Source organism: Microtus oregoni, unplaced genomic scaffold (assembly GCF_018167655.1).
Source record: "Microtus oregoni isolate MIOR12 unplaced genomic scaffold, Mior012 000030F_ref0000283, whole genome shotgun sequence".
Taxonomy (NCBI): domain Eukaryota; kingdom Metazoa; phylum Chordata; class Mammalia; order Rodentia; family Cricetidae; genus Microtus; species Microtus oregoni.
Window position 1 is genome coordinate 25028374 of NW_024543089.1, and position 144179 is coordinate 25172552.

Sequence of the window (144179 nt, forward strand, 5' to 3'; positions counted from 1 at the left end):
GTTCATCCTCTACTATTAGAGTTAATGAGCTGAATTATGTAAGTAATATCACAGTTAGAAGTACAAACAACCTATTATTAGTGTCCATTTAAAGATGAGTAATCAAAAGTTATATTATTCCTTACAAATTAGTTTACTAAATGTTAGAAACATACATGCATCAATTGCTTAAAATAAGAATTTCTATTTCTTATTCAGCATACAAATTCATCATTATTTTGAATTGAGTATAATTGAAGATGGTAGATAGAGGTTCTTACTAAATAGACTATATTGCATCATCAAGAGGAGAGATAATGAAAAATTATAGAATATATTTAAAATATTGACACCATAAAATTATGTTTTATTTCTACTCCTATGTCTGAATGAAAGACTGAACATAACTTATCTGTCATCAAGCTGTCTAGTAGGTCATAATTCTACCATGTGTTTTGTCCACAAAACATAGATTATTATTATTAGTTATAACAGTGTCTGCATAGGTTTAAATTGTTTTTGTTGTGACTATCCTATATAAACTATTATATAAACACAGTTGAGAATATATGCTCTGTTCAGTAATTTTTTTTTTTTTTTTTGGTTTTTCGAGACAGGGTTTCTCTGTGGCTTTGGAGCCTGTCCTGGAACTAGCTTTGTAGACCAGGCTGGTCTCGAACTCACAGAGATCCGCCTGCCTCTGCCTCCCGAGTGCTGGGATTAAAGTCATGCGCCACCATCGCCCGGCTATGTTCAGTAAATTTTACATTCATTATTTGAATCACTCTCATGTACAAAGAACAGTGATTCTCTTAGCAAAAACAAGAAAATTAAAATGTTTCTAATACTTATTATGAAATGAGAAGGACTTATATGTATAAATATAATGCTGATTATATTATATAAATTTGATTCATAAAAATATAGTAGTATTTTCTAGCTATGTATTCTAATATATTCTAGCTGAATAACTAATAATAAATGTCTTTAAAGCAAATATCAATAGAATATATTATGTGAGAATTGTGCTTTGGAGAAAGACAGTCAAGTGACAAAACTTTGAGCTGTCATTTTATAACTTTCAGAATGGCTAAGACCAAAAACACAAATGACAGTTTATGATGGAAAGGATATGGAGCAAGGGAAATACACCTCCATTGTTGGTGGTAGTGCAAACTTATACAATCGCTTTGGAAATAATTAAAGCAATTTCTCAGAAAATTGGGAATCTACCTCAAGTCCCAGCTATACCACTCTTGGGCATATACCCAAAAGATTCTCAACTGTAAGACAAGGACACTTGCTCAACTATGTTCATAGCAGCTTTATCCATAGTAATTAGAACCTGGAAACAACCTAGATACCCTCAACAAAAGAATGGATAAAGAAAATAAGGTAAATGTACACAATGGAGTATTACTCAGCAGTTAACTGTGAGGGCAAATAGATGGAAGTAGGAAAGCATCATCCTGAGCGAGGTAACCCAGACTCAGAAAGACAAACATGATTAGCTGTAAATTAAAGGGTAACCATACTACAATCCACAGACGCAGAGAGGTTACATAACAGGCAAGCCCAAGGGGGGGGGGATTCATGATCTCACTGAAAAGAGGAAAAAGAAGGCATCTCCTGGGTGGGCATGCAGGAGGTTGTTCAGTTTGGGTTGAGGAATCATGTGGGGAGGGTTTAATGGAGGGAAGAGTACTGAAAGAGATGACTGGAAGATCAGAGCAATTCAGAGTCAGGTAGAAACCTGATGCAAGGGCAACTCCCATGAATTTTCAGGGATTGTTGCTGCTAAGACTCCTAACAATAGTGAATATGTAGCCTGTACTCGTTATCTCCTGCAATAAGATTGGCGACTACCCCAATTGTCATCAGAGAGCCTTCATCTAGTAACTAATGAAACCAGATGCAGACACCCACAGCTGAACTTAAGGTCAAGCTCAGAGAATCCTGATGAAGAGAAGGAGGAAGGATTATAGGAGCCATAGGGGTCAAAGTCATCACAAAAAAAGCCACAGAAAATTCTAACCTGACTCATAGGAACCCAAAGAGTCTGAACCAACAACTAGTAAACTGCATGGGACCAACCAAGGCCCTCTACATATATTTACATAGAGGCTTTCTACACATAGTTCTGTATCTTGGTCTACTTGTGGGACTCGTAACGATGGAAACAAGGGCTATCTCCAATGTTTTGACAGGCTTTTGGAAGCTTCGTCTTTATGCGGAGTTGCTTGCTGTGTTCAGCCTTAATTCAAGGGCAGGTGCTTTATTTTACAGCAACTTGATATACCATGAGAGGCCTTCCCCTTTCTGAACAGAATCAGATGAGCAGTGGATGGGGAGTGGATAAGAAAGAAAAGAGGGAGGGGAAACTTCAGTCAGCATATAAAAATAATTAAATCTAAAATACTTTCCAAAAATGATGGATGCAAAAATGTCAGAATAGTACAAAAATGGCTAAAACCCTGAGTTCAGCTTACCCTGTGATGTAAAATCTTTGGAATAAGAAATTTGACCATATTGCAGACAGTGAATCCCACAATAAGAACAAGACTTAATTCTATCTGACCTGAAGAAACACTTTTAGATCATGAACAGAGGTGATGACATTTCTTTAAAAAAAATCATAAACATGGGTATGTTACTGTGATTTACTTTTCCTTGAAAGAATGTGAGAAGATGAATCCAGATGCGGGAACAGAGATAGATTTTCTCGAAAAGCATGACATAGTCAATTGAAAACAGAAAGGTGAGATCACAGAGGTATGTCTTAAGGATAGTTTAATTGCAAACTACATGTGAATGTTATTCAGTGGAGGATAATTGTGAATAAAAGTGAAATCCAATAAATATGACAGAAGTTATAACCATTGATAGCATTAAATGAGGGTCCTACAAAAAAAGCGTTTAGTGAAAAATAATAGGCTTGACTTTCCAAATCTGACATAGAGAAGACTACAGAAGGTTCTCATAGAGCTTTTTGGTAATGAGCTGGAGATACTGCCATAAAGATATTATAGGGAAAAAAGCATGAAACACAGAAGTCTGACAGATTGCTTACATGCAGATGTAGATGGGAAATCGAACAAAGTTCTGAGCAACAAGGCAATAAGAAAATCTGTGGAAAAAAAGAAAATCTGTAGAGATCTTGTCATTGTTTGTTTGCAGCTTTTAGAAAAAAAATGGGCAGAAACATCTTGTGTCACAAATAAAGTTAGATGAAAAAATTGAGGAGCATTCTTTTCAGGATTATATTCTCAAGAAGTTTGTTGCTGAGAAAGGATATAATCCTCCCCTATCCTGCACTGTCTAGTCACATCTCGTCTCCTTCTGAATGAAGCACGGTGTTCAGACTGCAGTTTGTGAGCATAAGTATCACTGGGGTGTCTCTGGCGCAATCCATCAAACTCACTGTTCTCCATTCCACGTTGCTAACTCTGCAATAAACACCTGGGTATCCTGGTCACTTCCCTGGTCAAAATTTTGCCTTTGCAAGTTGTAAAACTTTGCCTGTGTAATTACCCACCAGTCTTTTGTGAATTCATAGAGAAGAGATTTAAATAGTGTGATAGTTTGAGTGAGAATTGCCCCCACATTCTCATATGCTTGAATACTCTGTTCACATTTAGTGTGAAAGGATTAGGAGGTGTGGCCTTGTTAGATGAGGTATGTGACTAGAGAAGAGATTGGATGTTTCAAAAGACTCTTGTCATTCCCAATGTGATTTTTGTCATCTGCTTGCCAATCAAGATGTGAGCTCTCAACTTTAACTGCCACCATAAATTTTCTCTGCCACTGTGGATGCTTAATCTTCTGAAACTGTAGGCCTTATTAAATACTTTTTTATATGTTTTTGTTCATGGCTTTTGTTATTGCAATAGAAATGTAGCTAATAAAGATCACCTGCTTCTATCACTTAGATATTCTGAATTTTCTTTCCAACAGTTATAACATGTTGTAAGAGGCCACTTGCTCATTTCCCGGCTGCCCAGACTCCCGAAGCAGCCACACAGAAATTGTATTAATTAAATCACTGCTTGCTTGGCCAATTACTTAAGCATATTGCTAGCTAGCTCTTACATCTAGAATTAACCCATCTCCATTATTTTGTATTTTACCACAAAGTTCGTGGCCTACTGGCAATGTTTGATAATTATATTTTTCCTTAGTTATGATAAAAATAAAGTATACATAAATATTTTAACTATAATTCTTGCATGGGGGCTTTTTTTTATATGTAATTTTGCTATGTTAAAGTTAAGACCATCCTTTTTATTTAAATAGAAAAGGGGAAATGATGTGGGAGTTCTGCCTGTCTGTGTTGCTTTTATTAGTTAATGAATAAAGAAACTGGGTTGGCCTGATAGGTCAGAGTAGACGTAAGTGGGGAAAACTAAACTGAATGCTAGGAGGAGGAAGGTGGAGTCAGAGAAGCCATGGAGTTGCTGCTGGAGACAGACATGTTAGAAATTTGCCGGTAGACCACAAGCCTCATGGTAAAATATAAAATAATGGAAATGGGTTAAATTAATATGTAAGAGTTAGCCAAAAAGAAGCCATAACTAATGGGCCAAACAGGGATTTAAATAATACAGTTTCTGTGTGGTTATTTTGGGAGTCTGGGCAGCGAGGAAATGAACAAGTGGCCTTCTACAACAATAACATGCAATTCAACATGCCAAAAATGCAAAGGTTTTTCTAACCCTCCTTCTTCTTCTCACATCAGAGTGTATAATGCGGTAGAGGATGGACTTCTTATGTTTTTATCATTGTCTGTGCTGTGTCCCTAGTAATATGAATAATAACTGGAAGTGGCAGCTATTCAGTAACTATTGATTAAGTGTATGAATGCTAATGTGTTTGTATGCTGATACAGTGAGAAAGAAGAAATTGTTAAAAAATAATTTTCGTAGTTTGAGACTCTATGTAGGCAGTTATGGCCCCTTTGACAGAGAAACAGGACATATTCTGGATAGGGGAGAGGATTGGGTCAAGGTGGCATTTCCAGGATGAATCTCAGAAAAGACTAGAACTTCTGCATCTGAAAACTAAGTGAACAGATTGAAGTGAAATCTGTGGTGAAAATCATAATCATTATTTTTTAAAATATAAGCTCAAATTGAAGAATATTGGGGCAGAATAAAATGAAAAGCAGTGCAACAGCTTGAGGAGAGCTACAAGAAGGAAAGAACTTTGGGCTTGTTCCATATGGTATAAAAACATAGACTTCTATGTTTTGTGGAAGACAATCTATTGCAGAAACCTTCCACTTCACCATGCCTGCTGTGCATATATAAATACCCTCACAAAATTGTTTGTGTGTTTATGTGGGGGGTGTGTATCTGTACATGCATGTGTGTTCCAGAGAAATTCCAGTCCATCTTGGCAAGACACAGCATCTCCATCAGTGGTAATGAGAAGTGACACAATGTCTTGTTTATATGGAAGCTGCCAGATAAGAATCAGGGACATATGTCATTGTAGAATAACCATTTCTTGTAACCATCTTCAACCAGACTTTACCTCCTAAAGGTTCCATGGCAATTACACACTTGCCACAAGCTACAAAGCATTCAAAACATGCAGCATTTCAGATTCTAGCTATAACAGACCCATATTTTACCAAGATATGGATGCTTCGGTCCCTTAGATTAAATAGTGCCTATTCTACAAATGGCCTACACATATACTACTATATACTTTAGATCACCTCCAATTTATAATATCTAGAACAGTGGAAATGTAATATAAATAGTAATTCTAGTGTCATTTTTGAAAAATAAGAGCAAGAAAGTTTGCTTTTTTGTCATTTATGTTCGGTGATGATACAATTACTTTGCAAAATATTTTCCATTTATTGTTGGCTGCATCATGGATATAGAAACCTCAGGTATGGGAGGTGACTACTATACTCACATGAATTTATAAATATACATGTATAATTCAAATACATATGTAAATTATACATATTTAAATACAGCAAATAAAGTTATTTGGGTGTGGCATTCTAATAATTGTCTATTGGACTTATTACAAGTATCTAGTAGTTTCTCTCTTGAGACTGAAATTTTTGGTTGATTCCTGGCAGGAATCATTATTTGCTCAGAATAATCACTGATATTTAAGTTTTAATGGGAGAAAACCACAGAATATTTAACCTTCTATGATGATCCATCTGCTTTACTGTATCCTGTTATTTCTTTTAAGCGTTCTGCATTAGTAAGCAAATGGTAATGTTGTTTTCTATCTGTAATGTATTATATTATACAAATATCAGAATTAAAAATAAAGGATATGCATCAATGGACATTAAAATTCCTCTTTATTTCTCTGCCCATTGTAATCATCTGTTATTTGTTGTGTTTATTTTCCTCTAATCTATTTCCCCACATGGTTTTAATTCCAAGTGCATCAGCTAATGCAGTATTTAATTCTACAATCTGCTTTTCCACACTTCCTATCTAAAATTTATTTTTAAAATTGTCAAAAAAGTCCATGAAGATTTTCTATTTCCCAGCATTCTATAACTATTCTCGTTATTTCTGTCTTAGTCTATCTTTATAACTATTTCTAGAGTTTTGTTTTTATACTAATTTGCCAGGAAGAAAGTAATTGCAATTTTGTGCTTATACACCGATGTCAATAATGTTCCAGTAACTGCATTTTAGTTTGATTTCTCTTACTCCAACATTGCGGGTCTTCATGCTCTAAGACAAATACTGCCGTGTGTTTGTTAAACTTGGCTACACTGTGGGGAATAAATATACAAAATGTATTATTACCCTACTAGATTAGACAAATCATTATCAAGGCTGGGATTGGTCCAGTAAGTAAAAAATTTGTACAAACACAAAGGTCCGAGTTTCAATGCTCAGGACTGAAGTGGGAATGTCATATATCAATCTGTTGGTTTCATTGGTTAAGCAATAAAGAAACTGCTTGGCCCTGATAGGTTAAAACATAGGTGGGAGGAGTAAACAGAACAGAATGCTGGGAGGAAGAGGAAGTGAGCTCAGACTCAACAGTTGATCTCTGGAGCAGAGACGCCATGCTCCCTTCTCCTGGGCAGACGCACACGATGAAGCTCCAAATCAGGATGGACATAGGCTAGAATCTTTCCGGTAAGCGCACCTTGGGGTGCTACACACAGATGAATAGAAATGGGCTAAATTAATATGTGAGAATTAGCCTAGAAGAGAATGGGCCAAACAGTGTTTAAATGAATACAGTTTGTGTGTTGTTATTTCGGGCATAAGCTAGCAGGCGGCCCGGGTACTGGGGACTCAGCCCCACCACTCCTATTACTACACAGGACCTATAAAAAGCTATGCCTGATAAGTGTCTTTAAGTCTAGCACTGTATGTGAGAAGCTAAGGGGATGGCTACAGATCACTGAATAGCTATGAATGCCAAGTGACAATCCTCTCCTGATTCAGTGAGAGGTTTTATTTCAAATATATAAAATGGTGAAAGCATACAGAAAGGCACTTGACATTGACCTCCAGCCTTTAGAAGTGTGCACATACACATGCACTCACATATATATGCATGCACATACATATGAGCACACATTCCACACATGTTCAAATAAGAAAAAGCAATATAATATTCACAGAAAATAGGGCCATTGTGGGCTATTGTAGGTTCATTGCAAAGGGAGCATAATGAGGTCCAGACAAATATTTGGCTATTAAAAGCTACTTTGGAAATCATTTTATTTGGATAAGTGGAATTTTGCACCAAAATATTCTCTGATAGCATTAAAGGCAATATTATAAGTCTACTTGCATATACTGTATAAATGAAATACAGCAATACAATGCTTTTCTTTTCTCAAGGCAGAAATATTCTTCCCTGATGCATTTCAAGAGCTCTTTCTTTCTGTTGTTCTTGTTCCAGGAACGTAAGTGCTCCTGAGTGAATGGATAATGTTGGCTGAGAGGAGAGCATAGAGGAGGATAAATCTCACATATTCCTATTTGGGATTCATCAACAGCATCTGCTGATGTTCAAGGCAGACAAAGTTGCTTAAAATGCAGACTTTTTGCTGTTCCTACCACAATCGATATTGAACATCTTTCATACTTTAAAAGCTGATTTTACTGTAAATCTTCCTAAATTCCTTAGGTGATAAATAGCCAGCTTTTAGGGACTGGACCATTTCAGTGAATATGGCAACTGTATTTCTAAGATTACGATCTGTGTGAAACAAACTCGACTTTGTTTCTAATATAACAGTCAGAAATGAAAGGGGTACAGAAATTCTTTCCAGAAATTTCTCTGCAGAGTCACGGGGAAGACCATAGGCAGTGTTTTTTTTTTTAATTGCTTTCTATGTTTCTAATTGAATCTTAAAAATGTTCTATTATCTATCTATCTATCTATCTATCTATCTATCTATCTATCTATTGCAAAACAGTTTCCTGAGAATGCCAAGAAGTCTTTAAAATACATCTGCTCCTTTGATCTTGTACATTCAAGCTGAAGGCACATGAAGAAAGTTTACTAAGTGCTATCATTTTCTTTCCAGTACACTATTCCTGGATCCCACGAACATTTCCCACAGGCGAAACACTATCACAGTTGGTGAACTTTGGAAAGGGCCTGGAAAATACTCCCACTCACAGATGATCCCCAGTCTTGTGGGTGGAGAAAGCATGAGGGTAACTGAAAAGCAGCGCTGGGTGTGAATCAAGAAATTCACAATATGTTATATTTAAAATTGATGTGTACTAAGGGCAGCCTGAAGGCAAGTCCAGACATTATCAGTTTTCAAAAAATAAAGAAATATAGAAGTATATTTGTCTTGAGAGCTGTTTATGTTTTGGTTTCTACTTATCAGTTTTAAATAAAATATTCTTATTAAAATCCTGCTATGATGTAGTGAAAAGAGATTAGAGTTTAGAAAATTTGATGGCAGCCAACATCTTAACTAATTGGAATCAAATGAACATATCAAAGAAGCAAATAAGCAAAAGGACATGATTAAGGAGATGTTCCCAAGACAATAGAATGAAGAAATGGTAGATTTTTTTCAGGAAATGTTATTATAGTAGATACCCACTTGAAAGAAAATTAAAATGGATACCTTATAATTCTCACAAGATACTTAAATTAATTGAAATAATTATAGACCTTATATGTAAGATCAGGAGCTATAAATAAATTGGAAAAAACCATAGGGCTCAATCATTGTTGGGCAATAATGTTTATGGTTTCTTAGGTATTGAGTATCAATCAAAATTAAATGTTGTAAAATAAAAATACTAAATTAGAATTAATATTTTAATTAATTTATTACTAGTAGCATAATGAAAAAATGAAGCAAGACATTATAATAGAATATTGAAATATTTGGTAATTATTAATATTCAAAATATATAAGAACTTAATAATACTTAATAAAAATGTTAGTTCAGTTAAAAATAATAAAGGGCTTTGAATACCTATTTTTTAACCGAAAATATTAAAAAAATTCAATATGGAAAAGTGATCAACCCTGTGGTGGTTTGAAAGAAAACCAAAGGGATAGCTGGGTGGTGGAGGCAAACATATTTAATCCCAATATTTAGGAGAAAGAGGCAGGAGGATCTCTGTGAGTTCAAGGTTAGTCTGGTCTACAGAGCAAGTTTGAAGACAAGATCCAAAACGACATAGATAAGCCCTTTCTCAAATAAACAAAAAAAAAATGAAAGAAAGAAAAAGAAGGAAACCAAAGGGAATGGTACTTTTTGATGTGGCTTTGTTGGAGTAGGTATATTCCTTTTAGAGGAAGTGGGTGGAATTTGAGTTCTCTTTTTCTCAAGCTATGCTCAGCATGGTAGACAGCTCACTTCCAGTGTCCTGTCAATCAAGATGTATGACTCTCAGCTACTTCTCCAGCACTATGTCTGTCTGCATGCTGTCATGTCCCATCAGAATGAAAATGGAGTAAACCACTGAAACTGTATATCACTCTAATTACATGTTCTTCTCTATAAGAGTTGCCATGGTCATGGTTTCTCTTCACATCAAGAGAAACCCTAATTGAGATAAATGCAACTAACTATTTTCCTGAGTTTATGACACTAGGGACCTTACAACCAGAGAGAGCTAGAGCATGATTTATGTCAAACCTGTACACATGATATCTCTCTCTCTCTCTCTCTCTCTCTCTCTCTCTCTCTCTCTCTCTCTCTCTAATATCTGCTTAGGAAGGATATTCCAACCTTGAAACTGCCTGTATAGGTTGCTGTGACCTGTCAAGCTACCAGTAAATCATGTGAAGATTTCATGGGTTTCAGTTTTTATGAATTGTTACCAATGTGGGATGAACTTTAGGTGATGTATTTAAGGTTGAGTCATCCATGCTCCTGAACGTAATCCCTCACACATACTTATACCTGAAGTACCCTCAATGTACTCATTGGTTTAGCAAGTTTTATTTCATTGGTATCTTTACTTTGGTATTTTGGTCTATCTTGTTTCTTTATATGAGGTGAACAGAAGTTTGTTCATCTCTGCCCAGAGACAGCATTATTCAACATCACTAGAAAAACATAAATGAAACTCACCAAGAAATACTATCTCACACTTACTGTGAAAGCAATAATACAAATTTATGAACAATATAAGGTCCTGGAGAAAAATCAAATGGTACTGTTGGTTAGATATGAAATGGAACAAGCTCTTTGGAAAATTGGTTTGCTTTACTTATAAAGTCAACCATAGAGTTTCAGTAGGGCCTGGCAATTAAATTTCTATGTGAATGTTCAAGAAAAATGAAAACACATGTGCGTGCAAGCTCTGGGGTACAAATTTGTATAACTTTACTGTCCATGCATTTCGTAATTGAAAGGAAGCAAGGATAGAAACGCATACCTCCAATACCAGCACTCGGAAAGGGCTGGGTGGAGGAGGAGAATAGAAAATATATTACATATTTATACTTCATATTATATATAATATAGAGAACAGCCTGTGATACACAGCCGGATTTTGTCAAAAGAGGAATATGAAGGAAGAAGAACAGATGGGAGAATGAAACAGCCAAGTGTTTACCAACATATTAAATAAATAGATGTGTTATAGCCATACAATGAATATTATTTGTTAACTGGCAAAAAGAAATATCTGAGTGCTCTAGCATTGATGAAAGATAAAGTTGTTATATTCAATGAAAGAAGTTTATCACAAAATTTACTCTATGACATATATTACCTAAGCAAAAAAAATTTACTCTATGATTTTATCTTTATATGATTTCCAGAATATGCAACTATATAGAGAGAATAGACCAGTGGTTGTCTAGAAAAGAGTTCAATCAGGCAGGAGGGCTCATTCAGGAGGGACTGAGTATGAGGCGTTGTTTAACTTGTTAAAATGTCCTACATTCAGATTGTAGTGGCAGTCGCACAATTCTGCAAATGTGCTAAGAAAAATTGAACTTTGGTTTTAAAATGGGTGATGTTTAATTAATGTCTATTGCATTTATCAATGATTTTGTTTATAAAATGGTTTTTAAAAATTTCAAAATTAACTTTCTTAGATAAATGACCTGATTTTTGATTCCCAGAGACTTAGTAGGTCCAAGATGGGAAAGATTCTTTAAAGCTCACAGATACAGTTCCATATCTGTTGTAGAAAGGTTGGATTTGTTGAGGTTTTCAGAAAAAAATAGCTATTTTTTTTCTAGCAAAGTTGTGCCCTTTTGCTTTCCTGCAGGAGTGGGAAACAACCATTAGTGCTTCCATGCCTTTATTGATATAGAGAAGGACAAAATAAGAATTTGGGGTCTATTTTCTTGCTTTCATAAGTAAACAAGAAAATACTTCAAGCTAAATCCCATTATTATTTGTGCAAAGAACATGGTAGTAGCATTTATGTTTATAGGACTCTGAAAATGACAACAGTCTTTCCTAATGTTTTTGGAAGCTTTAATGTAGGAGGGTCTTTATGAAAAGTTTTCTTCAATTGCAACATGAAACATGACTAACATTCTCTAAAACTTTTATCATTACCCATGAATAAAGAAAGATCTTTGTGATAATTTTATGTTCCACCAAGGAAACGTGTGACCTCAACTGTGCTTGTAAACCTTCCCTCTGAACTGTTATGATGACAACTTTAATGTGAGCTCAGACGGAGCATCCACAATAACAGCTGATGTCTCAGGTTTCCTAGTTGTCATTGTAACAGTGTAGAATGGCCCAGCTGTTTAGCTCCTGAGAGCTGATCTCTGAAGTGTAGAACAATCTTCTTCTGCTGGGAGTGAAATGTGGACCCAATGATTTTGGGCTCCCCTTCCCTATCTCTGTCTCAGATGCCCTCTTCTGCTTCCAGAAAAGCTATAGAAAACTTTCTCCTAAAGCTGATGTCATGGACTTTGCACCTTCTAAAACCAAAAAGCCAAAGACTGATGTGGGATTCCCCTCTGTATGCTGTGAATATCACTAATTAATAAAGAAACTGTCTTGGGCTTTCACAGAGCAGAATAGAGGCAGGAGGGGAAAACTAAACTGAATGTTGGGAGAAAGGAGTCGGAGTCAAGGAGAAGCCATGGAGTTGCCACCAGAGACAGACATGCCAGAACTTTGGCAGTAAGCCACTGCCACATGGTATATACAAAATAATAGAAATGGTTTAAATTAAGATGTAAAAGCTAGCCAATGAGAATTTAGAGCTAATAGGCCAAACAGTGATTTAATTAATATAATTTCTATGTGATTATTTTGGCAGTCTGGGTGGCTGGGCAATAAACAAGCAGCCACTTACTACAAATTTGGTGCTCTAACGTGGTCGACTATATCCACATTAAACCTAAGAGAACTTGGAAGGGAACTCTAGACAAAAACAAACAAACAAGCAAACAAACAAACAAAAAAGACTCCACAAAGTCTAGTTGCATATTTTTTAAGATGGCGACTTGCTTCAGCTCCCCTAAGAGAGGTCTTCTTGACTCAGTGGTAGGAAAAAAAAATTATGCAGTTTCAAAAGGGCGCCTTCCTGGTTCAGCAGCATGAATGGCTTTGCCACTTATGGGAGATTTGGCTATGGAGCACTTGAGTGGGGTTTGTGGGCCCAGGTTAGGAGGAAAGTAGCTGAGACCATGCCTGCAGCTCAGTGCCCCCAACCTGGGCAGGCAGCAGGATCAGGACTGCTAGGAGTGCACGGGCAGGAGAGCATGTCATATTCCTGCTGCATACACAGAGATATTTCCAGGCCATGCAATGCTCTGCATGGCATATTTAGCTATTACTCGGATAAAAAGGGTTTATGTGCTGCATGCTCATTCTCAGAGTCAAAATGCTGAGCATGACTCCAAGCTGGAAGTCCCAGCAAGGGCAGTAATCGTACCTCCACCAATTTGAAAGTGGAGAGAAGCAGAGCCAGCACCCAGAGCCACTATAACCAAGTTGTTTACCATTTTAAAAGCTCTTCAAATCAGAAAAGAATTACAGATATACAATAGGATAGATTCAGATATAAAAGAACTCTAAATGAGTCATTGTGTTGGAGTGTTGGATAAATGTATGTAGGCTTGGGAGAGAGAAAAAAGTATAGAAAATTATAAAGACAAATAAATGGTTTTAAAAACAAAATATTTAAAGAGACAGTACAGACATTCATAGATTAAAGGAGCAAAAATAATAAAATATTAAAAAGTAATAGAGTAAAAATAAATAAGCCACATAAAGATGGAATATACACAGAGCATCTGAATTATGTATATTATTGTGTTTTCTTTGAATTTTTTTTACTGTGAAGGAGCTAAGTACAGAGACATTTCATTGTATGGGCTGCTAAACTAAACTAGCATATATGTTCTAAAGGAATTATGACTTGTAAATTTGTGTATAAGGATTTGTTGCTTTGGAAAAGAGATCCTTATTTTATTTCCACAGAAGATGAGAACCTGTGGAATCCTTCCAGAAAAATGTGGTTGATGGACCAAGACCCCCTAAAAGGTCACTATGAACACCCCACAAAAAGAAAATACTTTATCAAAAAAAAAAAACAGGAAGCACCTTAGAGAGAACTATGCCCACATTCCCAAATGTTGTTTACAAATGTTTGTTTAAATTTAAAGGGTATATGCTATAGGGATTTGCATTGGTAGGGGATTTGCTTTATTGATACAAATATAAGGTCAATTTTGTTATACTGTGTATATGTATTTTTGCTCTTGATTAAGATATTGTGTTTGTGCAGCTCATTTAAAAATATAATGTATAATTAAGAAATATAGGTTAATAGAGAGTCATCTATAATAGTCAACTTGTAGTCTTGTTAGGATTTCTAGATGTACAGAGATATATTTCAAATGGATAGGTATTCTTCAAATCTTTAAGAGACTTTCAGAATATGGCATTTAAAATATTTTAAGAACTTAGGACTTTTCATGACACATTTGCTCCTGGCAACATGTCCAAGCTACATCAAAAGAAAGATGGGTATCAAAGAGTCCTTATGGAGTTTGTTAGCTATTTGGGCAAGAAACTGTTCTTGCATGGACTTCTTGATGGTATGCTCTATGAACAGGACATGCAGGACTCACAAAGAAATGAAGGGTAAACTTGCCTAAAGGTAAGATGGTCCTTCAGGGTTTCTGATTCATGAAAGAGTCTGCTAGACATTCTGCAAGACACAGAAGAAAGTGACTAAAAACTGCCAATATAGGCAGAACTGTCTTTGCAATTTCCTGATTCATGGAAAAATCTGCTGGATACTCTGGGCCTGTGGGCTGAAGATTGGATGCCCAAAGGTACAGAAGAACTTTGGGTGACTGTCGAGGCAGCGAGATGTCTCTGTCAATTCTAGAGTTGGAAATTGCTTACAATGCACTTCCTGTTTACTTAGGCAATATATTCTCCTGCGGTCTTTGATGGACTTGAAGAATGAATAAGTATAGTTGTAGTTTTCCTTAGTTATGATAAAAGATAAAGTAGATATAAATATTGTAATTGTAATTCTTGCTTGATACTTGTCTTTTCTATGTAATCTTGCTATGTTAAAGTACAAACCTCCTTTTTATTTAAACAGAAAAGGGGAGATGATGTGAGATTCCCCTCTGCATGGTGTGATAAAGAAACTGTCTTGGGTCTGTGCAGAGCAGAATAGAGGTAGGCAGAATAGAGGTAGGCAGAAAAAACTAAACTGAATGCTAGGTGGTGGAGTTAAGGAGACTTCATGAAGCTTCAGCCAGAGATAGATATGCTGTACCTTACAGGTAGGCCACAAACATCATGGTAAAATATAAAATAACGGAAATGAGTTAAATTAAGATGTAAAAACTAGCCAATAAGTAGTTAGAGCTAATAGGCCAAGCAGTGATTTAATTATTAGTTTCTATGTGATTATTTCAGGCGTCTGGGTGGCCGGGAAAAAAACAAGTGGCTACTTACTCCAAAAGATAATTTTGGTGCTTATGATCCAGCCTGTCCCATTTTTCTACACCAGTGGAAGACAAAATAAAGACCCCTCTTAATGATAACACAGTAAATAACTAATGATATAAAAATAACCAAGCTTGAATAAATTGCAAAGAATTTTGTCAATTTTATTGTCACATTAATTAACATTAATTTCTATGTATTTTATGATTTGTTATGTTGATACAGTGATTTCATTGTTAATTGCATTGCTTCTCTACATACTCCAATTCCCATCATTTTTAAGAAATAATGATATATATTTTAAGCTAAACTTACAGAGCTATGCATATTATTTATACTTGAATTATATTTATCAAAACCAGAATAAAGATTTAATGAGATAAACAACTATACAAGTTACACATAAAACCATGCAGATTTCCTTTTTGGTTATTAAATCATTTGTGATTATATTTGTGATCTAAGTAAAAGAATTTTAGAAATGATGATAGAACAGTCAGTCCTAGGATATTGCTACTCACATTGTGTAAACTTGTAATCTGTTCATTAAAGTACTGTGGGGAAAGTGGCTTTTAGGGATTTTTAAACCCGACAAAGCCATTAGGCATTTCTCAGCGGAGCACACTATAAAATGTTAACAGCTTTAATAAGGTTACAAAGAAATAATCCAGAAAAATTAATACAGCTTAAAGGCTAACAATGTGTATCATAAATTGTATCATATACATTTATCAGTGGATATGTCAAGAAAATCAAGAACTTAAATAAAATAGATGTATTTTAAATTTGTTTTAAAATATGACTGAAATAATGGTGAGAAATTAAATAGAATTCTTTAAGTGATGCTTAGTAAAATAATTGCATAAATCTAAGAAACAATTGCAGTGTGAATTTAAAAATGCTACTGAGAGGGATAAAATGAATATTTAAAATGTCAAGCATGATGACACATACCTTTAATCCAGGAATTGGGACTCAGAGGCAAATTGCTTTTTATGGGGCCAATGAGGTCAGTATAGAGAGTTCTAGGCCAGCTAGGAATATATAGCAAGACCCTATTACAAAATAAAATAAAAACCAAGCAACTATAGACTCATAATTTTTTCTTTAAAATTTACCCATAAAGACATTTCTGAAACAGATATTTCCTCAATCAAATGTAATAAATATTCATCAAATTACCCATAAATATTGTCAAAGCAAGAGAAAGAGAAAGTGTTTCCTAATGGTTTCTTTGAACATCTTAACATCTTATGTTAAAACCTGAAAACAGAAGTGATGAAGTAGAAAAATATCAATATGACTCAGAAGTGAGTACATAACATTAGCAAATGGGATATAAAGATGTCTTAAAATAATAGACTATGACTATACATTCCAGGACTGTAAATTTGTTTTAAATTCAAAATCAATCAGGATAATTATAAAACAGAAAAATTATTTACTTCTTTCAAGAGGAAAAGAAAAAGCATTTGATGGTGTTCATCAACCATTCTCAAGTTAAAGAAGTACTTTGATCTGGTGAAAAGAAATGGTCACCAACTAATATCATTTTAGTAGTATGTTTAATAATTGTATTAATTTATACTTTTATTTATAATATTTTATAAATTCATAAATTCCATACAGATTTATAATATAACTTATATTATTATTTATTCAGTTAGGTAGTAAGATGTTCAACAGTGTTCAAGCTCTGTTTGGGATAGCTGGAGGCAAGAGATTTACATTTAAATTGGTAAATACTGGTTGAGTAAACCTAATTGCTTTCCATATGGATTATCTACTTGAAGGACTGAATAGAGCCAAAACACCAGAGTTTTCCCATCACTCAGGGAAGGATTCTGCAGAAGAAGCGTGAGACTCATCTTCAGTATCATCTCTCACTCGCTTTACTGCAGACTGCCTGTGGAGTTTAGTAAAGCATCTTTTCTAGGTCTGCAGTAGGCAGCCTTCACACGGGAACTTCTTACTGCTTTAACTACAACCCTTTCTATACTAAGGCTCCAGAAGAGTAGTAGGACTTCCAGGATTTCAATTAGATAACCTGAATTATCTCTTTAGTAGTTTATTATATGTCCTTATAATAGTAATATTAGTATATAAATTATACATTACACAAATTATATAATTACATATGGAAGATTTATATTTTGTTTGTTATTCCATATGTATGTGCATTTGTGCATGTATGTATGTATGTACAGGTATATGTGTTATAACGGTTCCATTGCTCTGGAAACTCTAGTTCTATTAAATAATTCCCCTGAAAAATAAATACTAAGAACAAATTGAGCACTCTCTTTAATTCTGTTCAACATTGTGCTAGCGTTCCAAGTCATCATAATAAGGAAGATAAAGCCCAAGTGAGAAGGAAAGTAAAAACCTTTCTCTCCACACACATAGGAAGTGATAAGGCACATACAAACTACTTGAACCAATTGAGGAATTCATCAAGGCTGAAAGACAAAAAGCAAACAGACTTGAAGAATTATATATTAATAAAACAGTTGAAAATTACATGTACATTATGACCAGAAACCAAAGTTACAAAAAGAAACTGGTGAAATGCTGGGCATAACATTTATACTGAAAAGTATAAAATTATAAAGTTTTCAGTGAGAGAAATTGCAGAGGAGATCAGTCACGAAGTCCATGTTTACAGATTGGAGGACTGAACAATGCCACAAAGCAACTCTTCTTAGCTATAAATGTAGTAAATTACTTTCTTTGGAAAATACTAATACAAGTCATATAACTTAAAAACATACACAAATTATCCAGAATGGCCAACTTTCAAATGGAAGGGAAGAGAAAAGTTTGAAAATAACCTGATTTAAGACTTTTACCAAGAAAGTGTGGTATTAGTGAAAAAACAGATCTAAAGGCCAACAAATAATAAATAAATAGTAAATAAATAAATAAAACTAAAAAATAAACTGAAAAAATACATTGTTAGGTTTACTACAAAAATTACAAGAGTAAAGAAACATGTTTTAACAATTGTAGAATTGGACATCAATCAAAGAGAAAAAATAAACATTTCAATTTTTCCTCATGTCATACACAAAAAATAACTATAAATTGACCAAGTATTTAAATATTTAGACATTTAAGTTTCCTAAAGTACAATCAAAGAAAAAAATTCCTCTTAAAATAGACAAAGTTCACTTAGGCTGGATTGAAAATAATTATCAATAAAAAGCTAATGCACTGGATTTTTTCCAGATTCAAAAATTTTATTTAAAAATAAATTTATTTTAAAATTTTATTTTTTACTTTTTAAAACTTCAATATAATATTAAGACAACACAAAAGTAGAGCAATGAATGAGAAAAAAATATATATTGCCTTGTTATATCTCACATAATTAAAATCCATAATACTTAATTCATTTCTATTTAAAAATATAACCAACTATAAAATAGGTGAATAATTTAAAGGATTTCAAAAAGTATAATAATGACAACTGAACATCTGAAGATAAAATGCTCGTAAAGCCTAGGAACCTCCAAGGAAATATTTAAGGACTCATTTCTCCAAACAGAAACCCTCTCTATAAAAATTTAAATTATTTTTTTAAATTGCAGTTTTGTTTCCCTTTTTTTTGAAAAATCTACTCATCAGAAAAAATAACATAATACCATGTAGATTGTTGAATAACTAAAATGAGTACTCAGAAAAGCTATTGCTACCTGTTGGTGTCTTGACACAATGACATTTTTTAGAAAGCTTTTCTTCACCCAGTTGGTTTGTAAATTCCTCAATAAATGTATGAGCAAGGATGGAAAGGTTTCACTTTCTGTTTTATTCCTATAATTAACTCCACTGGGTTGGGGACTCGCAGTTCTTCCCTATATATAGCTGAGAGGCTGAGTAATTGCACGTGGTTAAGCAAGGGTTGAAGTAATGGAAGACTGAGGAGAAAAGCCAACAGGTGACGTCATGTGTGTGGGAATCAGTCAGGTCATGAGTACTCAAGCAGAGCAAAGGGACTCCTGTCCTACTGACCTTCCGTGTTATCTATTAACCCCGAGGAAAAACGAAGATTTCAGTTTGGTGATTGCCAATCAGGCTCTCTCCAAAAACAAGATGTTATAGTTATTACTCTTATCATCCAGCATTTAGATGTTTGGTATTTATTTTAATATAGTGTTAACTTGCTGATTATCTGTGCCTCATTTGATGAATGCAACCTGTCATAGAAGAAATTAAAAGTACGTTTTAGACTTCATAGGCATTAAATCATTTTATAAAGTCATTTTTGAACAGGTTGAGATTCATAGCAAGACTGAGCAGAGATTTCACACATGTTCCAAGCCCCTCCCACATCCACACCTCTAAGAGAAAGGGACATTTGTCACCATAGTTTGGAGTCCTTCATTGGTGCCCTATATTTGCCTTGATACATATGCATCCTTCATTGTCATATCCTACAGAAAATTTCACTGACCCATGGAAACTTTGTTCTGTTCTTATTCATTTTTCCCACTCTTGCCAAATTTATAAAGGAAGTCTAGAAGTTGAACTTTGGATGATGTAATGATTATGCCTGCATGTATTTAACATATCCATACATGACAGCTAATCTTTTATTATTTACATGTGACTTAGAGCCCCTGTCTGAGGTCTGACTTGATAGAAGCTTAACAATATAAAACAACCTTTGTTCTATTTAAAGAAATAATTTTTAAATATTACTGTCAAGGAACTAAAAACAAAGAACTAGAACAATCTTGCAGATGGAAAATATTTGCATAATTTTGTTGAATGAGAAATTTGTTTTCCTACATATGAGAATCAACATATCATAAATGATAACATATTAATATAAAGAAAGAATGTTAAATGAATTAAATGCATATAATGAAAAAAATCTGTTTTTTTTTTGTTGTTTTAAAGAAGAGTTACAAAATTACTGGCTTAACTTTTCCAGGGTTGTAACAATTTGTTCATTTACTCAAATACGATGGGAAAAGTCTTAACTACATATGGCTCTGATAGTATCTTCTTTTGCCTACATTTCTGAACTGTGCTCAAGTGTTTGAAAAGGGAAAGTAAAACCTAAGCAAATAAGCAGAGGGCTTAAGTAAGGAATTACATGAACTCTGAAAACAACGCAAGCTGGGGCTGGAGAGATGGCTGAGTGAGCAAGAGTGCTTGATGCTCTTGCCTAGGATCACATTCTCAGGTCAGGTGACTCACACCTACCTATAACTCCAGCTCCAGAAGCTCTAACACCTTAACACCTTCTTCGGGCCTCTGCAGGTACTATAGCATGTACACAGTCCGCCACCCAGACACTTGCACAGACACATAATCTAAAAATAAAATATTTTGAAAAGTGACAAAATAGCAAAATGATACTATAAATATATTATCATGAATTTGAATTATATTTTTATTTAGCCACAAAAGTTGGATCGCAGATTGACTACGTGTCAGACACTGCTCTGGAGGCTGTGAGTAGGATGATAAACACAGCCAGACTAAACCGGCTCCCTGGCGGTTGTGCTTTGCCTCCGTGACTGTATGGTGTCCTGGATGAAGTAGTTTTTTGGCAGAAACTTTGGTTACGGGTGATCAGGGAGTCTTCATTGTACTCCTGTGTGGTTCTTATGTTTCTAATAGTGAAAAACTCTGGATTTATTTGGCTTTTTATGTCATTTGGCATACTTCTCTATAAATGAAGAGTAATACCCAATCAAGTAAGATGCTGAGGTAGAATATTGCTAAACAAACACACAAAGAAAAAACAGTGTTAAAACTTAACGGATCATGTTCAAGCATGTTCTCTACAGGTCCTTAAGATAGTTAAGTACTACGTTTAACAGCAGGGTTAAAAGAGCTTCATATGTTTTGTTTATCAATTGATTGGTCTTAGGTTAATCCTTCATATTCTTAGTTGTCTTGTTATTCTTCCAAAATCGTTCTAAGAAGTTTACTATTCCTACCCAAAACATGCTTTCTTGTCACAGTTGAAAATGACGTTATTTCCTTTGTATTGATGGGACCAGGACACAGGAGCGGCATTTGGTCTATTTTCTTCGCTCTTTCGGAAAGGTGTCTGTACCCCTTTAATTTAAAGACCAAGGTAAAAGCCTCCGAAGCATCTGTAACAGTTACTTTTCTGGATATGTTCAATGTGAGGGTCACATCAGGCTCCTCTTCTAATTGTTCCTGCATTGGAAAAATTTAATAATTGCTCATTCGGATCCCTGCCTTACTTCAGTCTCAGTTTTATCATTTTATAGAATTTCCTTTTCTTTTACATTAAGTTTTGCTAAAACCACATTTTTTTCAGATGGTAACTTCAGTAGACAGTAAATTTATACCCATATCATTTTGATTAAATATTTTAATTGGAAAACATTATATCTCAAGGAGAATGATAAAAGAGACAATGTACTACGTATATTTTTGCTTTGTAAGTGTGAAAAATTGTAGATTTTTCTGGGCCAAGAATCAAATATGACTCTTGGTTTTTCAACCTTGATGAATTCAAGCTAGTATCTAGGCCAGGGAAGAACAAGATTGGGTGATTACACAGATCTTATAGATATGCATGAACATTTGAAATCTTTTTAGAATTTTCTATAATTCAAAACTAGCTGAAACGAACCAGCAATAAATCTTTGCTGTTTTCTCCAATGATCTCTCAGTTATCTAGAACACCTGAGCGGCAGTCCCTGCCGCCTCTTTTCCGCCCTCTAGTGGAGGGAGTGGTACATCTCAGTTTCCCAAGCCAAGGGTTTAACAATAAAAATATTAGATGTAGGGGTTGTATGTAGTACTCCTTTACTACTTTCTTGCTAGAATGGTGCCTTCAATGGTACCCTGTGTGTGAGTTGGACTTGTAAAGGTATTGCAGCTTTTGTTCACTAGGGTGATGGTTTTAAATGTCGAAACAATTTAATACTCATTTTCTTGGGAATCCACTCAAGCATATGATTAAAAATGACAGACTATCTGGATTATATAAACTACACAAATAATGCAAATATCAAATTCCATGCATTTGAAATATTAAAATATAAAATGCACATTTTACATTCTTTCATTACTATCACTAAATTGTGAAAGGTATAATAATATTTTTCTAAAATGCATAATTGTAATTATTTTTACAACAATTTGTTTTCCATATTCAGTTTTCTTTGAATGTCAATTATCTCTGCGAATGCATATTTTTATTTTACGGGTATATTTGCGGATGTTTACAGATATAGAAATACAGAATTTGAAATGGCAGCCACTCTCCCTTCAATTGGGGAAATAGTACTTGACTAAGATGATTGGCAATCAGATGTGGATTACTTGCCACATATTCAATTATTTATCATCATTTAGCCACTGTATTGACATGACATAATAGGGATCATCGACCCAGAGCATAGTCTCGGAGACAAATTAGAAAAGCAGGTGAGGTAGCATGGGCACTTGCGGAAACCAGAGCATCCGTGAAAAATCACAAATGTTTCACATTGTTGAAATGAGAGCGCTATAGCTCACTATGGACTGCTTTTCTGGTTCCCAGCTGAATTAAAGGCTCTGGGTGGACAAGCACATAATCGGTTAATTATTCTGTATTGAGTAATGCTATTTTCTGTTCAGGCTCACCAGATGCTTAGAACACAAAACTGAAGGAATGTGATCTTCACATGTAGTTTGACTTCATTGCATCAACACAGAACATCTTGTGAGTCTGTTTCTCATCTTTTAATGTGAGGAAATTCATTGAATGCACCTCCATTTTTACCTGAGCTATTAATGCATCACCTGTTACAGCATCCTGAAACTAATTACCTTCAACGTGAAGTCTTTGTTGCTATTATTTCTTTACTGAATCATAATACAATACACTGAGAAAATGAAAATACCAGTTTATACACTGAATACACTGACAAGAAGTACAGTTTTGTTTTGTTTTTAAAATTTAAAAAGAAAAAAACATACTATTAGCTGGATGGTGGTGGCACACGCCTTTAATACCAGCACTCCAGAGACAGAGGTAGGCAGATCTCTGAGTTTAAGGAGGTCAGCCTTGTCTACAGTGAGTTGCTGGATGGCCAGGACTATAAAGAGAAGTCCAATCACACACACACACACACACACACACAGACAGAGAGAGAGAGAGAGAGAGAGAGAGAGAGAGAGAGAGAGAGAGAGAGAAAGAAATGAAAGGAAGAAAATCATTGTCTTTGGCCATGAATTTGTTTTAATTAATGGTGTTCTTATATTTATTAACTCTGAAAATCTCTTGTATAGTTGAAATTGGGCCTCTTAATATATCACATATTCATCACATCTAAAATAAATAAAGTAGATTTTATATTTTTTTGTTAGGTAGTGTTTTTCTTTAACAGAAGTGGCAGGTATTTATTTTCTCATTTAAGGACATATGATACTCAAAAGGCAATTCATACATTAAAATTCAGAAGTATTATAATAATGCAGATAGGTAAGTGGGAAAGAGTGTATAATGGTGGTTTTGGCAATAGTAATACCAGTTCACAGTAAGAAAGGCATGGTGTCAGTTACATATCTTCAAAATGAGAGGATTTAGCGTTATGTGTTCTACTGTAGCAATAGGTTGATCTCCAGAGGAGATACATTTTAATTTATGGAACCATATTCTAACATTTCCCCCATTTTGATCATGCCAGACTTACTTGAATGTAAATATAACAAAAAGTATTCTAGAACTTTGCCAAGGTGTTCATACAGACACCAGGACGAACTTGTGGGCAGAAACAGTATTGTAGGCCCTGCTCCACATCTGGTAAAGCCAATACTGTCTTTTAACCAGGTCTCTAGATCTACTCCAGAGAATTGTGATGGATAGCATCCAATCCCATACATGCATTGGGTACTTGAATGATAAATGAGTCTATCTGGATAAATCTCTAAGTGTGCATGGATTACTTTTCACCAGTGGGCTTACATGAGGACTTTATGGAACTCTAAATTCCACATCAACCATCACCCTTCCTCACTGTCTCACACGTCAGCCTCAAAGTGCTAGCTCAGAATTTTCTTTGAGTTTTGGATATTTTCTCAGATTTTTAAAACAAGCTCCTGGATTATTTTGGTGCTATTTTGATAAGAGAAACTGAAGCCCAAGCAGTAATCATGGTCATAAAGTCTGTTTCAAAAAGCAAAAATATATTTCAGAGGCAATTTAAAAACTGAATGTAAGAATGAATGTGAATTCTATCAAATAAATCATATCTATGATATATTTTTCCCGCTTCTTTTTGGAGAGCTTAACAATTCGGTGAAGAAGTTCTAACTTGTAGTTACTTTTATTCTTTTTCAATTAATCCAGACAGATTAATTTTTACACTGATTACATAAACTTTCATGTTTAAATTCAAAGTAAAGTAATTCAGTGAGTACCGAGGTTAATATAGAGGGAATTGATTTGTACTACAAATGCAGACTTTCTAAATTCTAAACTAAACTAAGCATTTTTTTGGGAAAAAAAATCATCTCTCTGAAAACATTCTTCCATCAAGTCTTCCTCCTGAAGATTTTTTGTAAAGGTTGCGGCAAGTATCATTTTCTTTATTTTACTTGCAAAATAGCACATTCTTTGAGATTCTTTCTCTGCATTTGCTTTTCACCTCATGAGCATAATGGAGTCCCCATAGCATAATGGAGTCCCTGATGTCTTATCCTTCTTTAAGAAAACATAGTCTGGGAGGTGTTTTGCATCTGAAAACCTAGTCTAGGAAGAGATTCCTGGTCTTCTGTCCAGACCATTAACCATAAAGGTGATTTTCTGTTCAGTTTGGAGGAAGCATCCCGTTACTTTTGGTTGGTTGCTTCCCTTCCTGGAGTTTGCATCTCTGCTAACCCCTCTGACTCACTCTCCTTATCATTTTTTTTTACAACATATATTCCAGTTTACCATAATAAATTCAACCTCCTTTTGTATTTTGAATAATTTTGTTTTATCAGAATTCAGAGGCATCATTTCCCCTTGTTGCATGTGATCTTTTGGGAAAAACTAAATCTATTTCTGTAAATTAAGCTACTCACAATTCTCCATTCATCTAAAATGCAGTTTATGTTCTTGCTTCCCTCCAAACTTTTGCCTGGGTCTCAATGTGTCTTAAACAGAAGCCATTTCTTCAACTGTATTTTACCTGGTTTTCTGTCAGTTCTTTGCATCAGTGGTCAGGTAAGCACATAACCACACTTCTAGTGTCCTCTTTCCTTTTACTCCATTATTGAGATTCAACTTGCAGATTTTGGCCTCTTAGCAACACTTCTGTCATCACTGTCTTCATATTTCCACTCAGTAATTCCATTACTGGGTATATATTAGAAGGAAAGAAACCTTTATGGCACAGGTTATGCATATGCTCATGCTTAGTACAAAATCATTCACATTAGCCAAGACATGAACTCAATTGAGATATCCTGTAATGGATGTGTGCAACCTAAAAGTGTGTTGGATAGAGGCAATAGAATATTTTTTCAGTCCAAAAGGGCTTTGATCTTGTTATGTTTGATAATGTGGATAGAAGTAGAAGGGATTACATAAAGTGAGATAAGGCAGGCACAGAAACACAGCACCACAGGTTGCCATCCCTTTGTAGAAGCAGAAAGGTTACTACGTATAAGTCTAAAGTCAGAAGGCTGGGAAGGGAAAGCAAAAATGAGGAAGACTGAGAAGGCACATAATGAGAACCAGAAGACAGAGGGTGAAGGAATTCTAATATACAACAGGTTAAGTCCAGCACATGACAACTAATTGTCAGAAAATAATGTGAAGGTTTGCAACAAATGATTACAAATAAAAAGATGGAAATTTTAAGTAGCCTATATTGATTACTGTACATATGTTGGATATAACATTGTAGTTCAAATATGTGGTGCATGTGTGCATGTGTGTGTGTGCATGTGTGAAAACTAAGAGCAAATGAAATGTCTAAGATTGTTAAAAAGGAGAAAGGGGAAAGTCTTTCTCTACGAAAGAGATGTTACAAGTGTCAAGATAAGTAAAAAGCAGTACTAGTCCTTGAGTCAAAATACACACAACATAGGATGTCTCAACTGTACATGTTAGGCTAAGAGATATCAGCCAATAGGAGTCACCATAATCTCAGCATTATTCCGTGTATATCTGAAAAGGAGAGTCATTAATCAGAGGACGACAGTGACTGGCCACAGTAGCAGTGTGCAGGACAGCGGAAAGGGTTTATCATAAAATTTATTGCAGCCAGAATTCACTCATCCATAAGGATCCTACTGGCATTTGCATATGCAAAGCTACTGACAGCGCATGCCTGTGAGAACTCTCCAGACTATTCCAGTCTTCTAACGAGCTCATTTCATCTAGCCCCTTGTCCTCCATTTCTTTCTCAAAATGTTAGATACTGGCATGTGCCCCAGTTTCATACTCGGCTAACTGAGCTCCCTACCTTCAGTTTTCTTACTCACAAGTACCTAGATACCTTTATATGCACATAATCTCTAACAGAACATCCCAGCACTTGGGGCAGGAGGATCCCTGTGATCCACGGCCAGCCTCGTCTACAAGAGCTAGTTCCAAAACAGGCTCCAAAGCAACACACAGAAACCATGTCTCAAAAATCCAAAATAAATAATAATAGTAATAATAATAATAATAACAATAAAAACATCCCAGGTAAATTCTTTGTCTCCTGATAGTTGATTTACCTTGACTTTCCTTCGGATTATTCCAATAAGATTTATGTAACGTAACAATCTCTGCCATTTTCCATCCTCAAATCATTTTTTTGCACTCCATCAAGTAAGAATTTAGAGGATGCATAGACACCAGTATTTATCATTTCTTAAAATGAACTACTGTGAAGTTTTGACAGTTTCCCCAGTTAAGCTTGTATGACTTTTTTGTTTGTTTTTTGTTTTTTTGGAAACAGGGTTTCTCTGTAGCTTTGCCCGCCCAGCTAAGCTTGTATGACTTTTTTGTTTGTTTTTTGTTTTTTTGGAAACAGGGTTTCTCTGTAGCTTTGCGCGCCCAGCTAAGCTTGTATGACTTGAATTCTGCTACTACTTAGTGTCATACAGTCTAGACTCTGGTTAGTGATTTTTTTTGCATGAAGTGTAATAAAATTTTTAGTATGTCAGATACTATGATATCACTTACTCTATAGCATCCTACATATTGTATAATGCTCACACTATCCCTGAAACATAGCATATCTTAGTGCCAAAGTCTCACCAAAAGCCAGTATAACCAAACCAACTGCTTTGTATACTTGTTTGGATGAAGAGATCCACAGGAGACCTACAGTGTCAGCCAAGTCAGTCAGCACCAAGGAGTGTTAGTGTATTACCTCTTTTTGCTACAGATATTGCTATTTTTGCCTCAACTTCCCTATTTTGTAAATTGTCTCTTATATCCCAATTCACCCCACAATGTAAGGGCTCTCAGAAATTTTGATCAGGGTTTTTCAGGATCTCCTCTCTCTCTTCTCTCGCAAACATCTGATGCCGCCTCAGCATAGATGTTCTAAAAAAAGAAGTTCCAGTTCCTCCAAGAATTTTGTTTTCTACAGCCACATTTTTTTTTCCAAAGGAATTTTCCTTATTATCTATCGGCACTCCTTTTCCTAAATATGGCCCAACTGCTAGTTCTTTCAGGAACGAACGTTCCTTTACCTTCTAAATCAGTGTTGCTTCTTCCCCACCCAGGAGATGTTCATTTTTCCCCGATAGATCTTAATGCTCTCCTGCACTTGGTTTTACTTTATAAATGACTTCTGATGCAAGCGTCATTTCTTGGGATTTTCCTGTTTCTCACCAAGCAGTGGTTCAGTTGGAAAATCCTGGGTCTCACAGTCCCTGGTTCACACTCACTGTCTTTGGTGGGTAGAAAACCCCTGTCTGTGATCATTCTCGGGTGGCGCTTCAACATCACGTGACAATGCTCTGGCCTATCCTCTGACTATAATAATTTCCTAAAATGCAGACAGAATCAATTTATTTCTCAGGTTTTTGGTTTTGCTCTTTCTCTTTTGTCTGGGTTAGGTTGCAAAGGCATTGACCTATAGTGTGGAGATTTCTGTGCAGTTTTCAATCCGCCCTATGAAGATTATTTTCCTTAAAAGTCACTATCCGCCGTGCGATGGTGGTGCACGCCGTTAATCCCAGCACTCGGGAGGCAGAGGCAGGCGGATCTCTGTGAGTTCGAGAGCAGCCTGGTCTACAGAGCGAATTCCAGGACAGGCTCCAAAGCCACAGAGAAACCCTGTCTCGAAAAACCAAAAAAAAAAAAAAAAAGTCACTATCCACTCTGGCTTCCTTTCTGTCCTCTGATGCTAATACTCTTCCCCCCAAAAAAGTGCTCTATGCCACACATAAGCACATAAAGTATTTTCCCTTCAGCGCGACATTATTCTGATTTTGCCTGTCCTCCTTCTGCTTACCGACAGTGCCTTCTGAGCCCATCTTTACAGTTACACTTTTACCTCTCCCTTTCGACGAGAATCCACTGTCCTCATGTCTGTACTTCCACTCCTACAGTGTCCAGACTCATTGCTCTTCTGTTTATTGGCTGGATTCTTTTTCACATCTGTCCAAAACAGTAGTGAGGATTTGAGCACTTTTCCTTTATTCCCTTTCCTTCCTTTCATTTATTCATTCTTTCTTTTAGTTTTAGAGGCAAGGTTTCATATAGCCCAGGATGTCCTCTAGTGGACTGTGTGATGGAAATCCCTTAAAATTCTGAGTTTCCTACCTTCATCTCCCAAGTGGTGCATTATACACTCTGTTTATGCAATTCTGGATTAGAATCCAGGGCCTCATGCAAATACTCTACCAACCATGCTACATCCTCAGCTCCAGAAACTCATTTTCAGATGTCTTTTGGTCTCAGGAGTATACAGGTAAGAAGCCCTGTATCATTTACATTATGGGCTTGGCCCAGTCGTTGGTTTTAACTATTATTTTTTAAAACCTACTTGTAGCATTGTTCAAACATGAATGTCCATTTCCCAGTCATCAGTGTTGGTTAGATGTGACAGAGAAGCAATGGCATAGGGAAAGGGAAGCCAATGCACATTCATGCAGGACGAGCATATCGCCATGAACTTTCCAGATTCTTTGAAACTGCAATCTGAAATTAATGTCATTTCTTTCAAATTTCTGGAAAAAATCATATTCATTTGTAACTTGTGGGGGAACTGGAAAAATTGTGACAAGATCCCCTTACCCCTGTTTCTGAATCAGTTTCTCTAATTTGAACAGAGACAGATTTAACACTGGTGGGCTCTACAGCCCCTGGTGGCACATTATGAGAAGGAGTTAGGCAGACAGATAAGTCTCTCATGGAAGAGTGCAATCGCAGGACCCGTCTCTTCCATCTGGCTTCTTCATCCCAACCCTTCTCCATCCAAACAGCCAACAAACAGTATTAGAAGCCATTAGCCTAAATTCACGTGAAAATTATTCTGTGTCACCGAACGTGCAGTGTTGGGAAATGAATATGTTAATAAAGCGGCCTTTTACAACTTCCTCAGTCTCCCTTCTCAGCTAAAACATTGAGCACTGTTGTTAATGCTGCCAACCTAGGTTTGCTTTGTGGATCTGTGTGAGGTAATTGTCGTGTTTCTTTTCAGGATAGGCTGAGATGGATGGGTGGTAAGAGGGTGGGTGAGAAATCACTTTCTGGGACATATTTCAGAGATAATTGAAATATCTTTCATCTGGAATTGCAAAGTGTATGTGGTTGAAATAGATTGCAATTAGATTGTTCAGCCTGAGATTGTTAATAACCAAACTGCACACTACGTGGGAAAGTGTAAGGGTATTATTGTCTAGCAGCTAGTGGATTTTCAATGTTAAGGAGCAGTCTTCAAATATTACTATATTAGTGGTGGCTGGAAGGCTGACCGGGAAGTTGTGAGGTATGCTCTGAGTCTCACGGAACAGTGTAGGCAGGGACATTCATTGTTCAGAACTTGGAGTTTGATTTATATTACAATCCCAGCACCCTATGGAGTGATTGGTGGCCGGATGCTACTGGCTAGAATTGCTACTGTCCCAGGAGGGAGAAGGTTACTTCCCACTGTTCGGACTCCAGCTGTGCCCTGGTGAGCTGAAATCGCTGTGCCAAATCCCTTTAACAGACTGATGCCATGTGGTGGCCTGGACAGAATTTCTGACCTAGGGTGTCTACTTTCGTCTTGCGGAACCACGAAGAGAAGCGTGATCACACTGAACACAGTAAAGGGATAATTGCAAAGGTCTTTGCCGTTATATAAACATTAAACGAATACCTCCCGTTTTTAAAGTAATACTGCTAGGTTTTTTTTTTTTTTTTGGAACGTTACTTTCTTTTCAACTCACAGTGTCTCTATCGGGGCTCTTTCCGAAACGGAGAAATGATAAGCATAGCAAACAACTAGCTGCCTTTCAGTGAAACCGGGATGGCTCCCACGACTCTCTATCGCTGTCCTAGGACAAATCCTAGCCTCCCTGACCCATTGGCAAGACCCTCGACTTCCGACCCACTGCCTTCCTCCGCAACTGGGTGCACGGAATCTGCCTGCCAGCCACCGGCTGCCCTGCTCTTCTTCAGCGTCCTTTTACGACGGCACTAGGACCCAGCGAAGTCCCAGAGCGGGGTTCGCGGAAAGGCAGCCAGACTCCTCCTTATCTCCAGTGTCAAACTTGACATCAGACTGCGAGCGGAGCATGGTAACTTCTCCAGCAATCAGAGCGCTCCCGCTCACATCAGTGGCATGCTTCGTGGAGATATGCTCCTCTCACTGCCCGGTGCACCAGCAACATGGATTGTCACCTCTCCATCCTCGTCTTGCTCATCTGCTGCGTCCTCAGCTGCTCCGGGGAACCGAGCCCACAGCCTTCCAACGAAGGTAAGCCAGGTACCCGCGCTGCCCGGAGCGGAGCCCGCAGCCCCTGCACCCCTCTGCCCCCCGAGGTGCCTTCAGAGCCAGAGGCAGCGAAAGATGGTCTTTGCCCAGTAGCGGTCCCAATATACTTTGGGGGAAATGATTTGGGATTGTGGAAACCGTTAAAAAAAAAAAAATCTGTTTTTAATCTGATAGCCACTCAAGCGATTACCACGTTTACCAATTTGAAGCAGAAAGAAAGAAAACCCTCCGTTCTTTTACAACCCAGTCTGTTAATTGCCAAATAGCCAAGGCACTATTTTATTTTCTAATTATGACCATGTGGTCTTCTGAGAAGTTTCAAAGAAAAGGCTAGTCATCTCTTTAGTCCCCGCCGTGTGTTTTAAAGATAATGACAGGTTGCCCCTACTTAGAGAATTTGGCATTTATGAATGGACTGCAGGGAAAGGGGCTCTTTGGATCCGTGTGTGCGCGCGTGTGTGCGTATGTTTATGTTACAACCGCCTTACTGAAGTGATGTGGATCCCGCCGGGCGATGCTGTGCTCAGCGATACAGGTTCCATGGGCAGCATATGCATGCCACATTAACAGCAGGGATGTTTGCACGGATATAAGTGAGTTTAAGCTGGGTTCTTCTAAATGAAGGACTTTTGTACAAATAGCAGAAGGCGTTTAGTGATTGATTGATGAATAGCTCCTGGGCGGATACAGTAAATAACTGAATAGCAAATTAGAAATACCGCTCATGGGCAGCTAACGGCATTTCCTTGATGTTGGATTAATTATTGTCCGTGTAACGGGCATCCCTGGCTTTTCAGTGGTTCAAAGTGTAAACCTAATATTGAGAATATTTGTTTTTGTGTGGACGGAGCAGACGCATCACCCGTTTCTGTGGACTTTTCACGATCTGGTACTAATGGTTTGTGAATACAAACTCTTAAAACGTAACTTTTCAGAATAATTGATTGCATTGCAGCAACACGTACAACTTTATTTTCCTCCTAATGATTTTGAACATTTAGAATTGAACAAGTTAACAATAGAGAGCAGCTGATGGGCAGGAAGCACACTAGGTGTACAAGACTCACTTAAAAATATCTTGTAGAGCAATGTTTATGCATTATTTTTACGTCCATGTGAAAAAGTGTAAGCACATTCTGCACAAAGACTGCTTCAAGTGTTTGATGACCTACTTTTACTGTTAATGGGATGGTTTAATTTTCTTTCCTAGTGCCTTGACTGTCTTTATTAATTTAGCAGATTTTATTAGTTTTGTCTGATTTTTCAAAACATAAATAAATTTTATTTTCATCGCGGTGACGGGGAAAATCATCTTTTGCTCAAATAACTGTTTTAGTAACACAAATTAAAATATTCATTTGAAAGTAATGAATGCTTTATCGTTCTTCATGAAGAAAATAGGCATGAGCCATCATATGATTATGAGTAACACAACATGCTAAAGAGTTTTCAACTATTTTTCCAAATATATGAAATCACCAATAATTACTAGAAAACAATATAACTGCCACATTGTTTTGATGAGTTGTATCTTTCAAAATGGAATGCATATAAACTATCCACACGATGATCTGACTGACTTAGTGATGAACAGGATCCAGATGAAATTATATTTGTATATCAATTTAAGCTTTATTTAAATTGCAAAATAAAATACCGTTAACCTTATTCACACACAAAAACAATGCATATTAATTTAATTAAATAAGTATAATTAAATCTTAATTGCCTTTAAACCACATTTATGTATGTATGATTGCATAATGTATGTCAACAGTCGGGTACAAATTAACAATATACATATATATTGGTAAAATACTCATAAAATATCATTTAATTTGCTTCTGCGAAAGTTTTTATGTGTCTATTGTTCACAGGATTAGTCTTTCAGACAGTATTATAAGGCTACTGTCTCATTTTCTTTATGAGGCTGCTATGACTTTAAAACAAAAGTTATGATCAATAGTTTCAGTTAGATAATACTTCAATGATACTTTAAATATTTATTCACATGCTTGGCTCTTAGCAATTGAGTCCTACGGAGAGGGAAAATTCCAAATCTATGCCACAATGTCTATGCAATTCCCCTAACAAAGTAATCTGGGTTCATAGGTAGAGCTAAGATAAATTGAACCAGTTCATTTTGCAGACTGAAGATACCTGAGAGGATAGATTATGCTTAAAATAGTATGTTGAAAACTATGTTTTAATACTACAAAAATTTTACTACAGCTCATCAATTTTACTACTAGAATACATTCTCCTATCATGGAATTAAACATGATGGAAATGGTAGAACAAAACCAGGCAATTGAGCTGATTGTTAAGGAACTTGTCTTTATGAGAGCTTAAACAAAAATTGAGATCACTAAATAAAACTATTGAAATTCCATGCATCTAAAGTAAAGAAATAATTTGAGTTTGGTGTGAATTTTCCAACCCATATGTTAATTAAAGTGACTTTCTAACATGCTTTTAAGAAAGTAATTCCAGCTTCCACTTTCTCTCCCTGGTCTTCTGAATGTTAATAGAGATGTGTGATTTGGAGGACCATTTAAAACCTGGCCTGAAGACCTACACAGAAGTTAGTAAAGACTTTGCTATCTGTGATCAGTTCTTTCCACTCACATGGCACAAGAGACTTCGAGTGGGAAATCACTTCCTTTTCAAAGCAAAATTAGAACTGCACTGGTTTTTATCAGGATAGATCCCATGCTTGTTCCGTGTGCTTACTCTGTTTCCATCTTCCAGGGACTCAGAATGGTGAGCAGTAAGTTTGGAAAGAAGCTAAAATTTGATACAGAGAAAAGTGATTGACCTTTATTAGTTCAGCCAACTTTAGAACTGCATGAAGTACTCTTTATTCACAAATATTTGTAGCAGTCTGAGCAGAATGCACAGTTTATTTAATATTATATGCAATATTTTCCATCCAACAGTCCTCACAAATTGGATTCACATTTAACCATGCACTCTTTACACTGAAAATGAGAGTTTTTAAAGTAAAGTTCAGTAAAATTCTGTCTACATACCTACATCCTTCTCATTGGGATACCCTGTTCTGAGTGGCTATAGCACTGTCTATGAAATCTCTGCTAAGTATAAGACACCATTATGTGAGTGTTTGAAGATTAGAAGTAAAACTTGCAGATGTATGCCACATACTTTTCTTAGATTAGTAGGCAAACTTTGACACAATAAATATTTAAATAATAAATGTATTCTTTGTAAACGTTACTCAGAATCGATATTACCTTCAATGCCTATAAACTCCCACACTCAAATAAAAACTCCCTGTGATTGAAACATTAACAAAGAGCTAAGCTATCATGTCATCTTTATGGGCTCTTTTTTTTTTCAAAGAAGGCTTACATTTGCTTTTAATAGCATTTCTTCATGCTAGACTAAATAATTGAATGCATTATGCATTTCTGTAATTTAATAGTTCTCCTAATAGCTTGCCCCTCCACCCACCCCCAATAGTTATAGCTGTGGTGTTTGCCTGGAGGTAGGAGAAACCTTAATTTCACTGCTTTATAACCCACAACAGTTAACACTTGACCTAGGTCATTAACAGGATTATCAGCAAATTTGTTTAAGCTTTTACTGACAATCTGAATTGCTATGATAATATTATGATTGTGCCAAAAAAGAAAGTTCTTGTACCTCTCAAAATTGATCATGAAATTAATTCATTTTGAGTCAATATCTTCCTAAAGAATAATATTGATACCATTAAATTCAAGTGAGGAAATATTCACTTTAAGACCATACTCACCTCATTTTGACACCAGTTCTTGTCAGAAGTGAAAAATTAGCAATGTTTTTAAAATACTAAGTATTCTAGCAAGTATAGTGGATTTAGACATACAAAAAAGCCTTACCGTGGCTTTGAAATCTTTTTTTTTCTACTAATTCTATGATGCATACAATTTTCTTTTCCCCTTGAAGTAAAAAGTTATGTTTCTAAGTCAGAATTGACTGGACGTATAAAATGAAAACTGCAGAAAATACCATTACCATCTTAAGTCATGGATATACTATACAGAAACATATCTTCTCCATGAATTAGGAGAAATCAAAAGTTTCCATTAAAAATTGAAACTAATACCCACTCACTCTTAAAGCAAAGTGTTAAATAAAAACATAATTTAAAGGTATTTACCAGTGTTTACTAACTTGATAAAGTTTCACATAAAGTTTTCTGTTACTTGAATGTCATAATGGTTGGTACCTTGTTTTTTATAAAATGTGGTAGTTTTAACTTGATCATTAATTATTTGGATTTAAGTAAATATTTAGTAGAATTCTTTATCTTGAATGTGTTTTACCCCCATTTGAATATTCAAATTTCTGTATATTCTTTAATGGCCAAATTACTTTTAATACTATTTAAAAGTATTTCTTCCTTATAAATATTTCTGGATGTTCAATTTCTTAGGGGAATATTGAAATTTTTTCTGAAATAAAATATACGCAGCTTTTAAATATCAAATAATCAGTTACATATGCAAAGGATTTTTAAGGCAAAGCTTATTTCTACAATATTTTTGATTTAGAGACTTGAATGGGAATGGAAGCAGCAGAAATGTTCTTGAAAGTTACATTTTCCAAGTCATAAAATCTTCAAGAAAGTATTAATAAAACTTTCCACAAATCATCAAAACCCGATAAGTTCTTACAGACAGAACTTACTTAGAGATCTGTGATGTGGGCTACCTTTGATTTGAGTCATTTTCCAATGGTTTTGTTTGGCATAAACACTAGATGTACAGAGAAATATGTATTTCTTGGAAGAATGCTAACTTCTATGAGAGTTTTTTCTTTTTTTGTCACGATCTCCAACTTTATTTTTTAACCTACACATTTGTCAGAAAAGTATTCAATAAGCCTTGCTCTTTCAATTCTTGCTTGAGCGAGATTGAGAGCAGATTCGGTGTCTCTCTTTGGTTGTTTTAAGAGATCTGGATTTTATCACCACTGAGGGTCAGTAAGGGGCTTCTAGCAAGTGTGCAAGTAGCTTTTCACACATTTTTTAAATAAAGAGTTGATTGGTGTGAAGCCTTTGTTATATTATTCTTCCAGGTATATATAAAGCTGGAATAAAACATTTACTCCTCAAAAATATAAAAGGTAATAAATAAAAAAATCTTCGGTGATCCTGTCGTAATGACTTTAAAATAAAAACAGTGCTGTGATTTTAATAAAATACAACAGTCTCCAAACCGTGAATCCATCACTCTTGGAAGCCATCGCTCTTGTATTCAAAGGACAGGATTCTTGTGTGCTCTTGATCAAACTCTGCAGGTCTGCTCGGGGCTGTCCACTACTAGGCAGTTGTTTGAACTTAGCAGATATCCGCCCCACCCCCACCCCAGGAAAAATATGAGCATCAGCAATTTTATTTTTCTTCCAAGAATTTTTCTTTGAAATACATTTTAAGAAGTTAGTTCCCCATAAAGAATGTCTTCAAGTGAAAAGAAAATAAGAAGTTGATTAGAAATATCAAGAGGAGAAGACAGAGGTTCTAAAGCCAATGATAATACATGAATGTTTTGCTTAAACGATATTTATCGCTTACAACATCGGGGTAATCATTTTTTTTATGAAATTCCTTAAACCTACATTTCAAAAAAATGGGTATGCCGCTTTGTTTATTTCCCCTCTCAAGTTTACACACTTACTCTTGATTTTTTTTTCTTCTCCAGAAGCAAAGCCTTGTCCAGGAAAATTTTAAGAGTCTGAGCCAAAGTCTGCTTTCCCCGTTGAAAGCCTGGCCTCATGCACGTGGAGGGTGTATGGAATCAAAACCAGTTCAGCAAATAAAGCTTCAAACTTGAAGTGACATTATTAAACTGGAAGCCATGAATGTGCACCCCCCACACACCCCTTCATTTTCTAAACCACGTCCTGCTGTTCTAGTCAAAGCAAAGGGTGAAAATCCACATAATCCAAACCAACATGGTGAACTGAGAATAATAGGTGAGGAAGGAGGGGGAAACAAATCGCAGCACTGTACAAACAAACTGCTGTGAGCAGTCTTCATCAGGGGCAGGGGTGGCCAGAGGAGGAGGCGTCTGAGCCTCTTTTTCTCTGCATTACATGGCCTGCATTTGATAATGCACTATTGATTAAGTTCTAAAACTGTGGGTCCTAGTAAACGTTTAGCATTATGGCACTTTACAGGGAATGGCTGTAAAGATTGGCCACAAAGGAATCAAGCACCCTTGGCTGCCACCACAGGCCAGTGGAGTCAAGGAAGCCAGCCCCATTCACTGTTGTCTCACTGGAAGCGATCATCAGTAAAACCCAGGCAGGGTGTGAAACAGCCACCTTTAAGCCCTCCGGGACCAGGGAACGCCTCACGCAATTTCCCCTCAATCCGCCGCGAAGAACTGCGTCCGGAGCGCAGCGCGGAGCCCGGTGACCGTGGCGCGGTGGAGGGATGCGGGCGGCTCCGGGCACGCTGCCTTCCTTCCACAGCCTGCGTTTCTGGCTGCACCGTCACCTGTGCTGGCTACAGCCTGAGAGGCGTGCCTGAACGCAGCTCCGGCCCTTTCAAGCCAAAGCTGGCTAGCAAACAACGAACGCGCGCCCCCTGCCTGCAGCCTCGGGGCTGCCGCCCGGCTTTTCTTTTTTCCTCACCTGGCCGCCACCTGCACCCGATCAGGGGTAGAGAGAACGCCACCCCTCCACTTTGCCCCCACCCTCTTCCTACTCGAACAAGTCCTGTTCTATGCAGGAGACCCCAGATCTCCGTTGCTGTCAACCAGACCTTTCAATCTGGCGTCCGCAGGTGGAGCGGTGGTGTCTTTCCCATCTACCTTCATCTGTTCACCCGGTGACAGGGGGAGGCAGAGGATGTGGGCTGGAAAAGCATCTTCTCTTTCAGCTGCAGCACATAGAGACCTCTGATGACCCAGTTGTCGTGTCGCTGCTGTCTGACCCTCTGCTATTTTTTGCTCTCTCCACAGTCTTCTCTCCTCTAGTTTCTAAATAAAGAAGTTGTTTTTCTTTTCCAGTTTTCTTTAAAGTCACCTGCTGGCGCCACCTGTTAGTCCCTTACTCATTGCTGATGTAGTGGTTCATAAGCCTCCCTTCCTTCTACACAATCGGAGTGTTGCCCTCCACCCCCACCCTACCCAACCCCCCACCTTCCACCCCCACCAAAGTCCTCTCTCAGATTGGCACCATTTTGCTCTTCCGAGTCTGGTAAACTTGAAATGATCCATAGAGGGGTTCCTCAAAGTGCTGTAATCCAAGTGGATTCATGGTTGAATGCTTCTGATATTTTTGTGGCCGTGTCAGGGCGTCAATATATCTCTCTCTTAAGTAATGGCTGAATCCAGAAGCTAAGTGTGTTTTCAACGTCCTGTACCGCTGGGATTACAATCTCACTGCCCCACTGTCTATCTCTTTGTCATTCATTCATTTGTTCGTTCATTCATTCATTAGATCATTCATTCATTCATTCATTCATTCATTCATTCATTCCTTACTGGACCTTACATCAATCACCCTTAAAATAAGTATTAGGGCATCTCTTTGGTACAGCCGAGGGAACAGACCACAATACCACTACTGGGTGCAGGTTCCAGCTCCTCTGAATCTCCACATTGACTCCTTCCTTCTCTCTACAGACTCTGCACAACTGTCAAGTATCCTTTTCATTCCAGAACAGGATTGTCAACCTGGCTCTCTGTGGCTGAACTAATTTGTTTTGTGATTTTGCAAAATTAACTTCAAAATGCGGAGAATTTTGACAGGAGAAATTAAATCAGTAAGAGGACTTCGAACTCCCAAAGTGGTGACACATATAAATCGTGATTATCTGTACGTTAGTCACAGTTATGAGTATCTGCTAGTTAGAGGAAGTTGATGCAGAGAGCAGGAGGTAAGGCCCACAAAGCCTTTTCTGCACACACCTGGGCCTCTGTTTTCTTTTCCTAATACTCGGAAGCCACAAAACTCACCCCAAAATGAAGATTTCTCTGGGATCCCATAGACAAAAATTGTGAGAAAACTGTCACCATAACCAGGCTGTGAAGATTGAGGATTTTATGTAATAGGAATGGAGTGTGATTCTACTCTGGGAATTGCCACAGAAAGTCAGGAAGAAGGAAAATAGAGCATGCTCCAAAATGTGTGTATGTGTGTGTATTGCCTAAGATTAAAAAATAAAATCAAGTGATTTATCTTTGTGTACATTAAAAATACTTGCAGCCTGCTGAAGAGACTTATTTTTTACAAGGTAGCTAAAAGAGCACTTTGGAAAGTAGCAAATTAAGTAGGGGGCAATTATGCCTTTCATGGAGAATTTCGGCACACATGTTTAACATTAATTGAGGCAATAAATTCCCTTTACCTGCCAAAAAGCAAAAATAGCATATTGATGACATCAGGCTTCTAAGTAAGAAAGCAAGTTTCTTTTATGTATCTTTCATCTCTTTCTGTAATGTCAATGTTTAACCTATAAAATGTTATTTATTGATTTTTTTATTTTTTTATTTTTTGAAACATGGTCTCATATAGCCCATGCTGGCTTTGAACTCTTGATCTTTCCAAGTGCTAGGATTGTAGAAATAGGTCACTAACCCTGGCCTTTATTTAAAAATTCTAATGTGTTGTCTATTATATTCTCTGCTCTCCAAGAGGGATCTACCCACTCAGTCATTGGGAAAAGAGAAAAACTTAGATAGGTCTTTTCCCCAGCCTCACGTCTGGAAAATAGCTCAGCAATTGTTTCCCTCAAATATGGCTTTTAAAATTCTTGTATGAATTTAGATAACACTTCTAAATCAAGGGAAATGTAAACATGGCTAAAAAGTGCAATTCTTAATTACTTCTTTTCCTGACAAAGTTGGCTGATTTCTAATTCCCTTGGAGTTTTAACATCCCAATCTCCCTCTGAATACCTAAAGGAAATACATCTCTTCTTAGTAGTTAATGCATTTCCTGATTTGCAAACCTGCTTTAGCAATTGATAATATCTTTTAAGTAATAATGTTAAAATGTATTTTATTAGAAAGATGTGTCCCTTAATTCAAAAGATGGCAGACAGTCTTCACACTGAAAAGTCAGGCTGGGAATCTAATTTCCAATGGCTTCCATGTGACTCATTTTACTAATCCTTAGGATAAGCAAAACACTACTCTGAGGAAATGTCTGTTTGTAGCACAGGCTCTGTGTGTGTGTGTGTGGTGTTGCCAATCACAGAGCTTTCTTGAAAAACTAAGCTGCTCCCACACTGTAACTACAGTTTTATGGATGAGTATATACACTGTGGACACAAAATGCTGTACATTCTTTTCTGAAAAATAACCAGTGAGATAAAGAGTTATAACAATCACTGTTTGCCATAGTTCAATCTGGACTTCGCACCACTCACCCACTGTCTCTAATAATGACAATACCTCCACAAATATGCCAAAGCAACTTTAGATAGTATTTTCTTAAGAAGAAATAACTAAAATTATTAACCAAATGCTGGCAATAAATAAGAATATTGCTGCTTTATTATATATAAGAATCCTATTAAATTTAGCTACTGTGAAATACTACAAATACTTTTTAAAGCATACTATTTTATTCTCAGTTTACATTTTTCTATCTGTTTTATCATAGATAGACTCTTTACATTTGATAATTCAAAAGAAAAGCTCATGGTCTTTGCCATGTGTTATCAACATTTCTGTCTTAGACTAGAGTCTTTTAATGCCCTTTTTCATGAAAAATAAATTCTTACATGGGTAATTATGTGTATTTCAGGCGTCGGTGCTGATTAATTTAGTCTATCACAGCAATAATGGGTTCCTTATATTCTGAGGTACAATTGTCCTTCTGAAACACGTATGCATTGTAAAATAGAGCTTTTTCTATTTAAAATCATTTTAAGTGTTTTAGTGCAAAAACAAAAGCAAATGGTATAGTTTCTAATATCGTCAGATATTTTTCCTCTGCAAGTTATGAATATTTTTATATGACCAGGTTTGTATTTATAGCAGAATATTACACTTAATGTTAATAATGAGAAGGCCAGGGTCATCAGGCAGGAGAGATTCTTTGGTGGTTTGTAATGCTAGCCATTCTTATATAGGGCCAAAGTTCAGGTCTCAGCACCCAAATGGTGTCTTGCAACCTCATGCCATGTAACGCCAGCTCTAGGAAATGTAATGCTCTCTTCTAGAATCCTTGGGCTCCTGCACATACCTGGTGCACATAAGTTCACACAGACTCACACACAAACGCACAACTAGATAAAATATAAATAACTAAAAAAATCTAAATTCAATTTCAAATCCCAAGATTTGGAAACTGTTGAGAGGAGACAAGAAAACTAAGATACACGGAATTTCTTGTTTATAAGAACTCATCTTTCATAATTTCAATGCTTTGTTTATGTCTATTTACCAAGAATGTAAAGTTAATGATTAGTTTCAGGCTAAACTTTGGAAAATATTGTAAGTTTGGCATGCTCTATGTCCTTGTAAATATCAATACTGGTGGGAAAGATGACCCTGGTATGAGTTCTTAGATAAAAATCTATGCAGTGATGCATATATGAAATAGTGAAAATTATGACATAAATCTACAGAGGAGGTGTATTATTGTTGCAAATTTGGCTTCTAGAAAAGATAGATTTAATTGTCCATCACACTTCATTTGACAGATATGAATATAACTTAAGTTGTTTTAGATTTTAGTGAATATTTTTAGACTTTAATAATTTAAACAAACTCATAATAAACAAGTACATTTGAAAAAGTGAATATTGAGAAATATTCCCAGCAAGCACAGATGTAAGGTGAATGAAAGTTCTGTTTTGGATATACATGCTTGCATGTGTTCATGTGAGTATATTGGAAACACATGTGACCAACACAAAAGGACCATCCCAAAATAGAAGCTTCTGTAGGACCTCTTCACAGTGTAATTACACTACCAAGAAAAACCACACTGAAGTTCGTTTGAACTCTACCTTCCCTTTCATCAGTAAATTAAATGTTTTCTGACTGTCCCCAGCAGTCAGTTTGATATTTTCCATTGACACCATAATCCTCAAATTTGAAGAAAATGGCTGGAGTTTTTACATAGATGGATCTTCAATAGACTGTTACAACGATCCAAATGTGTTACATGAAAAAAAACCTGTTTGTGTGTGTGTGTGTGTGTGTGTGTAGCTATTGCCCAAATTTGTATCTCTTTTAGTTAAATTTATAACATATGACACTTTAAACATCTTCCTGAATATCAAGAATTCAAACAGTACCTTGCTTCTAGCTTTTCCAAATATTTTAAAGTATTTATAATGAAATTAGAGTCTTTGTCAAAAAAAAATGTGTGTTGAAATATTACAGTGTCCAGAGTTTATACTTAAGTTGAAATGTAACTTCTTTTCTCCTGCAGTCTTGTTTCTGCTTCTAAAGTTTGGATTCCTTATGTCTAAGAACTTCCATGAACTTTTTTTATTTCTGAAAAGAGTGTTACATTAGAGTTGGTTCTATGCCATTTTCACAGCCATCGGTCAAACCCTGACTCGGAAAAGCCTGTCTTTAACATCTGATATCTAATAATAAAGATTACATAATAGTTTGATAGAATGTAGCCAAAGTAACCTGACTTGATAAGATAAAGACACTGCATATTTTTAGATACTTAAAGTGATCTTTGCCTTAATTATTATTTCTATTTTTTTTTATTGAAAAGAAAAAAAAAATTTCCGCCTCCTCCCAGCCTCCCATTTCCCTCCACTTCCTCAAGCCCCTCTCCCCCTCCCCCACTTTTCTCCTCCTTCCTCTCCTGTCCGAAGGGCAGTCAGGGTTCCTTGCCCCGTGGAAAATGCAAGGTCCCCCCTTCTCCATCCAGGTCCAGGAAGGTGAACATTCAAACTGGCTAGGCTCCCACAAAGCCAGAACATGAAATAGGATCAAAACCCCATGCCATTGTCCTTGGCTTCTCATCAACCCTCATTGTCTGCCATGTTCAGAGAGTCCGGTTTTATCCCATGCTTTTTCAGTCACCGACCAGCTGGCCTTGGTGAGCTCCGATGTCATCATTTTCACTTTTTAAAACTTTGTGTTCTTTCCAAAGCCTTTCTGAATTACAAGTAAACAAGCTGTTTTACTTCTAGAACATTCCAAAAGAAAGTATGCATTGAGAAGATGCCATTTAACCTAATGAGGAATATTAGACTGTTTGTTAGACATGTTTTGGAAAGTAAGTGTAAACTGGAAAATGTATATAAATGAATCATATAATAGTTGCACTGTGCAGGGAAAGAATCCTAGTATTTTGTGATGGTTTCTACATTTGGGATGGATCACTTACAAAAACTTCACTGACAAAGTCCTCACTAGTTTATATAAAAAGACTATTTGTTAAAAAATACTGACCCAGACTCCTCAGCCCTGAATTGAGATTTTGATAGCTTCGTGGGTGTACATTAACACTGCCGGTGTATAACCTTTGAACTTTTTTTCTGATTAGAAAAGGCAAACAGCAAGGAAATGCTTAAAAGTGCTCAGAACTTAAAATTGGTACGGTGTATGCCTGTGTAAACCTCCCTTAACAAGTGCAATTTGGGCTGTTACCTCCTGGAACTGCATAAGCAGGTCAACAGGAAGTCTCAGGGTGAGACTTTGTGTTTCCATTTAAAGGCATTCTCCCTGCTATTTGTAAAGGTTTAGACAAGGCACATAATTACAGTTTCTCTTACAACTAAGCTCTGTACAGAAATCCAACAACCTTTGTAAACTCTTCTAAACCCAACAATCTTTCTTAGAAGAAAATTCTGTAAAAACAATATATTTTAGTATAATGTCTTGTCCAGAAATCTTTTATTACACAATAAAATCCATCAAGGTAACATGTAATGAATACCTTTAAAAATCCAGAAATGTTAAGAATTGTTATCTTTTACTAATTTTATAAATATTTTATTTACAATTTGAAAATGAGTCATAAGTAAATATTTATAGGACACTATATATTAAATTTAGCAATGATATACAGCAGTTAATATATTTTATTTTGTCACTCACATATTAACAGTTGTTAGCTGAAGCACTAAACCTCTTTTTAAATGTTTTATTATGTCTAGAAAGGTTTAAAATATTAAAATGAATGCCGCAGAAGCTTTTAAGTTAAGAAAATTTAAAAATAGTCAATAATTTCAGGATGAAGTATATCAAACAAAAGTGACATCTCTAAATTTCTCCTCAAAAGAATATCCCAATATATACAAATAAACTGAAAAGGAAAGTTGAGTTATAGTTAGCTTTTGCTCGAAATAAATATCTTGATTTTGACAGAGGACTGCACGGAGATTTGCAATACCAAGAATAATAACATGTATCCCTTTCTGTGTCATTTTCTTTTGGGGCTGCTTAGGTATCATTTAGAAGCAGATTAAAAGGTCCTTCTGCTTTCTGTAACCTAAACCAAAGCTATGCTCTTTATTGTAATAGGAAGTGTTGAAAACGATAAAGATAAGTGTTATGAACTGTGGCTTGTGCAAGTGAGGTGATGACGTGCCCAGAGTAGAAAGCCATTATTCTTTAGTCAAAGCAAAAGGTAACGAAAGGATGGAATTGTCTTCAGTTGTACTGACTTTATAGTACTTTTACTGGCTATAAAGGCTGCTCATAAGTGAAGGTTTTATAAGAAAATATGTCCTTTATTAGAGGAATTTGAAATCCTTTAGCTATTAAAGCTGGATGTCCACGTAGAAATGATTATATAATAATTATAAATAACTCCATATTTTCATGAAATGCAACCATATTATCACAAAGTGGACTGATGAACGATTAGACAATTGAAAATATCTGCCTCAGCAAGATACTATGTCACTTAGGTTTTACAGTTTCCTACATTGTTTGTACATACCAGCACTTAGGCAATGTGTGTAGCTGTGACTAGTAGGCTGTCAGTCTTTGTAAGTAAGCAAGAAGCAATTCTGAATCAGATGTTAGAATGTTCTTGAAAATATATGAATGTGTTTATGGATTTTTTTAAGAGTGGAAACTCCAGAGATTTATGTTTTGAGATTTTCATCATCCACACCATCTGACAACATTTATCTTAAAATTTGATTCTTATTCCTTCACCTTTGAACTTTGGAATGTAGCTCAGTGGTAGACTATTTCCTTAGCTTGTGTGAGGCTTGTCAACCTCCAGCACTGCAAACCCAGAAGGTAAGTCAATAAAATGAGGTCTTATGATAAGAAATTCAATGCATTTCTATTACTAATAAGAGAAGATGGAGCAAATTCTTGTTACAGCCAATTCTTTGTGATGCCATAGGTGAATTTGTTTATGATGCTGAGGGTCTAATCTTGCCTCATGCAACCATCACTGAGATACAGCTCTGGCCAGGAAGGGATTTTTGTATATGGAGGCTCTCAGGAATCCTAATTCAACTGTGCAGTGTAGCAGGGACAGTGACAGTAAAATTAGTCACAGGAATGACAGATAAGTTTCCTCCTTTCCAGAAATCTCTATAACCAATTTGAGTTCGTACATTCTGGACTTACTTCTTAGAAATTTAGTCAGTTCTAACATGGGAATTTCCATTAAAGACCACACTTGCTTGGGTTTACCAGCTCTCAAATTAGTGCCAAATAAAGAGTCAAGTCCAAGTGTGAACGGCCTCCCCATCTCAGGAATGTAAGCCCGGTGCCTCTTCATTCACCCCTATAGAAAAGCTCCAAAATTACAGAGAGTAAATATGTTGAAATGTAAAACCATGTACTTCCAAACTTAGAACAGTGATTTCCAAATAAAATTTTACTGTCAAACTCCACTAAAATAGAATCTTGACATTGAAAAATGCTTCCACTTTAAAAATTTCTTTTTTTTAAATTTATTTATTTATTAAAGATTTCTGTCTCTTCCCAGCCACCGCCTCCCATTTCCCTCCCCCTCCCCTAATTAAGTCCCCCCCCCCTCAGCCCAAAAAGCAATCAGGGTTCCCTGTCCTGTGGGAAGTCCAAGGAACCCCCCACCTCCATCCAGGTCTAGTAAGTTGAGCATCCAAACTGCCTAGGCTCCCCCAAAGCCAGTACGTGCAGTAGGATCAGAAACCTAGTGCCATTGTTCTTGAGTTCTCAGTAGTCCTCATTGTCCGTTATGTTCAGAGAGTCCGGTTTTATCCCAGGCTTTTCCAGACCCAGGCCAGCTGGTCTTGGTGAGTTCCCAGTAGAACATCCCCATTGTCTCAGTGTGTGGGTGCACCCCTCATGGTCCTGAGTTCCTTGCTCGTGCTCTCTCTCCCTCTGCTCCTGATTTGGACCTTGAGAATTCTTAGTTTAGAATGTTAACATGGGCCATATATCTGTTAGAGGAGAAAATATTCTCACATTATTAAAACAATCCAATTCCACATTTCACACCAAATACATTTGGAACTCAGTTCATTAGAATATGATATATGATAACAAATAAGTTATATCTTTTGTAAGTAACTGGCATGAGTCTGACATCAGAGAATTAAACAATTCACAGGAACCTAACAACCTTCAGAAACAATTTCCTAATTCTTTGTTAAAGTTCAAATTGTGAATTTACGTTTTGTAGAAATAGAAATAATTTCTTCCATTTATGATCTGTGTTTAACACTCAGCCTACCATATGACACTTCTATGAAACATTTTGTTAGATAACTCCCCTCCCTGGTGTTTGAACGATGGCAACACTGGAGAGGAAATTGTGTGATCTTCATATATTTTGAGCGTCAGTACCCAAGTTCTTTACTTCTAGCAATATAAGAATTAAAACAGTGAATTTCTTCTGAGATTTAATCATTGCACCAGAAAAATCACACACAGATTGACTCTAATTCCCCAACTTTATGTGTTTATCTCAGTATGAGTGTGTGCTGAACACAGAGTGTTCACTGTAAAAGGACCACTTGCATCTAACTAGAGACTTGTTATGGAATTAGCAATTCAGCAACCATTAACTTTAAAGTGTTTATGATTCTTAGGATGTGTTGTTCTCATTTTAGATACAAACAGAGAGCACCTTATAAACCTAAATTAAAAACTTTTAAAAAGTGTTTTGATGTCAGCCAGTCTTCACCATTAGGTCATGTGTTGATGGTTGATATAAACACAATTCAGAAGTCAAAGTGGAAGTGTTGTTTCATGTAGTAATTTTACAAGAACACTGGCTCCATAGCTTGTTAGAGGCTCATAGTGATTCAAAGTATATTTATGTGATTGGATCAGTATAGTAATATCACAAGATAACCATGTTTAACAAAATTATGTTTGATAAATAGCAGGATCAAAATTGTGAGTAATGGTGGTGTTTTCTTTACTCACCATAAATTAAATACACTAAAAGTGCAACTTATAAGAAGGTGAAAATATTTTGATTAATCTATACACTTATTTTAATTGACTTTCGGTACTATTATTCATTCTGGATTAGTTGTTCTTTGAACAGAATCCATATGCAGGTGTGATTGGTCTTTTTCCCTTATCATTAACATGAAGGGCAATTTAAGGTAATTCTTTAGTTTTAAACTTGCCTTACATTGAATTATTTACTAAGAGAAAATGTCATAATTGTTTCTTCTTTGCTTCACACATTGCTTTTTTGCTGATTATAAATATTGAAATTAAGTCAATTATTCATCATAGTATGTGATGTGGCACACCAATACTGTCCAGTACCAATTCAGCTATCACATATATAATGACACCTTCATCTGTTTAGAACCCTAGATACACTGGTGACAATGACGTAATGAATACTGTTCTGATTGGTTTTGTGTGTCAACTTGACACGAGCTAGACTCATCAAGGAGGAAGCCTCCATTGAGGAAATGCCTTCATGAAATCCAGCTCTAAAGTATTTTTCTCAATTAGTGATCAACGCGGGGGGGGGAGGGGGGAGCAAAACCTTTGTGGGTGTGGGTGGTACTATCCCTGGATTGGTGGTCTTGGGTTCTATTAAAAAGTAGACTGAGCAAGCCAGTAAACAGCTCTCCTCCATGCAGCAGCTCCTACCTCCAGGTTCTTGCCCTGCTTGAGTTTCAGTTCTGACATCTTAAAATGATAGACTCTGATCTATAAATGTAAGCCAAATAAACCCTTTCCTCCCCAACTTGCTTGTTGATCACGGTGTTTTGAAACAGCAAAAGAAACCCTAATTATGACAGAAGTTGGTACCAGCAGAGTGGAGTATTGTTGTGACAGGCCTGACAATGTTTCTGGTAGAATTGTGGAAGGACTTTGGAACTTTAGGCTAGAAGAATGTTCTGTGGGAGCTTAGGAGATAGGAATATTCAGAGCAGTGCAGAGGATGAAGTCCTGTGTTCTGAAGTTTGAGAGAGAAGTTTAAGAAATCTAATAGGGCTATTTTGGTGAGGGACAACTGTCTATATTCTGTCAATTATATTTTAAATAAAAACTGATTGGCCAGTAGCCAGGCAGGAAGTATAGGCAGGACAACCAGACAGGAATTAGAGTTGGGTCAAGGAAAACTGAAGAATTCTGGGAAGAAGGAAGCCCATTCCTACGCAGTCCTTGCCCAGCCACAAAAGAAGCAAAATGTGACTGCCCCGCTAAAAAAGGTACTGAGCCTCATGGCTAACACAGACAAGAATAATGGGCTAATATACATTATAAGAGCTAATACGAAGCCTGAGCTAATGGGCCAATCCGTTTATAGTTAATGTAGACCTCCTCTGTGTGATTTCTTTGGGACTTAACAGTTGTGGAGACTGGTCAGGACAGAAGGCCTTGGTCAATACCATTTGTTATTTTGATTTAAGATTCTGTGAAGCCCTCACTGAGACAGATACTTCCAAGAAAGAATCTCCTATGGAAATCATGTAAAACACAGAAATTAAGTAACGGCTGTGAGCTGTAATCAAACCTCAATATATTTTTACCAGAATGAATTATGACAATGAATTTAAACTTAATGGTAAAGATGTACTTTTATATTTCCCAAATTCTTAAGTATAATTAGAAGAGTAGATATCAGTAAGTGGTTTTTAGTTTTTCATTGCTTTTTGAGAGAGAACTGCACTGTAGATAAATGCATAATTAGTTTTTAAACCAATATTGTACAAAATGTTGGTTTATGAAAATTGTAATCCATGCAGTGTCTATATTATCTCATATAAAGATTCCCATTGGAATATTCTTAATTCATAATAAAGTTCATTTTCTTTTAAAATTATTTTACTTTTGAGATTATAATATAATTTTATCATTTTCCTCATCCCTTTCCTCCCTCCAAACATTCTTATATGACCTTTCTTCCTATTTTTTCAAATTCATAGTCTCTTTTATTGTTAATTTTTGATATATATGTATATATATATATATTCATACAAAGTCTTAAATACATAATTATACCCAGCTCACTCCATATAATGTTACTTGTACATATACCTTCAGGGTTGATAATTTGGCATTGGATAATTAATTGTGTACTTTTCCCTAGGGAAATCTCTCCCACTGTTGGCATTCCTCAGTTGCCGAGTTATGTAGGGTTAAGGCTTCTTGGGCTTTTATTCTCTGAGTATTAGCATTCCTATTGATGTCCTTGTTAAGCTCATATTTAGGCAGTCTTATCGTAGAAACTATGAGTGTAACTTCTGCCCTGCATAGGAGATGCAATCCCACAGCAAACTCCCTCTTCCTATGACTCTAAGAATCTTTCCCCTGACTCTTCAACAATTATCTCTGAGCCATGGGTGCAAGAGCTGTATTGTAGATGTAGAAGATGGGACTGGGCTTCCCAACTCTGCATTTTGATGAGTTGTGATTTTCTTTAACAGTATTCACCATTTGCAGAGTAGTTTTTTTGATGAGGTGTAAGGACTATACTTATCTGTGGACAAAGGGACAAATATTCAGAATGTAGTTATGGATTATACTGGTTTAGTAAAGAGGTGGGTGTAGATTCCCCTCCATGATCCACGGTTTCACTAGCTGTGGGTAGCTGGTTAGAGTTCCAGTATGAGGTAATGCTTTTTCTTTTGTTAAGCTAGGTCTAATTAGAGAACCTAGGTTGTCACCAAGGTATGCATGCCACTACTGCACGCTTAGAGTTATTGTGACATGCTTCATAATTGTGAGTCATAAGATGACAGCTGCTTAGGCATTTTGGTTCTTACCTCCTTTGTAAGCTCATATGTCCCTATTCGCTATCATAAAAGACAGTCCTCAGGGAGGAAGCTTTCAGGTCACGTCTCGCTTATGTACACTTTGGACCAATTCTTAAGTTTATTGTGTCTTCAGTGGTAAGGATAAGCTTCTACTTCTGAGGGGCAATAAAAAACACCATTAACCCTATAATGTTTTAGGAATCTCTTGGTTAACTCTGACCAACAACTCAAAAGAGGACTTTTCACAACTGTTGCTGGAGTTTTTGTTAGGTGGTCTATGGTTCATTGGGGGGGGGAGCAGTGAATATTGTCATCCCAGGTGGGAGAATTTAGTTTTAACTATTCATGCATATTTACACACTGACTTACATATATTAGAGACATTTTTAGTTAGGTAGTTAGTAGTATAATATGACTTTTTTAGACACCCTTATTATTTTAAATATTACATTTTTAAAAGAAACAGATTGGATTTATATTTTTCTTCATTAAAAAAGAGAGAATTCTATTTAAAGTTTTATAATTTTAGGTGAATGGTCAAAAGCTTTATAGCTATTTAATGCATTTATTAACCAACAGTCCAAGAGAGCATGTTCCTTGAAATTTTTAGTTATTTTTAATATTTAAGACTCTGCCATATATTTTCTTCCTTGATATATTGCATTGTTTTATTTCATTTGTAACAAATTAATTGGGATTCATTTGAAAGAATTTTCAGCAATTTACTCAGATTCTGAACACACCGATGAGCGGTATATAATATGGGGATTAATACTGCGTTTTGACATAGGCATATTAGGGGTTTTTAAAATGTAATTCTTGTTTATATTGATTGCCTGTTCTGGTCTGCTCTGGTCTACATTAATAATAGATTCTTAATTTATGTAATCTTCTTTTACACCTTCTGTTAGTCAATTGTGAGGCTGTTTTCTAATGTGGAAGGGTGAGGCAAAACCATAGATTCTACTATTTAACAGGCCCGATTAATAATAGTAAAATATCATATCAAAAATGAGCTTTAGTTGATTAAATTTGAAGCACCCAGCTGGGCAGTAGTGGCGCATACTATTAATCCCAGCACTGAAAGGCAGAGGCAGGTAGTTCTTTGTGAGTTCAAGGGCAGTATGGTCTACATAGTGAGCTCCAGGACAGCCAAGGATACACAGAGAAACCTGTCTCAAAACAACAACAACAAAAAAAAAATTGAAGCACCCTTTTAGTACATTGATTTCTGACCTATAACAATCACAAAAATGTTGGTATTGACAAAATGATTTTCATATATATTTAATAAAATATAACTACATGAAAATTACATTTTACTTTTACTTTATAAACATGGCTTAGGATTCAGACTCATCAGTAATATTGTTATAAGAAGAATCTCTTATGCCTTTTAGTGGGACACCTTTATACATAATTGAGGTTTTACCGGTGATATTCTAAAACATTGCCTTCATTGTTTTACTTACTCCCCAGATCCATCATGAATCACTTAATTATATGTGCTAATAATTTAAACGTTACAAATATAATTTGTATAATATGTTTGGTATTTGTGATGTGGTAGTAAGTATGAAAAATACAATAGTACATATTTAAGAAAGCTCATATGGGAATCCTATGATAATTCAAATTAGTTGTCTTTGTAGTTACTTTGTGTTAGAATTAATTTCTTGCCTATTTTGCATTTTTATTGTTTCCCTTGTAAGAGTTTCCTTCTGTCAGATGTATCCTTATACAATTGTTAGTCTGTTCTAAATGTACAAATTTAAAAACCATAACAACTTTTGAATCACTTTCTCTACAGTTATATGTAGCTTGATTGTTGTACTTACCAAGTATTTAAAATAAAAAGAACAGTAGTGTTTATTAGACAACAATACTGAAAACAGACATTGTTAACAGAAGCAGCTACAGAGATAGGTCATTGAGCTTACATTCTTTGTGTTATTTTGTTTTATTTGCAGTTAATCTTCTAGATTCAAAAACAATTCAAGGAGAGCTGGGCTGGATTTCCTACCCATCACACGGGGTAAGTTCAGTTGATCAAAGAAAAGAGCACGATGCTGTTTTTTTCTTCTCTGAGAAAATAAAGATTGTTCAATGCATTTTCTGAAGAATCTCTGGACTTATGAAAGATCTGTGGATGAGTTTGTCAATTTATGGACTGGCATCATTTAATGTTAATATTCTGTGCAGCTACAGAAAATTCTAGACTGCTTTTCTCCTGGATACATTACTTGCTGCACTGGGATAAGTAAATATTTTAATTATTGGCATTTTATGGATAGTATAAGTATGGTTATTTAGTATATTTTGTGATAGGATAGGTGTAAGTGAATTGACAAGACTTTGAAGTTTCATATTATATTCCAAGTGTATTCTTTGGTAATGGTAATTTTCCAAGCTATAGCCTTAAAAATTAACCATGGTGATATGTTCAGCTACAATAAACACCATTACTCAACTGTGGAAGCATATACTCCACTCACTTATTTTGAATATCTTTTCGTGTTGAGATTGTTTCAAAACTTGATATTATTTAGGTGCTAAAGCCAGTACTGCCGTAATTTTTAACTTTTCATATAAGTTTAAAACTTTGCCAGTCCAGACAGAGTTTACGAAGAGCCTTTTAATTAAGAAAATTATATTTGTTTATTTATTTTTTTTAAAAAAAAGAATCATGAATTTGGAAACTCTCATGACTCACAAAACTATAATAAATATTTATCACATTTTCGTTGTGAGCATAGTTTGGATAAAATGCACACCGTTTGAGGTATTTCTCATTGAAACAAATTCACGTGCTCCCTTTTTGTCTGTGGTTGTATTCTTTTCAAAGTGCTATTAATTGCTATAATTTACTATTTTATCCATCTTTTTTTTGGATACCTAAACATGCTTACTTCCTTTCCCAGTACTATCAACTGTTTCTTCACAAAGGGATGTTTTCTGTCAACGATACTTCATCTGTCTGTCATCTTTGGGTCTGCTTTTCTTTCTGGCACACCCTGACACTGACTGAATGGCCAAACCCATCATCAGGGCATCCATGCTGCTGTGGACGAGAGAGAATGAAATTAGCCAGGATTTGCCTTTACTATAAGTGTAAGGGAATTAAACAATTGGGATAAACCACAACTTTGATTGTCAGAAAAATAAACCAAATCTCATGATTGACCTGGAGAACTTATAATACTATTTTATCAAAACGTTATACCTAATTTTGCTTTTATATCTTTGAGTTTTTCGTTATATCACTTGTGACATATTGTGGAAAGCTACTGTTTAAGTACAGAAGAAATATTAATCCATATTGACATATTTACTTACACCATATATACATGTAGGCAGCTATTTTTTTTAATCATAGGAAATTAAAACATTTTACCATGTGTTTTCCTTTTTAAATGATCTAAAGATAGTAGATTCCCAGATATTAAGAATTAAAGTAAATAGATTCTTTAATATTTTGATTACATAATTTAATAAATTCTCTTTATTAATCTCAAAGTCTTTATGATAAAATAAGTTAGGCATGACATAAACCAAGAGGAGTCAAGGTGTCTCCCTGTTTTCCTCAGTGTACAGTTTTCAGTTTCTTCTTTTTCCTGGTGTGGGGATAGACAATTTCCCTGAACTATTTCTTCCTTCTTTTAATCTTGGGGATATGATTTTCTACATTCAGGTCAACTGCTTGAAATTTGTCACATAATTTTCAGGCAATAAAGAAAAAAGAGGAAAAAATTCTGTTGTGGTTGTTTATGTATTTGTGTATTTATATGTGTGTGTGTGTTGGTAGGTATAATGTGTTCAGTGTGGTACATACATGCATACAAGTGTATACATGTGTGCATATGTGTCTGTGTGTATATACGTATACAGTTGTGGAATTACATGCGTATGAGTGTATATGGGTGTGTGCATGCATTCATTGTGTGTTTGCACGTGTGTTTGTGTGTGTGTGTAGGACAGAGTTCAGAGTTCACATGTCTTTCTTTATTCTTCTCTGCTTTGTTTTTGAGACAGGACCTCTCAATGAACCTGGAACTCAGCTTTCACTTTTTTGATCTACTGTTTTTTTAAGACAAGGTCTCAGTATGTAGCATAAAAAAATCCACCACTCCCAGCAGTGGTGGTGCACGCCTTTAATCCTAGCACTTCGGAGGCAGAGGCAGGCGGGTTTCTGTGAGTTCGAGGCCAGCCAGGTCTACAAGAGCTAGTTCCAGGACAGGAACCAAAAGCTACGGAGAAACCCTGTGTCGAAAATCAAAAAAAAAAAAAAAAAAAAAAAAAATCCACCACCACTCAGTTATTTAGCCCAGGCTGTTCTTGAGCTCACAATCCTTTTCATCTTCTAGAGTAGACATTACTGCTATTTACCTTATGCCTGGATCAATTCATTTGTGTTGCCCAAACTCTTTCCTTCCTCTTTAATAAAATAAAGATACAATCATTTTGTGTTCATAATTGCTTATTAAGAAAACAATTGTCAAAAATTATTAGAAGGTTGTCTATAAAATATAACATTTAATAACTAAAATTTGATTGTTTTATTTAATCAATTAACTCTTAATAACCCAGGGCATCTCACTGAGCTGCTTAGGTTAACTAAATTATAACTTTAACCTCCAGAGGAAAGTAGTAAGAGTAAAATATCTTAGCATATCAAATTATTGAAACTCATACTTCATTGATTTGTAGCAGTGGATATCAAGCTGTGGGTCTCAATTCCTTTGGGGATTAAATGACACTTTCAAAAGGGTCACATATCAGATGTCCTGCATATCAGATATTTACATTGCAATTCATAACAGTAGCAAAATTAGTTATGAAGTAGCAATGAAAATAATTTTATCTTGGAGATCACCACAACATAAGGGACTTGTGTTAAAGTGCTGCAGAGGAAGGAAAGTTGAGTACCACTTAGAGCAATGGATGAAGAGATGAAGCGGAGGGGGGGGGGGAGATATTTTGATTCTACCTCATGGCAACATTTGGCAATCTGTGAAGATGTTGGAAGGGGCAGGACTGGCATTAATGGAAGAAGCCTGGAGTCCTACAACACATCTTGCAATGAACATAGCAGCCACAATAACAAAGAGTGACAGCTCCAAGGTTGAGAAGTCAATGCTTAGGGAATTAGTGTTGACATTCCCTTAAGAGCTGTATGTGGTTACTAAAGAGATGAGAAGGAGTGTGCCAACTGTTTCTTAAATTCAATTGCACTATAGTCAAAAACTCCAAATGTCTTCAACGTAAAATTTGCAAAGTTACTTTTTTTTTGTGGTATGATTGTATCACCAGAGCTCTCTGAAGTTTGCTTAAACTTCTCAGGGAGAGCACATCCACATGGAGTTTCTTTTCTTCATGTTTTATTTCTGTTTTTTTTCCTCTCATTCCCCAAAGATGTGTTCACATTAAACTTTGTTATTAATTCCTGTAATTTTCTCATGCGAAGATTTCTATCTTCTTTTTAAGAAGCTCTTCAAAACAAAGAAGACAGGGGCTTGACAAATGGCTCAAGTGGTTAAGAGTTCTTGTTACTCTTCTAGTGGATCCAATTTAGACGCCAAGTACACACTCCACGGAGGTCACAATTGCCTGTGACTCTAGCACTGGGGGATCCAATGTGTCTTGCCTTCACCTACAGTGAGACATGCAGTACACATTCATACACACACACACACACACACACACACACGACACACACACATATGCACATACACACACACTAACTCAAATACACACAGATTATTAGGTTTGGGGTAACTTTTTAAAAGATTCATGTGGAGGAATATTAAACCAGTTGTCTCTACATAAAAGTTACAAATCTAGTTATGAAGTTGAATATTGAAATTATTTGTAAGGATATGATTTATAGTTCACTTTCCAAAAAAAGTTTTTGTTTGACAAATTGCCTGACATTGTATTGATTTAGTTTTATAACCTAAATAGCAACAATTATTTTTCCTAGCCCTTGGAATCCTTGGTTTAATCCTGACTAGAGCCTTCAAGAAGTCATTCCATACTTTCATAAATCTTTCCTTTTGAGAATTTTTAAACACATAGACACACATATATGTCTACATAAGTGTATGTATGTATGTATATATGTATATTACAACCCCAAAGCTTTCACTTACCAGTGAACCAATGAATTTCATGGAGATGTCTTCATATAAGCTGTTTTTTAAATATTTCTCCTACTTCCAAATTAAAGGTGCTCTAACAGCAGAGATAGTTTTTATCAAATATCCTACCCCTTATAAGATTTTTATAATCACTTTTAATGTATTTCCTTAATTGCAGTAACTATATTAGTAGACAATGTATTCACTAAATAATTTAAGTCTACATATTTCAAGACAATTGGAATCAAACATTAGCTAAAACTGCCCTTATATTGTAATTTATGATTATCCTCTAGTGATAAAATATCAGAATGCTTCTAATAAATTACTTTTGGCAAAAGAATAAAAAATGCTTAATGTGAAAAAGAAATTGTGAAATGGAGAAGACAACAACAGTGCATTAGTAAAGCAGTTGCCCTCCTGCCATCAGGACTGTGGAATCTGATGGGACTCACAGAGTTATGTGATATCTGTGAGATGTGATGTCAGAATATCTATAATCTCCTGGAATTTTTACTTTCACTTTGCGGTTGTGGTTTGAAATGCAGGAAAAACATTTTGACAACAGAATGGCAGGAGCAATCACCTGGGAGCTGCCTTTGTGAGTCATAGTTCAGGAGCTGGTCTAGGAAACTCAAATTTGTGACATGTACAATACATGATTCTGGGTCACTTGGAATTCCAGCCTCTGCTGCCCTGCTTTAGATCTATCCCTTTCACCTAGTGTGCTGGTTATAGGAAAACCATGACAGAGTTTTATAGCTAAAAACGTTTTCCTTAAAACAAAAGGCACCGTGAAATGAGAGATACTATGGATAATGGTAGAAATTATCAAAGCTTGATTCTAACAATATTTAATCTGTGAAAATAAAAATGTTTTATTTTTAGTGCTTTAAAAATAGAATACATTTTTCCATATATGCTAAAACTTTATATTCCTATGTGAAGCGTTCTCTCTGTATAAAAACAGTTTAGATTTGGGGTTTCTGGATTAGAATTCTTAAGACATAGCTTGTTTTAAAATATAATACTTTGTTTCATCTACTTTGATACATAGAATTGCTTTTTTTAGTAAAGAAGACTTGTAACTGATTTGTGTGTCTTTTTATTTTATCTCACTTTAAAAACAAATTGAATTTTGTTTTGATTCTCACCTAGTATATATTAATAATAAAGTTGAAAAGCTCAAATGAATTTAAATAATTTCCACCTTCTAATTTTGAATATTTAAATATTTTATAAATTCCCTGTGATTGTTCCATTTTAAGTAGCTTAAAAATTCATATCAGGGACAGACAAATTTTTCTTTCTCATGTTCCTCCTATTGAAAGTATTCTTCTTTAACACCAGAAACATTTTTTTTTTACTTCTAGCTTTGTTACAATGTGTGTTATCAAAAGTTTATTTTCTGATCACATAGACATTCACTTCATTATAAACACACACACATACACACACCTCTATAATGAATTGAAAATGGCATTCATGGGCCCGTGAAATAGCTGTCACATAATGATCCTTGTTGCCAAGCCTTAGTTCAATCTCTGGGACTCAAATTTTGGAGATAGAGAACTGTCTCCTTCTGCATACTGTCCTCTGATCTCCGCTTAAGTGCACACACCGTCTACACACACACACACACACACACACACACACACACGCAAATACACATAAATGAATAAATAAAATGTAATATATTTTGAAATGGTATTCACATTCACATTATTAAAACTTAAGTTGCTGAAATACATGTAAAGTGTTGTATTTGTACTAAATGTGTTGCGTTAATTTCAATAATGACCTTTTCTTTTAATATTTTTATAAAGAATATCTGTAGAAAATCACTGTTTTAAATATTTATTAGCATGTATGATGTAAAAATATCTCATACCCATAGAGAATGTAGCAGCTTTAATTCCATTGTTTCGTTGAATTAAAATATGAATTTTGATGAATTTACAAAAGCAATTCATCCCAAATTATAGTTTATTGAAAATATTTTCTTTTTTAATTTCATTATTTTGATCTTTAGGTTTAACATATTTCAGATATTCTTTTCTTTTGAAATACTTTTACAGAAATTAAATTTATCTTGTAGAAAAGTAATGTGAAACACTTTTAATGTAAGTCTCATGATAGATATTGGAACTGAAAATCCTGAAGATCTTGATGCCTATAATGCATCCCATGTATTTGTATAACCTGTTACCCTCCATTGATTTTTCTATGACTCTCTGTGCCTTCAATCTTTATATAGGTACATAATCAGTGTAACACCTGATTTTCATTGCTAATTGAAGCAATATTTCACTTCCATTGCAAGATATACAAAAAGAAATAATCAATGAGACAATATATCCTGCTGTAATTTAATTTTTTGTATTTTATTTTATGTCATATGGGTGCTTTGCCTGTGTATGTCAGTGTATTGAGTACCTGCAGTGGTCATAAGAGGGCATTAGAACTAGAGTTATGTTGGAAGAGGAGGGCTGGTTTGTCCTGACCTCCCAGCTAGCTTAGCCCCGAAATAACCACACAGAAATTGTATTTATTAAATCACTGCTTGGCCCATTAACTCTAGCCTCTTATTGGCTAACTCTTATATTTTGATTTAACCCATTTCTATAAATCTGTATATCACCATGCAGCAGTGGCTTATCGGAAAATATTTGGCATGTCTGTCTCTGTCTGCACTATGGCATTCCTCTCCCTGACTCTGCCTCATTTCCCCCTGCATGCCATTTAGTTTTCCCTGCCTACCTAAGTTCTGCCCTATCAACAGGCCCAAAGCCGTGCCTTTATTAAACAATGAAAGCAATACAAAGACAGAAAGACCTCCTACACCAGAGTTGCATAGTTCTGAATTATCTTGTGAGCGCTGGGAAGCAAACTAAGTTTTCTGCTAGAGTAGCTAATGCTCTTAACTGCTAAACTATCTCTAGCCTCTTTCTTCCCCCATAATCCTTGCTTTACTGAAAGTATTTTATACAATATATTCTGAATATTATATTTCCTCCTTCAACTCCTGCCAGATCTTCCTTACTTCCTCACCCCCCAAAATCCCCCTCTCACATAATCCTTAGAATACAAACAGGCATCTAGAAATATAATAATAAGGTAAAATAGGTAATAATATTTTATTTGTAAATAGCAGTTGTTTGGATTTGGACCTTGCTGTCAGTGTGTTTCTGTTTGGAATCCCAGTGCTCAAATATCATCATCTAGGATGACAAGGGTCACCCTCGTTTCCTACTCAGGTGTCCATTGGCCATCTAATTTGGGCTCTACTTTTCCTATATTTCCAAACAAATCTAACACTGCACATGATTCATGGTTCCTATGTCTACTATCTATCTGTCTGTCTGTCTGTCTATCTATCTTTCTATCTTTAAGATTATATGTAATTTTACAATAAATACACAGAAAAAGAAAACAGGTGTTTTACTGGCAACTTTTATGTTGCATTAGCAAATTAAGACAAAGTTTGTGTTTAGAATCAAGTGTCTTAGGTAATAATGGAGTTCAGTTTGAACAGAACATAGTATCTTCAGTATTTATAAATATTTATAATGTTTATATTATATAATGTAATATTATATTATATAATGTAATATTTCTAAATATTTATAATCTGGCATGCATTGCTCATGATATTATAAAAGACTGTAAACACTATGAATTAAGTGGCAGGGAAATAGAAAATAGCTATGGAAGCAGAGTCAAGTAGTTGCTAGAGTATAAGGTTGTCATGGAAATGACTATGCGATGTTCCTAGATCAGATTTTGGTAGGTTTTATTAGGTGTGCTAAGATATATTAGTCAAAGAGATCATGAATAGGTTATCATAGAGCAGATGAAGGATGGTTAAGAATCAGAAAGAACTGATCCTTTATTTGAACCATCAGTGGGTTTTGTATAAAATGGAATTCTATTTATGGTTCTCTATATAAGAAGACTATACTTAAATCTCATTTCAGTTGCAAATTTCCTATTTCTACCTCTGTTTACTAATTTTTCTCTCATTTTCCATCTTCCTTCCCTTTCTCCATTCCTTCTTCTTTCAAATAAATTTCTTCTATAATAAAGGCATAAGACAGAGAGAACATAGATTTGCAAACTAAGAAAGATAAAAGTCCTTTGCAAGAGTCACTAGAAATGAAAATCATCTAATAAACTTAGAAAGGCAAATTAAATGTGAAAGAGTAGAAGTTAACCTAAGATTAACCATTTCTTCTTCTTCTTCTTCTTCTTCTTCTTCTTCTTCTTCTTCTTCTTCTTCTTCTTCTTCTTCTTCCTTCTCCTTCTTCTTCATTCTTTTATAAAATATAAATCTGCCATTTTATTGTATAGTCTTATAAAATGAGAATAGCTCAAAACAACCTTCATTTCCAGAATTAGGGAAAGGTGAGGCAATGTAAGTATTTCACTTTGCCTGAGACCAGTGAGAAGGTATAAACAACTAATGTTAAAATGGTTGATGTCACCTATACCTCAAAAGAATAAGGGGCCCCGAAAACCCCAAGAACTTTTCCAGGAAGCCTAATAGAGGCATTTAACTTTTCCCTAAGCCTTCATGACTATTCCTACTTTTTTCCTGATCCTTTAGATTTAATATGCTCTATTCCCCTTGGATTTATATAAAAATGTATTGAATATAATGACCCCAGGGAGCAGATAGTAATTAGGGACTGGAACTCAAGACAGTGATACTGAGGAATCTTCCCAAAGTGACCTTAGTCATCTTTTCCAAGGACTTAATTTCAGACCAAGTTCATTCCAAGTTTGCATATGTCATGTCAATAAAGCTGAGAGACACAAATATGGATTTACTCAGAGTTAATACATTTTTAAATATGTGGGTGCTGTGAAATGTTTTGCTAAGCATTCCTCATTCCAGGATTCCTGTGTTTTTATGTCATCGCGTGCTTCCTGGAGTGTTGGGTACTGATTTGTTACAGTAGAATGTGTATGATAACTGTGATAGAGAATACTCTGGTCTCCTGAGGGTTATAAAGACTGTACAGTTACACAGTGTGAAGGTATAAAAATCCTGTCTGTCATTGACAGAAATGCTTCACTTCATTAAAAGCAGAAAATTTGTACTGTATTTACAGGAGAATAATAAGTTTGAATGAAGTGTCTGTTTTAAAGGCAGCAGAGATGGACGGCTAGGCATGTGTGTCTCTTCTTTGCTTCATCAAGCCTGGGGTGACAAGAGTGGCTTTCTGGTATCATACCATTGCTTTCTGGGTTACGTTCCATGCTCCTCATTTTTCTCTGTCCCCTACCATAGGCATTCTCAGGGAAAAAAAATCAAGATTGGGTGATTTCAAGTAAGGAAAATTATACATCTTAGGGTCCCTGAATTTCATGCACCAAAGCACCCAAAATAATAGCTAAGCCTTGGGATGCAGGAAGAAATGGACCCACTACCTCAGGTGTTAAAAAGTGCTGCTATCCATAAGACTGTGAGGAAGAGGACTGAAATCAATTAGCTCTTCGTTCTTCTGGCTGCATTCTCCTCCTCACAACTGAATTTATAAACCATAGATTAAGCTGTCAACTGGTGGCAAAATGTACTTAACTAATTTTCTGAGAACTAGAAATTGATCTCAGATCAAATAAAAATAGAAATATATTTTTAAAATGTTAGCTCAATTGCCAGAAATAAATCTTATAGACTTTGGGTTCTTATAAACATTAATAAATTATCTTATATATATTTTTAAAAAATGTATGTAATTTTAATATGACTATTCTTGAGATAAGATTATGCATGATGTATCTTAACCAGTAAATATTTACAATTTAGGTTGTTGTGTTAATGTTATGCGTTTGGGGGGATATGCATACATAGTCTGGGGTACATTTGTACTTGTGTGTGCTTATATATTTACATGCGTTTACACACAGAAGAAAGTGAGAGATTTGAATGTCTTGCTATATTTCTCTTTCCCCCTCACTGGGGACAGGTTCTTTTACTGAACCTTGAGTTTCCTGTGTTTTGGCAAGGTTGACTGAGCATGCTCAGTAATCATTCCCAACACCCCTTTGCAGCATAGCTGATACTGATTTATGTAGCTATGCTGGTTTTCACGTGGCTGCTGGGCAGCAAGTGATCCTACCAATGGTAATGTCACCTCAGTAGCATTTTTGTGCCTTCTAAATTAAAAATCTCTCCAAATTTTTGTTGCATGTATTTTACAGTAATATATGACATTCTTATATAGTATTAAAATAATTAGACAGTTATAAACTGTAGTGACAATTTTAGATCATCAGAAGTTCTAAAAACAGAAATATAAAAGCCACATAAAAATTTTATGATTCCATAGTTATCTTATGTGTAATTTTACTTGGTAGTCAAATCTTGAATGATAAATTTTGTTGTGAAATAAATGAGCTGAATGAATGAATAAAATGCATTATTTCAGAATGCAGAGGATGCCACTTAACAAGCCCTAGTGGGACAAAAATTACTATTGGTTCCCAGTTAGTGTATTACATAGCATCTGAATGGTCAGTATCCATTGTTGCGTCTCCGCTAAGGCACGTAGTATCAGAGGCAGCAGAACGCTAGCAACACAAGTATATCCGCCTTGTGTTTAGTGACAAGGATTCCATGATCATTTTCATGATGGTGTGGATGATTGACACTCATTTTGGTTAGCTTTTTTGTCAGTTTCTCAAAATGTAGTGTATCAGAATTGTAGCATATGAGTCTTACATATAGATTGCATTGGTAGTGGTACTGTTCAATGAAATGTATTTGGAATAAAATACAAAATCATTATTAAAAGTTGATCTTGAAAATGTATTTGAAAAAAGTTCTAAGAAATGTAAAGAGTGCAAATTGAATGAACTTAAACGTACGATATACTGCACATCACAGATGATCTTAGGTATGTTTTTTAAATACTTAGCTGCATGTGTACATGGGCATGTGCACACACACACATGTAGCCACAAATACACACATACCTGCATCTGTAACACTTAACAAAAGAAGTAACTTCTTAAATGCTCTTTCAGTATTTGAAATTGTACATTGTTACTATATTAAGGATAATCCTTAAGTCATAGTAACAGGCTCTTGATTACAGTTTCATACAGACAACTACAAGAATTTGAAAATTATCCTGAGTAAAACAAAAGTGTCCACAAATAAAACAAGTATTTTGTCAGCAGAGGGTGTGTAGAAGCTAAAAGCTTAACCTTTTCTCCCAATATTAATTTTAAATTGTCATTGCATTGTAAAAATGGCAATTCCTAAAATATTTCCTAAAACAGAGTCAAGAATTGTACCCAAAATCTGATTAGAAAATAAATGATGAAATGTTGAGTAGATCTGTTCAAATGCTGTGGTTCCCTACGCTACATTGCCCCCCAACTTGCTCTTTTTGGCGTTTACTTTTGAAAAACAAAGAAATGGCAGCCATAACTTTATATAATTTATAGAAATTATGATCTTCAGTGGAAACATAGGAGTACATTTTAACTGTGTATATGCAGGAGATGAGTGATTGTTTAACCTTGACATGTGTAGAGAATATTCCATTGGTCATGTGTCCAAACTTAGTGAGCAAGTCCCTTCTCAAGGCACTAATGACCAAGAGAACTATTTTACATTTTGCCTATTTTCTTGTTATTCTTTATTTATCTCTTGAGTATTAATACTAATTTAAGCTAGAAACATTTAGAATTAAATAAAGGTATGTTTAGCTTTTTTAAGATTGAGATTTTATTTAAATTGAAGCAGACTTGATATGTATTTTGTTACTTAAACTATATCCTTTGGAACTACACATATACCTACATTGTCATGTTCAAGGAACAGCTTGAGCAATCCTCAATTAATGTAAATCCTCAATTAATGTAATCCTCAATTAATGTAAATTAAAGCAATCCTCAATTAATGTAAAGGAAAACTGATACTTCAAATTTTTCATACGTGATTTTTATTATTGCAATGATTTGGGATTTACTATGATGATCCCAGCCACTGACCCATATATAAACTTGTTGTAAGACCCTGCAAGTCTCCCTGTTCAAAATCCATTCATATGTTTTTTAAACAGAACACAGATTGAGCATAATTCTCAATAAAAGTTTTATTCAGAAATGAAAGCAATGAACAGTTAATCATTTGTAACATATATGACAATAAGATTCTCATGCCATCATTTAAGTAATTAGCCAGTGGGTTAAGTTTTTTTGTTTTTTGTTTTTTTTGAGTAGGTTTTACCTTTATTTTCATTTGTTGAGCAAAGATAAAGCACGAGAGAAGAGATTTGCACATGGGTTGGCAGTGAACTGGATTTGAGGATTAAGACAATAATCACTTGCTATTTAATATATCTGTCAAGAATTTATAGTCATGTCCTAGATCAAATACTATGTGTGAAAAAAGCCTGTTGATCCAAAGATGTGGCCAAAACTGCTTTGGCTAATTTAAAATTAATTAAAGGATACTTTCATTTATAATCTTTGATACATTAGTTAGTAGTATTGAATTGAGAAGCAAGCTTAGACTGTGTTTTAAAAACTGCTTTGTGGGAAGTACCCTTACACTAACATTCTGACTCAATTTTTTAAACAAGTGTTTTAATAAGGAAGAATCTGTTATTCACTATATATATAGTGAATATATATGTATATGTATATTATACTAAAAATGGAAAGTCTAACTGTCCTGTCTGAGGGGTGTAGGATTGAGCAGTGAATGTGAAGCATTTGACTAGCACCAGGAGCTTCCCTGGACTGTGGTCCGCACTACTGTGAAACACACAAAGAAAAAGAACATTGACATTATCTGGCATTCATGCAATTTCTTGGGATTTCTATATAGATTTTGGGGGGAGAATATTGTGTTTATATGTTTTGTAGTTGGTGTGTTATTTTATTTTTATTTGATTTTAGAAGTGGCAGGAATACAAGTTTTAACAATCACACCCAGCTGTATTATTGTTTATATTTTTGCAGGCCATGTATCTATTAAGAAGTTTTATTACATCATTTCCTCCATTGTCTCCTAGATCCAATTCTTCATGTATCCCCTGATGCTCTATCAAATTTATCAACTCTTCTCTATTTTTGTACACACACACACAGACACACAGACACACAGACACACAGACACACAGACACACACACAGAGAGAGAGAGAGAGAGAGAGAGAGAGAGAGAGAGAGAGAGAGAGAGTCTGTTTTATATTGACCAACTGGTCTAGAGCCTGAGGTTTGTCCTAGATTATGATTAATATACACAGTGTGAATCCACTGAAGAAAACGTTATTTTTTTTTTTCTCCCAGATGTTAACAATTGTAAACTCCTTCTTGGCTTTGGGTAGGAATTTGTGGCCACTTCCTCTTGTTTATGCTAGGCTTTTTGTTTTTATTTTAAGCTTATGTAGGTTTTGTGCATATTGTCACAGGTTATATGAGTTCATATTTATATCAACAATACTGGATTTGGAAACAATATCTCCTTGGGATCATCTACCAACACTGGCTCTTACAATCTTTCTATGTAGATCCTTGAGCCTTGAGGGGAGGGGCATGATAAACATATCCTCCTTTAAGGGTGCGTAAACCAAATTGCATCATTCTCAGTACATTGGCCAGTTGTGTGCCTCTGTGTTAATAATTATCTACTAACGAATTTTTCTTTTCCCACAAGGCTTGAGTGGTGCAGTGCTCCATGCATAGTAATATATCATTAAGAATGATTTCATTGCTATGTTGATTTGGTAGAATAATAACAGTGGGACCCATCTAATCACAGGTTTTTGGCCTGATTAACAATTTCAAGTATGAGTTTTATTTCATGGAACTAGCCTTAAATTTAATAGAAAGTGGCTAGTTGTTCCTATAACACTTGTGCCACTATTATATCAGTGGGTATATCTTGCTGGTAGACCACTAGCTTTCAGTGTTCCTAACTGGGTGGGACTGAGGATTACTTTTCTCTTCCATGTGTGTATGTATGTATGTATGTATGTATGTATGTATATAATGAATATATATATATATTATATGTGTATTAACTTTCTCTTATATGGATATATAGCACTCTTCAAAAAATCATATTTCATTAGAGTTAAAATGTATTATAAAGCAACTTTTGTAACAGAATCACTATGGAGACTTGAAGGTACTGTGAGAGAGCGAGGCAGAAGAATATGAATCATGAACTTGATAGACAGTTATCCAAGGTTCACAGTCCTTTGCAAGAGACACACACCTGGTGGCAAAGCAGTCTGTTGAAACATGCCAAAGTGATCACCCAAGTTTCCATACCTCAAGGAATTTCATGGAATATTGATTTTGTCTGAAACTGGGAATGTCTGGCATGATTTTGCAGGTTCAAATATAAAGGCTGAAAGCAGATCTGTTTTCAAGGCTCCTTGTTCTTTCTCTAAATATTTACTTAAAGGCCCTGTGTACTGGAGCAGTGCTTGACAGTAACAAAAAAAACAAAAAATAACCACTGCATGGGCATGGAGCAATCAATATTTTTGAAGATTAGTCATTTTATGGAATTCTTTTCTAAAATATGATACAATTACAAACTCACATTTAAATCAAATACAAAGAAGTAATATGTCATCCATCAGAAAATAGTCATGAACTTTGAATAACTAGCATGTACTTATTGATAAACTGCCTCCATTCATTGCACAGAAAACTAAGAAAATAAATTATGAAATACCCTGAATCAAATGTATAGATCCTCATCTAATCTTAAAATATAAACTGCCTCCATTCATTGCACAGAAATCTAAGAAAATAAATTACAAAATACCCTGAATCAAATGTATAGATCCTCATCTAATCTTAAAATACTAAAAAATAATCTAAGATACTTTATGTGTAAAGCAGATTTAATTGTGTTTTCATATGAATTAAGCAAAAGTAGGTGATATTTTAAGTAACAGCAAAAATTAGGTATCTACTTACTTATTTATTTTATGTGCGTACATATCTGTCTGTGTAGGTTTCCTACAGGTATGCAGGTGCCTGTAGCGGCCGGAAGAGGACATCAGATTCATCTGATCTTTACTGAGGGTTTGTGAGTCACCTGACATGGGTGCTGGAACCCGAACCTAATCATCTATAAGAGCAGCAACTGTCTCTAACCACTGAGCATTCTCACCTACCTGAGATACATATTTCTTTATCCTTTTGCTCTTAGAATACAGAATTAGCATCACAGAGGGTTTGCAAGTGTACACTTGATATGAGGTATCAATGCAGCTCTTCATTTACCATAAATAGTTTCAGAAGTACGGTGTCTGCTGGCTAGATATCCATTTTATTAAACTTTGGGTCTTTTCAGTGATAACAATTGACATGGGGAAGTTTGTGACTCCTAAAACACATTAGTAGCATGCTGATGTTTCTGTGATTAATTATTTAAGCTGCTACAAAGTCAAATTATATGTAGTCACACAACAGGCACTGCAGATGTGACTGTCAAAGCAATGATAAACAGTATGAGGCTTCTGTGGACTATATTTTCAAACAGATGCCTTGAATTTTAACTAGATATAAAATAATGTTTTACAGAAAATTGTTATAGATATTCTATGATATGTGCTACTATACACACACACACACACACACACACACAATGTAGCTCATTTTGAAAATACACAGTACTGTTTTATAGCGAGTGGTTAGTCTCAGAATTGGAGCTTCACTTGTAGTTGAGAAAATAAACTGAACAAAGCTCATGCATTCCAATACGTACATTCCTGACATGTACAAGTTTGAATTTAATATCTATTTACTCATAGAATTAATCATTCCATATGATTCTAAAATGATAGACTAATACAAACAGAAGAGGAAGTTATTTGTGTCTGAACATACAAATTTGATTATTTTAGTCTTGCATCAGTTTCTTGAGAATTTGGATAAATTCTGACACCTGTATTAATCAGAAGTAGACTCTTTCAAACACATACCTGTTACGATCAATTTGGTAATGAGAGATAAACTGTCAGTAAACTAAATGCAGTAAAGGGGCACAATAGACAGTAATGAAAATACAATAACGAATGATTCATAAAAGCAGCATAGAAGAGATCTAGAGAAGTAATCACCATCATTATGATATTTACGTAGATCTGATTCTATGTTTTCACCACTACATTGACTTCTGGTTCCAGCTCTATGCACAACCTCACAAATGATGGGAGACAAAACAGCACGTGGGACTCTCATTTAGACATCCTAAAAGAGGAAACACTCTCAGTCTAGTCTGGCCAAGCTCAGACACCTCCTGGTGCTGTTGCTGGATCTAACGATAGGCTCTCCACTGCACAGACCTTCCTTCTCTGTTCTCAGTCTCTTTCCCACATGGTTGTCTTAACACAGGGTCAGGACCATTCAGGATGCAGAGGTGATTGCAATCATCTGTTTTTATGAATAATACTCAGGCTCAGCATATCACAACGTGAATATGTCACGAAGGACTAATAAAATACACACTATTATATACTCATAAAAATTCTGCAACTTCCACCACTGTCCTCCCAATGAGAGTTTAAATCCTCTGAATCAGAACTATTTTTTTTTTCTGAAAACCATATGAATACATTTACTATCCAGATTTTTTTTCCCAAAACAAAAGGTGATGTGGTTTAAAATGAGAACACTTTCATTGTTATAGGTATACACCAATATAGTGCTCACAAGGTTATTATATTTTAATACATATATATGTACGTTTGTGAGTCCTAGAAACTAGGTAGTGATTAAAATCTAAATATACATGCTATAATAAAGCATATTTAAGGAAAACACTGTGCTACTTGTTAGCTACTACATGGATAATAGTTGGTTTGTACAATAGATGATCCCTACATTTAGAGCAGGAAACTGGATGTCAAATTATAGAGTACTGAGTGGGCTTTCCCTCTGTTCGGAGATATGTATGTGCGTCAGAGAGGTAAGACTGTTGCATGTACACTCTCCTACTTTACTCTCACAGCACTGGCCTCTTCTTCATGGATTTGGCTGTTGTCTCTTGGCTCTCATTTGTAGACTTCCCTAAAAGACAGACTCCTCAATATCTCACATTCCACACTTTGTTCCGTAAAATATTCTTTTCTTGTAGCCTTTCTCCTATCAATCCGTGGCTCTATCTCCTGCTAAGTGGCTGGGCTAGAATCTTTGAAGCCCAGTTTAAACTTTTTCTGAGTCTCATGTCTCACCTTCAATGGCAGAAAAATCTTGCTCCTTTGATTTCCAAAATACATATTTAAAATCCATAAATTTCGATCATCTTATTTTTCTACCCCTGAACAGTTATAATATCTAGCCTCATTCCTCGGCACTGTCCTCAGTATAATTATAATCTGTGTTCAATAAAAAATGACCCTGGTGAAAATACCAAGTCAAGCAGTGAGAGAGATGGGTAAACTGATTGCCGTTCAACAAAGAGAGTACTAGGTTCTGGGTTCGGGGACGCAGACCCATAAAGCTGGATGCAGTCATCTATAAGCACGGTTCTCCTATGGTAAGGTGAGAGAGAGAAACAGGAGAACTTGCACAGCTTCATGGGCCAGTTGTAAGATGCCTTGTAACAAACAATGTGGCAAAGTAGATGACAAGACACAGCCCGTGAGATACCCATGACCCTTGCACCTGTGCCTGTCATATGTGCTCCATCAGCCACAAGAATATGCACACAGGCATAAACAGGCAGGCAGACATTTTTAAAAATTATGTCAATTTATATCACTCCTTTCAAAAATGATTTTCCAATGATCCGATCTCTGCCTCTGAGTAAGAGCCAAAGTTGTCAGAATCCGCAGTTGTGCATGGTCTGTTCTGCTCCTGTCTGCGTTGATGTTGTCTTCTCTCCAAGCCTTACAGTCCTATCCTAGCTACCCTCCATTTCGACCTTAGGGAGCTAGTTCTTTTGTGTCTGAGCATCAGCATTATTCTTCTTTCGCACTGCAAATGTATCCCCCACTGTCTTGCAGCCATGAGATCTCTGCCCCCACCTCCTTCATTTAAGTTCCTCTTGAGTGCCAGCCTCTCAGTGGGTATATGCTGATCACTGTGATCTGAGCTGCATTTCCCTCCCAGCATTGCCTGCACCACTAACTGCTGTTGTCTCATTAACACTTATCACCTCCTAATATTCCCTGTGGTGGACTTAATTTATTATTACATATGCCTTTCCCCACTTTTTGGGGTTTGTTTCCTGACTTATCCCTAGAGTGCAGGAAAAAGTGAACGCTCCATAGATATTTAGTAAATACATGAACTAATTAAATAATGCATATAGAAAGAAAATTCCCTCCCCTGATGATTTTTTCAGGAAGAAAGAGGAGTGTTAATTACTGTCTAATACTTACATCCTTCTAGTGAGCACATAAGGATAGAGCACAGGAAAATACATTCTTGTGTTTTGTATTTTCTAACATTCTAACATCAATTTTGAGAACATTGACTGAGACTAATTTCCTGTGGTTTCTTCGTTTAATACATGGTCAATACTATAAATTATGTGAAGTTTCTCATGGCAATGTTTTCAGAATCAAATAGATCGTCACTCTGAACCCTTGAACAACAATTATCCATATATATTTAACACTAATATAAAATACACACCAAGGCAACTTCTTTAAATCACACAAAATATCCAGGATCATGCATACAATGATTGTGATTATGATAGTGTAACAATGGCAATTAAAACTGTTCCAAATTTATCTATAACCCATTAATATAAGTTTAAAGCCCTCACCATCTGCAGAATAGCTTGATTACCCTTTCGGGTTCTGTTTATTGCTAAGGAGAAAAGGAATCTCTTAAAATATTTTACCATAAATAATTTTATAACTTTATTTCAGTTTTTAAGAAATTTTTAATTTGAAATTTAATTAAAATTAATAAAATTACATCTTGAAAACTAAAGCCATGTCACTAACTGAGCAAAGCAAAGAACACGTGTGCCTCTGATCATCCACATACACCCAGAGCTAAGTAAAATTTTCAAATAGGAAAAATTGCATTAAGTTATATAAAACATAGGTTAAACTATTTTTAAATGTTGGGAAAAATGCATTGACTATAATTGAAGTCTGTTCAAAATGGCAATCATGAATCACCTACTATGCATACATCTGATTGAGATGTATATTAAACAAGGGAAAATTGCATGGCTTGAGCACCAGACTAGAGGACTTTTAGAGAGTATGAAGTCAATAGTAGTGTGTGCACTCTTCCAAGGTATGGCTGGTATTCTTGTACCTCTTTCAACATTAGTAGTTCATGAATACATTGTGTGACTTGACTATGTTAATCTGTCATTCAAAGCAAAATGATCAAAGTTTAGAAAACAAGTAAACTACTTTTTACTAATTATGAATGCATATTAGTGATCATTTAGTTAATATTTGCTGTGTGTCAGGCACTGGCTAATACATTGTTTGATTTAATCTTCCCAAAGGTACATTAATATTCAGTTTGTTAAGGAACAATCCATTATGAATAAGAGAGGGAAACACTTTAAAGCAATATTTTATATTGTATTACTGAAATCTGCTTTGATCTTCAGGGTGACTTTGTTTGTGGAACCTGTGAATAAAAAAAGGATGAAGGAGCTAGAGATATGACTCAGAAGTTAACAGGTTAAGAGCAGGAACGGCTCTTAGAGAGGGCAGAATCTGGTTCGTAGCACCCACATATGTGGCTTAAAACCATCTTTAAGACTAATTTCCAGAATACCCAACTCCTTTGACCTCCACAAGTACCTGCCCTCATGTACTCATACGTCACACAGGCAATACACATAATTATTATTATAAACATTATTAAGTAAATAAAATATTCAATGAAAAGGCAAAACCCAAATAGCAACAATAGTAAATAAAACAAAACATATTTATTACTATTTTTCAGTTACATTTCAGCAGGCCATGTTTAAAGAAATATTTTCATGTGTGTGTGTGTGTGTGTGTGTGTGTGTGTGTGTGTGTGCTAATGACTTCATATTCTTGAGAAAGTAAAACATGGTTTTCATGGTCTTGTTTCTGAGATTGACCTTCTCATCTTTGAAAGCGTTGAGCAGATCCTGCACTCTGCATTGTGTGCTGAATTTTGGGAACAAAGTCTCCAGCGGTGGTAGGAGTAATTACAGCTGTCAGTTCCTTCAGCATGACAAAACAACCTGGTTTCCATGTTACAAGAAACAGATTGTAGGAATCCGAAGGTGAAGGAATAACAGTCCCCAGGCTGAACAGCGTGGTGATTAACTGGTAAACTTGGCCTTTCAGAGCAAGGCATTTATACTGTGTGAGGGAAGGAGACAGAGTATTTTATAAATGCAAAACATAAATATAAACAACAAGAATCTTATCACGAAGAAGCCAAGGGCTAGAATGCTTTCCAGGGGAGAGAGAAACTGTATCTAAAGAATCTTGGCAGAAGGTCTTTCATGTAGGTTTTCTGCTGTGAGAACTCTTCCTGTGTAACTGGGTGTTCCTCACATCTGGTTTATTTGGATATTGGAGATCCAGCACTTCCTCGTACCAAACAAGAGGAAAATAGATGAAATTGGAAAAGGTTAAAACACGTTATAAAATGAGGAGCAAGTAACTGGCCGCCAACAAGTTGTTTATTTTTAAAGCAATTTGTTTGGCATATCATGCTGCTTCTCTCATTATGTATGGGGAGGGCAATTTGGTATGCTTTGGGCAAGATGAAGCCTACGCGCCAGGCTCAGATATCTGGGAAACATGCAGAAAAACTCATCCATTATTTTTGGGTTTTTTTTTCAACTGTGAGGTAAGACTTTAAGACCTGGATTGGCTAGTGTCTGCACTTTTCCTCTTTTTCTCAGTGAAAAAAAAAAGCCACCGCTTCTCTCATGAAAACAAAGGGCATGATATTAATTGGTAAATTAATTATAAATTATTGAAGCAAGTCAGTCTGTAAATCTAAAATTAGATCCTCATAATGCGTAGCAAAGAACATCTTTTCAAAGCTCAGCAGAGACAGGGCATGCTTAATACATCTGCACATATTTCTCTCTCTGTTTTCAAGAATTTCTCTTCTTTTCTCCCTGTATTGACTCATGTCTACTTCAGTCTTTTTCCTGCACAAATTGTAACCAAGGCAGCCAGATGGCCCCAGACAGAAAGCAGGACACCTCTTGCTGCTTGGACAGGTTTCAGAATTGACACAGCACCAATTCCCACATGTGCATGGTGTGGCAGAAGAAGAGTGTCCAACCTTGAGAGTGTAGATTTTAAAGCTGAGGGGATAATAAACTTTCATGGATGCTCTAGTTTGCAGACTCACAAGAGCCAAATCATGATGAAGTGAAGAATTTAACAACAACAACAAAAAACCAAAGAGGAGGAAAAAAAAAAAAGGACATGAGGGTAGATCAAGCCCTCTACTAGTTAAGGCTAAATACTTAGCTTTTCTGAATGATGATTTGTTCGGCAAACTTAAGACTAAAATGGATACCATCAAAGCAATTGTCAGATACCCCATTAGCAGCTTCAAATGCTGTCTAATACTGCTGAATGAAAATAAATTCTATACAACCTGAATATTATCCAGGCTGCCTTTCTCACCCTTAGCTGCTGCCCTTACCACCTTTACTTAGTTCCGGTGTCCTGTCACAAAACCAGATCCCCTGAAAAAAAAAAAAAAAGATTGAGAAAGGAAGAGGAGCAAGAAGCATAAATGGTCACACTTCTTGGTTTTTTTCCTGATTTCCTTTGTGCTGGGACATGTGCTGTCTCAGTAACCAGGCTGTTACACAGATGACTGTCATAAAGGATAATCTTGAAGGATAAAAACAGGGCCAAGAAACAAGCCACAGAGATGCAACCCTCGGGGGCTCATAATGTACTTGTATTGATTTCACAAGTATCCTGCAGGTACTAATTCCAGGAATTTGTCTTTACGTGTCTCTGGGGATACGGAAATAAATAAAAGAACAAATTATCCTTTGGGCTGAATGGGATAGACAATCAACAATATGAATAATATATATGATGTTTAGATGACCACATTGGCTATAGAGAGAAGAAACTTAAATAAAGCCAAAGATAAGATGGGGAGAATTGATGTGTAGGGTTGCAATTTTCAGCAGGACTGGTAGAGAAGTCAGTTCAGTCTCTTGTATCCCCCTCTGCTGTGGAAGATAGCTATTTGTTCGATCATTTACCCCCTTTATACATACTTCCCTAGTCCAGTGTGTGTCAACGCTTTGCAAATATTCAAAGTTTTAACCAAAATAATACTATGTTATAATTGAAAAAAGTAAAAAAAAAATTAAGAAATTACCTGATGTTTTCCAAGGAGTTAGTGGAGAAGACAGAAAAGGAAACTATTAAGCTTAACTCTGCAATATTCTCAAACATTTAAAAACTAAAAGTAGTACTACAGACTCTATCATGTTATTGTAGATCATTTTTAATGAGTGTGTAATTGTTAAGTTATATGGTCTCTTTGCTCACTTTTCAATTAAGTTACAACTATACTTTGATAGTGTTTCTTTTGTGTTGTTTAACCAAGGTAGATAAGAAGACATAATATTTGTTGGTAGTTTGTAAGTGTCAAGAACTCCAGCAGGAGAGAGGCTCTGTGTTATAAATACTTTTGGAGTTAATTATTTAAAAGAAAGGAAAATGATTTTATGAGATGCTGATTACACGTCACTTCTTTTATATCCACAACAAATAATATTAATATTTTATAGACCTTCAGAACTCTTGCTTAAAATAAACATAATCTTCTTTAGCAAATATATCTTATCCTGTGCTTTTCTTTTACAACACAAGCCATTAACATCCCAAGGAGCTCCATCTAAGAAATCTGTATCCATTTCTCTGTTTGAAACAGTCATATTTGAAAGGAATGAAAATCTAGACGGTCGCTGCAAATGGAGAAAATAATTGTATTTGTTCTTGCTTTTTTATAACTTAAAAAATTTCCATGCATGTAATGTGCAAGGAAGGAAGAAAATAGCCATGTTTTTGTTATTAAACTAAATAATTTATTTTAATAGTAATATATTGTAAATATTTTTGCTTATATCTCTATAAGAGTACATGCAATATTAACTAAATTTTTTGATATATTAATTCATTATATAATATTGTGGCTGGTGTGCATTCAAATATTTCTAATATGCTTTGTGAACTTAATAAACAACATTTATCAAACATTTACCACTGTGATGATATAATTTTTATTTTCATATTTGTTGCTTTAGTTCTATCATATCAAGCTATATGCCAAAATCTATTTCTCATTTTACGAATCAGAATAATTAGTTTTTGGCATCAGATATCTATTGATTTCTGATTTAATAGGGAGAAGAATTTCACTAGGGGAACACAAATAATAGGTAGGAAAATGAATGAAGTAAAGAAGTTGGGTAGGACCAGCTTATACACCATCAGTCTTTACTAGTGAAACCCTGGTAACCACTTCCAATCTTCTTCCTTGGCTCTCATCACTGGTGCTGCCTGGTAAAGCTGCTGTGGAACCTGCCTGGAATTTTTGAAGCCTGTTTCCCCATAATGCATTTCCCACTGATTTTTCTTTCATTACGAAGTCATAGGCAGGAGTATTTAACAAGCAGGAGTCCTAGAAATCTAATGGAATCATAAAAACCAATGGAGGAACTGTTCATGAGTGGGTGTCCAAAACAGGAATGTGCTGATTAAATATCTCAGATTACTACATATTTAAAGTCTTTAAACCTGCTAACATTACTCTCAGTGCTGTTAGTGTTTTATTGCTTTAATCATTACACTGGGGCATACCGAAATGTAGCGTGCTCTCCACATGGTGATTTGTGAGTTCAGTGTTGAAGTACTGAGGGGTGAGCCTGACTACATAGGAAAGATCCTTACACAGACTTTGAAGTACCCTCCTTCTCTTCTCTTATTGTGTTTTTGCCTCTCCCCTTTTCTGCTCTTTCCCTTTATTCATTCTCCCTTCCCTCTATTCTTCCTTCCATCTTCCCCGCCTCTCTCCTTCACTCCTTCCCTTCCTTGCTTCTTTTATCTCTCCCTTCTTTCCTCTGTCTCTTCCTTTTCCCTCCCTCCTTACTTACGTTATTTCCCATTTTTCCTTTTATTCCCATTTCTCTCACAATATAAACATTTTTCTTCTTTATAAAAAGAGAAAAAATAACAAATTTAAATATATAAGTGAATAGGAAATTGATGCTTGAGGCTGAGACTGTAGTCCTATTGGGAGAGTTCTTGTGTGGTAGACAAGAAGCCCTGGGTTCAATCCCCAGCACTATATGAACTGAGTCTGATAGTACAGGCCTCTAATTTACAGGATAAAAAAATTAAACGGAAGATTCAGAAGTTTAAGGATATTTTCACTATACTCTGAGTTCAAAAAGCAGACCCTGTCTTAAAAGCATTGTTGTTTGAGAATTTTGAATGAAAAATATTCACAATGAACTTTATAATCTATCAGGTGAAAATAATGTGTTAGAAATTGATAATTTAATGGAGCAATAACTATGGAAATTCTAAATTTTAGAGATATCATCTCTTATACACCTATGAGATCTTAAGCTTCAACATAAAATATAGACACAATAAATACTTAAATTTGGCAGTATGTTAAAGTTTGATAATTTATGTGGAAAAAATAGCAAAAGCAGCACCAAGTGTCTAGCCAGTACCTGTTACTTCCATCATGGGGTAACTCCCCAGGTCATTAAGAGCATGAAGAAGCTAGTAAAGTGTTTTAAAAATTATCAATGTCCATAAATAAATAATTATAAAATATTCATTAATAAATAATAACTCCACATACTGCCAGTCATAGAAAAACAACATTAATTTTGTTTCTATAGTCTTTCTGCCTTTTCTCTATATTCATCTTACCATAGTTGGGATCATGTTATGCAGACATGCAGACTTTTCATGACTATATGTTGAATAAAAACCTTGATTTGGTCTTAATACAAATTTAGTTCTTCATGTTCACAAGTCTCATCAGGTTTTTCTGTTTGTTTTTTCTTTTGGTGACATCTCTCACAAAAGTGGTTTGCTTTTGCTATTGTCTCACAAGCCTTCAGTATAGTTTTCATTCAAACCAATAAGTGGTTTCTTTCATAGAGATCAATTTTTAAATAAGAATATTAAAATAGTAATGAGCCATTTTTCAGACCTGAACATGTTTAACCTCTTTCTTCCCAATGGTGTCTCACGTCTGCCTGGAATTCACCAGTTTGTCTAGACTACCAAAGCCCAGTTCTCTCTCTGGTTTCTGCTTCCTCAGTGCTGGAAACACATGTGTGTAACAACATGGCCATACTGTTTTTTACACGTGTCCCAGGGAGCGAACTCAGGTCTCAAGTTTTCATGGCAAACACCTTCCCAAAAATGTTATTTTAGGAATGTTGAACACATATCAGTTATCTACTCTCTTCAGTCTTTGATGTGCTAAGATTCACCTACTTTTTCCACCTTGCTCTCTTCCTTTCTTATACTCCTTCAGATCTTCTGCCTTTATTTAGCTTCTAAAGTGACTATTCACCAGGTATTTCACACTTTCAATACTCCTTTGTGATGATGTCGATGGAGGATCAATACAGAACAAAATCTTTAGTTGAAATTACAGGGCAGTACTACATGGGTATTTTGAGTTAAGGCGTCTCCAAATGCACCAGTTAACAAAGAGCCAAAAAGTATGAACATGAAAAACATCAAGTATAATATGTTATTAAAAAGGGGAAGAGTAAAAGCATTTATATGACAGGCCATAGCCAGGAAAAACATTCCTATATGTTGGCCCATTTCTCTTTGAAATGTGTCTGGTGTGCAATGGGGCATCCTGTGTTCCAAAGAAAGAAAATAACTCAAGAGAATGACAGTTTTCTGTTGTATCGTTATGACTTAAAAGTGAAGCACCTGAATAAAGGTGAATGTTTATATTAGAGACATGAAATTTATATATGGAGACCTGAAAATGAGATAATTTTAAATAACATGTTTATATAGATTTTTTTATGAAATGTATTTATATTCTGGTTTTTCCTCCCTCAATTCTTTCAGACTCTATCTCCTCTCCCATTTTAATCCCCACCCTTTCTTTTCTCCTTTGAAAACAAACGGACATCTAAATAACAGAATAAAATACAATAAAACATGAACAAACTGGAATAGGAACAATAAAAAGCAACATATTTATATTAGTTTTAATAGCATATTCTCCTTATAATAAGAGATGAGATATAATGAGATATGATGGGAGTAGGGATGGATGGATGAAGGAATGATAATGAAAAGCATCTCTAACATTCACAGAAGTAAATAAAGAACATTTTGAAGGATGTCTAGAAATTACAATGAACCATCTTTGATTGAGTGTTGCTTATTCCAAAGTTTGAAAAATCTATCTATCTGAAATTTTACTATCAGTGGTAAAATTCATGGGTTGTCTCTCTACTTGTCTTAAACAAACACCAAAGAGGTATTCCTGGTCATGCTAAAGAAGAGCTGACTGTGAAGGAAGCCTTCACCCAGAATGCACAGGGAAAATCTAGAGGCTAATTTCATGCAGAAGACAAATATTATTTGTGGATTGCTAAAGCATTTTCAGCTGGAGCACAATAACATTCCTAGATAGATTATCACTATATTTTGAGTCCTAATATTATATACTTGCACCATTTGTAAACATTGTTAATAAGCTCAAAGGTTTTTTACAGTACCTCTGCTCATTGTCATCTCTCATTTGATATAGGTAAGCATGTTGCATATTATATATTTACAAAAATTTTAGTTGACACATTATTTCAAAAGTTCAAATTAGCTGGAAGTCACTAAAGAGAAGTCCTGAGGTTGGCACTGGCTAGAAAGACAGCCTTGAACTAATTTTAAAGTTTGCAATTAGCACAGATCACAGAGTGGCAACGAAAAGTTTTAATGATAGACTGGCCTGGGCCTTGAGCTAAATTATGCATAATTATTCATAACTGCTATTTTTGGCTTGCCTGATTTATCCTAGACCTCTGGCTGAGGAAACAATTTGAAATAATTAGTGTGCGAATGCATTGACAATGATGAATGAATTGAATGCTCCTTGTGCCAAACATAGGTCTTGATGGGAAGCAGATAACTTTGGCAATGGTGGTATTTTGTGATTGGATCTATAGAAGTGGAAAGTGTTTTCTGTTTTCCTTTTCTTATTTTTTCAGAAGTTGTTTCTTAAATCATTTTCTAAACCTATTAAATATAGTATACTTTTAAGGAATGAGAAAAAAAAAACATTTTTTGGTTACAAACATTCTAAACTCATTATTTTCTTGTATTTAATTTTTGCAAATTTAATATTGAGCTTGAACTGTGATGCACCCTATATAGCATCAGAGTAATCAAGAAATTATCTTCACATTTTACACAGAAAATTTTAGTAATATATTCCACCATATTATAAATGTATTTAAAATAAAATGAGCTAAATTCAAATTTTAAAGTGTGCAAGTAATATGATTGTATGCATTATACATTATATGCAATGAAAATATAATGCAATATATGAGAATACTATATTTATGAGCTCTTATAAACAGGCAACACAATGGATGTTTAGCTGTATGTTGAATTCTTATTGCTAACATCTTACTCTTAAGTCTATTACTCTATGAAATAATCTTAAAGCATATGAATTTAAAAAGAATTAAAAATATTAATAGTGATAAAATCTAACACACCATCAATGAATTAACTAGAAGAAAAAACTTATGAAAACATTCTTTGAAATGTCTTTGTAATTCATTGTCCACGAATTGTATGAAACTCATTTCTTAATTAAATAAGTACTCAAAGGCACAATGTATCCTCATTTTCCTGCTGAATAAGCACCAACAATAGTTTCTGTCTCTGTTCAGTTGTGGTTTGGCTGGAGTTTAAGACAACCATTCTTTGTTTTGTGGATTTCATCCCTCCTTAACAGGAGGTCCCCTAACTATGAAACTCAATTTCTTTCCCTAAAATTGTAAGCTAATATAAATATATAAGTATGGACTTTTCAGAGAAGCCTTGAAATATATACTTGGCAAATTTTATCAAATTATTGTCACTGTCCTTTTTAAATAGTTTGTTAAGGTATCAAGACTCAGACAACAAAGAATATACATTTCTCTTTCTGTAATTATGTGTGCACTCAGCTAGAACAAATTCTATAAGACATAAATACTATGTATCTTATATAATATACAACATAAATGTATATTGTACTTAGTATAATTATTTTATGCTTGCATAGAGTTATTGGGTTTAGTTTTGTTCTGGAGATACTGTACCTAATCTAGTTTTAAATAAACTTTTTCATTAATTTTAATCATAACAATTATTTAATGATGCTTGTTAGTCATTAATGGGTTAACATATAATTTTAAATTATTTCTAGAGATATAGCATTACTAAAGTTTAAGCTTTAGACTCTTTGCTTGGCATAGCTTCTCAGTTCCTTTCCCTCACAACAGTTTGTCCTATGAGATTACATTAAACTTTGCTCATCCTCCATCCCATTGACATGGTATCAGACCTGTGGAGGTTCTACTGCTCTCTGACACGAACACAGCTTTGGTGTAAAATGCAGTCAATGAGGTGACGTATGAACTGACGTTTTTCTACATTTTTCTTTTGTGACCTTTCCTATTGAAGACACAACAAGAAAATGTGCAGTGAGATCCCAATCCCCAAATAAGCAATACTGAATTCTAAGTAATAATTCTAAATAGGAATTAGAATAAAAAAGAATTTTCTACATAATATCATGAAAAAAAGATATGGGAATTTTGACACACTTGAGTAAGACAAATCAAAAGGAATATTCTATCTGGATGTAGTTTGGAAATTATAAGAGTATTATGTTCATAAAGTATTGCCCAGGGTGAAGTTATATGGTTGGCTTATTGTGTACAGGGCCATTAAAATTCAGCTCATTTCTGAGGTTTCATATTTACAGCTAGAAAAGCAAATATTTTACTCTTCTTAAGTGTTTTTTTTTTTTCTTCAAGAAAGTTTATTCCAACACTTTTGCTTGACTGGATAGAGTAATGATATTTTCAACAGATTTAACATGAATGGAATAGAAATCTGTATATACCAAGGCCATGTATATGTTCATATTAGTAAGAATCAGCCTTGATAATACTGAAAACTTTGATTCTCTAATGTTATGAAAGTTTTTCAAAAGTTCATGCAACAGGAAGCCTATTGCTCAGTAAAGTGAAGTAAACTGAACTCTGGGAGCTTTACCTATTCCGGTGGTAATCTTTCTGTTCTTTTTGATTAAATCTAAAATCTGTACACCATGCTTTTGAAATTCCATTTTCATTGAAAAGCAACATTTGCAATTCTGTCGCAAAAATCCAATATTGAAATCCACGGTACAAATTAGTTCTCAAATGGTGCAAGCGTCTCTAGTCGGTGCTGAAGTCTGAGCTGCTGTCAGGGGCAATGAGTTCAGATGAACAACGTGACAGACAGTGAGTGACAATGACACAAATTAGTGCTTAATTTTGGTGCTGACGTTGGATGAATATGGCCGGAGATAATATAGCACACTCCATTTTCAATTTACTTAATTTTTAAGGGAATAATGAATGAGATATGAATGAGGAATGGAGCATTTTCTACAACCTAGTGAGGCTTGTTTATTCTTTTCTAGATAACTTCAGAATACACCACTAGATACTGCTTTCCAAATGTCTTATTTTTTCTTACAGTGAGTTTTTTCTCCCACTACCATTATTTAGAAAGTGTTCACAGGGCTGTCTTTCTATGGTCTGTCTGGGCTTCATTGAAAATCCTCTTGAAGGAAATGAATCAATGAATGAAAATCACCATATAAACAAAGAACAAAGGTTTATCTGACTTTTTGGAATCCACAATAGGATGGTTGCAGTCAAGTTTATGCACTCATCTTATAGGGAGGGGACTATTTCTAATAACACTTGCTCTGAGTATCATGTAAGTGTTACTACATAATCTTGTTTCTTTGAAAAGTTTGGAAGTCGTCTTCTCCCAGATAAACTAACTGCAGTTTCTTCCCTTTGCTTTTGGTTTCTCTTCCTCCTTCTAACCAAATATTGTCTTTTCTCTTCCCTCACCACCCCCTTTAAGTCTGAAGCCATCAATCCATGAATTTAAATATCCTTGGAAACGGAAAGTAATCTAGAAGGTTATTAGCATATTGTTATAAATGTTAATGGCCTGACACCAAGGATGGCCCTTGTCTTTTATGGGGGTTGTTGTGAACATTATGAGTTTAAATGGGGAAAATCTTCCCCATTCAGCACACAGCCCTGGCCCTTCATTCACTTGTCAGGAGCCCATTGTGTGCACAAACCTTGTCAGAGGCTGGGGGCTGTTCAGTAGCAGCAGCTTGCTATTGAATGTTGGGAAGAGGGCTGTTGGGATGAGGGAAAGCCTGGACTAGGCAGCCAGGTGGTGGCCAACTGGCCAGTAACTGACAGACAATTTAACCTAACTAGCCTGTACAGTCAGGCCGGCAGTACAAAAGACCCACATGTGTCCTTAGCAAGCTTCATTAACTCTTTTGGCTCAGGCCCTACTCCTCTGACATATTAATTAGTTACGATGCTTTCTCTTGCTCCAACTTAACCTTGCCATTGGTCAGTCAATTCAAGTGGATCCATTGAGAATTATTAGAATAATATGCATGCAAAATTGCTGAAAAAATATGGTTGAAGAGGAAAAATATGTTCCCTCCCTGAAATTATTTCATATGAAACTGTAATGATAAGAAAATGAGTGGCTGCTCATACTTGACACAATAACCTTTCCTATATTGTTGATAAAAATAGGACGTGTCAAGTGGATGGATGACGAAGAGGAGAGCCCCTTCCTCCTTCTGTCACATTGACTAGGCAGCAAAAATACTGTCAGCCTATAGTTTTCAACATGTTAATTTCTCTCTGTGGATCAGAGTTACCTGACCATGGAATTAGAAATTGGTTCAACATTTCAAAAAAAAATTCTAAAAATGGGATATTGTAGATAATTTTAAAAGTAAAAATCAGTGCAAAGTATTCAGAATACATGTTTCATAAATGTACAAGTATAGATTTACACTTAAATTGTTCACTGACTAAAGTGATGAGATTTTTAAAGCTCTTATATTTTCATATTTAATAATAAAGACATATCATGCAAACTATAACTATAGAGACACAGTACTGATTATGATGATAATAAACCTAGCTTACATCTTTTGTTTCTTTTCTTTTTGGAATATTTCCAGAGAAGAAAGTAGTTTAGAAAGCCTAAAGGACCATAAACAAACAAAACGCATTCTATGTGTCTATTGTCACTAGAAGCTTCAGTGACGATACTTTCAACCTCTCCCCACTCAGATATCAAGTCCATTATGAGAGCAAATGCAGTCAAAGTTTATCATCTTATATCTAGTAAGATGTCTACAGAGACAATATCATGGAACAGTCATATAGGCTCAGTGTGGAAAAGAAGAAAGCTAGTAAGAACAGCTTCTAAGTTGTGTAGTTGTTAAATATAAAATCTTAAAATAAACTTAAAAATGAATAATTCTCCAAGTAAATTTTCACCTTTAAACAATTCATTGCTAGAGGGAAAATCTCCCTGAATATTTTGAGACTGAGCTCTGTTTTTGTTCCTCCTTACTCTTTCAATTGGCATACACTGTAGTAGACACCAGTATGCCACTTTGAACATAGTGTGTTTTAGTAGACTTTCCAATCTCCTTGCTTCCCCTATGTAGAAACTTTACTTACTGGCACTGCAATCATTCTTTATTTCAGTCTATGTTTTGCTTGTTTAAGTATTCAAGGATTATATACATATTCCATCTAGGGAAATTATGTATTAAATATCAGTGGGTCTTAGGTTCTCACACACAGCATTTTTAAAGGTACAAAATATTTTTTAAAAGATAACGATATTTTCCAGAGGCACCCAAGTCTCCGTCCTGAATGACAAGCAGTCCGAATGCTGCCGATCAAGTAAACTATGTAGGCAAGTTTAATATGAGTATTGTGTTTTTATATTTAACAGAAAAATGATAGTGTCTGTAGTTCCATTAAGGGAGTTTCTATCTGTTGTTAGATTGTGCCTATTGATTTTTAAATAATTTGTAAATAGCTTCTGTATTTAAATAATTGGAATATCACCTTAAATAGTAAAATTACATAAATATTGATTAATTCTAGTCCAACAGTCTTCAAAAACAAGTCTTTATTTATTTATTTATTTACGATTTCTGTCTCTTCCCCGCCACTGCCTCCCATTTCTCTCCCCCTCCCCCAATCAAGTCCCCCTCCCTCATCAGCTCAAAGACCAATCAGGGTTTTCTGCCCTGAGGGAAGTCCAAGGACCACCCACCTCCATCCCTGTCTAGTAATGTGAGCATCCAAACTGCCTAGGCTCCCACAAAGTCAGTATGTGCAGTAGGATCAAAAACCCACTGCCATTGTTCTTGAGTTCTCAGTAGTCCTCATTGTCCACTATGTTCAGCGAGTCGGGTTTTATCCCAGGCTTTTTCAGACCCAGGCCAGCTGGCCTTGGTGAGTTCCCGATAGAACATCCCCATTGTCTCAGTGTGTGGGTGCACCCCTCGCGGTCCTGAGTTCCTTGCTCGTGCTCTCTCTCCTTCTGCTCCTGATTTTGACCTTGAGAGAGCTGAACAGAGAATTCTCAACAGAAGAAGTTCAAATGGCCAAAAGACACTTAAGGTCATGCTCAACTTCCTTAGCGATCAGAGAAATGCAAGTCAAGACAACTTTAAGATACCATCTTACACCTGTCAGAATGGCTAAAATAAAAGACACCAATGATAGCCTTTGCTGGAGAGGTTGTAGAGAAAGGGGTACACTCATCCATTGCTGTTGGGAATGCAAACTTGTGCAACCACTTTGGAAAGCAGTGTGGCGGTTTCTCAGGAAATTCGGGATCAACCTACCCCTGGACCCAGCAATACCACTCTTGGGAATATACCCAAGAGAGGCCTTATCATACAACAAAAGTATATGCTCTACTATGTTCAGAGCAGCATTGTTTGTAATAGCCAAAAACAAGTATTACCTTGAGTGCAAATCAAATTAATTATTAACTTTAATTGCATGTTTATAAGTTAAAGTTACTCATGTGCTCACAAAGGGCTTTTCCTTCTAAGTTTATTAAGTATCAAGTTAAATTTTAAACATCAGTGTGTGATATCAGCAGAGGTAACTAACTACTAAAGCAAGGTATTTTTACAAACTTATGAGAGTTAATTTTATTCACTCTAATTATAATTATAGAAATTTATGGATTTGAATTCATTTGTTTGTTTTGCTGGATTATTTTAATATTTCTGTGTGTGTGCATTGTGTGTATGTGTTATGTTTGAGCAATGACACCACAGCACGCATGAGGAGGTCAGAGAATGACTGTAGGAATTTATTCTCTCCTTCTGCTATGTAGATGTTTTGGACAGACTTAAGTTGTTAGGCTTGGTGACCTAACTTGAAGAATTTTATATCATGTGTAGTTTGAATATATGTCTTAATTAGAGTTTCTATTGTTGTGATGAAACGCCATGACAGAGAGCAACTTGAAGATGCAAGGGTTTATTTCACTTACACTCCCACAGCCCAGTCCATATTTGAAGGAAATCAGTGCAGGAATCTGGAGTCAGGAACTGATGCAGAAGCCATGGAGGAGTGCTTCTTAGTGACTTGCTCTCAGCATTCTTGTTTTTCAACCTCCAACAAACAGTCATTAAACTCTGAGTACTCCCAATGGCTTTTAACCCAAGGTCCAAATGCTACCGCAGTTCTCTCCAAAACACATGGCTGTGCCTGTCATTGTAATTCTGTGGATACCTTAATTTCTTTTTGTCAGGACTCTCCATGGGAGCAGTTCTCAGAATTTATTAAGAGAGTTATAAAATCATGGCAATGGAGAAATGACACCTGAGACACTGAAAAACCAGTCCTCTGTCCTTGAGAATGGGTGCTTCATCAACCAGATCAGTACCAGCACAGCTGTCCTCTCACCGCAGGGCAAAGGCTATTAGTCACACAGCCTAAATGATGTGGTGCCTCTGTAGTCCCAGCTTGGAGTCAGGAGATTCGGCTTTGAAGGTAGAATGCTGGTTGTCCTGATAGAGAAGGAGTCAACGGCAATAACAGCACAGCAGATCGACTCCGCAAGGCCAGTGCAGCAAAAGACAAGAAGGAAGTCCCTGAAACATGCCATTTTACCTGGGCTCCTACCAAAATGTGCCACGCACACCTGGGAGGGATTTCCTACATCAATGGGGCAACTGTTTACCGGGTGGTCCTCATTCAAGGGATTCCAATTTGTGGCAAGTTGACATGAAAACTGATAGATAATATTATATAAGATTGATTAGAAGTATATAAAAATAACATTGTTGGCTCCTCTCTTGTGAAAATGTTTTTTATGTTTACATGGTGTGTGGTTTGTATATGTGTATTCCCCATCTGCGTGTAAAAGACAGAGGAACACCTCAGATATCTTCGGCTGCTCTCCACCCTAATCTCTGAGCCAAGGTCTTATTGAACTAGGAGCTTGCTGTTTAAGATAGCCTTACTGGATATGGGCAGCCACAATGCAGGGGGTTGGAATTCCGGTCTCTGTGCTGGTCCAGCAGGTGCTTTTGCTTATGAAAACATTTCCCCACCCCCCTCAGATATTTTTAAATTAAGCAAAGCTCCAAAAATTTGATGACATAAGGTTTTTAATGAAGAAATAGTTTTTTTATTTTTTCAATTTGGCCCTGAACCTTTCACCTGAGGAAATAAACATGTGTTGGTTATATTTGGCAGTAGAATGTTGTTTTTGAAAATATACCCCCTTTTGATGAAATTTAAAATAATACTTGAACGAATTGGGTTACAACTGCCAATGCTACATAATTTAAAGTGTTGTAAAAATAATTGGTGTTTACAAGTACAATTTGCTCCAGGAAAATTTGGAAGCACTTTAATTTGGAAAAATGTCAGTGTTTTAGGATGTATTTTATACCAGCTGTGTCTAGGTTTAGAGACCCTCTAAGCACTAGTCAAGTTTGTTCTTTAAAGTAGTGTTATTTGTGTGTGATATCAAAATGTCTGACATTTATTATTGTCTTATACTTTAATCTAGCATAGAGAGAGAGAGAGAGAGAGAGAGAGAGAGAGAGAGAGAGAGATATGAAAGGGAGAGAATAAAAGCAAAATGTTCTTTTCTTTAGGAATTTATTTCTAATTTTGATTAGACTGAATCAGCTTATTTATCGGTTGTTTTAATGGTACAAACTCCAGTTCATCCTGGCTCAGCTACATCAATATCACAGCAGAGCAGAGGTGATGAATATCTTCAGTCCTTGACTTGAAAACATCATCTTTCTATTTAGGATTTTGTTGTGCCTTTAATATTGTCTTTCTATGTCTCTGTGAGCTCATCTGCACATTGAGAACAGTAATATGAGTGTCGCAAAATTGTTTACAGCTACAATTTAAAGTATATTATGAACATTAGCTGTCTTAAATCTAGTATAGACGCTGTACATATGTAATTAAATGTCTATTAAAATGTTTGTCACTTGTTACTCATTGTGTAAATTACTTGAACTGCATATGGGACATACCAAAGGAAAATGAATCCAGGGGGTGAATACAAACTTTGAATTGACTATCAGAAAATTAAGTATATTCAGATACTTTCCTTAGATTTTAGGAAATTATGCAACAACAGATACATAAACCAACACATATTACCCCCATGTCACATATGAACTCATAGTAAATTTTTCTTCATATAGAAGAATGACTAATTTGAAAAATTAAAATATTTGATGAGAAGTGAAATAGACTAAAGGAATGTGTGTGTGTGTGTGTGTGTGTGTGTGTATGTGTATGTTTGACTTTCCAAAACATACATGTTTTTTTCTAAATACTTCCAATTCCTATGTATCTTCTAGCATGTGCAGAATTCTAGTCAGTTACCTGCCAGCAACTTTATATACCAGATCTGCAAAAGATACTTGTCTGGGTGTTGTTCATTCCGTGGTGTGCACTGACAGCTTAGTGTTGAAATCTCTAGGGGCTTCTAGCAGCAATCGCAAGCCAAATGCCCGACTTTCCTGTTCACAGTTGTAGCTCTAGCCATAAAAAAGATTTATTTCTTCTGCATCTGCCTTCTCCCTTCTGATTTGACATTCCTCCACCTTGGTAAGTAAACAACTTCAGAGACTGACATAACCTGACAACAGAGACAGGGAGAGATGGTTTCTCTTCGTCTGTCAAATTTTCAGCTTTTATCAGAAATTCTGGTTGAAATTATCAGTTATGCTTAAGATTTAGTCTCTTGTAAATGGATTTTGAAAAGCTACACAAGTTGCCAGTACAAGTATAAAACAGCAAATCTTCTAGCTGTTCATACTGCTTAGTGATTGCTAATTAATGTACTGTTTCATCACAGCATCCTGTATTCCTCCTTCAGGAGATTCTAACTGTGGTCCTGGTACCACCACATGCATTTACATCCCTACTTGTTGCTTCTTGCTCTCCTCCTCTTCTCCTACATCCCATTCTCTGACTTCAAAACACCTTTTACTTAGGTTGTTCGATTCAAATGGTTTTGGCTAATGAATTCATTTACACAAAATGAAAATGCAAGCCCAAGGATTGTAAAAACAATATTCTTAAGGAACCAAAATTGCAGACCCAAGATGGATGGTTTGTTTTTGCAATTTTTTTCATTTTTCTATTGATATTTCAGGTCTTCTTTGTGATTTTTATTAAAATCTTGAGTAGAGTCTTCTTAAATCTTTGACAGTACAGTCCATTTATTATTATTAAGAACCACAAATTGATATTAATTAATAAACTACATTTTGAAAGTTTATAATTAAGACTCAGACATAGTGTATATAATTATTAGTACATACACATTCATGTACACAATATTTGTTTGTGTATATATATATATATTCATACTTGACTACATTAAAATTCTCTATTTTGGCTTCTAAACACATGTAATGGACATGTTGTCTGATGTAAATAAACTGTGTCAGAAAGCACACGGTGTCACGCGCACTACAGCAATGAGGAAATTTAACGGAGGTCCGGCCGTGGAGCCATACATCATGGTAAAGAGGCACCTTTTTATTTTATTTTTTTTAAAAGAAATTCTTGTTCTGAACTTTGAACCCTGGGGAATAGTGGCTTCTCTAAGCTATTATTTATTACTAGAGATGTAACATTATCTGGGAGGTATCAGGTAATGGAACATTATTCTGTGGACAGAACTTCCTTTTAGTTGTATTGGAAAATATAAGGACTTTTCTGGTATTATTAATGCTAGAAAATGCTATTAGAAGAGTTATTTATTTTCATAGCATACTTTTGACTTATCTTTAATGTCATAAAATTTCATATTATGTTTTTAGGGATAAAGCAATAAGAAACATTTAATGTACCTTCCTTTCAGAGGTACCTCACGTTTTTCATTATGGTTAAGGTTGTAATATTGTGCTTCAAGCCGTGACATATTACATCCAACAAAACAATCAAATTTGAAAATATTTACAGTACAAAATCTAGTTAATAACATGATGTATATTACTAATTGTGAAATATCTTAAAGAGCAAAAGACAAGGCTATGTATTTTGTTATATATATTATTTTCCTTTTCCCTCTTAAAACTGGAAAGAAACGATTGGTTTCAGTGCACCCAGGCATCTTCGAAGTGTTACTTATAATTTATTGGAGTATTAGATTGTTCCAGGCACATTTTCACATTTTAGAATTTCCAATCACAGGAATATTATTGGAAAGGGAATTGAGTTGGAAGATTAATTAACACTCACTTCTGAGCATCCTTTTTACTGTAACACTGACCTCAAGTCTTTCTGATCTGTACTAATTATCACACTGGGAACGGAGTGTTGATAGACTAGCCGAGAAAGGGTTTTAAATAAATCTGATTAAACACACACACACACACACACACACACACACACACACGAAATTTAAGAGAAAGTACTGTAATCTGACTTTATTTCTGAAATTGCAGAACACACCCTCAACAACCCCCGTCGTATAACGAGAAGTGAGTTGTCTAACCCAGAATGAGGTTCTTCATGATTGTCCCTCCAGATTAGTCCAGGATAAAACGTAAATCTTCTCTTTGTTTTGCTTGGACTGAGGTCAATGGCAGTGCAGAGTAGGGAGCTACGTGGATAACTTCCTTAAAGACAGCCTTTGTGCCTATGCTAAATTTATACTCAAATGTCGCCGATATTTTTAAGCTCTATCTGTAAAAAATTAAAATTTCTGGAACAAATGTGGACAATGAAATCTTTGCCCAGTTATTTTTATACTTGTTCCTGTTGCTGCAGTGGTACAAATGGATGAGACCAATTCAAACACACATGAAGTCACATGCCCCCAGCAGGGTTTCATTTGTGCTTAGTGCCATGGTTTGGTGCAAATGTCTTCCATGTGTGTGATTGTTTTCATTTTTGACATTGTCATAGGATGAAATCAGTAGAACACTTTTTTAATGCCCTGATATTTAGAAGCTGAGTAATTTTAATGTCTGATTGCGCATTAACAAATATGGCTCAAGAGGTTTGTATGCTCCTATCAATTAAGGTCATCAAGGAAACTAAAACTTACAATAAAATGGTGTGCTCTGTGCTCAGGGGAATTTGAAAAACTTGTCTCCTTACTTTTGTTATGCAGAAAACAATCATTTCTTTACTAAAAATATATAAATATTTATTATATCAATAATTATTTTCTCCAAATACTATGTTTTGGAAAGGATTTCATACATAAACTATTTTATATATACCTGGCTTGAGTGTAGAAGTGTTTAAACTTTATTTTGCTCTTTCTTTTACAATTTCCCAACTGAAAACTGGATAACTGATTTATGTGTGTATGTCCCAGACTGATAGATATTATATCTTTATTTATATTTTTTATGCCCAGTTCCTACCATACTATAAACAGAGGCAGACTCACTTTCTCTTGATTTCCAAATCTGTGTCCATCCACTCAATTCCACCAAGCAAAGGAAAGATGAGACCACATTATTAGATTTATAGTGTATACTTTTGCTGACTGGCATGTGATGGAAGCATTGGTTGGAAAGCCACAGTGATGCTTTGGGTCAAGTGTTGTTTTGATTTGAAGCTTATTTTTATAGTAATCAGCATATTAAACCTTGCACTACCTCCTAATATATTTATAATGTAGTTGGAAGGCAGCAGTTGAGTTGTGTTTTAGGGCCAGGCAAGGTGAGGCTTTGTTTGCCTTGTGGTGCAGTTGATAAAACAACTGAACAGTTTCCAATTTTCCTCAACTCCAGCTTTGCCATTTATTTTTCTCTGCAATTTTTTTTCCAAGCAAAGAAAAATAAAGCCTCTTACGTCCATAAAATTGTGACATGGCAATTTGAATGTTGGATGAAATTAAAAGTTTGTAACTGAATTGTATATGGGAATAGCTCAAGCAAGTAGTTTGGTATAATCTGTAAGAGATACTTAGATTACAGGAGTTGAAATAATTTCTAGAGGATAGATGAAAACAAGATAAAAGAGACTTATGACCAGGATGTTAAAAGTCTTATGAAGCATTAACTATTTTAAAAAGAATATTTTCTATTCTCACTAGCATACAACAGCTAGAATATTTTGAAATGCCTTGGAAAGACCCCTTACTTGGAAATTATCAGTTACCTTATAATGACCATTACGTGGTGAGTAAGCTATTTATGTGTAGAAGAATTAAAATGACTGCTTGCTCTTATTTTTTAAACAAATCCCTATTCTAATTTTTTTTCTGAGGATTTCAGTGGATTCGTAAGCACTAATTTGATATCTGTGTTCCTAGAATTGTAGATGAATTTTAACAAATATGAAAGAATACCTGAGTTTGTCATCTAGTTCAATAATTGTAACAAATGCAAAGCAAGTAGTTATGTAATTACACACACTCTGAATCCTAAAATCTGGATTAAAATATTTGAGAGAATATTCATTCAAGTTGCTATATTTTGTAATCAGTTATGACTACAGAAAATGAAAGAGCCATATAAGCTTAGTAAATAAATAAAAACCTGTATAAGGGAAATGGTAGTGGAGACAGTCTTGAAATAGTGTTTTCATATTTAAACAATATGCATTTCTCTATTTTAATCAAGTAATCAATCAGTAACAAAGACTGAGTCTTTCTTCACTGTTTACCCCATCAGCTGTACAATGTTGGGTTCAGACACAGATAAAACAGAAAATATCTTCTTCAACATTTATAAATGTTAAAATTGTAAGAAGAATATATTAAACAGAAGTTCTTCCCTTCTAAGCAGATATTTTTGTGGGACAAACACTTCTAAACCGAGAACCGCGAGTGACAGGTGGTACATCCAAGACCCTACGAGGCCTGGTGGTGGAGAAATAAAAACCTCAATGTAGAAGTGGTTTTCAATCCTTTCAATTATTATTATTTATCAAAATTGGAGACCGTTGTCTAAGAGATCTTGTAAATATTAGCACCAGCATGGTTTCAGACTGTTTAGGCACTTGAGTAAGTGGGGGAACTTTAAACTGTACAGGCGCATAGTAATTCTCATGTGTCCAGATTTCTGATGGAATTATACTCTGAGGGTTTTCTCATGTCTACTGCTTACCCTGTCATGTGTGTTTTCTTCTTGTCTTCCTTTTCCTATCATCTCTCTTCCATTGTTTTCAATTCAGTTCACCTCTTGTACTGAACAACAAACAGGGATCCCATACCACTCTCTATTTCTTTCACCGGAATATGCCATACTCAGTGGTGACTTCGTTTTGTCCCAAATATGCCTCTCTTCCAGTTCTTCTTGACATCTGTGAATGCTCACTCTGGGAATGTGAAATTACTACTTAGGCTTGCTGTGTGGTGCAGAAAACGTGGCTGCTCACTATGGAGAATGGCCAGGTCATTGCAGCATAAAGTTTGCAACTGTCATTTTTAAAAGAAGACCCAGGAAATCCTGTAAAGTTTGATAGAGCAAATTTCCAGGTTGTAAAGGTGATCAGTTGATTGTACATGCCACGCAAAGATCTACTTATTTTGAGTGAGTACATCTAAATAGTCTGGTTTGCATTATATCATCAGGAGGAAGATAAATTTTCCCTGAATTAAAAAGAATCTATACAATATACAGCATTTGAGTACCAACCATACAGCTTAAACAAAAGCAGGTTGTTTTATCCTTAGCTGTATCTGTGTGTGAATTCTATGAATGTGTGATCTTTTCTTTTATCTGGACAAAGGATACACGTATGCTAAAGTTGAGATAGAATGGACACGAATTAATGCATCTAAGAGTACAAATGACAGATGGTTAAGATTTCAGCACTCTCCATATTAAAGAGAATCTTAGAAAAATTAAAAAATGAAGTGTTTTTAACATTTCCATGAAATGTTTAAAGTCAAGTATTACTGCTTTACAGAATAAATAGCATATATTAATAACAACTATAATGTTTTAGATAAATAATAATTTTCTATGAACAATAGGTATTTTTATTGGATCACATAAAGAAAGAATTTAACCTTGTTAGACTTTCAGATATTTTGATTCCTGAAGGGAAAAGTTGTTTCAAATCCCAATATGCTGTAAAAACATCCCCAATTATTTTTGATGACAGACCCTGATAATTAAAATAATTAACTTTATCTCTCATTTGTTTGTATGTATCTATTGATAAATTTAGTTTTATATATGTGCTTGTACTTTTTGATATCTAGGAGACAAAACTGAAACAAAAGTTAAAATGGAATCATATAAATATCAATCTATTTTGTAATATGCTCAATCTTCCCAAAAATTACTGGCCCCCAAAGATGTCTTGATCCCATCCAAAACTTTCCTAAACCATGCTTTCACTAGAGTCTGAAAGGTTCAGTCATTTTTCATCTTTGACATTAGATTTCTTCTTGCTATGTCCCTTTACTGAAGACTTAAATTGGGTATGTTGGTGCATTCCTGACAAAAGGTTATATCCATTCCTGCTCAATATAGTCTTTGACAGAAAGTAAAATCATCACCACCACCACCACCACCACCAACAACAACAACACCCCAACAACAACAAACCAAAACATATCTCTATGGGAAAATAATGTTCTCCCTTGTAATAATAAAGGGAACACAAGATTGTGCTTGGAGGCATATGTGAGTGCCTGGTTTGTTTGAGTGACTTCATCAAACTAGAACTACCCCTCCATATGCTATGGCATCTCATGGGAAGTTCCAAGCCACAGAGATTTCTTGGCATCAAAACCACTGCATTGTGTTTGTGCTTAAAAGACCTCCATTCATGGAGTTGGTAGTTTACATTGGCATTAATCTAATTACACCGCGGTTGTTTTGAATTTAGTTTAGATATGCCATAAGTGATTCTATTTTCAATAATCACAAGCAGAGATTGCAAAGCAGCAGTCAATGAGGACTTTTCAAATAAACAAGTCCAGGAACAACCAAACCCTTGTGTTTTTCAGGAGTATAATCCAAAATATAAACACATGCTGAAATGCTTTTTTAAAAAACCAGCGTACGATACTATACCCATGGAACACAAATATTTTCATGCCAAACTTCCCGGTAGCCATAGTGAATGCTGAAAAAAAATTAAAGAAAACTGTTAGGAATCAGTAACTGTGCACGTGTTCTGTGCATCTAGTGATGATGAGTGTGTTTCAGTGAAATGGTGATGTGTAGCTGGGCAGAAGGATGGATGTTTAAGGAAAAGAACCAGCTGCAGACATACAAATATGCCAAGCTCATACCGATTGTCCAGCTATCACCAGCTCATCTAAGCACTCTCAAACCTTTGTCTATTCCCAGAGACTGATGAACATACATAGTATGGAAAATGCCCTTTGTTTCTCCGAGTCTATATAATACTAAAGCTAATTTTACTGTTTTTCTCCCCTTATTTCTATATTTTCCTCTGATATGTTTTATACTTTCTTTACTTGAGTATTCGATAAATAACTGAATATTTAAAATAGAAGTATGGTTAGCCACCACACTTAAAGAGGGTCTCAATGGTGAACATCCCAACACCCACAAGACAGAGGCAGAGGGTCTGTAGTAGTTCAGTCTTCCTCAGCTATATTCTGAGTTTGAAGCCACCTCTGGCCTGCAAGAGATCCTGCCAAAAAAAAAAAAAAAAAACTTGCAAAAGTTATGCCGAGCTAATACAATTAATACAATTTTTACAGCGTCAACATAATAAAATTATAAGTTCACAAGAGTTATAGCCTTTACAGTAAAAAGATTATTGTTGAATTCAGCAAATGCTACTTTTAGATTCAATGAATAAAAGAACTAAGTAAAAATTAATGACACTGTCTGTCATCCCTTAGATATGTATCAATGGGACTGATGTAGAATGGAGGATACAGAACTTGAAGAATGAATTTTGTCCATGATTTTTCATTCCACATGGGCCTCACAACCTCAGCAACACCCTCCCCTCATCCATGTCTACTGTCAGAGCATTCTTGTCTCCTAAATTAATACTTATGCAAAAGCAAATGATGGCTTGGCTCTCATATGTGTTTTCTTTCAGCAATTTGATAATACAAAGAATGAAATAAAGCCTGATTTAGAAGAAATGGTGTCTCAGTAGCAGAATGTCTACATTATGATTGTTTGAACAATTCATGTTTTTCTTCACCCTGTCTTCCTCCCCTCTTTCTTCCCTCCCACTTCCTCTTAAACTTTTCATTCAGTAAGAAGTAGTGCATGTCTATTGTTTGTGTTTATTGCATGATGAGTCTAAAACACTAGTGATTAGATATTATTTTGCTCATAAACCTATCTTGGTCAATTCTTGGTACATTTCCAAGAGATTAGTAAACTGCCTGATACAAGATTGTGACCTCTTCAAGGGGCTAATACCTTTCCCATCTATATTCAGTAAATGCCTTTGTTCTTCTACACATGGTACAAAGTTTACCTGTCAATATCTACTACTGCATTTAACAAAATTCAGACCGAATGACAAACCTACAACTGACCTATAGCTTAGTTTTTGTTTCTTTCTTAATTTTTTTTTAATTTCAAAGGCAAAACTGCTTGACCTATTTTCCATTGTCACAAATTCAATTATGAGAGATGAGAATAAGTCAAAGTTTACAATGCAATGCATTTTCTGATATTTGTGAGTTGTGCTTATGTAGTGGTGCCAATTACATTTATTAGCCTTCAATATTAAACAGCTGGCAGACTTCCACAGTATATAAATAAGACATTTGAGACCTGGATCAGTGCCATTTTGAATGCAGGCAGCTGGTGCTTTTTACAGTTTCATTCAACCTAGCATACTGATTCCACAGTGCCGTCAGTGTTTAGGTACATGGCAGGAGGAAAACCTGTTGTGAGTTGGGAATTCTATAGGAAAGTCTGTGGAGAAACAGAATGTTTCAAAGACTTGAAGGCCATGGATGACAGCGCACTTGTCTAATCAAATATCTTTCCTGAGCTTATTGTTGCCTGAGGTCTGTTTTTAATCCTTAATTGTTATTATGTTTTTGTTTAGGAATATTGTATTAAACTATGTGAAGTTAATTTCTGTCTTGTTTATTTTTTATCCTATTATAGAATATCAACTCTTTTCTTCCTATGTGTATTAGCCTAATAATATATTTAGCTAAATATAAAGTTTACACTCTCACTTTGTAGGATGAATTTACTTTGGAGACAGCATAGAATTTGATTCTTCTCATCTCTATAATTTTAATGTACATGTCCTCCCTTTGGTAAATTAATACACAAAAGTACTTTTGCTTGTCATCAGGTCAAATTAGTGTTTTCCAGAGGCCAAGTATTTACAGCATCTAATTTAATTTCTTTATAAAAATATATTTGTAAGATACAAAGATAAATGTTAATGGTTATAAAGTGAATTTTACAGTTGTTAATACAACAAATGTTAGCTGCTATTAATTTAAATTAAATGATACATCTATACAGTTATATATTACTAGAAACCTATTACATTTAGTGTGTGTGTGTGTGTGTGTGTGTGTGTGTGTGTGTGTGTGTGTATGTGTTGTGTGTGCAAGGACCTGTGTTTGGATGTGTCTGGATGGTCTCTAGTTAAGGTGCATATATGTAACTTGCAGTATAACTTGAAGTAATTAGTTTCTCTTTCCATCGTGTGGGTCCTAGGACTCAAACTTGGGCTGTCATGCTTAGCAGCAAGTGACTTTACCCACTGGAAAAATCTCACTGTTCTGAATATGTTTTTACTTAATATTGTCCTAAAATTAATTTTTAGCTAGCATACAAAATATTTCTTGATATCTCTAGTATGTGTGCAGATGTGTGTAGCAATGTTTATGTCGTCCTCTCTCGTGTGTGTGTGTGTGTGTGAGTGTGTGTGTGTGAGTGTGTGTGTGTGAGTGTGTATGTGTGTGTGTGAGTGTGTGTGAGAGTGTGTGTGTGTGTGAGTGTGTGTGTGAGTGTGTGTGTGAGAGTGTGTTTGTGTGTGAGTGTGTGTGAGTGTGTGTGAGTGTGTGTGTGAGTGTGTGTGAGTGTGTGTGTGAGTGTGTGTGTGTGTGTGAGTGTGTGTGTGTGTGTGTGTGTGTGTGTGTGTAGTCCATGACTGTAGTGATGGGGAAACTCTGTCTTCCAATCACATCTAATTAAGACCTGGCGAACTGGACCCTGGGAAAAAAAACTGGGAGGATCCAGATGCACTCTCTCTCTGCACAGTGCCCATCAGACAGATAGAAAGTTGAAACTCCCACTTTTGTAGCATGAGTTTTCCCCTTATAACCATTAAAATATAACTGTTATTCTTAAGCTGGCCTGGTTATTTACCATACCGTTCTAATTCGCTATATCTGGCACCCAACATGGGGCCACTACAGTCTCGCGAGCCCCTCCACCGCAGACGTAGACCACCCCCTTGGCTCGCGGTCTGAGAATCAAACCCCAGTCTCCCGAGTGACAGGAGGGGATACTCAACACTCCTTCAACAGAGCCAAAGAAAGGAAACCTGTCCTCCAGTCGAGCCATATTTCCCTTTTAGAAATGCTTCTTTAACGTATTTCAGCAAGGTTCCCTTTTTTAATGATTGTATGACTTGACAAATTTCTTTCACTTGTAAAAACAGTCCTGGGTTCCTTTTGCATTATTTTTTCCTCTCGGCAACTCTTTTAAAATAATTACCATAAGTAATCTGTTTTCTAATTTTAAAAAATGGAGTAGTAAGAAAGCATTAGTTTTCTGCAATACACTGTGTAATTTGTTGTTAATATGTCTTCCATTGTTCTTAGTCCTATTATTTTACACCAAGATTTAATAATAGAAAACAAATTTTAAACTCAGCTATTTGTATTAGAAAATATCATTTTATTCACATATTTGAGTTGGAAACAGCTATCTTATGGTATAGGAACCTGGGTCCTCAGACTCAACAATAGCCAGTTGAGTTGGAAACAGCTATCTTATGGTATAGGAATCTGGGTCCTCAGACACAACAATAGCCAGTGTCCTCTGCCTGCTGCACTTCCGTATTCTGCTGTTTAATCTTCATCATTTTGTGACACCAAACCTAAAAGTTACATGGCATTTCTTGACCTATGAATCTCATTGATAAATGTTCATAATCTTATATCCCTATCACTTACTAAACGATACCCATAAAAATGTAAGTTTTTCTGGACACCTCTGATCATGATGAATTAGTTTCTTTTTTTTGCCGATTCTCCTCTAAGCTGTCTTGGAACTACATCTATAAAAACAGACAAAACAGCATTAATAGGACAATATGGCAATCAATTAATTATTTGTATATAGGCATGGCCTTTTTTCAAATATTCAACTACTCCGTTTTCTGTCAACCTTATAACATGCTGCACCTTTAGCTCAAGTGTCTTGTACTCAGTTCATGAGGCTAGGTGCCTTCAAAGCAATAATACTTTTCTCACAGGCTGGTACTCTGAATTCAGTACCAAGGTGCTAGCTCTTTAAGAAGTCCTTGAGATACATTTAATCCACGTTTGTCTCTGCAGCTAATACATCTTCTCCCTGGGTCTCCAGATCCTCTGCCCATGTTTATGGGGAAAAATTCTCTTTAAGTTATTCTCAAATCTTTAGAGAATTTTCATTCCTGAAGCTCCTGTAACTTGTACCTTCAGCTGGTGTATTCCAATTTTCTTTTAAAGGAAAATGTCAAAGGAAATGGCTATAGGTTGGATCTTAAATATCCCCCCAAGTTAATGGATTGACTAGACCCCAACCCAATACTTCTGTAAAACAACATCAACAGAAGCCTTTGGGTACGGACCAGAGACAAGTCTTTAGATGACTAGGAACACAACGTGGAAAGCTGCCTGCGTCTCTCGCTTCTCATTCCCTTTCACCCATGACCATGCAGTGAGTGCTTTTGTTCTATCATAAACTCCTACTGAAATACATGGCCTCACTACAGCCCAAACACTAGAGCTGCCCAACCATGGACTAGACGCTCCCAGCATGAACCAAAGGAAACTTCCTTCTTTTTCAATTGATTATCTCCAATATTTTGTGGCAATATCAGAAATGTAGCTCATTTATCAATAAGGTCCTAAACTCTCTATGCAAGGGTAGGACTGCTTAGGATGTAAGAAAGCACACAGTTGTAGTGCAAATGACAATAATCTTAGGGAAAAGGGAAATCTTGTTAAGGTGTAATTAGAATGATATCACTTGTACAGTACACATCAGGAAGCATGAGGGCTCAGAAAAGAGATCTGGCGTGCTATATGAGTGGAATAATGAAAAATATATTTATTTAGGAACTACCAAAAATGAAAAAGCTAATAAAAATGGAAGAAAAAAAATGAGATATATCAGGCCATCAATACAGGAAAGCACAAATGCAATCTAAGAACAAATGTTGCTGTCAGTCCCTAGTATGATGCAGCCCTTCCTTAACCTTTGGGCAATTCATTTTTGAATTTTATTAACCTTCTTATATTGTGGGTTAAGTATCAGGATTAAACTAGGTTTATTTATATTATTAACTTAGAAAAATTTGGTCTTTAATGTTGAAATAACAGGCTATGGAGATATTAGACAAAAAGATACCCCTCCCCCCTTACGTCTTGTTTCTTTCTTGTTTTGCTGTTGTTTGTGCCAATGACATTATTTTCAGATTGCTAATTCAAATTAGAGGAAAAAAGAAAAATAGAAAACAACAGTCATCAGAGAATTCTGTGCTTGAAATACTTTTCTACCATTTACTAACAGATGTTATGAGCCAATATCAATGACCCTCCCATACCCCTCAAAACTTCCTCTCATCTGAAGAATTAGGTGAAAATAGCACTAACCACAGAAGATTTTTTTCAATGATAAAAGATTCAGTACTGGCAGATTCCATTTCCTAGAACAGCATTGGTCAGTAGGGCTCTCAATTGTTAATCAACAACACCAGGATTATTGTACAGCTTTCAATTTTTTCAAGTCTTAGTCCACCTTCTGAAATGTTTTCATTCAAAAGTTAATCAATTCTGCATTTTGATTGTTTCTTTTTACGGTAGTAGCCTCCATCTGTTGCACAGAGAAGTTTCCCAAATGTACCAAATTGTTATATAGTACTACTCAGTCAATGCAGAAATCATACATACAGATAGCATTATAAAAACTGAGCAGGTTATATTTAGGAATATAAGTATATTTGTACATATAGACATACAATAACAATTAGTGAACAAAGAGGCCATGAATGTGAAGGAGAGCAGGGGGTGGCTTATGGGAGAGTTTGGAGGGAGGAAAGAAAAAGGGAAAATGTTTCAATGAAATTGTAATATTTAAAATAAAACCAATAAGTTTTAAGAAGTTGATTAAGTTATCTTCTCATTAGTAGTTGATTTATATGGCATTGCCCTTGGTTCTGGGTTTCAGCAAGAGAATAATGAGAATATTCTTATTTCTTCTCCATAAGATGAATGCAACAACCTTGTATTCATCTTCATTTCTTCTCCAGTCCTTCCCACCACTTTCAGTGTAGTGTCTCCAATTCTGTACTTGCTTGCCATCTCTTGCATAATGAGAAAGTCCTTATATTCTAAACCACCACTTCTTAATTCTCCAACTTTCCACCAATTTTTAAATACAAACTACAATGACTACATGGAAAAGTGAGCCTTTGTCTTCGGATCACATCTCAAGAATGGACCCACATACTCTTCTATTACTTTTTTTTCCTTTTTCATGTGACACCTAGATGTTCCCTAGTGTAGAGTTTCTTCTTTTCTTTTTTGGTTTCCATGTTCCTTTATTAAAATGATTCCCAAGCATTCTTCCACATGCCCTCATTTCAGTCCTTTGTTCAAATACTATCTTTTGAGTAAATCTTCCTGGGCAATAAACAAACTTACTATCTAAAAACAGACAACCCACAAAATCCCTCATCTCTCAATAAACACAAATGTACTTTTTTCCTTACAGTCTTATTAATAGGGCAGTGGTGGTGCATGTCTTTAATCCCAGCACTTGGGAGGCAAAGGCAGTCGGATCTTTGTGGGTTCTAGGCCAGCCTGAGCTACAAGAGCTAGTTCCAGGGCAGCCAGGGATGTGCACAGAGAAACCCTGTCTCATAAAACAAAGAAAAAAAAAGGAATGCATCACTACACAAGAAAATGTATAACCTTAGGATTTTATTTTCTCCTCTATATGACTACAAGAAAAAATATGAGAGAAAATTCTGGTTGTATTGATTGCTATATTTCTTGCTTCAGCCACTAAAATCTAGACAGTATTTGACTAATAATGTTCAGAATTAATCATCTGAAACTAGCTTTGGCTCTCAGGAAACTGTCTAGTGACACCCAAATTTAGACGGTGTTCAGTGCTTTTGTCTTTTCCATAAGACTTCCCTCCTTGGCATGCAGTCTTTTTCTCTTCTTCCTTCCTCATCTATTTTTACTAAGCTTCCACTTTTGTTTGAATATCTTGTCTATGGGCTAAACCATGAACTGTATTCTTTTTTTTTTTTTATTGAAAGAAAAAGAAATTCCCGCCTCCTCCCAGCCTCCCATTTCCCTCCCCCCTCCCCCCACTCTTCTCCCACTCCCTCTCCAGTCCAAAGAGCAGTCAGGGTTCCCTGTCCTGTGGAAAGTCCAAGGTCCTCCCCCCTCCATCCAGGTCTAGGAAGGTGAACATCCATACTGGCTAGGCTCCCACAAAGCCAGAACATGTAGTAGGATCAAAACCCAGTGCCATTGTCCTTGGCTTCTCAGCAGCCCTCATTGTCTGCCATATTCAGAGAGTCTGGTTTTATCCCCTGCTTTTTCAGTCACAGTCCAGCTGGCCTTGGTGAGCTCCCAACAGATCAGCCCAATGTCTCAGTGGGTGGGTGCACCCCTCGTGGTCCTGACTTCCTTGCTCATGTTCTCCCTCCTTCCGCTCTTCATTGGGACCTTGGGAACTCAGTCCAATGCTCCAGTGTGGATCTCTGTCTCTATCTCCATTCATCGCCAGATGAAGGTTCTATGGTGATATGCAAGATATTCGTCAGTATGGCTATAGGATAGGGTCATTTCAGGTTCCCTATCCTCATCTGCCCAAGGAGCTAACTGGGGACATCGCCCTGGGCACCTGGGAGCCCCTCTAGGTTCAAGTCTCTTGCCAACCCTAAGGTGGCTCCTTTAACTAAGAATTGTGCTTCCGTGCTCCCCTATCCAACCTTCCTTTCTCCCAATCATCCCGTTTCCCCAAGTTCCCCCCATTCTCCCCTTCTTACTTTTCTCTCCCCATCTTCCTTTAACCCCATCCCACCCCACCCCCAAGTTCCCAATTTTTTGCCCAGCAATTTTGTCTACTTCCCATACCCAGGATAACAACTATATGTTTTTCTTTGGGTTCACCTTCTTATTTAGCTTCTTTAGGATCACAGATTATAGACTTAATGACCATTATTTGTGGCTAGAAACCAATTATGAGTGAGTACATCCCATGTTCCTCTTTTTGGGTCTGGGATACCTCACTCAGGATAGTGTTTTCTATTTCCATCCATTTGCATGCAAAATTCGAGAAGTCATTGTTTTTTACCGCAGCATAGTACTCTAATGTGTATATATTCCACACTTTCTTCATCCATTCTTCTATTGAAGGACATCTAGGTTGTTTCCAGGTTCTGGCTAATACAAATAATGCTGCTATGAACATAGTTGAACAAATGCTTTTGTCATATGATAGGGCATCTCTTGGGTATATTCCCAAGAATGGTATTGCTGGGTCCAGGGGTAGGTTGATCCCGAATTTCCTGAGAAACCGCCACACTGATTTCCAAAGTGGTTGAACACGTTTGCATTCCCACCAGCAATGGATGAGTGTACCCCTTCCTCCACAAGCTCTCCAGCAAAGGCTATCATTGGAGTTTTTTATTTTAGCCATTCTGACAGGTGTAAGATGATATCTCAAAGTTGTCTTGATTTGCATTTCCCTGATCACTAAGGAAGTTGAGCATGACCTTAAGTGCCTTTTGGCCATTTGAAATTCCTCTGCTGAGAATTCTCTGTTCAGCTCTCAAGGTCCAAATCAGGAGCAGAAGGAAAGAGAGCACTAGCAAGGAACTCAGGACCGCGAGGGGTGCACCCACACACTGAGAGAATGGGGATGTATTCTTTTTATTTGGTTCTGACACCAAGGGAAGCCGGTTTCTGATGATATAAGTCAGATTCCCAAGCTCCTTTCTGATGTTGTTAATCACACTCACCCTCCTTCTAGTGTCTCACACTCACTTCTCATCAGATCCTGTGCTCAGGTACTTCCGGAATCTGATCTGGTCTTCTCATTCCCACCAATGCTGACACTTTCTGCCTCACTCTCTAAAAGTTCGTGTTTTTCATGTTTCTTCCTCTTACCCCACATAGCAGCCAGTTCATGACCATCCTATACCATGACTCACAACTATTCCTCTGTCCCCAATCTTTTCTGACTTTCATTGTGAAAAATATTTCAAATTCTTGTATATGGACTCAACTGATTTCCTCATCTGCAGAGAGATCCGTTTCTCCTCTAGGACTTCTATATTGTTACCTGGGCTCTCACCCTCACCCACACCAACGCTTCGCAGTGCTTCGGCTTACCAGGCATTCTCCTATTTCTTAGTCCAGAGGCTCTTTGTTCTTTCAATCTAGGGTGTTTTATTCAAAAGCGTATCTTTAGCCTAGGATCTCATTTCATTCAAGTATCTTCAAAAATGAATACATATATTGCTTACTGTATGCAAACTTCTATTAAACTCTTTTCTGTTTCCTTCTATATTTGTATTCTTGTTTTTGTTTTTTATACTGCTATATCTATCTTTTAAAGCATATGTATGTAAAGTTTGTATATGTGTGCGTGTATGTGTGTGTAGTTGTTGTTTATTAATCATTTTCCTCAGGTTGAATATTGATTCCCTGAGAATAGTACTGATTTGTAATTGTTGGAAGTTTCCAGGCCATAGCAGACATTCTGATCTACAGCAGCTTTCTGTTGAATAGTGACTAACACCTAAATTTATTCTTATAAGTTAAAAATCCAAAATCTATTTTTTCATCTTTGTCATAATGGTAGTATCAGAAAATTTGAGAGAATTGAGGTACCTAATAAGTAGCTGCTTTCCTTAGTCAACATAAGATCACTGTATATGATTATATACAGCATAGAAGCACATACTTCAAGTTTGGTAAAATGAAGGTAATTAATAAGCATGTGCTCAGTCCATGTATGATCACGATGTAAATATTATTAGTTTAGTAGAATACAAATACGGAATAAGTGTTTGCTTAGCTAGCAGATGATTACTGTGTAAATCCTTACTCTCACTCTCTAATTTTAAGATAAAGAATTCCTGTAAAATGTACACTATTATCATCTCCATGTTAGGCACAAGATAACTAGAGTTAACATACTAGCCAGCATAAAATTAAAAGACAATTAACATTTACTATCAGTTTTACTAATAGGGTATAGAATCTACCCTTCAGCATGCTATACTGAGCACTCATTCTTTCTTTCTTTCTTTTTTTTTTTTTAAAGAAAGCTGTGAGAGTGAAATAAATGTCTAACAATAGTGTGGTGCTATGGAGCTTGGTACAGTGTGGACCAGTGCGGCAATGGTTTTACTAGGCATAGAAGTAGTGCAAACTGTTTGTAAAGACATGATGACAGGCTCATTTATAATAAAATGCTAAGCAACAAAAGATTCCCTTAACTTTTACTTTGAATTATGCTCACTGAATTTTAAGAGAGTAAGACAGCTCATGCTTGTCATGAGTTGTAGTGCCCTTAAGTAAAATTAAAGAAACCCTAGATAAGCTTTAAAAATGAACTGCTGAAAGTTTAAATTAAAAATGCATTCTTCTTAGGAGAAAATCAATCAGTGTATTGTTTTTAAGAGAATGTCATGTGGACTAACTCAGCTTTAGCAGAATAAAAGATGTAGCATGCTTACTGCTGGCCTTGGATAATACAGTTAAAATAATTTTAAATGCACAGATTTGCACAGTGCTAGGCTATGTCCAAAAGTTTTACTATAGTATTTTCCATGCTGCTGATGCATAAATGAAACCAATGCTTATTAAATATTTCAATCATTAAAACTCAATTTCAAACCTGGCCTGTTTATCTTCAGAACTTAAGCCTGTAAGTCTGGAATCCATATGGTATTCAAGGTCAGAAGACTGAGAGTGTTTCTGCACAGCCTGGCTGCTACAGTCCTGAGGAGGTATCACTCACTGAAGTGTCTGCACTTTTAGCTTCTCATTGAAAAGCAGCTTCGATTGCAGAGACCAGAGGCATGTTCTGAAGAGTAACACATACTTGGTTAAATTGTAAACTTCCTATCAGAAGGTCCATAAAACTTAGCGCAGGATCCATGTCACACAAGTTAATTTCATTTCCGTCACTGTGAGTGCTGTACAGGTATATTGCAAATTGCTAAGGATTGCGACGGCTGTGACCTATTATCAGAGCAGGAAATTACATGGGTCTCACAGGTGATGTGTAGTGGGCTGCTGTCACTGCTCTGCATTAATTTCTAAGTCTTTGGCCATTTGTAATAATTCTGTAAATGCCGATCTTAGCAGTTTTCAGTCTAGACACGTTAAGCCCATGTGCATGGAATTTTCTCCCATCATTTTCAAACAGTTACACTCAATTCTAAAATTACCTTTTTATTGGACAATTTCACCTTGAACATTCTTCAAAGGGTTGGAAACATGATAGCCTCATTGTCCTGCTCCCTAATATTTGGGGGAAATTTATTCTTTAGAAAGTAGAACCATTTAGCAATACATGAAAATAAAGGTGGAGAAAGCCTACATTATGTTGTTTTTTCTTTTTTTCAGTTTTTATAGACTAGGTGATGATTCATCACCCAATGTAATTGACCTTCTCTTTTCTGGTATAGTTTTGAAAAACAGAAAACTTTTTACTTGTAGCTTTATATTGAAGATAGAAATATTTCCTTGTGTACATCAAGCCTTAACACTGACAACTTTTTTATTCTTTCTCTCATATTGACATTTATAAAAAAAATAAATTCAAATACCAGATGTAGTTGAAAGTATTTAGTTTTATTTCATTTAGGTATGAAAGCTGTAGGTAGATCTTACACTTTCCTGTACATTTCATTTTTATGTATATAGGTATTTGCCTTCATGAGTGCCGATGCATCATGTGCCTTCAGTGTCTACACTGGGTGAAAGAGCATTGAATCCTCCGAAATTGTGGTATGAGGTGGTTGAGAACCAGCATGTGGATCCTGGGAACTCAACCAATGTCCTCTACAAGAACAAGTGCTCTTAACCTCTGAGCTATCTCTCTAGCCTTTTCCTTACATTTCTTTTTTTTTCTTTTTTCTTTTTTTTTTTTTTTTTTTTTTTTTTTTTTTTTTTTTTTTTGGTTTTTTCGAGACAGGGTTTCTCTGTAGCTTTGGAGCCTGTCCTGGAACTAGCTCTTGTAGCCCAGGCTGGTCTCGAACTCACAGAGATCTGCCTGCCTCTGCCTCCCGAGTGCTGGGATTAAAGGCGTGCGCCACCACCACCCGGCTTTCCTTACATTTCTTGAATATCAATTGCTCTGGTCAGGAATTCCCTTATGTTACCCTGCCTTTAAAGTTTTTTTTTTCCATAGTTTAAAATGTGTTCTATTTTTCTCTAAAATTATATTCTGCACCTTCAAATTCGTCTTGTAAAATTTATGTCAACAATCCTAAAACTCTGTATCATAAATTTGATGACACACAGTTTCTAGAAAATGTCTTTTTCACTTCGTTCCTTCTATAATAAACTTGTCGTAGGCCTGATATTCAGTCAGTTAAGGACAATATCTGATAGAACTTAAGTACTGGTGCTTTTAATCCAATGCCTTATGTAACCAAATGCACATTTCTGTGCTTTGTTAATTGCAATATGTTTGGCACTTGGCACATCACATGCCGTTTAATTTTAGTTAATCTCTATGGAGTAGTTAACATAGCTTTTGGCACAGATGCTTCAGAATGTGAATTGATCCAAATTAGAGACCATCTAGAAATCAGCTCTGTGGGGGTGGAGATAGAAAAATCAATGTGGTGGCAGCACATCTCCAGATTGGCAAGAACCCTCCCTCTCAAGGGAGGAAGCCCAAACGTGAGAGAGTAGAACATCCAGCATCCCCCTATGGCTCCCACATGTGGGAATGTGCTCATTTACAATACCACAGACACCCCACACCCACACACATAATAAGATGTAAATTTCTGTGTAGACATTATATTTAATAGTTACACATACATGTGGATGAAACTGGTTCCTTAGTGACAGATAGTCTGTCTCCTTCACTGCTGCAAGTCAGTGTAGTTCTTGTCACACTGGCTAATCACTATGGGTTAACATTTTCTAAAAGGACACATAGTGTCTCATGAGAAAGTGTTTGCACTCGTTTGTATGCCAACACTTTGTTTTGTCCTGATCAACATCTCTCCTTATGAAGAGCCTTCCTGAACCTTGCTTTAATAAGAGGTCGTAAACTCAGCATCATAGCAATCTTTGGCACAGCCCTTCATACTATTTCGGGAAGCAGTGAGTGAGCACTTACTCAGCAGAGGTGATGCTGAAGCTGCCCTCTAGACATTTGCAGTACTCCCTCTAATCTCTCCTCTTGCTTCTCTCTGAAGTACCAACTCCTAGTTCAGATCTCACCATGGACCTCTCTTTAGAGGTTTCTCCGAGATGCCAGTGAGGTATACAGGCCAATTCAGACTTTCTAGTGACCCCAGGTGCCCTGTTCTAAATGCTGGTGACTGTAACCAGTCTTTCTCTGTCCCTCCTGAACCTTCAAAATAACCACACAGAGACTTCTTAGTAATTATGAGAGCTTGGCCTTAGCTTATCCTTTCTCTTAACTACTTGTTATGACTTAAATCACCTCATATCTTTTAATCTATATTCTTTACATGGCTTGGTACTTTTAATCTGAAATGTCTATTCTGCTTTCTCTCCATCTGACTGTTGTAATAGGAGCAGCGGGGCTGTGCCTGCCACCCAGCCGCTCGCATGGTTAGCTTTATACCCGAAATAATTAAATGGAAACTGTATTCTTCTAAACACTGCTTGGACCATTTCTATCTAGCCTCTTCTAGGCTAATTCTCACATATTAATTTAGCCCATTTCTAATCATCTGCATAGCACCGGTAGGTGCGCTTACCAGGAAGATTCTAGCCTACGTCCATCCTGGGTCGGAGCTTCATCGCATGTGTCTGCCCAGAGCGGGGAGCATGGCATCTCTCAGCTCACTTCCTCTTCCTCCCAGCATTCTGTTCTGTTTACTCCTCCCACCTATGTTTTAACCTATGAGGACCAAGCAGTTTCTTTATTGCTTAACCAATGAAATCAACAGATTGATATATGACACTCCCACATCATCTGACTAGAGACCTCAACTTTCTTCCTCTCAGAGCTCTCTCTATCCAGAAGTCCTACCTGTCCCTCCTACCTAGGTAATGGCCACTTAAATTATTATATTAATCAGAATGATACATATCTACTGTGTACAAAAGATTATTCCACAACATCATTTTCCTCCAACACTGGAACCCAGCTTTTTAAAGGGATTTTACTCTTAATCAATGCATGGTTATGTCATCTCTCTTCTGTGTGCACCGTATACTGGCATTGTGGAAGTGCTAGCTGCCACTTTTTTAAAAAAATGCTTTCCTGATGCTTTATTCTCATCAATAATCCTCAAATAATAATAGCAAGTGTATCTTCATTAACCATGTATGTCAGCTCTGCTTCATCAAATTCTGGAGAACAGCCACTGCAGTAAAAAAAAAAAATCACAATTATTTCTTTTTAATACTCAAAGATTTCTAACCCAGGATTTATTCACAGGAATATTTAATTCATGCACCCAAAGTTGATTGAAATCTCTATTAACAAGATGTTCTAAAAATCACCAGTATAACAACCTATAGCATACTATGAAAAGCTTATATATAACAGTTTTATTTCATGTATTACAGAGAAAATATGTTGGAGGACGTAGTCCATTCACTTTCTGTGTGCTGCTGACATATTTTTGTTAATGTATGGTTCATGTTTACACCAGTCAGAAATAGAGGCTTATGAATAGATATACTCAGTTTGTTGTAATAACATCTTACAATTCCTTGTTGAGGTAGAAAAGGTTATCCAGGTGGGCCTCTGTATAAGGCATGTTTGTGTCTTAGGAAATTTGGAGTAGGAAATGAATTTGGAGTATATGTTTAGCCAAATGCTAAACATCACATGTTAGTTTCACTGTGATCCAGAAGTTATGGAAGCTCATATTGGAAAATATTCTGATGTGTCACTGGGAAATTGAATTTCTGAAGGCCAAATGACAAAGAGAATTCATTGGTTCTCAAATATTTGGTACACTCTGCTAGGTCTTGGCCTATCAGAACAAAATAAGAACAGGTGGGGAAGGACTCACAAAGCAATAGTGTTTTAGAAGCTGTCTGTGTCACAATTGGCTAGAATCAAAGTGAAACAAGCAAATTAGATAGACCATATTTAGAGATGAGACTGAGGGAATGATAACAGTTCTGAACACACCACATGTTCTGCTTAGTCCTATCTGGGAAGAGAGATCTGAAATTGCCGACAGAGGTTTGATGGAACTGAGCCTTCTATAGTTCTTACGTCAGTGTCAGCGTTTTATGAAACTAAATAACAGAGAAGAAAAACAGATGCATCTGTGAATCCATCTTAGACATGCTGTATAACACAGAAACAGAACCCATGACAGGTGCTCATAGGGAACCTAAAGATCCCATCCAACCAGCTTTCTGGGGACCTGGTGTCTTTAACAACATCCTGTTATAACTTCAGGTATCACCATGATCTGCTCTATATCCTGAGACTCCTAAACAGAGACCTTCTGTCACTCCTTCCTGACGATGTGTTCACTCTGAAAACTTTTGCTGACTTTCCTCATCAGTAATGCCTAATCTTTCTACCTTCTAATAGGCTTTTCTTCTCTTTCCAATATGTCTTATCTCAAGGAGGCTGCTGTGTTCCCTATATGCAGTGAGATTGTTATAATATCACTATCAATTGTCTAGAGGTCAAAGTGGATTGGAGATGTATACACAGAACTTATGAAAAGATTCCCAGTTGTACCTTCACAGCCATGATCTTTGTAATATTTCTCTCCTTGACTCTTTGACGTCAATGCTGATTTCCCATTTTCTTTTGCATTGTTCCATTCATCACATAATCAAAAAAGTCTATTTTTATAATTCTATTCATTTATCTTAATTCTTAAACCACTTGAACTTTTATATTAAGCTATTAAAAATGTATCGCTGCATGTATGCTCATTCATGTGTGCATACTTTTGAAGCAGAAATAGCAGTGAGGTTTTCCAGCATATCTCTGTGATGAGCTTAACAGTGACATCCTTAATGTAGGGTAGGATGCAATGTTAAATGCTGCTTCATAGAGAGTACTCAAACATATACGGGACAAATGTTGAGGTTTTTGCTGGATATAGTGGATATAGCTGTACAAAGGGAAGAACTGGATATCTGAGAGGCATGAGTTGAGAAAGAAAAAAAAAACACAAAACCACTTGATAGCCTGATCAATCATTAGTATATTAACAAAGTGTAGATTTATGGCTTCCTGTGAACCATTGAAATCTACAAGTAATTCAAACCAGAATAATCCTACTAGTATCATTTTTATTTTTGTCATCTTCAAATTCTTGAAAAACCAGTTTTATTTTCTTAGAGAAATTATGAAGTTATTTTCTCATCTTATTTATGTCCTCCAACATAGTTGCTTATGTATGTACTAAATAATTGAATATTTCCCTATTTAGATAACATGTATTTCTGCTTTTATTACCCTTACTCCCTGGTCTCAGCTCATTAAAAAGGTTCTCCATGAGAGGAATTAGTTTGAACCATAAAACAAATCTTTAATTAATATAATTGAGGTATATGAAAACCTGTTTTAGGACAAGCAACCTGATGCCTGTGATTACTGGGTTATAGTAATCTGGACCATGAAAAATAAAGAAGTCAATCTGAGCTTTTTGACCAAAAAATACAGATTTTACATATGGATCTGGAAAGCAGGCTAAATATCAGAATTGATGATTTAGCGAATTTAAGTAAATGTTATAACTTTTCCTTACCATGTTCTGCAGAAGGCAAGGAAGAGAAATATGCTTATTATTCCCAAATTCTATGTACCACCTTATCCTTTCTCCATGTTTTCCTTAAAACAGTTGTTATATGATATAGTATTTGTAGGAATTTATGAATGTGTAGATTAGTTATGAGAGGAAAGAGATTTGACAAGCCTGTGTATCTTTTCATTAACAAACATGCACTTGCAAGAAGAATTTAGCTAAGGGTTTTGGCATTGTGATGTTAAGAAAAAAAAGTTTACTTTAGAGGTGATATTTCTGCTGTTGCTTGTCTTCAGCAATTGCCAGAGTTAGAGAATCTGGTGCTGTAAACGGTTGGAGATGGCAGTCCACCATCACTTTCAGGCAATTAGGTCTTCATTACAAATTAATGAAGTGGTAATTGGTCCCTGCGACTTTCTCGGTGAAAAGCATGCTGGTGTTGTTTGCATTATCTTCATGCAATTCATAACTCTGTATTCAAGGACTTGTGATAGCTTGCCAAATTAAACTACAATGAGAATTCCTTAATTAAAATCATATTTTACATCAAATTATGAAAATCTCTATAGAATGTGCTGCTTAATGGTTAGCTGAATAGGGCTTATAACAAAGAAATTTGCAAAGGATTCATTGATCAAAGTAAATACTCATCTACTCTTATGAGTAAAGTTTGATTTAAAATTATGAAGCCAATTGATCTTTAGTTTTCTAATTTCTAATTCCAATGCCATGATCTAACTGTAAAGACCAAGAATACATCCAAACTCGCCTCGCAGTCTAATCTTTAGCACTACCACAAAACATTGATATTTAACAATGGAAATTTTTGAACACCAAACATAGCCCCTTAGTCTTCTAAAATTAAACATTTTGTCTTGACTTTGACTTTACTATACCTTACCATAAATGCCTTAGAACTGAGACACCTCTTACATGAGTTTCTTCAGAAAAGATACCTAAATAATCCACACATGTGAGGAAAATGGTTTAGATTTCTCCAGTGAGACTTAATTTTTTTTTAAATGCTGTATTTCCTTTCCTCCCTTTTATTGAAAATCAATATTTTTCACACAAATTTATCCTGACTTGAGTATTCCCTCTCTCTATTCTGCCCGGTTCCTTCCCACCTCCCCTCCCATCCAGACCCATCTTCTTTCTGTCATTAATTAGAAAGCAAACAGGCTTCTAATGATCAATCATAAAATATTATAAGATAAAATAAAAAATAACACATTGGACTTGGACAAAACAAATAGAAGAAAAGGAGCCCAAGAGAAGGCAGAAGAAAGAGAGCCTCACTTCCTCACACACTCAGGAAATCATAACACACTAAACTAGAAACCATATCATGAATACAAAGAGCCTGTAGGGTAAAAAGAAAGAAGAAATGTGTGTGTGTGTGTGTGTGTGTGTGTGTGTGTGTGTGTGTATGTAGAAAATAAAAATTAAAAATAAGAATATAAAAATAAGAAATAAGACATTTTTAGAAAGATAAGCTTTGACATGAATTATGAGACATAGGTTCTCTGAAGATGCAACTTAATTCATTTTTTATTGGCCATCTATGAGTGGCCCATGAGACCGACCCTTGAAAGGAGGTTTTTTTCCCCCAGTGAGATTCCCTTGGAGAAAACTAAATTTTCATTTGAAAGTGCATATCAATTGGAGATAGCTTCTGAGTTAGCGATGCAGGCATGTGTCTACTTCCCCTTTCAACCCTAAGAATTTATGTGGTGCACACCAGAGCAGGCCTTGTACATGATGCCCCAGTGTCTGTGAGTCCCTGTGAACATCAGCTAATTCAGAGGGTTTTCTCCTTTTGGTATCCTCTATTATCTCTGGCTCTTCCATTATTTTAAACTATTTTTCCTCCTCATCCCTGTGATTCCATGAGACCTGAGGGGAGACACTTGATGGAGATATCCCATTTAGGTAGGAGTTTTCCAAGGTCTCTCACTCTCTGTATAATGTCTGACTGTGAGTCACCTATTAATACTATCATATTATATGAAAATAAGATACTTTGTGACTTCTTTTTATCCTCTTTTTCTCCTTCAGTTTTCTTCTTGGAGTGAAATTTAAGAGTGCAATTATAATGTCCAATGCAATGATTGATCCTCAAAATTTAAAAATTCTCTAACATTTTTTCATTCTGCAAACCAAATATGGAACTTTGCATATTACTGACAGTATTCTACCACTGCACAATATGCTTCACTCTAGTAATAATTTCTTATGAGTTCATGCCATATATTACATTTAATTAATTCCCCAATAGTCATACAGTATTGTAAATATGAATAACTCAAAATTTAGTAATTTCATTTTAGAAAAAATTCGAAATTTATCCACAAACGCTTGATGAATTAACTTGAGAATAAATGTGATGTTTAAAGTATAATGTTTTTAGGAACAATAGGGTTATTAATGTCAAGGAGGAAGAAAAACATATTCCAATGTAATTGCACCATAAACAAGGGAATAAAGACCAGGAAATTTACCTTGGCTCTTGAAAATAGTAAAATAGCTCTCATTGGAAAGAAGTTTCTATTCTCTATTTGAACTCTATAAAATTAGCATGTAGATCGGGATTACTTTTGAAGAAACCAAAATTTCAAACTGAAGAGTTTAAATGGTTTTGCATAGGAACTGGAGAACCCTGGAAGACTTTGAATTAAAAAAAAAATCTTAGTAAAGGACTAGTGTTCCTGAAAGGTCTGGCAAAATTGTACATGAAAAAAGAAAATGCATACGCAGCAATAGAAGCTGGAGAGGCTGGCATGATAGAGTAACAGGAGTGATGCAAGCAATATGGCATTGAGTTAAGCTTACCAAGAATTATTCTTATGATCACAAAATGTACTTCTTTACAGTTTTATATTCTTAAAACTTAAAAAAAATCTTCTTTTATAGTGACAGAAGTTAATAATATAAATTTAACTAATATAATAACAACACATTAACTTTTTTGGCCACATAAAAGTCCAATATGGGAGCTAAGGCAGGACAAACCATAACATTCACTATATGGCTGTTTCTGCCTCACATATAATAACTGTTTGTTTTGGAGAAGTTGACATTTCCCCAACATGGCTCCCCCAAAAAGACTGAGACTCCTTAAAAATGGTGTGTGTGAAGCTCCATGGTGATGCTCTCATGTAAAGTCTCTGAATTTTACTGCATACAAAATTTACTTCAATATTGTTTAAGTTGTGAGAAAAACAATTCGTTTCAGGCACTGTTCATTGTCATTTTCTTTTAAAACAGACAGACAAAATACAGAATTACAGCAAGTCTTTGACCTGACTCACTGTTCACCATTCTTTCCAGCTTTTCGTGCTCCGGTGTTTGGCTGTGCATAATGACCTGCCCAGTAGACTTTTCTTGAATATCTAAAAACTTGCAGTGCAAGGCAAATGTATTCATTCAATTATGAAACTGCTTTGTGGCATTGAATTCACCAATAACCATACACTGGAAGGTTAGGAGTTTGTCCACAGATGTCTATAATGTGTGGCATTGAAGCCTTTTTTTGTTTATGCTGTTTTTTGTTTTTGTTAGTTAATTTGCCTTGACACTTTTGTTCGGTGTGTGTCATCATTACACTTACCTCACTAATTTTGCCTCTCTCTCTGTCTTTGCTTTGATTCTTCAGTGGGAAGAGATCAGTGGCGTTGATGAGCATTACACACCCATCAGGACTTACCAGGTGTGCAATGTCATGGATCACAGCCAAAATAATTGGCTGAGGACAAACTGGGTCCCAAGAAATTCAGCTCAGAAAATCTATGTGGAGCTCAAGTTCACACTCCGGGACTGCAACAGCATCCCATTGGTTTTGGGGACTTGCAAGGAGACCTTTAACCTGTACTACATGGAGTCTGACGATGACCAGAGTGTGAAATTCCGAGAGCATCAGTTTACAAAGATTGACACCATTGCGGCGGATGAAAGTTTCACCCAGATGGATCTTGGGGACCGCATTCTGAAACTCAACACTGAGATTAGGGAAGTGGGGCCGGTCAACAAAAAGGGGTTTTATTTGGCTTTTCAAGATGTTGGTGCTTGCGTTGCCTTGGTGTCTGTAAGAGTGTACTTCAAAAAGTGCCCGTTTACGGTGAAGAATCTGGCTATGTTTCCAGACACAGTACCCATGGACTCCCAGTCTTTGGTGGAGGTTAGGGGCTCTTGTGTCAATAATTCCAAGGAGGAGGATCCTCCCAAGATGTACTGCAGCACAGAAGGGGAATGGCTTGTCCCCATTGGGAAGTGCACCTGCAACGCTGGGTATGAAGAACGAGGTTTCATATGCCAAGGTAAGAGCCTTCTTTCTTATTTATAGTTGAATTTGTCTCCTGTGAGTTTATTATAAAGTAATGAAAATAAATTAACCGAATCTGATCTCACTTGGCAGTACAACACAGCTCAGAATTATGAGTCGATTTATATGCTAAATTTATCCCATTTGATGTGTTGATTCATGATCTGTTCTGAAATATTAATGGGTGTAACTCTGGGGTGCTGAACTGCACCCTGGAGAGATGTCATCTGTGCTACGTTTTTCAATGTACTTTACCTTTTTGAGTTAGTTGGGAGGATGCCCACATGCAATGGTGTATTTTGTAAAGGTATTAGGGAGGGTTGAATAAGTGGTTTCTCCTTTTAACTTTTGGATCCTGGGCATCAAACTCAGGTAATCAGACTTGATAGTAGGCACCTTTGCAGGCTGAGCCATCTTCCAGGCTTGAGGTTTGCTTACTAGCTTATGTTTGATGGTTGTGTGATAGTAGCAATTAAAGTGGAATACATCTGCCTTTTTTGTCACTGAGGGCGGAAACATCTTTGGTACTCAGCTAATCTAATTATAACAATTAGAGGGATACTTATATCTGGCCCACCTATCTCAGTAATATCCTCTTAATATTTATAAAGTATGGCCTGTTATTCATAGTTAGTGGAAGTTGGCTACCAAGTGGATGTTTAAATGCTCTAAGAAAATAATTTTATTTAAAAACCCAAGGCCAGTGTATTTGTATTGGCTTATTATGGTGTACCTGTTTTTTATGTTTGTGTGCATAGGGGAAATGCTGTGGGCAGGGAAATAGGACAAAACTGGGAGAAGCTGGGGAAGAAAAAATTCATTACTCAAAATATTATAGGTATTTCCAAAGATATATGCAATTTTGTAACGGCGTAAACGAATGCAGACAGATTGTAAAAATATATATAGCTTTAATGGCGAAATAGACTTACAGAACCACCATTCCCGCTGAGACCAGGAAAGCAGAAAGGGATGGCTGGGAGCATGCTTGCCAAATTTATAGGCCAACATTAGCCCGAGGGGAACACGCCCCCTAAGGGGCGGGACTTATCCCTACATCTCTCCTTTTTGTCTAAATAAGACAGAACTAAACCAAATAAAATTATATACAATAACAACAAATAATAAATATAACAAACAATATTGAGAACAAAAGCTTTGCTAAACATTCTATCTCAAGGAGTCCAAATCATGTAGAGAGTAACTACAATTATATAATCTTCAACTCCGTTAAAGATTTGAGAAGGGAATAAACACTACTCAACAAACGAGAAATATCCAAAATGTGCAACAATTGACAGAGACAACTGACTACCTGGGCAATCACCCAAAGTCTCGTTTGCAACGTTGAGTCAACCAATTTTGGCTAAGGCCTAACATAACTGGCATACCATTATTAAAGGCAAGGAACTTTTCAAAACTATCTTACCCTGTCTTGGCAGGATATGACAGTCCTGTTTTATCCATTGATGCACGCTCTGTATCTCTGTCAGTGGTTGAGGTATGGGCATTTCTTTGCCCAAACGCCAGTTCTGCCAAATAGAAAGGCTCCAGGTGGAGTGTCTTTGGTGCTCAACATTCTATCGGGAATAGAGCGGTGTTGCCAAGAGCAATTGTGTCTCACTACCACAAAACACTGAGTTAGGTTAAAGGCCATTTTCTACAGCTCTTTGAAGAGGTCGAAGATTATCTATCTATAGTGAGTATAATCTCTATATATCTAGAGAACCTGATTAGTCTAATTATAAATGACAAACTTAGATGACTATTTATCTATATAATTCTCAATATCTATCTAACTTAAAGACTAAGACAATAAACAACTGTGTAACAAATGATGATAATGACCTCCAAATATAAACACTGTACAAATATACATGCAATATGGCAAATATATATCAATACACAAACATTATATATGTATCTTAATCAGAGGTAGAAATGTACACTGCAATATGGTAAATATGTACAATATATATATCAATACAATATATGTCAATACATAAAAATGTTTTAAACAGACATAGAAACATGCATGCATACAATACTCAATATAATTTAACTTTGTATCAATATACAAGAATCGATACCAATATATTTGTCTAAAAGCAGTAACTCACAATTATAAATCTATTATCCCATCATTCCCTCTTTTTTTTTTTTTCAAAATGATCCCTGAGCTTATAAAATTCCTCCCCCAACCTCCCAACCCCTAAATAATGTCCCTAACCCAGGGGTAAACTCTAGCTCAGTCGGTAGAGCATGAGACTCTTAATCTCAGGGTCGTGGGTTCGAGCCCCACGTTGGGCACCAAAATGTAACGGCGTAAACGAATGCAGACAGATTGTAAAAATATATATAGCTTTAAAGGCGAAATAGACTTACAGAACCACCGTTCCCTCGGAGACCAGGAAAGCAGAAAGGGATGGCTGGGAGCATGCTTGACAAATTTATAGGCCAACATTAGCCCGAGGCGAACACGCCCCCTAAGGGGCGGGACTTATCCCTACACAATTTTTTATACTTTTAATATTATTAGGGATTCTGAATTTTTATCAGTTTTAGTATTACTTTTTAAGACTATGTATTTAATATAAAAATTACTTAAAATATATTTTTCATATAAATTATATTTATCAGACATGCAAGATTATAATCCTGTTACTTTCATTTTTTTGTTTTCAATTAGATAAGGTTTTTATATTTGATCATGCTGAAACTATCAGTTATATTTGAAGGATACAAATATATGTGTGGATATTAGTGCACGGTCCTGTGGCTTTTCTTCATATTCACACTTCTATTCACTATTAGCCTCTGTCATGAGAACAGTCTTTTATTCTGTTGATGGATATTCAGTAGGAACAGTTAAGAAATCCATGTAAAGAAAATGAACTACTATTTTTGCAATTTGTCTTTTAATTCAATACAAACAGGCAACAGTATCTTTCCTTTGAATACAGCATGGTTTTTAAATCACATTAAATAAAGGACGGGCAGGGTAGCACAGTGAGTCGAATGCTGTCTGTGCAGGCATGCAGATCCAATTTAGATCTCTGGAATTCACATAAAAGCCATTTGTGGTGGTGTATTTTTCCTGCATGTATATCTACATATCACATGCATGACTGGTTCTCATAGATCTTATGGTACTGGAGCTACAATTGCCTAATTGTGAGCAGGCATGGAGGTACTGGGACCTGAACCCTCGATTCTGGAAGAGCAGCCAGTTCTCTTCAATACTAGACCATCAATCTAGATACTTTTTTTTTGAAATCCATCTTTCCTTTAAAACTCAGTGACATTAGTATTGAAATTGAGATTGGTAACCAGATAGGCTAGACCCAAAGGCTAAGGTTAGCCCAAACTGTTTTTGTTTAATGGCGAAAGACAATGTGAAATACAAGTATACATGTTGTATGGTAGTAGTCTGAAGAAAATAAGATCTCAAAGAGTCTGCACAGAGTTAGCAAGAACCTATCATAAGCCTTATATGCATCTATTTATTTATGACATCTATTTTGTTTTCAGAATTTTAAGAAAGAGTTGTTACTTGAAAGGTTATTTTCAGGTTCTGTAAGATATGTGTGGATGTCAACTAAGATAATCTAGATTTGTAAATTATTAAGAATCTTACACTTGCAAACCAGTCTGTGAAATGCAATTCAATAACTGTTCCTCACGATCTATTAGTGCAAAATAATAATATGGCAGACACGGGAGAAATGCAGATGAATAAGTCATTGTGTCTACCTTCTAGGAGCTCACAGTCTCCTCAGAATGACACATTCATAAGTTAATGATTTTAATGGAAGACAGACCAATAAGTATTCTGTCCTGTGTGCAACAAGTTTTGTCAGTCTAGGAGAAGAAGAGATTAATATTCTAGACTTAAAAATTAATCTTAAAATTTCTAATTAATGAGATGGCTTTATGTTGGCTGTAGAGGCATTTTTATTGTGCTTACAAACATTTAGAATAGGAAGAAAATGAGGGGTTGTCCCTAATGACTTTCATATATTCCAGAAGACAGAGTTCCCACTTATTATTACATCATTATACTGAAATCCTAGACACATATAGAAAACACATACAAAAACATACAGAAGTGTTTTCATACGAGTCTCTGCCACAAGGAAGCCTCTAGAAAGATTTAGATTTCATTTATAGGCCATTTCCTAACATAACAAATCTAATATGCCAATTACTTTCCCAATCTAGATGGGTAATTAAGACACTTAATGTTCAGTGATCTGAATAATGAGACTGTGACAACCTCTCCTTGATAGGAAAATTACCCTGATAACAAGGTTTTGTATTCAACAAACATATCCATCAGTTATCAAACAATGAACAGTGACAAAATGTACATTCTCCAGAGGCAAAATTCTAAGTATGTAATGCACACCATTTATATTTATACAATAATACAATTTCCCTGTATTATTTTGACGATGGATTTAATTCATTATTTAAGGAGTCATTAAGATGTGCTAAGTCCACTGCTGAACATTAGAATAAACATCAAATACAAATATCATTGATGAGTTTGTTTTTTACTTCAAAAATGTGTATGTTGGAGGTAGAGGGATGGTTCCATAATTAAGAATCCTTGCTGCTCTTGAGGAGTTTTGCTCCCAGCACCAGGGTATCCAATTCTGTCTTCTGGCCTCTGCATGTACTTGTGACATATACACACACTCACATACAAACACACAAAGAGACAAAGCCTTAAAATTAAATTATGTGTTTTTTTTAAAAAAATGATTGGAAACGTCTATGAGAGAAAATAGAATGTCAGCTAAATTATTAAAGACATAAATAATAGTTCAATGCTAGGTAATCTGTAATCCCAGTACTCAGGAGCTCAAAGCAGATTAATTGCTATAAATATGAGGGCAGCCAGAAATACAGCATGAACTTCAGGAAAGGCTGAGCTATGGTATGAAATCCTGCCTCAAAACTCAAATGGTTAATAAAAATAAACCAATTAAGAAAGAAATCTGGAAGTGAGCTAACGGTGCTACTGTGGAAATAGGTATTGGTGTGGGAGGATAGTCACATGACAGCCTCTCTGCAAGCCTCTCCTGCAGCCTCTCTTCAAGAAGATGCAGCTTATCTTCCTTCTCTTTTTTTTCCTTTAATTTAAACTAGAGTCTTTATTCATATTTGATATCCTGGTTAAAGTTTTCCTTCTTCTCTCCACTCCTCCCAGTTCCTCCCTACCTTGCCCCTTCCTGATCAACTCCCTTTCTGCCTCTCACTGGAAAAAAAAAAAAGCTTTCTTGTTTTGTATCCTGCCCTTGTTCCTTTGTTTCAGACCAAGAAATAAAATCCACGAAAAGGAAGGAAATGGTGTGTCTTCATACTTCAAAGATTATTTAGAGGACGAGAGTAAGATAAGAAAGAAATACTGACAATAAAACTTTTCAATAGTTGCTGGCTAAGAAAAGTAAGAAAACAGAAAATATGTAGTCCAGAAGATAAAGGACACTGAGTATAATCAGTGTGAGAGTAGATGCCTTATGAAGGTTCAGCCTCAGCATAAACTGATGAGTAAGGCGAAGATGAGTATGGAGGTACGATGTCATGCACCACTTTGACTCTCTAGAAATTCCTCTAGCGTGTCTCCTCTGTTTCAATCATTCATGGCTCATATTTAACAAAAAAAAATCAATATATGGCTTTTCATTCTCAATGTACGCAATGTAAGCTTTATGTCTCTACATTCTAGAGCTAGGCTAGATTACTGCTTTCGTGCTAGGATGTTATCCTACTATGCACAAGGCTTTGGTTTTAAATCTCAGTACCACAAAATCCTAAAAACAAATGAGTTAAAAAGTGAAATGGAATAAATTTGAATGCTCAAACAATGATATAATTTTGTAAAGCAATATCATCTGTTTCCTTACAGTACTTGGTTATTTCTTACATTTCAGCATAAATTTTCACCAGTTTTGTTTCTTTTAAGAATTGGAGGTGTGGGGATTTTTCATCAATTCCAAGGAAACACCTTGATCTCCTTCCTTTTTAATCCCTGCTAATGAATTGTATTATCTACTTCAGTATTATTTTCAAAAAAATTAAATGACAATGCTAATGGATTTTTATATGATAAATTAATTGCATTTGTGGCAGATAGCAGGAGGCTACTATAAATATTTCTGCTCATACAAAATTTGTTTAGACTTAGTGTACCAAATACCTTATTAATGTCACTGTGGAATCTGTTGCTCTGTGCTTTATCTGTATGTTAATTGTGGGATGTTAACTTTATTCCATGCTTTATTACATTAGAAACTCAATAGAAAAGTGTGTTTGATATAATATTCTAAGACAGCCAGACTTTTTGATGACTGCTCAAAATTGTTTTCTTTACTGATGACTTAAGATTCCCGTTTTCCCTCTCCACTCTTTTCTGTGCCAGCTCAGAACTTTGCGCAGCTGTCAGGCTTCAAGTACAGGGTGATTTAAGGATTCGTTCTGCTGATCAGAGGAAACACAAAAGCAAAGATGCACTGGAATATTTTTAGGGCCTTTTGAGTCTGTGCACACAGCCATCGGCACTGTCTCATGCTTTGATACTTGAATAAATTAAGAAGAAACGGCCTCCCCATAATTCCCAGAGGGGAGTATCCTTGAGGAGAAAGACTATGAATATCTTTTCAACACTATGTTCCCAGAATCTAGCAGAGACGGAATGATTTCCTATTGCAAACTGATAGGATGAAAATAACTACGTGGTGTCAGTCAGCTATGCATTCTTAGCATGTAAGCCCTGAAGAGAGTCTAGTTCATATTATTTAACTTGAGTCTTCTAGGTTTTTCACTAAACCATGCTGAAAAGAACATGGGTTTCATTTAGTTTGAAATGAGCAATTTGTCTAATAGGCCAGATACACATACAAACAGCAATTTTAGAGACTTACCTGAAGAGCCATTAAAAAGTAACAAATAGATGATTGAATAAATTATGTTATTTTCAATATTTTTCCATTGTGTGTATTTTGATGAATAAGTATCATTTTATTCTTTATAAAAATTAATCACTGCAAAATGTATGCGTATATATATTGAAGAGCCAGTATCTTTTGAAAACTCTGCTCACTATATCATATCCAACGGTATATTATAGATATACATCATTACTGTCTCCTGTCAGCATCCCTGAAGTGTGGCAGCCTTCCTCTCTTCCTTGTTTCAGTCACTTTCATGACTTGAATAAGATAACCTCATTTAATATTCTCTTTCTTATCTTTCAGTGACCTTAACAAGAGAAATATTATCAATGAATTTATTTACTTACATGTTTGTTGTCATCACTCCATTGCCCATCCTCTATCAAACATCATGATTTTCCTTTCTGAAATGATTTCGTTTTGCTGGGAAAGTAGCTCAGTGGTAGAGTGCTTGGCTGCTGTTGGCCTCACAGGTCCTGAGTTCAGTCCAGAGGGAAGCAGATAGAGGGAGGAGGAGGAAGAGATTCATTTTTAGTTCTATAAAACTTAGTCTACATAATCCTGGATAACTTCTTTCTGCTGTTGCCTTTTAAAAATATTTTTATGTATTCACTGAAAATTTCATACATATATAATGTATCTAAATCATATTTACTTCACTATTTTTTTCTTCTTCCCAACTTATTTCTTTACCATCTTCTTATCGTTTTTCTCTTGTCAATTTTTCTCTTTCTTCTTAGAAACATCAATCACTTTAGTATTTTTCCATTTGCTATTTGACCTACTGCCTTTTTTCAAGGAATTGTTTCAAATATCCTATAAATTTTTAGATGATTTTTTTCTATTGCCCATTCAGAAACAGAGAATTGAATTGATGTAAGACAATATAGTTTAAGAAATTGGTGAAGAATTACAACAATGTAATTAAAATATGCTATATTGTGCAAGATAGTTTATCTTCAAAAACAAAAATCCTACATTTATAGTATGCTAATGTCCTAACAATTAGTTTTTAAAGGGTGCTTTGGACATACTGGCCTTGCTTTGAATGAATCATGCAGATCAGAAATGGAGAAGGAAAGGAAATAAAGTAGATACGTGTTGAATGGACTGACTTATCTGTGAAGAATGGCTTGCCTTATTTTAGATATTCTATATATACAGTGAGAATTACTTATTCCTTAAATATTGTAAAGATAGTGGAGAATCAGAAAGTTGTAGAATGTATATGCCAAACAAGCTTATATGAATTACTATGTGACATTACTGAAAATATTCAATCAAATTATGTCACTACACTAGCTAGATGGTAATTAAAGTAAAAACTTCATATAAAGAGAAGGGAATGTATTAGATTTGTGATTTCTTATGGTATCATGTTTCATTTTTTTTAGTCTGGCTAAAGACAACCAGTATAAATTTCAACCATAGAGGTTCATGTTTAAGATATTAGAAAAATCTGTAAATTCATTCTTCTTTATAGACTACAAATCATATTCTTAAAGCAGTCAGAGATAATTTAACTGCAAACATATGTAGAAATTCACAATCACGGATATACCTGGAAAGGGGAATCTCAATGCAGCTTTTCTAAATACTCCATACTGACTCAGGGATTAGCAAGTAAAACTGAATAATCTTAAAATTCTCAAACAGTTCTACAAATGTTAGGAACATTGAACACGGCTCTTTTAAAATGTTTTTATTTATTCCTTTAGTCTCTCTAGTCTCTCTCTCTCTCCCTCCCTCTCTCTTTTTTCCTCCCTCCCTCCCTCTACCCCCTTGGTGTGTGTGTGTGTGTGTGTGTGTGTGTGTGTGTGTGTGTTCATGAGTGTGCAATGGTGTGCCCGTGGAGGTCAAAGAACAAATTGCAGAAGTTGCTTCTCTCCTACCTCAGATGGGTTCCAGGAGCAGAGCTCAGGTCATCAGGCTTGGCAGCAATTATTTTCAATCACTGAGCCCTCTGCAGTCCTGGTACCAAAAACATCGTAACATTCACAAAAGTAAGACTTGTTACTTTAGTAAAATGTAGATTTTTTTTTCACCATGTATGGATTAGCTTTAACTATATAAAGTTATCTACTCAGAGATAAAAATAGTAAGACTGCCCTCTTCTTTATTCCAACCTAGAAATGATTCTGAAGGTCCTGTTTAAGTATTTTCCCTGTGGTCTTACATAGAACACAGATATTGCTTATGAAATGTCTGGGTAATACCTCTTTAAGGAAACTACACTCCTGTTTATGCATTGTCATCTTCTATTATTATTGTCATTACTACTGTGATGTGATTACTATTATCAATATACAAAATATCCAGGACGAGATTCATTGATTCCTAGGTTCAAATAGTAACTGAAGTAAATCTTGACAAGCAAATGTGTGATCTATGAAAATCATAAGTAATTTGAATATTGAGAAGTTTGCTTTCTTGAGAAACCATTGTGAGTCATGAATCAAACATGCAGGGACAGTATTCTTTGTGAGAAGCCTCGATGATGAAAAGTCACTTCAGTTTAGTAGGTAAAGTACTTCTTCTATACTTGAAATAAGTTGTTTCCATTATAGTATTATTTTGCAAAACACTGTCTAGATATTTGTCAGATATAGTTTCATCTTTAAAATGCTTAGCGCTATTCAAGAAAAATGATGTATCAACCCTTATTGAAATGTTGAATAAGGGTTGTGTTGAATATAAAAATACATATCTTAATATACAATGGCTTAATATATATAATATTAATATATAATATAATAGATTAATATATATAGCTCATTAACTACCACAGTAATTTACCATTAATTTAACTGAAACTTGCGGAAAGTGTTAAAATTTCTTTGCTTTAGCTTAATCTACTTTACATAAGTACCTTCCTTGATTTTAATTTGATGAAAGCCATTTTTCTAAGTATGTTTTATTAAATAGATGTCTTGCTTGGCTTTTGTAAAGGACATATGGATTATATTTTCTGCATTTTCTAATTATTCATATATAATCAAATATTCATTTTTTATACCATGAAACATGCACTGCAAGATCTTGTGAAAACTCATGTAACAATTATATACACTGATTAATAAATATGTATCCTAGCTTATTGGTCTTATAAATCAATCTTGTAAAGAAAATCAAACACATGCAAATTAAATGGGGAACATTGTCTTTTTCTCTCTTTCATGTTCTTGGATTCTGTTAAATGTGTTGGTAAGTGTTTCACAAAGGCTCCTTTTGTCCACCCATGTTCACTGAATGTTTTCCACCTTCTCCCCTGTGGTTTCTCCCCCACAATTCTGCCTGTGTTTAGAGTTTTGACAATCCCTCATTAGTTTCAGAGTAGAACTTGTAAGAGCTAATGAGGGTTAATCTTACAGCTGTGGCAGCTGGCACTGAACATTAATAGAGAACGTTTGTGAAGAGGTAACTTTTGATAACATTTGATGATGGTGTTTTTCAAATAAGAGCCACTTGGAAAATCTGAGGTGCTGAGAAATGCACTATTCATGCTCTTCTGCTGTGGTGTTTCATCTTCCAGGATGTAGACAAAACATCCTGTGTGCAGGTAACACTGAATTCAGTGAAGGATGCATCATTTGGGAACATATTATCAAAAAGTAAAATTTGATCATATTCCTATTGCCAACACTTCAGGGTAGAACTGTTGCTTTTTCTTTAGAAACACAATCACCTATTCAGTTTCTCATCAGACATAATGGAGGGAGGAACTCCTGTGTTCCCAATGAAGAGTAATCATGGAGTCAGAACCACGACAAGATCAGATACAGACTTTTTATATCATAACATAGTCAAGCACTATGGAAATGGTTCAGTGGCTAAGAGTACTTGTTATGAAAACACAAGGACCTGGGTTCAAATCTCAGTACCCATCTGTAAAGTGTGATATATTCTAATGCACCAGTAACCCTAGTGCTATGGTGTTAAAGACAGGAGGATCAGGAAGACAACTGGCTGAGTCAGTGTTCTATTGTTGTGAACATACACCAAGACCATAGTGACTCTTATTAAAAAGAAAACATTTAAATTGGGGTTCCTTACAGTTTCAGAGGAGTAGTTCATTACCCATACGGCAGGGAGCATGATGGAAAGCAGGGCAGCATGCAGACACACATGATAGCTTAGAGTTCTTTTTTTATTTATTTTTTTTTATTTTATTATCTATCTATCTATCTATCTATCTATCTATCTATCTATCTATCTATCTAAGATTTCTGTCTCTTCCCCGCCACCGCCTTCCATTTCCCTCCCCCTTCCCCAGTCAAGTCCCCCTCCCTCGTCAGCCCAAAGAGCAATCAGGGTTCCCTGCCCTGTGGGAAGTCCAAGGACCACCCACCTCCATCCAGGTCTAGTAAGGTGAGCATCCAAACTGCCTAGGCTCCCACAAAGCCAGTACGGTGCAGTAGGATCAAAAACCCACTGCCATTGTTCTTGAGTTCTCAGTAGTCCTCATTGACCACTATGTTCAGCGAGTCCGGTTTTATTCGAGGCTTTTTCAGACCCAGGCCAGCTGGCCTTGGTGAGTTCCCGATAGAACATCCCCATTCTCTCAGTGTGTGGGTGCACCCCTCGTGGTCCTGTGTTCCTTGCTCGTGCTCTCTCTCCTTCTGCTCCTGATTTGGACCTTGAGATTTCTGTCCGCTGCTCCAATGTGGATGCCCTTCATTGGAAGAATGGATGAAGAAAGTATGGAATATATACATATTAGAGTACTACTAAGCAGTAAAAAACAAGGACTTTGTGAATTTTGCATGCAAATGAATGGAAATAGAAAACACTATCCTGAGTGAGGAAAGCCAGACCCAAAAAGAGGAACATGGGATGTACTCACTCATATTTGGTTTCTAACCATAAACAAAGGACATTGAGCCTATAATTAGTGATCCTAGAGAAGCTAAATAAGGAGAACCAAAAAAAAAAAAAACATATAGGCATCCTCCTGAATATTAACCTTCATCAGGCAATGAAAGGAGATAGCTTAGAGTTCTATACCCCAAACTAAACGCAGCAGGGAGAGAGAGGCTCTGGGCTGAGAATAGGCTTTTGAGACCTCAGTCACCACCCTCCAGTGACATGATTCCTCCAATAAGCCAGACCTTCTATTTTCTACAAAGTAGTGCCACTCCTAATGAGTAAGCAATCAAGTTTATGAGTCTGTAGGAGGCTGAGAAGCATTCTTATTCAAACTACCACAATAACCCATGTTCTCCTCTTTTTTTTAAATTCACATGTGCAAACACATGTGCACATATGCCCATATTCATTACAGCATATACTGCACATACACTTATGTACACACACACATACATATATATAAACTAAGAAGAAATAAATATAAAGCAGAAAGATATTCTGTATTGAGAGACTTCAAACATGAAAGTTTCAGCATAGAATATTCAAGCTAATGAAGAAAGAAGAAGCAAAATGTGAAATTCAGAAGCAAATTAAAGTATATACCAGGTTTTGAAAGAATATTTTGCTTTTCTGATAGCTACTACAAAGGAATATATATGTTTGCCTATGTTTGAGACCTATTTGGTGTAATTTTATACGACCGTATTTATGATGGAATCTTCAATTCATCGATCATGAGTTACCACAGTTGTAGAATATTTGAGTGATAAACATGTAAAATTTAGCAAGTGTAAGGAGAACACTTTTTTTTTATTCTCAATCTTTGTATTTGTAGAGTTGCGTGAATGAATTTGTGCTAGTAAATGTAGAAGCTAAACCAATCTTTAGTGCATTCTACAGATTCCTGAAGACTTGCTGCTAAACTCTCAGGAAGACAATTCAATTACAAAAAAGTAAAACATTTCAACATTGCCTTTTCTCCTCCAACAAAATTTATGCTAACTTCTACACCAAATATTCATAGAAATGCACCATTAAGCAAAATAGAGAAATGCCCTATTCCCAGAGGATTCCTCAGATTTTAGAGAAATAACAGCAGCCAATGCTAGTAATGATTATTTTAGTGCATCACCCCAAAAATTGTTAAGTTGACCCATAAGCGCTAATCAACGTATTTAATCACTCCCACGACTCTAGGACATTTATCAATGCCAAAAAAATTTTTTTCTTTCTTACTACTAAAGAGAAACAGAGTTACTGACATCTCATGACATCCTAACACAAAGCAAAACATTCCCAGCAATTCACATAGATGCTGAAGCCAGGCAAATAAAATCACCTATATGTGAATCCTTTTCCAGAAATTCAAAGTAAAAATAAAAGATTAAAATTTCACAAGAGAGTCTAAATTGAAACTAAAGGTAACACATTTTAGAATGTCTCAGCCTCATTTGCTGTGGGCTTTCTTAGAGATGACCATAAAGTGCTTCATTGATTCAACAGTGGCATCTAAGTGTAAAGAGACAAACTTAAGAGTATTAGGAGAAATAATAAAAATTTCAGGACTATTCAAATGAAGCTGCCTCCAAGCAGTGAAAATGTATGCCAAGATCTACACAAAGATTTGATTTGAGTGGTCCTACTCATCCTCTGAGAATAGAAACAGAGTAGCGGAAGCTGTCAAGAGGAAGGCCTTGGAGGATGAGTGTATTACACACACAGTTCACATGTCTTGATTCTCTTTCTACCTCAATGTGTTACAAATGTGACAGGTGTATTGCAAGAGATATTTTATGACAATATTTATGTATTAATCACCTTTGTATTAAAATTTCCCAAATAATAATTTTAGACCTGATCCCTTTAAAATAAATAAATAAAAAAAAACGTGACAAGGACAGCTATTTGATAAGAAAAGAAAAAGACCACATCTTGTCTTTTGTTGTTGTTATGTAACTGAGCCTGAAACTTCATGTAGGTCTCTCAGTATTCCTTGCGGTGCAAGCTACTATTCCCCATTTCAAAGGAGTAGAAATTGGAATCTGGAAAAAGTGAACAAATGTCTAAGATCACAGTTGGTAAATAACGAATGTTGAACCTGAAAATAACACTGTGTTTCACCTTACTTCCTCCACCTTCCTGCAGAAAGACAAGGAAGGTGAGTCACATGGGGTTCTCCCACCTGAATCACAGGGGATGAGAAGCTAAGAGCTGGATGTACTGCAAGCATTCTTCTTAATCTGCTGTCCATGATTTCCAATCCATTATTTTTCTGAGATGCATAAATATATATTCAACCCTGGTTTCAATGCCAAGATTGGGTGGTCCTTGGGCAACTGGACTGGCTCCATCAATTAAGGGAATGTTTATTGAATTCTTATTTTTCTTTCTTATAATCCCAAACAGAATTATACACGCTTTCATATGGTGAATATATATGTAGATAATTTCCTCACAATGAGCTAATACTAGATTGATACTGTAAGGCTTTCATATTTTGGGTTTAAGGAACAATATATAATTGAATACTCTGAAAGAGAGCAATTCACTCAGCACTACACCAGACTACCACCGACATTTTTCACTTTATATATATCCTTTATTCTTCACCCTTTGAAATATATTTGTAACAATCTACCCAGTCTATGGGAACCTCATCTTAAATATGAAAAGTATAATTACATTTAAGTTTCCATAATCACTAACATAAAAGTTATTGATCCTCCACAAAAGGTCTTATAAGGTAAACATCATTAACCATATTTTGTCAGAGCAGGCCTAAGAAATAGGACTTACTAATTTGTATTTTGGAAATTTAGGTGTGGCTCTGAAGCCCAACCCTTTCAGTCATTTAATAGATGAATATTTTTTATTTAGTATTTTTTCCAAGTCACCATAATGTGAAAAATTTCGAGTTCTTGCTATCAAAATGCATACAAGCTATGTTGGTTAAGAGTTAAAAATAAAAATACATTTACTAATGGTTAGTTAAGGAGACCAGAGCTTCACATTCATTAACACTAACCCTTTTCTTCAATATGCAATTAAGTAAGACAACAACACAAGAAGATTTTCACAGGGTATAGTCTGGCTTTTAGTTTCTGGGCATGTGGGACTGAGTCACGCCTCTAATTACCTCTGCTTCTATTTCCATTGCCCCTGCTGTTGCTGAGGACATGATTGATGGGAGATGATGGTGAGCGAAGAACCAGCATTCAGTAAGACACTCGCTATGTGCCCAGTGTTTATGCCTGCACAATATGTCTCATTATGAGCTTGACAGATCTCCAAGTGGCAGATTGGGAATGGGTTTTGGAGATGGCTGACATATCTATTACAGACTTTGTAATTTCTTTAAGCACATAAATACCATTTTATTGAAGAAATGTTACATGCAGGTAGATATGTACACATGTGTATAGATGTGAATCGGTACATAATATACATCTATCACATAGTATGTATATAGTTTTATAATTTAGGTTTACTTATTAAATATATCCTCTACACATACATGGTATATATACATTTTAGGTCATTAAATGTATTCTTATCAACATTCTTTAAAGTCTTAATTTTTAACAAATCTATATTAGAACATCAGACTGAACTTCATATAGTATCATGCTTATTTATCTATTTTTCTATCTTTTGTCTTAGTTTTTGGATGAAGCATCATCCAAGCCCCAGTTAAACTAATGCACATTGTTTCCAAAATTTGCTAGGATAGCACATACTGTTAATTCTCTGCGGTTTCTAGGTATACCAGCATCGGTCAACATACACATTCTTCTCCAAGTTACTAGTAAAGATGTCTCCTGATAGGATCACATGCAGCTACCTTTTGAAATATGATGGATCACAAACTTCTCTGTTTCTTTGAAAACTGTCCCAAACTCTTCAATTTTCCAGAAGTTGAAGGTGGATTATTGACATTTTCTTTAAAAAGACTAAAACTATTTTAAATGTCAATATCAAAAAGATGTGATTCTTAAAGATTTGACTCTCTATGGTTATAAGTTCATGTTGAGAAAACACTGCTTCAAATTCAAGTTTGGGTCATGTTGGTGGGTGGTGTAATGGAAGTGTTGCTGCTTCAGTGAGGTGCTGTATGGAAGAAGAAGAAGCTGGAAATAAAGGCTGGCTCTGCCCTTCATAAGACTGACAGTTATTAGTGATGAAAAGGAAATGAAAACATTCATTGACTTGCTCTTTATTAAGCACAGTAGGTAAAGCAGATGAACACTTGAGAGCTCACTGAGCTGCCATCCAGAAATTTAAACATCCCTCTTACTGGCTAGTGGCCAAGGACTTGCTGTAAACTCTATGGGACGGTCACAATTTCACAGAACTTGTCGGATCTGGTGGGAAAAGATACTTTCTATGCATTCTCCAGTAATAAAGACATCCTCAGCAGGGTTCATGGTTGTACTCTTGTTTGCAGGACTAAAGATATATCAGAAAAGAATACAAGGTAATCTGAAGATCCCTCTGGATAGAATAATGGTGTCCTGAATTTATATCTTGCTATGTTGTTTATATTAATTCATTAAAAATTTTATAATTATAGATACATTTGTTGTCATTGTATTTGCATTTCTCTACCTAGACTACTTTGTAAGAATCAAAAGGCAACCTTTTAACATTTTACAAACATATGGTTAGAAATGTGATTCTAAATATAAATGCTTTTTAAGATAAAAACACAATCTGCTATTGTTACGGATTTCACTGATTCTAAGATAAGAGCCTGCGCCTTTTATTCCATGATACGGTTTTAGAACAAGATTTTGAATCTGTACACAATGGGGAAATATCTTATGTTATTACTTATGAGCCTGTTTTATTGATAAAGTGCTATTGCTTATTACTTTATGTACTATATAAATATCTAAAGGAAACATAAAGCAATTTGAGCTATGAGTAGCATTTTTCATGGAAACACACATGCTGGAATAGGAGGTTCTAGCACAGAGTCCAACTCCACCTATAGTTATTTCAGGAACACAACATGGTTCCCTCCTGTATAAATAACTTCCCACCAAATATACTGAAAATCTAACTTCATAGCATCGACAAATTATCTGCTACAAGAGCTATACTCTTGAACAGATATTTAAACTTATGATACATTCAAGACAGTTGTCTTGAAGTAACAAGAAAATGATTAAGCAATTTCTACTAAATTACTGAAAACTTAGTTAGTCTCCCTCAGTGGATTTCATTCTTTTTTAAATAAAAAGTCTGAACAGAGGAACTAATGGGATGATGAGGTGAGAGATTGCCTCTGCCTTTATTTCTGAAAAAGGAATGAGGGTGATGGTACCATTTGCCGATACCAACACCATTATGAAATGTATTTTCTTTTTAATTATTGTTGTCCTGTTTTTAAGACAGAGTGCCACACAGCCTTCTATGTTTGAGAAAACCAAGTACATCACAAAATTGCGAAGTAGACAAAGACAAGTGAAATTATTTGTTATTGTAGAATTGAATTATTACTACATGATTAAATTATATCTGAATCACTTAAACAACATGATTATTATATGATACATTATCTTATGTTTTCATCATAAGAAAAAAAAAGATTAATCATATCAATGCTTTAGTTGGTATCTGTTGAAGAAATCCAAGGACCTGCATTTAGCCATGACTCTAAATCTTTCTTTATATGAGACAGTGTGCAAATTACCTATCCTTTTGGGCTAATTTCCTGACGCATATATTGGAGGAGAACACTGACAATTTTGTCTGCATCATAGTTTATGGGGTCAAAGTGACATGAATGCTAGGTGTGCAACACATCCTTGATGTGGGAGTGATTTCTTTCTAATCTGTTGCTTTCGTTGGTTAATTAATAAAGAAACCGCCTAGGCCCATTTGATAGGCCAACTCTTAGGTGGGTGGGGTAAACAGAACAGAATGCTGGGAGAAAGAAGCTGGGTTGGGGAGTAGCCATGGTTCTCCCACTCCAGACAGACACAGGTTAAGATCTTTCCTGGTAAGCGCACCTCGTGGTGCTACATAGATTATTAGAAATGGGTTAAGAGGATGAAACTAATGGGCCAGGCAGTATTTAAAAGAATACAGTTTCCATGTAATTATTTCTGGTAAAGCTAGCCGTGCGGGCAGCCGGGTGCCAGGAAAGTAGCCCACCGCTCCTATTTACAACACATCCTGGTACATAGACAGTGCTTACGGGCTGGCTTGTGTCATAACAGGAATAAATTCTCTAGCCAAGGAAAGTCGACTGTCTAAAAACACTTTTCCCTGGGATTTTTCAGATGTCCAAATGTCCAAGGATTTACCCTCCAATGACAAACTAAAATAAATTTTACTGAACAGTACACAATTCATCTTATAACATAAACTATTTCTATAAGTTTAAATTGAGAGATCTTCAATTCTTAAACATATTTAGAACATCAACTGATCCATGGCTGAATAATTTTTCACAATCATCACTTTTATTAGTTTGGTAGTTGGTTTTGATGGTCTATCTACCATGGTTCAGGGTTGTTTGCTTCAAAACACTGCAAGTCATACCATTCTGAGTTCTTTGTACATTTTCTCTGGTCTGTTTTTTTTTTTTAAATAGCTTAGAACATGAGTTTATATTTAACACCAGATAATTCAAATTTTACAAATATAAACAAACTTGAAACTTGTACATAATATCTGAGCATCACATTTAAATTCCCCTATGCATTCTATTGTATAAAACTTTAAATATAGTGTGTGTGTGTGTGTGTGTGTGTGTGTGTGTGTGTGTGTGTGTGTTTGGTAATGTGCACATGTGTAGGTCAGAGGGAAATCAGTAGGTAAGACACAAAGCACGGTTAAAATGAAGCAGACACAAATGAAAGTGTATGGATATTACAGAATAGACATGGTTCAAATTAGTAAGAGAGAATCCACCACTCTACCCAGAAAGTCTGTCAATTTTATAAGTCTGTTTTGTGGCGTCTGTAATGTAATTATCCTGAGTAGTAAGTTTTTTATACTTTCAGTCTTTTAAATATTGTTTCTAAGTATTTTTATTTGCATTAAAAATAGAAGTTTTCATGTTAAGAAACACAGTCTGGCTACTAATATTAAATCCATTTTAAGTGAATTGTTTCTAATTGTTGAGAAATTAGTCACAGCTTCTTTAGGCAATTCTGAAAATGGCTTTAACTTTAGAGTCATTCTTGCTTAGATATTAAAGACATAAGCTCCAGGGATCGATTCCAGGTCTCTGATTCCTCATTTATCAGTCTTGATTTCTTTAATATGTGTTTCTTGAATAAATATGAAGTGGTAGTTAGGAACTTATACATCACAAGTAATGACTGTTAAATTACTGTTCAGTATGTTAAGAAAAGCGCTTGTAAGTTGTGGCACTGATTTAAACCCTGGGATTCAGGACACAGTTGTCTGAGTGTCTAGTGCCCCTTCAGGAATAAGCGGTGATTCAATGTGAAAAAATTGATTCATAGTTTTCTCTATGATTTCAAGAACCTTAATGTTATTTTTATTTATTTTAACTCTTCAAGAAAATTTACTATAGCAATTCATAGTGGGGATACCCCGGAGCATGACGGCTATTATTTGGGGCAGTTTATTTTTAATGTCGCATGTCCAAGAATGACTAACTCTTGTTTAAGCTGAAGAGGTCAAATGACTTAAGCTTCCAAAAATTTATTTAGCAAATTTCCCATTTGCTTTCAGCACTGTGGCTCCTTTTACAAAGTACGAACATGCTTGGGCTGTAAGCAAAGTGAATTTACAAGGTTAATTACAGTGTATTCTGCAGAGCACGGTCATTTTGTTCGTAGTTCAATATTATGTTTGGCGTGTGTGATAGCATTGCAAAGTGGATTTGCTGTGACTTTGACTTTGCTATTCTTAGTTAGAAATGACTGTTCTCTTAGACCTTTCCCCCAGATAAAATATCCACTGAGAGTTACTTAAATAATAAAAACAAAAGAGTTTCTGCGGAGAATAGTTTTAGTTGTTGGCTGACATTCAGGGAGAAGACGTACATATGTGGCAATGTGTATGTGGTTGTACACAGGATTAGAAAAGGCAGACTCTAAGGTGAAAACTTGACTGGAATGTTTTTAAAACCAATGTAGAAAATGGGAATTTGAAAAAGCTTTGATAAGTTAACATAAAAAGTTGATACAGTTAACATAAATTAATTTACTGGCTTTCATACATAGGTTTCAGAAATATGTCATATCTACAAACATATTTTAGCATATTGAATGCATTTGTCCTTCTTAATGTTAGGGAAGAAATGTTGAGAGATAAATGTTACTTTTTTAGAAGAAAATTTAGTATGTAAATTCATGTGGCACAACATTGACAAGGTAAATATTTTATGTGATGATAAGACTAGGAATTAATTGTCATGTCTAATATTAATTACCTATTAAGCTTAATAAACTAAATAGAGTATTCTGCATGCTGTGCTTTGAAGAGCATTTTTAGTTCTCAAGACTTAAAGTCTAGTGGAAGATTAAATCATAAGGGAAAGAGGAAAGAATGTAAGAGCCAAAGGATGGGGACATGTGCAGCAAAAAGATTTCATCTGGACGTGTAATGACCCCTATGAATTCACTGGTTACTTGTCATGATTTGTACAAAGTTGAGCCTGCCAATATTTCATCAAAGTTGGGTCTGGGTGTGAGCTCTAGTGCGTCCTTGAGTGTCTATCATCAGGAGATGGTGACTGTGAGAGAGAGTACCATTTAATCCAGTGCTATAGGCGCCAGTAAAATTGTCCATGATCCTGTTTGTGTCTCTAATTACACTCAGATAGTCATACATGAAAACATAAAAGTAGGGAACATAAAATTTGGAAGATGAAGGGTTTGAAAGGAAGAGAAAAGCAGATACCTAAAGTTAATAGAGGTTAAAAAAAGACTAAAATTTGTCATATACATTTATGAAACTCAGTGAATAAAAATAAGTTAAAAAAATGCACTGATGTATGATGAGATGGCATGAATGGAGACTTATTCTTGATACTGATAACTAAGAACACAGGCATTTAAACTGAGAGTATCCACAAAAATCTAAAGGAATACTCTGTAACTAAAATCCATGTATGTAGAAATTTAGTCTTTCCTGAGAGATATGTGTTGTGTATAGTTTTATGGAAGCTAACTTTTACATACTCAACATCTTTATGTGGGAAAGCTGACCAGTCAAGGACATTTTTTTTTTGTAATTAAATGAAGGTTTTCAGACTTGTATTTCTTCCCCACTTCTTTTTCAAAGTCTCTCTGCATGTATGTAAGTTTGCATACATAATTACAACCTGTTCAATTTCTATGCTGTTATTTGTAGACATGTTCACATTGATGATGGAAAGTCCGGCAAGCCTCAACCCTAATCAAATAACTACAGGCAACTAAGAAATGCTGAGAGTGGGAGCAAAATCTTCCCCTAGAAAGAGAATACCTGTTTGTTATCCAAGACCCACCATATTTTCAAATGTCAATATCTATAATCAAGCCAATGAAAAATTTAAATTTCCAGTAATTTTTGTTTTAGGAAACATTTAAGATGTTAACTTAAAATGAGCTTATATATAGGCTTTGAAATTATTTCAGAGTGTGAGTAATAAATGTTTTTGATTCATAGATCTAGACCAACCACTTTATATCATCTAGAAGAGTTAAAGATACACTGAAAATAAATCAATGAGCCCAGGTCACCAAAGTGAGCAAGTAGTAGATCCCATGTAGAAAGCAGCATCTGTAGAAAACTGACAGTATTCATGAATGGGGTAATGATAAGATGATGATTTTCTAGTAAAAATAAGTCTTAAAGCAAAGGACATTCTGAAGATAGGTGCCTTTCCCTAGATTTACCTGTCAGCCAACTTCAAAAAAATTTCATTTACCTGAATGAAAAACTATTAATGTATTTGGACATAAAGATGTGAAATTATATTGGGGTTCATAGGTAGGCCAAGGAGTTTTAGTTTTGTTTAGACATAGTACTTTTAATTGGCTATTGAAAAATCTTAAGCAGCAAGAGAGAAACAGTACTAATTTACTATAACACGAATTAGCATCATGTTGCATGATTCTATAAAACCAAGTTTTTCTTTCAGAAAAAAAATCTATTATAAATAGAACAATATATACTTATATGTTAATTTTGTATGTGTTTTTGACAGTATTTGAGAGATGTTCTTAGAATTCACTGTGCTGATGGACACCAGAGGCCCTTGTTGGACAGGTTACTTTAAGACTGCAGCACTACCATTCTGATATTTATTTATTTACTTATGCTTTATTCTGTATTTACTGCATGTGCCGTTATCAGTTGAATAATCTTGTCAGTTGAAACTTCAGTTTGGTATGAAATTTAGATGTTGTATTTCTTTGACTCTCTGAAAAGATTGTCCTACAGGAGAACAAAAATAATTTACCCATTATTTGCAAGGGTCATGACTGAGAGCCTCATTGCTAAAGATAAGTTAATAACATATGAATTAAATAATGTTTTCAAAGTTTAACATGAGAGCAAAGGATATCTGAAGACCCTGGGAAGCAGTATTTTATGTTTATCTTTGAAAGGGAAAGGTCATGCAAAATGTTGTAGGTCGTAGTTCAGCAGAAGCCTACATGTGAGGTTGTTCACTGGGTACTCTCTTCTTGTTCTTGTTCTTCTCTTCCTCCTTCTCCATCTCCTTGACCCTCTCCTTCCTATTTCTCCTCTTATTATTCTGTCCAAGGTTATGATTTAATTGCATTTGTACTCCCACCAGCAGTGGTGGCGTGATCCCCTGACTCTGTATCCTCTCCAACATAAACTGTCCTCAATACTTTTGATCTTAGCTATTCTGACGGGAATAAGATAGTATCTCAGAGTCATTTGGATCTGAATTTCCGTAATGGTTAAGTATGTTGAGTAATTCCTTAAGTATCATTCAGCCATTTAAAATTCTTGGGCTGAGAATTCTCTGTTTATCTCTCTACCCTATTTTTAATTGGATTATTTTGTATTTTGATGTCTAGTTTCTTGAATTCTTTATGTATATTGGAAATCAGTTGTCTGTCAGATGTGGAGTTAGTGAAGATCTTTGATAATTCTGTGGGCCGGAATTTTGTCCTATTGGCTGTATTATTTGCCATGCAGAAGCTTTTTAGTTTCCTGAGGTCCCATATATTCGTTTTAGTGTGTGCACTACTGGTGTTCTATTAGGAAGTTGTCTCCTGTGTTAATTTGTTCAAGGAACTGCGTCGTGTGTCTGTGCTTTTGAAGGGTTTGTCTTTCTCCTTCCTGTCCCTTTTCTCTTTGCCTCCTGTCCGTATGAGGTGAGCTTTACTTTATTTTCTGTACCCTATACTGTTGCTCAGCTCCCCTATTGCTCTTAAGTAGCATTCAGAAAAATGGGAACCTTTGGAACATTGAGCTTAAACAAATCTTTGTTACCTTTAAGTTGTTTGTGTCAGGTATTTTGCAAATGATGAGTAACTGTGGTATTTCAACTTACTGGGAAATGGAAACTCTAAGTAGTAGTGGCAAAAGACAGTGTTGATAATAACTGCAATTAAGCACAGAAGCCATTTCCAGATTTGATGCCATATTAAATAATGGTATTAAATAATGGAACATAGTGAATATCATCATGCTATACAGTTGGTACTCTCCATGGAGAATAAGAAAAGAAAGGCACAAGAATTGAATTATTTTAATTAATTTAAAAAAATAATTACAAAATAAATGTTTTCCTTTCTCTCCCTCTATTTTTTCTAGGTTTTTTTTTCCATTCAAAAATTTACACTTCCTCCCCCCATTCCCCTCTTGCTCCCCCACTCTCTCTCCTCCCTCCCCCTCCCTCCTTAAAAGAAGGCAGGGAACCCTGCCCTGTGTGATATCCAAGGCCCTCCCCACTACATCCAGTCCTAGGAAGCTTTGCATCCAAATAGACTATGGTCCCAAACATACAGTAGAAACAAGTCCCAATGCCTTTATCAATGAGTTGGTCCACCCACTGGGACAGTGTGCCTGTTCTAATGGGAGCTCACCATATCCAGCTGGACCGGGACTGAATGAGCATGTGATCAAACCGAACTTTCTGAGTATGGCTGATAATGGGGGTTCTCCCTCTCTTTAATCCATACTCCAGTCTAGAACAGATTTAGCTGTAAGTAAACTACCATGCATAGAGGTCATTTCCATATCTTAATTAGTTAGAATGAAAATCAGCTGCTCTTTCCAGTACCTGAATCTCCTATGTATAATTCGTGCTGCCTTTATACATGTAAAAGAATGGAATATATTTTATATTCAAACATGATCAAGTTACGACTAATAGGACATCATAATTTGTCTAATGTAGGTAAATCATTCACTTCCTATAACTAAATGCTGACCTTTTGGCCCCAGATGCAACTCAGTGGTAGAGCACCTTTCTCTGGAGAATGGTCCTATTCCCAAGATAGCAAAAGAAGGAAGGAAAAAGATAAATTTTTATCATACACCAATATAGTTATGTATAAGATTACAAAAATATTGGGATTTTCAAAGAGAATAAGCTCTTTCTGGGAGTATTCGTCATATATACGCACCGTGTATTGTTCTTTTAGTCTATATATGATATGAACTATATAAAACAGAATTTCAAAATGGAGAAAGCAGAAGGCCTTCCTTATTGGCAGCATTTTGGAGAAATAAATATAATGATTGTGCTGTCAAATTAACTGCATCCTTCCTAAGGTCCACATTGTCCCCATACTTTTCTGCCTTTGGCATTGAACTAGCCTGTATAAATGAGCTTGTCTGCTCTGTTGTTAAGGCAGGGACAGCAGGCTCTGCCTTTAGTACTCAAACTATTCATAAGATCAAAGCATTCTAATGTCTCTCCATTGTTATTGTTGTTGACAGGACTCTTTGCTTCTGTCTCCCTGCTGAACCAGACCCTAAGAATCCCACACCATGATTGTTTTTTCTCATGTCTTGGATAGCTGCTGGTTTGTAGACTGCAAGAGGGGAATAAAAAAAAATTCCCTAGATTCTCAATTAGCACCAGGAAGACTTAATAGTTTCTAACATAGACTAGTATGTAGTCTTCCTACCTCTCTCTAAGAGAAAAAAAAAATGGATGTTTAAGATGAATAAATTAGGACTTTACTAGAAGAGATAAAATGTAAATTTTTTTTGATAGGCTCTGAATCACCTTTTCCTTCAGACAAAGGTGACAGTAGGCTTACTTAAGATTTCTGAGAATTGAAATAGTAGAAGCGCTCCCTGTTTCATTTTGGATCTTTAGTTGACTAGATCACCACCACTTTGAACCTTGCACGTGTGACTGCAACGATTTATCAGGTAACTTTTTTCTGTATTCCTATAACCAATAGATTCCCCCAGTTAAGAGAAAAATAAAACAATTTTGCTGTGCTGCCTATCACATTTACAGTTGGACTATGAGACCGTTTCCAACTCTACAGTAAGTCTTCGTGGACAGCTTCTCAAAATTAGCTTTTCATGGTGATGTTCCTGAAAAAAAAAAAAAACTTAAGTCATGATTTTAAAACAAAATAATTACTATGATTAAGTGACCAAGACTTGTCTTATGTTTTATTAAGGTAAGAGGAAATCTATGTTGCTTTGAGGTCTCAGTTAAGGTGCAGAATGTTGTCACATAGAATATAGGAGGAGGGACTCTGATTGACAGCAGGAATCTAAATGAAAAATTTTCATAGATATAGCACTTAGTTCCACTGTCCAGATAAACCAAACACAATCAATGTGAGACATTAATTCAATAAGTAATGCATTTAGGACAAAAGCCAGCAATAACATGTTCAAATGAAAATAAAGATCAATAAAACATTTCATAATTTAGGTACATATAATAAATATATTTTCAAAATATCATTTTTATCTATGAACATAGTATATATCTATTAATATTACTTACACTACTTTTTGAAGTCACATATTTTTTCTTAAGAATCCATGCCTAAAATTTTAATGGCAATTTTTATGTTAAAATATATTTAGTTTAGCATAATAAGTTTTTAAAAATAGAAAAAGAAAATTTTTAATAAAATACAATACTAAATACATGCATTAGTCATATTAAGGAATATATACAGCCTAATACATAATAAAAATTAGTACAGAATAAAAACTAATATTTCTTGAAAGAGTTAACAGCTATATTTTCAGTAAATTTCAAAAGATTAATATTATTAATGATTAGCAAAATGCAAGCAAGAAGGCAATGAATAACAGATTTTAACTACTTAACTAGAAATGTATATGTTCTAGTTTATAAATCAGATGGAAAATATTTAGGGAACTGTAGTAGGAGCTGCAGGTTGCATTCCACCACCCAGCTCATGCCACCAGCTAGCTTTACCCGAAATAACAACACAAAAAATGTATTCCCTTAAACACTGCTTGGCCCATTAGCTCTAGCCTTACTAAACTAATTCTCATATCCCAATCAGCCCATCTCTAATAATCTGTGTAGCACCAGTCTTACCGGGAAAGATTCAGCATGTCTGACCAGGCAGCTTGCTTCATCGTGTCTGCCGGGGAGAGGGGAGCATGGTGTCTGAGCTCACTTCCTCTTCCTCCCAGCATTCTGTTCTGTTTACTCCACCCACCTATTTTCTAACCTATCAGGGCCAAACAGTTTCTTTATTTTTTAACCAACGACCTTCCTCAATCAGGGAACCATGTTTTGTGTCTTCTAATATAAATTTAATATAATACTTATGCAAATTTAAATATTTTGATTTATTTGGCAATTAGATTAACAATAAACTTGAATAAGAAAGCTATTATCTTCCTAGGTGGCTTTTTTTTGTGATTGTGTATGTGTGTGTACATTTTTTTTTTTTTTGATTTTCGAGACAGTGTTTCTACATAGCTTTTTGGTAACTGTCCTGGAACTAGCTCTTGTAGACCAGGCTGGCCTCAAACTCACAGAGATCTGCCTGCCTCTGCTTTCCGAGTGCTGGGATTAAAGGTATGCGCCACCACTGCCCGGCTGTGTGTATATATTTTAAGAATTATTCAAACTGTGTAAGATTTAGAGATGATTCAAATAATATTGAAAAAGTATATGAGTAATTTGTAATATATGTAATATGTGTATATAATATAGTATTATTCAGCAAAGATAGTGGAATTACACATATGAATCATACATGGACATTAACAATATAGTATTAAGTGAAACAAAGAACAGGAAAATCACATTTATCATGATACTCTTATATAAACTTAAAGACAACTGTAGTATTTACAAAATTAAAAGTACAAGGAGACAATTTTTTCTTGGGGTATCAATCACCTTTGGAGGACAGAGTGTAGTCTGCTTAGTTGGGTGTAGTTATGATAGTGAATTTACAAATTCATATTTAAATTGACTTTTTATTGTTTTGAACTATTATGGCGCTAGAGGTTGAAGCTAGGCCTCTGCTGTAAGTTCAATACTCCTCTAAGACTTACATTCCCAGCTCTTTCCCATTTTAGATGATGGATGTACACATGCTTATTACACTATTATCAAAAAAGCACCCAAATGAGTGGCTGAATAGATGACCAAATTAATAAAAAATGAAAATGAAGGCACAGATCTATAAATATAGGACACATCTGCTCCAATTAGTTAAAATCCTCACATACCAAAACTTTCATTATTCATATTTGTAAATTCAGTTCCAAAACCAATAATGTAATATCCTACCTTCTTTACACCTGTTTTCTAAGCATTGCTATCTTTTCTTACAATTGATATCTATGAGAAGTTAATGGCTATGAC

General features: G+C 35.6%; 1 protein-coding gene across 1 annotated transcript; it reads left to right on the forward strand.

The window, feature by feature from the left end:
* The first annotated feature begins 31041 nt into the window (after positions 1 to 31041).
* LOC121465322 (ephrin type-A receptor 3-like) lies at positions 31042 to 117351 on the forward strand. The gene is made up of 4 exons (XM_041678540.1): positions 31042 to 31237; positions 52355 to 52419; positions 115902 to 116562; positions 117326 to 117351. Exons 1-4 carry the CDS (start codon positions 31150 to 31152, stop codon positions 117349 to 117351), a joined length of 840 nt encoding a protein of 279 aa, XP_041534474.1. The 5' UTR covers positions 31042 to 31149.
* The last annotated feature ends 26828 nt before the right edge of the window (positions 117352 to 144179 follow it).

Excerpts from the sequence above, each read along its gene's own strand:
- LOC121465322 (XM_041678540.1), top strand. The coding sequence starts at position 31,150 with ATGGATTGTCACCTCTCCATCCTCGTCTTGCTCATCTGCTGCGTCCTC. Across the intron at positions 52,420-115,901 it reads TTTCCTACCCATCACACGGG|TGGGAAGAGATCAGTGGCGT; the intron begins GTAAGTTCAGTT and ends TTGATTCTTCAG. Across the intron at positions 116,563-117,325 it reads ACGAGGTTTCATATGCCAAG|GGGAAATGCTGTGGGCAGGG; the intron begins GTAAGAGCCTTC and ends TTGTGTGCATAG.